The 144,179-nt window shown below is 45.1% G+C and overlaps 1 protein-coding gene across 1 annotated transcript; it reads right to left on the minus strand.

The window, feature by feature from the left end:
- Positions 1-14,752: 14,752 nt before the first annotated feature.
- SLC35D3 (solute carrier family 35 member D3) lies at positions 14,753-102,671 on the minus strand. The gene is made up of 2 exons (XM_075339837.1): positions 102,017-102,671; positions 14,753-25,544 (listed from the first exon to the last, which is right to left on the minus strand). The coding sequence occupies exons 1-2, from the start codon at positions 102,450-102,452 to the stop codon at positions 24,721-24,723; spliced, it is 1,260 nt and encodes a 419-aa protein (XP_075195952.1). The 5' UTR covers positions 102,453-102,671; the 3' UTR covers positions 14,753-24,720.
- Between the last annotated feature and the right edge of the window lie 41,508 nt (positions 102,672-144,179).

The following is a 144,179-nucleotide window of genomic DNA, read 5'->3' on the forward strand; positions in this document are numbered from 1 at the left end:
TCCAAATTGTGAGGAAGCATGAGCAATCTCAAGGCTACAAGTCCATCTCCAAAGACCTGAAAGTCCCTGTGTCTACGGTGCGCAGTGTCATCAAGAAGTGTAAAGCCCATGGCACTGTGGCTAACCTCCCTAGATGTGGAAGGGAAAGAAAAACTGACGAGAGATTTCAACGCAAGATTGTTCGGATGGTGGATAAAGAACCTCGACTAACATCCAAACAAGTTCACGCTGCCCTGCAGTCCGAGGGTACAACAGTGTGAACCCGTACTATCCGTCGGCGTCTGAATGAAAAGGGACTGTATGGTAGGATACCCAGGAAGACCCCACTTCTTACCCCGAGACATAAAAAAGCCAAGCTGAAGTTTGCCAAAACTTACCTGAGAAAGCCTAAAACATTTTGGAAGAATGTTCTCTGGTCAGATGAGACAAAAGTAGAGCTTTTTGGGAAAAGCCATCAGCATAGAGTTTACAGGGAAAAAAGAGGCATTCAAAGAAAAGAACACGGTCCCTACAGTCAAACATGGCGGAGGTTCCCTGATGTTTTGGGGTTGCTTTGCTGACTCTGGCACTGGACTGCTTGACCGTGTGCATGGCATTATGAAGTCTGAAGACTACCAACAAATTTTGCAGCATAATGTAGGGCCCAGTGTGAGAAAGCTGGGTCTCCCTCAGAGGTCATGGGTCTTCCAACAGGACAATGACCCAAAACACACTTCAAAAAGCACTAGAAAATGGTTTGAGAGAAAGCACTGGAGACTACTAAAGTGGCCAGCAATGAGTCCAGACCTGAACCCCAAAGAACACCTGTGGAGAGGTCTCAAGATGGCAGTTTGGAGAAGGCCCCCTTCAAATCTCAGGGACCTGGAGCAGTTTGCCAAAGAAGAATGGTCTAAAATTCCAGCACAGCATTGTAAGAAACTCATTGATGGTTACCGGAAGCGGTTGTGCACAGTTATTTTGGCTAAAGGTTGTGCAACCAAGTATTAGGCTAAGGGTGCCAATACTTTTGTCTGGCCCATTTTTGGAGTTTTGTGTGAAATGATCAATGATTTGATTTTGGTTTCATTCTCTTTTGTGTTTTTTCATTGCAAGCAAAATAAATGAAGATAATAATACCAAAGAATTTGTGATTGCAATCATTTTCAGGAAGCAACTGAGTATTATCTGACAGAATTGCAGGGGTGCCAATACTTTTGGCCAGCACTGTAATAATACCGGTCTTATTTTACATTTAGTGTAGGGTAAGTTTCAGGAAAAAGGTTAATTTATTAATGGCCAGTAGCCAGTGATGCTAGTCTTACAGACTGTGCTGCTAATACCTAAAACTTTATTCTATTATCTAATAATACCTCTCTTAGCTGCATTTAGTGTAGGGTGAGTTTCTGGAGAAGGGTTAGTGTATTAGAGGCATGTAGGCAGGGATTCTAGCTTTACAGACTGTGCTGCTAATACCTTAAAAATATATTCTATTATCTAATAATAATGTTCTTATTCTACATTTAATGTAGGGTGAGTTTCTGAAGAAGGGATCTATTCTATTATCTAATAATACCGCTGCTGCAATATAAACCAAAAGTCATTTTCAGGCCTACATTTTATTTTCCCTATTAATACCGCTGTTAGCTGCATTCAATGTAGGGATGGCTGCTGGAGGAAAGATAGCTTTCAATCAGAGGCATATAGTCAGGGTATATTGCTTTACAGTCCTTCTATAGGTATACTGCTACTGTAACCTAGCTGCATTGGTCATGGCATGGGTGATGTTATGGGGGAACTGCAGGTGCAAGGCTGGAACAGCACCACGGGAAATATATTGGTGGCTGGGGACTGAGTACCACAGAATGACTGCCACCATCAGGTAACAGAAAGCCTTAGAGTCCACAAATTTAAACTGCAATATTTCTGTGCCGCCCCCACGCCTGTAGCAGCCGGGCTGCTCGGATCCAGACCCGCTGTGTGGCTCGAGGGATCCTCCGGACCCGGGGGTCACGCGGACACGCCAGATGAAAAGGGGAACGTAGTTGTACGGCCTTGGCCGCATTCAGATCGTGACGCCACCCACGGTGTGTGGTGAATTGGGACACCACCGCTGCTGTTGTGGGGCACCCGGGGGAGATGTAGTGGCAGCTGGATGTTAACCCCTCCGTGGGTAGGGATGGTTGCCCCGGGACCCAGTGTCTCTGTGCAGGGTATGGTGATGGCAAGGGCTTGCGTGCCCAGACGTACCAGGGGATGTTTGGTTACTCACAATTAAATGAATCACATGAGTCTTTTGGTAAACCAAGGTGCTGGTGGTCGGCCGCTGCGGCCGGTTGTACTCTGGTCCCCCACCCGGGCTGGTGGTCGCCGTCTTATCCTCTGCACTAGTTCTGTTGTTTGTTTAGACTTCCCGGTATGGAACACGGGAGTCCGCTCCTGGAGTTTTGTGTACCTGAGGAACCGTGCCCGCTGACGCTGACCCGTGGGATCTATGGGCCCTGGCGGTTGCCCTATCCCTCTCTGTGGTTGGTTGTCTGCTTTTGAGACTTTGGTTGGGACAGGACCCATAATCCTGCCCTCAATCGGTTGATTAGCTGGGTCGTTGGTTCCGGTCCTGGCTTCAGGGTCCGAGTACCCCCTCTGTGCACGGTTTCCGGGTCGGGTCTCTGGTGTCGGTACCGGTGGGCTCCAACCCTGTCCCGGTCTACCTCAGATCTCCGGCTGCCATCTTCCCGTCGCCTGCCGACGGAGACCACCGTCTGCCACCTAGCCAAGGTACCAGGGCTCCAACCCTGGCACCGTTCAACTTAAGCTTCACGTCCGCTGGAGCTACACCTAGCCCCAGCCTTCACGCCTCTCAACTTGAACTCCAAACTTAATCTGACTCAAATCTGCTGATTTCCCGCCCCGGGCTGTCTAGACCCCAAGGTGGGCGTTCCCTAACCACCTGGTCCCGCCCACTGGTGTGCCTGTCTTGCCCTGAGGCGGGTAACTAGGGCTTCAGGTCGGCTGTATGTAACCCTGTGAGGGATGGTGGAATGCGGGGGCCTATGTGTGACTACCTGGTTTTGCCAGGACGTCACATTTCCAGGCCATGCATTTAGGATATGCAAGCACGTAACACCCTGTGTACTTACTCCAGCTTCACAAAATCCACATGCAAAGCTTTCTCTTTAATTGTGAGCAGCGACTGTTTGACCACACACAGAATCGGGATGTTAACACTGATGGTGGCATCATAGCCCTCACCATTTTGCTTGATTCCTCAAAGTTTTGTCAGTTGAGTAAAGGCCACCTGCTGGTCCTCCAAAAATTATGAGTGAGAGCCAGCTGCTAGCACTGTAAAAATTATTCAATGTTTGCATACCTTAGCTTCTCAGAATGCAGCTGTATATTTGTTGTATTATATTTCATGTTCAGTTTGTACTTGTTCACGTTTGTCTCTTAGAAAGTGCCATCTTTTTTCTCATGTCAGCATTTTCAGCTGATCATTTATTATGCCCCAGAAGGCACCAGAAACCTGCTCTGACAAAACGATATTGGCAGAGCAGGCCAGCACCTCCAGGGCGTAGAGAGACAGTTCATTCCATATATCTAGATTAGATACCCAATAATTGCATGGTACAGAGGAATCACGGATAATGCTGGTATGGTCAGCTAGGTACTCTGACCACCTTCTTAAAGGTTTCCCCCCTTGCTTAACTACTCCGAGCATCAGGGCCTGTGCGCTGGGAGGATTTAAGGAAAGTGTTCCAGACCTTTGATAGTGTTCCCCTACCTCTCTTGGACCTGGAGTGTGTCTCCCTCATCTCACCTCCTTGGTTGCCCAAGGAACTATGACCTCTGCCACCATTGTCAGATGGGAAATATTTGTTTGAATTGTTCAACCAGGACCTTCTGGTATTGCCCCATTATAGTAGACCTCTCCACCTCAGGAAGGAAAGATGGAAAGTTCTCCTCGAAGCTTGAGTCGATGAGGGTGAACAACCAGAAATCAGTGTTGGACAAAATGCGTATATTGTGAATGTCACGGGAAAGGCTACTGGACATAAATAGGGAGCATATGAGGCATACCTTTACAGGCTCAAGCAAATCTGGGTACGTTTTTAGAAAACACTGAACCACTAAGTTCAGCACATTGGCCAGGTCTGGTACATGTGCGAGCTTGCCAAGGTTCAGAGCTGCTACCCGGTTATGGCCATCACACACTACCATGCCTTGTTGCAGCAATAATCAGTTCTGTCTGATCTGTTATACCTTTCAACAACAGTGTGCTTTTTGTCACCTTAAGAAATTATTTGTAACATAGCCTTTTGCCGCTTCACTGAGGCAGCGCTTACAGCCTGTAATTTATATAGACGCCATGCTTGAAGATGACAATTTGAAGAAGGAGGAGGAGGAGGGGAGGGTGCAGCAACTGGTATATGAGATGGGGGAAACCCTGATGCAACTAAAGCTTGCAATCCTCGTAATCGGTAGCACGTGTACCATATATGGATGGCTGTATGGAGCCTTTTATTATGTTTGGAGGGTTATGTGGGGCCCCTTTTTCTGTTTGGAGGGCTATGTGGGGTCCATTATTCTGTATGGAGGGTTATGTGGGGCCCCTTTTTCTGTTTGGAGGGCTTTGTGGGTCCCTTTATTCTGTATGGAAAGCTATGTGTAGGGGGCATTATTTTATATGAACGGCTATGTGGGGCCACTTATTCTGTATGGAGGGCTATGTGGGGCCTGCGACAAGGATGGCCTGTGTATTTGAGTTTGATATCCCTACGCTATACTATGTCATCCATTGTAGTTAAAGGCGACGGGGAAATATGGTGAGCTGTGGGCCAGCTATTAAGTCTATGTTTAGATGTTGCCTTTTTGCAGCATTTTTAATGAGTTTGATACAAATTTAAAGCTGATTTTACAGGCCCAGCAAACGTGATGACATTTCATAAAGCTAAAGAACATGATTGTATATTTTGAATTATTTAAATGGGAAACTTCTTCTTTTTTGCAAGAACACTAAGGGTATATGCACACAATGCTTTATATCGCGTTTTGATGCATTTTTTACTGCAATTTTGTCACAAAACTGCATGCAAAAACCTTATGCGGCAAAGTTAATGAGAATTCTGAAGTTTTGTGCACATGTTGCTTTTGTGCCCTTGCAGATATGGTGCAAAAATAAATCTACAGCTTGTGAATTCTTTCATCATTTTTGCAGTGTTTTTCCACCCCAGAATGCATAGAAAACGTGTGCAAAAAAATAATCAAAAATGCACCGAAAACACTGCAAAAACGCACATTTTTTTCTACCAAGAGATGCAGATTAGGTGGAGAAATTTCTATAACCAAATACTCAGCATGCGTACATAGCCTAAAGGGGGCTTTACACGCTTCGATATCGCTAATCATTTATCGTCTGGGTCACGTCGTTAGTGACGCACATCCGGCGTCCTTAGCGACATCGCAGCGTGTGTCACGTACGAGCGATCTTAAACGATCGCAAAACAAGCAAAAATCGTTGGTTTTGGAGAGGTCGTCCTCAAACCAAATATCGTTGCCTGTTTATTAACGATGTTGTTCCTTGTTCCTGCGGCATCACACATCGCTGTGTGTGACACTGCAGGAGCGACAAACATCTACTTACCTCCGTCCACCGGCAATGAGGAAGGAAGGAGGTGGGCGGCATGTTTCAGCCGCTCATCTCCGCCCCTCCTCTGCTATTGGACAGCTGCTGAGTGACGTCACTGTGACGCCGCACGACTCGCCCCCTTATAAAGGACGCGGATCGGCGGCCAGAGCGTCGTCGCTGACCAGGTATGTGCGTGTGACGCTGCCGTAGCGATAATGTTCGCTACGGCAGCGATCACACAATATCGCACGTACGACGGGGGCGGGTGCTATCGTGCTCGACATCGTTAGCCGATGCTAGCGATGTCGCAGCGTATAAAGCCTGCTTTAGGCTATGTGCACACAGTGCAATTAACGCATTTTTTGATACGTATTTTATTGCAGTTTGGTCAGAAAACTGCAAACAAATCCTTATGCCAGCAAAGTCAATAAGAAACCTGAAGTGAAATGCACATGTTGATTTTTTTTTTTCCTTGCAGATTTAGTGCAGAAAAATAATCTGCAGCATATCAATTCTTTCAGCATTTTTGCCTTCATTTTTCACAATTGAAAGCAATAAAAATGCATTTTAAAAAACGCAAAAAAATGCACATTTTTGCGCTGCTGTGTTTCTGCCAAAAAGATGCAGAAATTGTGCAGAAATTTTTGCAACAAAATAATCAAAATGGGCACATACCCTTAGTTTGAATATTGCCAAATAGGTGGGACAGGCAGTTTTTCTCTCTAGTTAAATTTGCCTTAAGCCCGCTTTACACGCTGCAATGTATCTTACAATGTGTCGGCGGGGACACGTCGTAAGTGACGCACATCACATCACATCATTGTAAGATACATTGCAGTGTGTGACAGGTACGTGCGATTGCGATTGAACAGTAAAACGTTCATCGCATACACATCGTAACTTTCTCTAGAATTGCACGTCAGATTGTTCATCGTACCCAGGGTAGCACACATTGCAGTGTGTGACACCCCGGGAGCGATGAACAGATCTTACCTGTGTCCTGCGGCTCCCGGCCCACAATGCGGAAGGAAGGAGGTGGGCGGGATGTTTATGTCCCACTCCGCTCCGCCCCTCCGCTTCTATTGGCCAGCTGCCGCGTGACGTCAATGTGACGCCGAACGTCCCTCCCACTCCAGGAAGTGGACGTTCGCCCCCCACATCAAGGTCGTATGGACGGGTAAGTATGTGTGACGTTGGTTAATCATTTGTGCGGCACGTTCAACAAATTGAACGTGCCACACATACGATGGGGGCATTGCAAATCGCAAACGATATCGTATTCGAAATTGCAACGTGTAAAGCAGGCTTTAGACCTCCATCACACATCCGTGTCTCTGGTATGTGTGGTGTCCGTTTTCACACATACCGGAGACACAGACACACGTAGACCCATTAAAATCAATGGGCTTTGCACACACATCTGTGTTTTGACACGGACCACGTGTCCATATGGAGCACCTGTGTGTCCATGTGCTCCACACGGGGACATGTCAATTTTCTGCTGGCAGCAAGGATGTCATACGGAATGAACACTGATTTGATCCGTGTGACATCAGTGTGACTAGAGGAAACACATGTCACTGAGAAATAAATGTATTTTTATACTTACAGTTGTGCTCAAATGTTTGCATTCCCCAGTAGATTTTTTGCTTACTTGCCCTTTTTTCAAAGAATATGTATGGTAACACAAAATATTTTTTTCACTCATGGTTAGTAAAGCCATTTATTGTCAAACTACTGTGTTTTCTCTTTTTAAATCATACATCCAAATGACCCTGATCAAAAATTCAAATACTCTGGTGATTTTGGCTTAATAACATACACAGAAGTTGACACAAATGGATTTGAATGGCTAATAAAGTTAACAGCCTCACCTGTGACCTGTTTGCTTGTAATCAATGTGTGTGCATAAAACCTAAGTGAGTTTGTGGGATCCAGACAAACTTTTGCATCTTTCATCCAGCCACTGACTTTTCTCGATTGTGACTCATGGGGAAAGCAAAAAAATTGTCAACAGATCTACGGGAAAAGATAGTTGAACTGTATAAAACAGGAAAGGGATACACAAAGATATCCAAGGAATTGATAATGCCAGTCAGCAGTATTTAAACTGTGATTAACAAGTGGAAAAGCAAGGGTTCTGTAAAAACTAAACCACGATCATGTAGACCAACAAATATTTCAGCCACAATTGCCAGGAAAATTGTTTGGGATGCAAAGAAAAAAAACACAAATAACATCAGCTAAAATACATGACTCACTGAAAACTAGTTGTGTTGCTGTTTCAAGATAAAGATAAACTTAAAGAAAAATGGGCTGCATGGTCAAGTCGCCAGAAGAAAGCTATTATTGTACAAATGCCACAAAGTATCTCGCCTACAATACACCAAACAACACAGAGACAAGCCTCCAAACTTTTGGAATAAGGTAATTTGGAGTGATGAGACCAAAATCAAACTTTTTGGCCACAACCATAAACATTAAATTTGGAGAGTTGTCATCAAGGTCTATGATGAAAGCAACACCATTCCTACTATAAAGCATAGAGGGGGATTGCTGATGATGTGGGGATGTGTGATCTACAAAGGCACAGGAAACTGGGTCAAAATTGTAGGAAAAATGAAAATGCAACACATTATCAGCAAATACTGGAGTCAAATTTGCACTAATCAGCCCAGAAGATGCGCATGGGATGTACTTGGACGTTCCAACATGACAACAATCCAAAACACAAGGCCAATTCGACCCGTCATTGGCTAAAGCAGAACAAAGTAAAGTTTCTGGAGTTGCCATCTCAGTCTCCTGACCTCAATATAATTGAGCCACTCTGGGGCGAACTCAAGCGTGCAGTTCGGGCAAGAAAACCCAGGAATTTACAGGAACTGGAGGCTTTTTGCCAAGAAGAATGGGCAGCTTTACCATCTGAGAAATTAAAGAGCCTCATAACTACCAGAAAAGACTTCAAGCTAGCATTAATGTTAGAGGGGGCAATACATGGTATTAAGAACTCGGATATGTGAACTTTTGATCAGGGTTATTTGGATTTATTTGGTTATCATTATGATTTAAAAAGAGAGAACACAGTAGTTTGACAATAAATGGCTTCACCAAACCACCAACTATGATTGGGAAAAAAAAGATTTTGTGTTATCATCATACATGTTCTCTGAAAAAAGTTAAGAAAGCAAATCAGCCGGGTAATGTAAACTTTTGAGCACAACTGTCCCTGTACCTGTTTCCGGTGCTGTTTCCAGGCTCACTTATTTTGCTAATGTATATTCACTGCATTGACTGCGGACCCGAAAGCAATTGTGACAGCAGCACCAGAGACAGCAGCGCCAGAGACAGGTAAGTATACAAGTTCGTGTTGTCCATAAGCTATCCTGATATCACACGTATAGCACACAAACAGCACAAGGAACACGTACCTACAGCACGGACCGTGCAAAACATTCGTTTTTAACATGGACGTGTGAAGGAGCCCTTAGAAACATATCATTAAACAGGAAAGAATGTTTCCTAATATTTTGTCCATTTAAATCGATTTAATTGTTGGTTTTGTACATTTTCTTGTCAGTCTGTTAAAGGTCCGTAATACTCTGACAACTTTGTTTTCAGCAGAGACTTAGGTGTCAGAGATGCATCCAGGGATCTTCTCAATGCTGTTTCCATTCCATTTCAGCGATGTTTTCATCAATTTCACTGATTTCCAGGCCCCCCTCAAACATCCCAAGTGTTCTATTTTCTCATTGACTTCCATTATGCTTGTTACTCAAGATGAGCACCCAAACATTAGAAATTGCTCATCTGAAATAACGAGCACTCGACCATTTTAGTGCTCGTCCATCATTAGTCAGCATGTACACTGTGACATAGCATGAAAAAAAAGAACAATTAATTCTCTCATGCATACATTATAATGTCTAATAAAGGAATGCAGAGATGTCAGTGGATTAATGCAAAACATACAGTAATTCTCCAGAGACAGGATATATTGTCCTTGCACAGGGGCCCCCTTGTGTCTGTGTCCATCAGTGACTTGGTCTGATTGTTACAGCCTTAAAAAGAATCTGTCATCAGGTTTTTTGCTATGTAACCTGAAAAGAGCAGTATATAGGAACAGAGACCCTGATTCAAGCTGTTGTTTGTTTATTTTGGGTTTTTTTAAAATCACTTTTATCTGCTGAAAATCTAGCAATTCACTGAATGCTGAGAGTTGTATAACTCCACCCAAAGCACTGATTGTCAGCTTTCTGTATACATTGCACATTACCAGGGTGGGGTTACATAGGTCAGTATGACTACATGACACAAGAAAACTAGACCACTAGTTATAATCTCTTGCTGATAAAACACTGATTTTATTTAACGTAGAACAATCAACTTAATAAATGACACATCACTGGAATCAGTGGCTCTACCCCTATATTATGCTGCACTTAAGGCCACTTTACACACAGCGACATCGCTAGCAATGTCGCTAGTGAAAGCACCCACCCCTGTCGGTTCTGCGTCACGGGCAAATCGCTGCCTGTGGCGCACAACATCGCTGAGAGCCGTTACACGTACTTACCTGCTTAGCGACGTCGCTGTGGCCGGCGATCCGCCTCCTTTCTAAGGGGGAGGTTTGTTCGTTATCACAGCGGCGTCACTAAGCGGCCGCCCAATAGAAGCGGAGGGGCGGAGATGAGCGGGCCGAACATCCCGCCCACCTCCTTCCTTCCTCATTGCCGGTGGACGCAGGTACGGTGATGTTCCTCGTTCCTGGGGTGTCAAACGTAGCGATGTGTGCTGCCTCAGGAACGACGAACAACCTGCGTCCTGCAACAGTAATGACATTTGGGATTAGAACGACATGTCAACGATCAACGATTAGGTGAGTAATTTTAATCGTTAACGGTCGTTCGTGCGTTTCACACGCAACGACGCCGCTAACGAGGCCGGATGTGCGTCACGAATTCTGTGACCCCAACAACATCTCGTTAGCGATGTCGTTGCGTGTAAAGCCCCCTTTAGACTAAACAGCAAAAACCTGCTGATCATTAATACAGAATAATATGTCACTGTTAGAGATGAACAAATCTTTTGAAATTCGATTTTGTAAGCTCTAGTAATTTTTTTTCCCTGAAAATTTGATTTGAAGTGAATCACAAGTACTTGTGATGTGCATAATACTTTAAGGTGTCTAAGGACAGAATCCAACTAATATCAAGCTCCGTAATGCAAACACAGCCTAAAGGTCACTTTACACACAGAGATAAATCTGCGGCAGACCTGTGGTTGCTATGAAATTGTGGACAATCAGTGCCAGGTTTGTGGCTGTGTACAAATGGAACAATATGTCCATGATTTCACTGCAACCACAGATCTGCCAAAGATTTATCTCTGTGTGTAAAGTGCCCTTTAGGCTCTTTCACACGCACGTGTCTCCAGTACGTGTTAGGTCCGTTCCTGCACGTACCGGAGACAAGGGCACACGTCGACCCATTAAAATCAATGGGTCTGCGCACACGTGCGTGTTTTGCCATGGAACATGTGTTCGTGTGGAGTATACGCGTGTCCGTGTGTTCCACATATAGACATGTCCACGTTTTCTCCGGCATCACGGGTGTCACACGGCCCGCATGCGGACCACACAGATGTACAGTGCTGGCCAAAAGTATTGGCACCCCCTGCAATTCTGTCAGATAATGCTTAGTTTCTTCCTGAAAATGATTGCAATCACAAATTCGTTGGTGTTATCTTCGTTAAAATTGTCTTTAATGAAAAAAAATAAAATTGTCATAAAGCCAAATTGGATATAATTCCACACCAAACATAAAAAAGGGGGTGGACAAAAGTATTGGCACTGTTTGAAAAATCATGTGATGCTTCTCTAATTTGTGTAATAACAGCACCTGTAACTTACCTGTGGCACCTAACAGGTGTTGGCAATAACTAAATCACACTTGCAGCCAGTTGACATGGATTAAAGTTGACTCAACCTCTGTCCTGTGTCCTTGTGTGTACCACATTGAGCATGGAGAAAAGAAAGAAGACCAAAGAACTGTCTGAGGACTTGAGAATCCAAATTGTGAGGAAGCATGAGCAATCTCAAGGCTAGAAGTCCATCTCCAAAAACCTGAAAGTTCCTGTGTCTACGGTGCGCAGTGTCATCAAGAAGTTTAAAGCCCATGGCACTGTGGCTAACCTCCCTAGATGTGGAAGGAATAGAAAAATTGACGAGAGATTTCAACGCAAGATTGTGCTGATGGTGGATAAAGAACCTCGACTAACATCCGAACATGTTCAAGCTGCCTTGCAGTCCGAGGGTACAACAGTGTCAACCTGTACTATCCATCGGCATCTGAATGAAAAGGGACTGTATGGTAGGATACTCAGGAAGACCCCATTTCTTACCCCGAGACATAAAAAAGCCAGGCTGGAGTTTGCCAAAACTTACCTAAGAAAGCCTAAAATGTTTTGGAATAATGTTCTCTGGTCAGATGAGACAAATGTAGAGCTTTTTGGGAAAAGCCATCAACATTGACTTTACAGGAAAAAAAGAGGCATTCAAAGAAAAGAACATGGTCCCTACAGTCAAACATGGCGGAGGTTCCCTGATGTTTTGGGGTTGCTGCCTCTGGCACTGGACTGCTTGACTGTGTGCATGGCATTATGAAGTCTGAAGACTACCAACAAATTTTGCAGCATAGTGTAGGGCCCAGTGTGAGAAAGCTGGGTCTTCCTCAGTGGTTATGGGTCTTCCAGCAGGACATTGACCCAAAACACACTTCAAAAAGCACTAAAAAATGGTTTGATAGAAAGCACTGGAGACTACTAAAGTGGCCAGCAATGAGTCCAGACCTGAATCCCATAGAACACCTGTGGAGAGATCTCAAAATGGCAGTTTGGAGAAGGCGCCCTTCAAATCTCAGGGACCTGGAGCAGTTTGCCAAAGAAGCATGGTCTAAAATTCCAGCAGAGCCTTATAAGAAACTCATTGATGTTTACCGGACGCAGTTGTTCGCAGTTATTTTGGCTAAAGGTTGTACAACCAGGTATTAGGCTAAGGATGCCAAAACTTTTGTCTGGCCCATTTTTGGAGTTTTGTGTAAAATGATCAATGATTTGATTTTTGTTTCATTCTCTTTTGTGTTTTTTCATTGCAAGCAAAATAAATGAAGATAATAATACCAAAGAATTTGTGATTGCAATCATTTTCAAGAAGAAGATGAGTATTATCTGACAGAATTGCAGGGGTGCCAATACTTTTGGCCAGCACTGTAGTGTGGATGCGGTCCCGTGTGACACGCGCCGGAGAAAACTCACGTGTCAGAGACAAAAAAAAATCTTTACTCACCTTCTCCATCCCCGCTGTCTCTGCCGCTGCTGTCACTTGCTGCCGACCGCCGCTCATTATGCTCCTTGAATATTCACTTCACTGCGGCCGGAAGCAGCAGCAGCAGGGAGTCGGCAGGACCGGAGACCGAAGATCAGCACCACGGACAGCGACGCCAGGGACAGGTGAGTAGAAAGTTCACGTTCTCCGTGTGATATCACAGATAACACACGGAGAACACACGTAGTGCCATAAACACTGCACACGGAGGGGAAAACGCACCTTTGACACGTCCCTGAAACACGTTCGTGATTTTCACGGACGTGTGAAGGGGGCCTTAGTAATATTAAAGTGACCTCAATATATGGCTATGGGTAAATGATTGTTAACCACTCTTCATCTCTGTGTTATTACACACACTATTTGTATAGTTTCTTCAGTGTTTTATGACTTTCTCTCCCTATTTCTATTGCTAATCTCTGATCTGTCATGTACTCTCTCTAAACAGATTCACTCTAAAATGCCTGCTAAATCTCCTGCCTCTGCTTTTATACAGGCTCTGATAGTCCCTGCTGATTGACTGTGCTGTATCTTATGATGTCATATCAGCAAATTATTATGCAAAAGCCAAAGCAGAGTGCTCATGCTCACAGGGATCATAACCGCGACCAGGCCTGATGGTGCCCAGCTCCTACTTCGGCTGGATCCAGCTGAAATACATTGCGACGCGGATACCTGTCAGGTCCCTGCACTGCGATTCAAGCTGTTGGCCAAGCAGAAGCTGGCGTCATTCATCTGTGACCCAGTGATTGAGGTTGGTGCATGACAATAACATCATGTGTTGCCATAGTACCGACGCTGATAAAAGCTGCCAGCCACTGTACACTGGCTACCCCGGAGGATGCATAATGTGAGAGCCAGAGAGTGTGAGTACAATGTATTTTTTTAATGTTGCGTTAGACATAATGGAGACATATTTACCAGGATGGGGACATATATTCCAGGTGGGGGACAGTAGATACCAGGAGGGGGACAATAGATACCAGGAGGGGGACAGTATATACCAGGAGGGGGACATTATATACCTGGAGGGCCTCAGGAGGGGGATAGTAGATACCAGGAGGGGCCCAGGAGTGGGACAGTATATACCAGGAGGCGGACAATACATACCAGGAGGACCCCAGGAGGGAGACAGTAGATACCAGGAGGGGAGACATATATATCAGGATGGGGCACATATAAACCAGGATAGGGACATATATACCAGGAAGAAGGACATATATTTCAGGATGGGGGCATATATAACAGGATGGGGGACACATATACCAGTATTGGGGGCATAATAATAAATAATAATAATATATACTAGTAAAGGGGGCATATTTACCAGGTAGGGACCCAGGATTGGTTGCATTAGAAAAGGATGGGTAACATTACTACATAATGAGGGGGTGCAGGATAGGGAAACTTTTATATCTTTTATGAGATTTGGAACACTAAATGTACATATGTTTATACATAGATTTGTCCAACATGCGTGGCCTGGGGGGTCTTGGTCGAAATTTTGCAGCAGGGCCCATCGGACTCTAGAAGCCCATATGGTTGTGCATGGTCATGTGAGACTTCTCTGGCTGATGTAAGCTTCTGCAATATGTGAAATGGTATTTTTAGTCACTGTATTGTTTGCCTGAAATGCTGGCTATCACTGAGGCACTAAGGTCGTAAATAAAAGGAACCTTGATAGTGCAAAAAGACGAATTTAATCATTGCAGTATTTGATTGGTCAGTAAACCATTGAACTAAAGGCTCAACAATTTTATTTTGGGCTGAAAACATTTTTTCCTTTTATTTCCATCTGTTGACAGATCATACATAGCCCCTAATGAAAAATTATAAAACAAAACTTCATCCGGTCATGTTTTGCAGATATTTAATGTGTAAGAAAGCATATATACTTATATGCTAAAAGAAACTTCAATATTTTACTGCTTCTATGATCTAAAATATATTACATTTGTGTCCTTGTATATAACTTTATTGGTTTTGTACATAAGGTTTGGAAACCAACATTCATATTTGTCATCTTTCTGGTCTCAGACCACTTTTAAGAACATCTATACTTCAGATTTTACCAATAAATATAGGTTTACACTTTTGATTTATCTTCACATAATTCAGTACATTTACTAGAACGCCATGGTACAAACAATAAATAGTATTTCTCAGTTTTTACAGTTTAAGAAAGTACACATTTTACAAGGCTTCATCAATCATTGTTGTGCAGCAATGCGTCATATTTCAGTGCACAATAGTCAATTAAGTGGTTGTAACAATATATTCTTAGAAACACTTTGCAAAACGTATGTGCATCTTTTAATATGGTCATTCCTTCTAATAAAAGAAACCGTATGCCTTCAGCATAATCTTGTGCATACACACAGACCTCTACTTTTTTATCTGGAAGTAGCAAGTGCAATTTATTATGGTTATTCTTATAAAAGAAAGTCTGCCATTAAAAATATATATTCATAGAAACATCCATTGTGAGTATCATGTTCATTTATGTGGTGAGGATATTAATGGAATATATGCATCGGATTGTTTACTGTAGTGGAGTGTTTTCAGTTCAAAATGTTATCCTAATTAAAATAAAATACTTTGTAAGAGTAAACATACACTCCTCAAACATAGAAATTGCAAGATGGAAAAGTTGTGAAATATATAAAATTCAGACATGTTCATGATATGCAAGTTTTTCAAAACATTTTGATATATTCGTTATGGTATTAATGGTTAATAATGGTTGTGTAAGGAATGTTCTGCCACATTGAATGTACTCGAGCATGGAAATCATCATGATCTGTCGCTGACAACTAACTTTGCAAATGATGTAGCAGATGTGCTCAATGGGAGACAAGTCTGGAGGCGCAATAGGCCACTAAGGCTGGTCACGGAAGCACAAGCCACATGCAGCCTGGTGTTGTCCTATTGAAAAACGGCCCCTAGGACACAGGAGAAATGGCCGTGCCACTGGTTCCATAACCAAATCAATGTAACGAGATGTTAGTATTCCTGGAATGAAGACTAGAGGGGTCCAGTTATTGTACATTATCCCAACCCCTATCATAGTCCAGGAGTCGGATAGGTTTCATTTTTCCTTGTGAAGACTTCTGAGTTATACTGAATCTTTTCCCACAATACGATTTATCAATCTGTTCAAATACTCCTACTCTATAACATGATACCAGACGTTTGGACATTTTGCACATTGGTCTTGATGAAGCATCCTACGTAGTAAGGCGTGTCAAATTCATTCAGAATAGTGAATCTCTTAATACATTTAGGAAAAATAGGGGTTCTAGGATTCAAATTTTATATTTTCTTTATTGAAAAAACAGTAAGAGTCGCAAAATAGGAAATTACATATAATCTAAGTAAGCAAACATGTTTTGGACTGGTGCCCTTACTGCATATATACCGTAAACACATGGAATTTGCGTCTTATGTTATACCCTGTTATCCACATGGATTTAAACAGCCTTTTGGGTGATTAACAGGTCCTTCACATAAGAGGATATCAACATTAACTAGCAGAAAACCTGAGAGAAATACTGATAATAATTATGAAATATTTGAATCATAATGGACGGGATTCGTGAAAAATAAAATGCTCTTCACATTGTGCCATAAAGATATTAGCGATGGAGGAAGAAAATTCCGCCCCCATCAAAGCGCCCACCTTTTGTAGGTAAATAATGGCTATTGAAAGAAAAATAATTGCAATTAAGTAAAAATTTGATGAAATTTGATATATTTGATCCCTTGTACTGCCTGCAACCTACAATATGTATCTTGTACCGCAGGCCCTCTAAAAAACGCATATGTAGACATCTGTCTGATGCTGAAAATAAACTCACTGTTAAATGCTCCACAGCTTCCAAGCACTTTCAGTAACAAAAAATGGTGATAACTCCCAGTGCAAAGTGAAAGAAACTGAAAGAGTTAATTTACCTGTGAGGGGAGGAGACCAGGGGTGGGATTCAGCCGGTTCTGTCCGGTTCTGGAGAACCGGTTGTTAAAATAGCAGCCGGTTCCCAGAACCGGCAAGAAACAGCACTGGAGATCCGGTTCCCTGCTGTATTCATTTGTATTAGTGTCTCTCTAAGACTCTAGCACAAATTAATGCATACCTCCGTGCCGGACTTCCTGGTTCAGTGCAGCCTGTCGGCTCCCTGACCCGGCGTGCAGTGACGCGCTGACGCTGCAGACACAGGTCACGGCAGTGAGAGGAGGGAGCTCCTCCTCCTGCCATCTGTCAGCGTCACTGTGACTGCAGACAGCCGCGGAGGAGGACGGGAGACACAGGAGAGGCAAGTGCTGCTTGTATCAGGTAAGCCGCTCAGTGAGCCTAAGCTGCAGGGAGAGGGGCCGCATAAGATGGGAACTGTTACTATATGTGGCTATATGGGGAGAGGAGGCCATAATAGGATGATATTTGCAGGGGGGAGGATGGCATAATAGAATGGGATCTGCAGAGCGAGAGGAGGCCATAATAGGATGGGATCTGCAGGGGGAAAGGGGCCATAATGGGATGGGATCTGCAGGGGGAAAGGGGCCATAATAGGATGGGATCTACAGGGGGAAAGGGACCATAATGGGATGGGATCTGCAGAGGGAAAGGGGCCATAATGGGATGAGATCTGCAGGGGGAAAGGGGCCATAATGGGATGGGATCTGCAGGGCGAGAGGAGGCCATAATAGGATGGGATCTGCAGGGGGAGGGGGGCCATAATGGGATGGGATCTGCAGGGGGAAAGGGGCCATAATAGGATGGGATCTGTAGGGAGAAAGGGGCCATAATAGGATGGGATCTGCAGGGGGAAAGGGGCCATAATGGGATGGGATCTGCAGGGGGAAAGGGACCATAAAGGGATCGGATCTCCAGGGGGAAAGGGGCCATAATAGGATGGAATCTGCAGGGGGAAAGGGGCCATAATGGGATGGGATCTGCAGGGGGAAAGGGGCCATAATGGGATGGGATCTGTAGGGGGAAAGGGGCCATAAAAGGATGGGATCTACAGGGGGAAAGAGGCCATAATGGGATGGGATCTGCAGGGGAAAGAGGCCATAATGGGATGGGATCTGCAGGGGAAAGGGGCCATAATGGGATGAGATCTGCAGGGGGAAAGGGGCCATAATGGGATGGGATCTGCAGGGCGAGAGGAGGCCATAATAGGATGGGATCTGCAGGGGGAGGGGGGCCATAATGGGATGGGATCTGCAGGGGGAAAGGGGCTATAATAGGATGGGATCTGCAGGGGGAAAGGGGCCATAATAGGATGGGATCTGCAGGGGGAAAGGGACCATAAAGGGATCGGATCTGCAGGGGGAAAGAGGCCATAATGGGATGGGATCTGCAGGGGAAAGAGGCCATAATGGGATGGGATCTGCAGGGGAAAGAGGCCATAATGGGATGGGATCTGCAGGGGGAAAGAGGCCATAATGGGATGGGATCTGCAGGGGGAAAGAGGCCATAATGGGATGGGATCTGCAGGGGAAAGAGGCCATAATGGGATGGGATCTGCAGGGGGGGAGAGACCACATGGGATGAGATCTGTATGGGGAAGGTCGTCCGTTCCAATTTAGCAATATTTTTTAGTAATAATTTTTAAAAACTGTAGAAAAACCATTTAATACAATATGACTGACAGTGACGGGAACAACTTGTACTGGACAGGAGAGTGACGGTAGAGGAGGGGAAGAAGGGGAAGAGATGATACTTTAAATTACATGTATTTTTGGTTGAGGAAAGTGCGTGAAAATGGGTGTGGCTAACAAAGTGGGTGTGGTTACAGAATGGGTGTGGTTTTGAAATGGGCGGGGTTTACAGAGAACTTGTTGTTAAAAATTTGAATCCCACCCCTGGAGGAGACTGTAGAAGATTACTTCTCAATCGGGAGTCATGTGGATTTGTTCTTTACAGACACTATCCCCATTAGGAATGAATATTAGACAGGACATTATTTACCATTATGATTACATGATTTCATACTTTCTATCTTGTGCAATACAAGGTAATATTGTGGTACCGTGTTAGCCAAAAAAATCATTTGAAATACTATGTCCCAAGAATGACAAAAGTATTTTAGGAGTGATACCTTTATAGGCTAACCAGAAAAATGATATTAGCAAGCTTTCAGAGCACAGAGGCTCCTTCTTCAGGCAAATTACAAATTAATTACTGAGACAAAATCACAACATTTAAATGAATGTTACAACAGGACATGGGAAAGATGATGCCTCCTAAAGATAAGCCAAGGAAATCAAATTAATGTTTTTGTTAGACATGCAGATGAGTTGGAAGTGGTCTGTTCAGATCACTTCTGAAGTTCTTCTATATTTCTAGCAGGATTTTGTTTGCTAATGTTTTATGTGAAGATTTTTCTTAGGTTTAGGTCCTGTTAATCACCTGGAAGGCTGATTTAATTCATGTGGATAACAGGAGATGACATAACATGCCGCTTCCACATATTTTTATACGCAGTGAGTAAGGACACCAGTCCGAAACATGTTGTTTATTTGAATTTTATGTAATTTTTTTATCCTATCTTTTAAGGTCTTTTTTTGTGACTTTTAATGTTTTTCCAGTAATGATAATTTTATGAAGTTTGGATACTGAAATCCCTATTTTTCCTAGTCAGTTGCTGTCAGCTTCCGATACAACCGATCTTCATAGATTGGTGCCTTTTCAGATTCCATGCAGCACCAAACAAATGTTCCCCATCAGAGATTACTGTAGAATACATTTCTGTTGTAATTTACACTTGTGTTGCATGCTTCCTTGCTGCAATCCCAAAAAGCTCTGACCACTCTTCAAATGTTGCTACATTTTTGCACAACTAAAACAAAATTTTGAGACATTTCAGTTTTCCATCTGAACCCTTGTGCAAACTGTTTGATGAATCAGTACTGAAATTGGAGCTGGTTTATCTTCAAAAATCTTAGAATTGTTGAGCACCCACCAATAGACGGCACAGCAAAAGTACAAAAATAATCCTCTTTCATGTGCTGACTTGACTGGCACCACATCTCACAACACCCAAGACAGGTAAGACATGATATCCTGTGGCTTAACTCAATGTTCATAACTTCAGTGCATTCTTAACTTCCCTTTCTTCACAAAGTGCTACTCCAGCATTTTTGTTTTTTTCAGCACTGGAGTGTTGTTTTTAATATAAATCCCCTTCTTATAGTCTTATATTCACCCTCCGGGGTTTTCACCTCTTTTCAGCATTGCTCCGGACCCACAGCACCTTCTTGGGCCTGTAACTTCTGACTGTCCGGAAGTCAGAAATTACGTCACAAACAAGCTCTCAATGCAAGTCTACGAGAGCAAGACCAAGGCCAGGACAAGCCTCTCATAGTGTTGCATTGAGTTGTGACCTCCTTCGCTACATGAAACAGTGGAGCTGCAGACAGGTCATAAACTACCTGAGATACAGGAATGGTGGCGATAGAAGATAGAGATGCCAGAGGGTGAGTATAAGACATGGATCTGTGGGCCTAGATTTAAAGCACCACTCCAACGGCGAAATAAAAAACTCTGGAGTTGTACTTTAAATTGGAGTCTACGTCCATGTAACCTAGAATGTGATACAGCAGCATGGACTACTACTAGAGTATGTATGCTCATAGCACCATATAAAAATATTAGGCATATGTTTCCTGTTATATTAATCAGGGCCTGAGTTTTTTTAGCTCTCGACTTTTTCTCCGCTGTTATTGAACCGTTAAGACATGGAAGATTTAAGCAAGACATGTTTAGAGCAGAGATCCATTCCATTGATCACTGAATGGTTTGGAGGGCAGCAGAAATTAAAATGAAACACTGGAAAAAAACACTGTACCTCTCAATTTCAGAACAATTTTTATGGCCATCAGCCGTCTTTGAACAACGTGAAGAAATCTTGTTTTGGTACTTGTCATTTGCATTCTTTACATATACTACCTAGATTCTCAAGGTTCATAGTAAAATATCCTGAAGACTTGATCATTTAACAAACTCACCAGTACACCTCATACTCGCCTCTCCACTAGATAATATGGTGGCCCAGTGGTTTGCACTGTGGTTTTGTACCACTGGGGTCCTGGGTTAAATTCCACCAAGGACAAAATCTGCAAGAAGGTGTTAGATCAGCAACAACTTCAGTAATGTTGATTTCAGTTTTTCAAACCGATCATGTCTATGAGACTTTTTCAATGGGACTAGACAATCCCTTTAAGACAATCCAAAATTATTTAAAAGACTATTTTTTAACGTTTGTGACATTCAGTGCTAATGTAGCCTTTCCCTTTACTGTGTCACAAAAGCTCTGTATTATTGTTGAAAATCTTCACTAAATGAAGAAAAACAAGCATGATTGTTAATCAGTGGATTCTTATTACTGTGAAAGCCAACAGCTTAACAAGAGAGGAACAACATCCAAAAACATTTCAAGCATTTCAGTTCTTGAGTATAGATCTGAGTAAAGATTTAAAGTTCAACTTTACGTGAAGCTAGCATCCTCTTCCAACTCTTAAACTTTGGACTATGACAAACATGCACCATTACCATTAGCAATTATGGCATCTTCAAATAATCCATTTGGGTCTTCCACACCATCCATTAGAGGATGTGATTCATGACAATGCCACCGAGTAGCAATTAAAGGGAATTTGTCAGCAGGTTTTTGCTACCTCATCTGAGAGCCGCATGATGTAGGCAAAGGAATTATGAATCCAACGATGTATCAATTACATTACTGGGTTCTGACACAGTCAAAGATTTTAGTTTTAGCAGAGCAGCAGAGTCTAAAAAGCTGTCCCACCCACACCAGGCTTTCAGTGTACATTTCTATAGACAGAAGCTGTTAATCACAGAGAGGGGGCAGAGTCAGCCATGAGCTCACACACTCCTCAGTCTGATTAATAATAAAGCTACTGAAGCTAAAACTAACATTGCAGCTCAACAAAAACAGACTTTGTGATAAGAGATGCATGGCTGAAATCTCTGTAAACTCTTACAGCATGCTGTCTTTAGATTACATAGCAAAAACCTGCTGACAGATTCCTTTTAACTTGTGTTAGTGGACAGAGGAATGCCAAGGATGCAAGCAAAGTTCAAATGAGAATTACAAACAATACATTATAAGATCTTCCCTATCATATATAGCAGGGGTGTAACTTGTAGGGGGTTAGCCAGAATATATGGCTAAGCCTAGCACTGGTACCACATGAGAGAAGACCAGAGTTATAAATGACATGTTTATTAGAAGAGGCCTACAAAGTTTTTTTTTTATTTGAGCCTAGACGCATCAAATGAAACCTCTCAATCTGTGGTAATATTGACGGTGACTCAGTGGTTAGCACTACAGCCTTGTAGTGCTAGGGTCCTGGGTTCGAATCCCACCAAGGACAACATCTGCAAGGAGTTTGTATATTTTCCTCGTGTTTGCGTGGTTTTTCCTCTGGGTACTCCGGTTTCCTCCCACACTCCAAAGACATACTGATAGGTACTCTAGATTGTGAGCCCCAATGGGGACAGTACTGCCAATGTATGTAAAGCGCTGTGGAATTAATAGCGATATATAAATTAATAAATATTATTATTATTATTATTATTATTATTATTATATAATGCTAAAAACCCATAAAGGGATTTTCCACTTTTACAAAAGGGATCCACAATCAGATACTAATAAAAAAACCAAATACTGATAGTACTCATTCTAAGTCTTCCAACTGCTGTTCCTGTCTCTGTGAATTGGCTGCAGTGGTGATGTCACTTTGACAGCGCATAACACTGCTGCAACCAAAACCTGACCTTGGCAGATCATGCTGTCTACATTGGGAGATGGAGAGCAGTTGTGGGGAGCTAGTAAAGCACCTGTTGAGGGTAAATGCTATCTTTATCTGTTTTTTTAGTAGACTCTGATCAGTTGGGGACTGCTTTCCTAAAACTAAAACCCTTCCTGCATTCTTCTTAAATTAATAGGGCATTAGGATATCATAAAAATGAAATTTATTGAACATTAAAGAGAACCTATCATGTAAAAAAATTCAATGAATCTGCGGATAATTAATCTGCAGGTTGTGTCCTGGAGTCAGCAGCTCCTTCACTGAGAGCCCTACTAGAGGGAGGAATTTACTTAATGACTCCAGGCAGCCTCCAGCTTTTACTCATAGGGACACAGCTGGCGCGGTTTCAGTCAACGCTCAGTGCATAGTGAGTGGTATAGCTGTTACCACACTCCTGGCACTGACAGCCAGCTCTGTATACTGTAGCGGCAACTATCAGTCAGTGCGAGGGCATGGTTACAGCAACTGCTCACTATATACTGACCACATACTGACCACTGAAGACTAAAACCACATCAACTGTGCCCCTATGACTGAAACAATGAGGCTGTCAGGAGGAATAAGTTAATTTCCTCCCAGCAGCGGGGCTATCGGGGCTGCAGCCGCATGGCGTCAGAGCACTATTAGCCTGCACGTTAACTCCATATGTGCAGGTTAATAGCGTTTTTTACATGACAGTTTCCCTTTAATAAAATATTATTTTATAAATAAATTATGAACAAAGTGTCACGCCAAACAATCCTGTGACTTAACATCATGGCATGTACAGAGATTCTTTTACGTAAGGACACATGAAAGGAAACTAATTTGTGGCTCCTTTAAATTAGGTAACTTGTTTTGTGTTTATTTTTTTCTTCTACCTTTTTTACTTTTTTATGTGTTCAAAGCAGGATTATGCAGCTGAAATATGATCAAATCTTTTAAAGTCAGTATTTACTGAGGAAAGTAATAGTCATGAGATGAATGCTAAAATATCTTATATATAATGTTTCTGATGAGGCAAAACATAACAGTACATTTAATTTAGTGGATAGCTCATGGAATGCCCCATTGGTTGTGGAAACACAAAATTGAAATAATGAATGTTTCTTACTTGCGTGACATTTAGTTGTGAATGTAAATAAGTATCCTGTGGTTAAATTTCCGTTTTCACATATTACTTGGAAGATCCATAAACATTGTTTCTATTTTTTTCTTAGTAGGAAGACTGTAATAATGTATACATGATAAATACAAGATAAATTTTTACGGCTGATAAAATGCAAATATACCGCTCGCTCTCTATTACAATGGAAAGAGGTCTTAAAAGTGTGTGAATATACTCGTATGTATATATATAAGGGGGATTTAGGCAAGACGTATGTTTAGAGCAGAGATCCTTTCCATTGATCACAGTATCTTGAGAAGGGCAGCAGATCTTGAAATGTGCCATCTGAAAAAAACATTATAGTCCTGAATTTCAGAACAATTTATACAGCCATTTAAATAAATATATGTGCGCGTGTGTATGTGTATGTATGTGCATGCATGCATGTATATGTGTGTGTGTATGTGTGCATGTGTGTTTGCGTGTGTATGTGCATTTGTACATGCATGTGTATCCAAGTACAGACAGAAAGGGTCGCACTCCAAGGCTTTGGATGAAAGAGATCTTTAATCCATGTTCAGATCAGGGATACAGGTGGTGGGGGAGGGTGAGGACGTGCAACTTTCTGTCTGTACTGTGTATGCACGTGTATGTATGCATGTGTATGTAAGCATGTGTGTTTATGTGTGTGTATGTATGTGTGAATATGCATGTGTTTAATAATTGAAAGTTGTTGACATTTCTGCAGGATATGTCTCTCCTCCCTTGTGATTTAAGTTCCATTATTACCATACTTTATCAAAATGTTATTTGTTAAGGACTAGGAAGTTCCTCATTTTCTATAAGGTAATCCTTTTTCAAAAATCTAGTGCCCCTGACCATCCTCCATACTCCAAGATATGCATCTTTCAAAAGACTCCTATTATCTTCTTCAGATGACTTTGTAGGGCCATGTGATTGTAAAACTGAAGCCAATGTGCTTTCTTTCTTTTCTTCAGTGGGATTCTCAGTCTCAACCATTGGCTTTACTGGTTCTTGTCCCTCACAGCCATTGTCCTGTAGAATTTCCTCCATAGCAAAAGGTGGGGGCTGCCCATCTTGAGCCTCCTTTTCATCTTTCATTGTTTCCTTTTCCAAATCTTCATAGTTGATTTGTCTCCTGGTCTCAAAAAATTTGGCCACACAGTAGATTATGGACCCAAGTGTGTTGACTACTACACCGGCAATAAAAAGGGAAGTTGGTGCCACGTCATTGAAGGCAAGCATGCCTACTGTAATGGTGGCAATGCTCTTTACCACTCCAACAAAACTTGTTGTGACAGCGGAATTTAAATATGTACAATGTAATGTGGTAAAATTCATGGCGCAACCTATCAGGGTACATGCAATGAAAGTAGTAACCATCACTGGGTCTTTCCAACCTGGGAAGGACCATGCATTGATCATGTCCATACTTGCAAAGGAGCATATTATGAGCACAGGAGTTGCAGTAATGGCAATGATGTACTGTGCGGTCAGAGGCCCGTGGTCGTTATCAGTGCTTGTTTTTTGGATAATTACAAGATAAGCGGCATGAACTAATACAGCCAGCACTCCCGTTATGTATCCTATAGGTTCTCCACTCAGGTCACCAGCGCCTGTTTAAAATATAAAATAAAAAAAGACAGAAGAAATTTAACATATGGGTTTAAGAAAAATCCTATTTAACAATGAATAATGCAATTAACATAATAGATAGAGAATATAAAACTGGAGGAGAAAGATTAAAAGTGATGGATCTGTCTGTTTTCAACCTATGTAACTAAAATTATATAAAAAACAATTATGGAAAATTACTCTCCATTAAAATATATCTCCAGCGATCTACCTACAGTAAAAAACTGTAATTTCACTCTGTACTGTTTAATAGTTTCACTTACTTGGAGGAAGCACATGTCACTCATGTCACTCATATAGGGCGAAGAAGGAGAAATGAAGCACTTATTTTTGGCACAGGGAGAGAGATAGATGGAAAGACAAATATAGAATGATAGATCCAACTTAACTGGTTAATGACCTATGACATTATCATCAAAGTGTTACATAGCCTGCATCTGTTTGCTCTGATCATTGCTGTTTCACTAATTAAATGCTGTTGTGTCTATGTGACAGCAGCATTATAATGTCGCCACTGTCAATGCACGTACATATTGGTCCCCAGCAAAGTAATCACGAGAAACTAATGGGTGACCATGGAAGTCAGGGTCTGCCATGTTTGTCCACCTGTGAAGTTCAGCCACAAAGTCATGGCCGAAAGTTTTTGCTCCTTTGAAATTGTTCTAGAAAATTAAGTATTTCTCCCATAAAATTATTGCGATTACACATGTTTTGTCACACACATGTTTATTCCCTTTGTGTGTTTTGGAGAAACACAAAAAAAAAGGCAATTTTGACATAACTTCACCTAAAACCCCAAAACTGGGCAGGATAAAATTGTTGGCATGTGCTCTTTCATTTGAAATTGCTGCCATTGTGCAGATAGGTGGGACAATTCTGTGGTCTTCATTATACTTTTCCCCTGATGGATCCTTATTTGAAGGAAGAAACGCGTTGGGAAGAGACAGAAATGGTTATTTAGTGTCAGTCCACAGGGAGAGCTATGTACTGCCATTGTCAGGGTGGGAGTCTATCCTGGGGTAAATAGGATCAGGTCCAGATATCTACGTAAGGGACCTTTAGGACTAAGGAGCACATGTATGGCCCACCGACATACACCTGAATTATGCTGGCTTTACCTGCAGGACTCTTCATGGATGGGTGAGACAACTCCAATATTAAGAAAAATGTTATCCATCCTTTTTGGAAATGAATTCCTGTCATGTGTTTAAATTTGAATCTGATCATTGTCGATCAAAATAGTGTCTTGATAGGTTTTTTTGGTTTTGAGGATTTTGGACCACTGCCAACTCCTCTATACATGGTGTGGTTCCTTATTTAGGTTGGATTATAATAGAATCATGTGGTATATTGATTCATTATATCACTCTGCAATTGTATTTTGATATGCTGAGCCATAATACTAGTATTTGATATTATGATTTAGAGTTTAATGCTTTACAACAGTGCATTTATTTTTGCAACACACATTTGTTTCCTGTTTTTGATCAAATTTATATATGTGCTTTGGGCAGTGTAAATGTTGACCTCAATAAGTTAAGATATTGTGTAGTCAACTGTAGTAACCATAACAAGAAATAGTGATAATTGCATGGTACGGTCAACAATTTTAGCTTTTACTTGTTTGTTCACATTTAAACAAAAAATCTTTTTAAAAATAATAAATTAAAAGTTACATTTTAATTCTCATATTTATTGTTTTATTGTATCAGAATCGGTGAGTCTTAAGGGCCATTTACACGCTGCGACATTGCTAACGATATATCGTCGGGGTCACGGTGTTTGTGACGCACATCCGGCGTCGTTAGCGACATCGCAGTGTGTGACACCTATGTGCGACCTACAACGATCGCAAAAGAGACAAAAATGGTTGGTCTGTGACACGTCGTTCACTTACCATTTATCGTCTGGTCAGTAGCGATGTTGTTTGTCGTTCCTACTGCAGCACACATCGCTATGTGTGACACCGCAGGAAAGAGGAACTGAATCGTACCTGCGCCTGCCCACATTGAGGAAGGAAGGAGGTGGGCGGAATGTTAGTTCCGCTCATATCCACCCCTCCGCTTCTATTGGGCGGCCGCATAGTGACATCGCTGTGACGCCGAACTAACCGCCCCCTTAAAAAGGAGGCGGTTCACCGGTAACAGTGACGTCGTTAGGCAGGTAAGTATGTGACGGATGTTAGCAACGTTGTGCAACTCGGACAGCGATTTGCCCATGACGCACAACCGACGGGGGGCGGGTACGCTCGCTAGCGATATCGATACCGATATCGCAGCGTGTAAAGTACCTTTTAGACCGGTCAATATACCAGTTCTTTTTGTAGTATATGTTTGTTGGCACCTTTATAAAATTGTGGGAAAACAACATTGTTACATGCATGTGATGCTTGTTGAAATTCGCTTTTTGCAAGTAACAGTTGTGGGCAACATGATACACCTGAAATCAGATAAAGAGCCAAGAAGTTGATTCAATCTCTACATTGTATCTCTGTGTGTGCCAAACTAAGCATGGAGAACAGAAAAAGGTGAAGAGAACTGTCTGAGTTCTTAAGAGCCAAAATTGTTGAAAAATATCAACAATCTCAAGGTTGCAAGTCCGTCTCCAGAGACCTTAATGTTTCTTTGTCCACGTGCAAAACATAATCAAGAAGTTTACAACCCATGGTACTGTAGCTAATCTCCCTGGACGTGGATGGCAGAAAAAAATAGATGAAGGGTTCCCACGCATGATAGTATGGGTGGTGGATAAGCAGCCCCAATCAAGTTCCAAACAAATTCAAGCTGTCCTGCAGGCTCAGGGTGCATCAGTGTCAGCTCTAACTATTCATCAAAATTTGAATGAAATTAAACACTATGGCAGGAGACCCAGGAAGAACCCACTGCTGACACAGAGGTATAAAATAGCTAGACTGCAGCTTGCCACAATGTATGTGAGTAAGCCAAAATTATTCTGGGAAAGTGTTTTGTGGACAGATAAGATCAAGATAGTGCTTTTTGGTAAAACACATCATTCTACTGTTTACCGAAAATGGAATGAGGCCTATAAAGAAAAGAACACAGTGCTTACAGTCAAATATGGTGGAGGTTCAAAGATATTTAGGAGTTGTTTAGCTACCTCGGTGTTCCTTGACTGTGTGCAAGACATCATGAAATCTGAGGATTACAAAACGATTTTGGATCACAATGTAGTACCCAGACTCAGAAAGCTGGGTTTGTGTCTTATGTCATGGATCTGATAGCAGGAAAATCAACCCAAGCATACTTAAAGAAGCACCCAGAAATGGATGACAACTGAGCACTGGAGAGTTCTGAAGTAACCAGCAATGACTCCGGATCCAAATCCCAATGAACACATGTGGAGAGATCTTAAAGTTACTGTTGGGAGAAGACAGCCTTCAAATTTGAGCAACATGGAGCAGTTTGCAGAAGAAGAGTGCGCCAAAATTCCAGTTCAGAGATGTAAGAAGTTTGTTGATGGTTTTAGTAAGCGATTGATTGCAGTTATTTATTCCAAAGGGTGTGCAATCAAATACTAAGTTCAGAGTGCCAACAATTTTTTTTGTAAAAAAGTATAGATGTAATTATTTTTAAGCACCGACAAAAGACAAATTTGCTTATGTGCGGAACAGATCCACAAATCTTGGAAAAGATAAGGATAAACTGCAAATAAGGATAATCTGTAGTATAGATTTAATTATTTTTAAATACTGACAAAAATAAATTTGCTTACGTGCAGTAACCAAAGCGAGTGGCAATGCTGGCAGACCAAGTGGCTGCTTATGGGGCCTATGAATCTAGGGGACTGATGCCCCCCTATGACCAGTATTGCAATTAAAACTATACCAGCACTGAAAAGCTTCATAATTCTCCTGCTGTGTCTGTGCTTTGATGTCTCAGCACAGTGGGCGTGTTGAGATCACTAATGTGTGCCCACTGTGCAGAGCAGCAGAACACATGTTACTTCAGAGTTCGACAAGACAAAACAATCACTGATCTCGGGGAGACCAGCCAGAGAAAACACTGCCGGCAGCCAGCAAAGGCGCTCAACACAGTGAAAACCTAGGTGCATTGCCCCCTGGGAAGTATGCAAATCAAAAAAGTCCATGGAGCCTCTGTTAGGAGTCTCGGCACGGAAAATAGCCACAAATCCCTCTGGAAAGGACCTAGCCAAGGAGTGGCTCTTTTTAAGAGACCACCATAACCACCATATTAAGTGGCCCTTTTAGTCAATATCCAACTCTTGACGAGTTTAAAGATATTACAAGGGAAATACCAAGGCCAGGTATCCATCCACAGACAGCTGTTTTGGAGTATTGCCCCTCATCAATGTGGAGCAGGATACAGATAACCCTCCAGGAAGGACCTAACCAAGGAGTGGCTCTTTTTAGGAGACCACCATAACCACCATATTAAGTGGCCTTTTTAGTCAATATCCAACTCTTGATGAGTTTAAAGATATGACGAGGGAAATACCAAGCCCATGTATCCATCCACAGACAGCTGTTTCAGGGTATTGCCCCTCATCAGTGTGGAGTAGGATTTCCCTTGTCATATCTTTAAACTCATCAAGAGTTGGATATTGACTAAAAGCCCCGTTAAACGCTACGATTTATCTGACGATCTCAGTAGCGATGTTACGATTTGCCGAGATTGCACATACAGTACAGACCAAAAGTTTTGACACACCTTGTCAACTCTAGAACAACTGTTAAGAGGAGACTTTGTGCAGCAGGCCTTCATGGTAAAATAGCTGCTAGGAAACCACTGCTAAGGACAGGCAACAAGCAGAAGAGACTTGTTTGGGCTAAAGAACACACGGAATGGACATTTAGACCAGTGGAAATCTGTGCTTTGGTCTGATGAGTCCAAATTTGAGATCTTTGGATCCAACCACCGTGTCTTTGTAGAAAAGGTAAACGGATGGACTCTACATGGCTGGTTCCCACCGTGAAGCATGGAGGAGGAGGTGTGATGGTGTGGGGATGGTTTGCTGGTGACACTGTTGGGGATTTATTCAAAATTGAAGGCATACATAAACAGCATGGCTACCACAGCATCTTGCAGCGGCATGCTATTCCATCCGGTTTGCGTTTAGTTGGACCATCATTTATTTTTCAACAGGACAATGACCCCAAACACACCTCCAGGCTATGTAAGGGCTATTTGACTAAGAAGGAGAGTGATGGGGTGCTATGTCAGTTGACCTGGTCTCCACAGTCACCAGACCTGAACCCAATCAAGATGGTTTGGAGTGAGCTGGACCGCAGATTGAAGGCAAAGGGGCCAACAAGTACTAAGCATCTCTGGGAACTCCTTCAAGACTGTTGTAAAACCATTTCCGGTGACTACCTCTTGAAGCTCATCAAGAGAATGCCAAGAGTGTGCAAAGCAGTAATCAAAGCAAAAGGTGTCTACTTTGAAGAACCTAGAATATAAGACATATTTTCAGTTGTTTCACACTTTTTTAAGTATTTAATTCCACATGTTTTAATTCATAGTTTTGATGCCTTCAATGTGAATCTACAATTTTCAGAGTCCTGAAAATAAAGAAAACTCTTTGAACGAGAAGGTGTGTCCAAACAAACTTTTGGTCTGTACTGTAGGTCGTTTAGTAGCGGTCACACGTACACATCTCACAAGCGACGCAACATCGTTCAGCGATATATTGTTTGACCAAGGCGGTCGTGTGGATGTTGTTCGTCGTTGGCAGGGTGTCAAACATAGCAATATGTCTGCTGCGTTCCAAACGACGAACAATATTTTGAAACTGAACGACGTGTCAATGATCAACGATTTTCAACCTATTTGCGATCGTTCGGAGTCGCACGTGTCACACGCAACGACGTCGCTAACAATGACGGATGAGCATCACAAAAACCGTGACCCCCGACAACATATCGTCAGATAAATCGTAGCGTGTAACGGGGCCTTAAAAGGGCCACTTAATATGGTGGTTATGGTGGTCTCCTAAAAAGAGTCACTCCTTCGCTAGGTCCTTCCCGGAGGGATATCTGGCTATTTTCCGTGTCGAGACTCCTAACAGAGGCTCCACAGACTTTTTTGATTTGCATACTTCAGAGATCGAAGCAGCAGGGGAAAGAGGACAGGTGAGTATTTTTTACATAGTTACATAGTTACTTAGGTTGAAAAAAGACCTAGGTCCATCTAGTTCAACCTTCCTCCACCAGTTCTACATTTAGTCACTAAGTCATTTATAACCAACAATGTTTTGTGTACTGAGGAAATCATCCAGCCCTTTTTTAAAAGCTGTTATAGTATCTGCCATTACTACCTCTTGTGGTAGTGTATTCAACAGTCTGACCGCTCTAACTGAAAAGAACCCTTTCCTATTTAGGTGTCGGAATCGCTTTTCTTCCACTCGCAGTGAGTGCCCCCTGGTCCTTAGTACTGTCTTTGGAAGAAATAAGTCATGTGCCAGTCCTTTATATTGACCACACCATTTTATTTTTTTAAATCCGTGTGTACCCTGGTGGAGGACTATTGGGGTTGCATTATAATTTATGGAGGACTATGGGGGTGCATTATAATATATGGAGGACTATGGGGGTGCATTATAATATATGGAGGACTGTGGGGAGTGTATTATAATATATGGAGGACTGTGGGGGTGCATTATGCTATATGGAGGACTATGGGATGCATTATTTTATATGGAAGACTATGGGGGTGCATTATAATATATGGAAGACCGTGGGGTGTGCATTATAATATATGGGAGACTATGAGGGGTGGATTATAATATATGGAGGACTATGGGGTTTATTGTAATCTATGGAGGACTATGGGGGTACATTATAATATATAAAGGACTATTGGGGTGCATTATACTATTTGGAAGACTATGGTGGTGCATTATTATATACGGAAATGCATAATAATATATGGAAGACTATAGGCGTGAAATATAATATATGAAGGACTATAAGGGGTGCATTATAATATATGGAGGACTGTGTGGGTTCATTATATTATATAGAGGACTATTGGTGTGCATTATTATTATTATTAGGCTGTGTAGGGCCATTATACTGTATGGAGGGCTAGTGGGAGCTATTATACAATGTATATAGGTACGGGGGCCATTATATTGTAAATAATCCAATTATACTGCATGGAAGGCTGTGTAAGGGTCACAGTTGTGAAATTATACTGTGTTGGGGTCACCATACTTTGCTTGTCTAATTGAGAGTGAGTCATCATAATGTACTGTTTAGAAATTCACTGTGGGGGTATCATACAGTGCTTGAGGGGCACTTTTATTGGCATCATACTTTATGGGTGCAATCAAATGAGAGTCTAGGGGTTTCAATAGGAGGAAATTTACTTTGTAAGGGATGTAAAGTTGTGGGACATGTTCTTTTTTATATATTTATATATTTTTCCGGAGAGTAGGCAGTAGAGAACTTCTGTTATGTGGCCTCATGATTTCTATGTACGCCCCTGCCCATAGCAGTCTCAGCTTTTAGGAAATTGTAAATGTACCCCTTCACAACCTTGAACGTACTGGTACATCCAAGATCGTGTCTGTACCTTTAATGTTTAATGCGGGCACAAGCGCCAAACCCACATCTTACCCCGCACAGGTCCTCTGATCTGTTAACCAGTTAAATCCCACTGTCAATCTCTGATTTAATGCAGGCTGGTGGGGATCACGTCATTCACCGCTGCCATCGGCAGTCCTGTGGCGTGTTTTTCGGGGCACTGACCCCTGTCACTTTCATGCCGAACTTTCTGTGAACATTGACTGAGCACCGGTGTTCACAGGGGAGCAGCATTTTTTCTGTTCAGAGGAATATTGATCAAAGTGTATGAACTTCAAGTCTCCCAACGGAACTACTACAAACAAGAAAATGTGTAAAAATAAAGTTTTTAAAATATGAAAAAATAAAAAAAAACACAAGTTGAAATCACCCCCTTTTGCTCCATTGAAAATAAAACAAGAATTAAAAAAATACACAAATTTGATATCGCCACATTCAGAAATGCCCAATCTATCAAAATATAAATAAATTATTCTAACAGGTAAAGACCAGAACAAGAAAAAAAAATCAAAATGTCAGAATTACGTTTTTGGTCATCACAACATTGTAATAAAATAAAATAAGAAATAAAACATCATATCTACCCCAAAATGGAATAATTAAAAATTTGCAGTTATTTCGTAATCGTGATGAGTTGATACTGAGTGGATAACGTCAGGTATCATTGGAACATTTCCGGTATTCCAGTTGGCCAAGATCAGTTGTTTAGTGGTTAGGAATATATGAATTATAATTGGTTTATATAATAGATTTATATCTTCAAGGTCTAAAGATAATAGAGCCATTTGTGAAGAGATTACTAATTTTGATTTGGTAATACGTGATATCAAATCAGTTACCGTATTTTTCGCATTATAAAACGCACTTTTGTTCCCCCAAACTTGCTTACTTGGGGGAAAGTAGGGGGGTGCGTGTTATAATCCGAATATACGGATTGTATACTGCAGGGCCCAGGTGAGGTGGGGGCAGCTCTGGAGCGGTACTGGGGGCTGAAGCAGGCTGGTGGAGGCTGCAGGAGGCAACGGGAGATCTCCTGCTCCCGCTAATATAATATGCACTGCCGCTGTCCATCACCGTGGTGCTGAAACCGCACCGCGGTGATGGGCTGGGGGAGCGGCGCATATTATATGTGCCTGCGCCCCCCTTTGATGGCACATGCCCCCCCCTGTGTTAGATATGGCCCCCATGCTGCTGCCCATCCTAAAATAAAAAAGCTTTACTTCCAGCGCTGATCTCCCGGTGTCTCCCCGGTCTCCCTGCTACAGCTGTGATCAGGCATGCAGAGATGATGTCACTCTGCTGTGCCGATCACATGACTGGCACCGAGAAGGAGCAAGTGGAGGAGCTCAGCAGCGGGAGGGAGACACGGGAGGACAGAGCTGGAGAAGGTAAGTAAAGAGTTTTTTATTTTACTATGGGCAGCAGCATGGGGGCCATATTAAACACAACGTGTGCAATCCATGGGGGGCCATGGGCAGCACAGGGTGACATGTGCCATCCATAGAGGGACATCAGCAGCACAGGGGGGCATGTGCCATTCATAGGGGTCCATGGGCAGCACAGGGGGACATGTGCCATCCATAGGGGGCCATGAGCAGCACACGGGGATGTGTGCCATCCATAGGGGGCCATGGGTAGCACAGGGGGATGTGTGCCATCCATAGGGGGCCATTGGCAGTACAGGGGGACATGTGTTATCCATAGGAGACCTGTGCCAGCTGTAGGAGACGTGTGCCATCTATAGGAGACCTGTGCCAACTGTAGGGGAAGTGTGCCAGCAATAGGGGATGTGTGCCAGCACAGGGGGGCGTGTGCCATAAATAGGGGATGTGTGCCATCAATAGGAGATGTGTGCCATCAATAGGGGACGTGTGCCATCAATGGGGGACGTGTGCCATCAATGGGGGACATGTGGCATCACTGCGGGACAAGTGCCAGCACAAGGAGGCTATATTCAATATAAGGGGGCCATATCCAGATTAAGGGGGCTAATTTTAGGATGGGGGGGCTATGAGGGACATATACCCTATATGATTTGTTAAACGGACACTGGCATTATAAGACGGACCCCATTTAACATTAAAAAAACATTTTTATTTCACTTTTCCTTCATCAAATTTTGGGTGCGTCTTATAATCAGGTGCGTCTTATGAAGTGAAAAATACGGTACTTCCTTTCAGATTATTCTTTTTTTTGGACATTCCCATATAATATGGAGCAAGGTACATTTTTCATTGCAGTCTCGCCAGCACAGAGTGTTTTGTGTCAAATTTACTTAATCTCATCGGCGTATAATGCCATTTTGTCAAAATCTTATAAAAAGATTCATGTAGAGTTGGGAGCCTTTGTGCTCTGAAAGCTTGCTAATATAATTTTTCTGGTTAGTCTATAAAGGTATCACTCCTAATATACTTTTGTAATTCTTGGGACATAGTATTTCAAATGTAGAGTTGCTGAAAGAGTAGAAGAGTATGTCGCTTTAAGGCAGGGATGGGGAACCTCCGGCCCACGGGCCGTATGCGGTCCACGATGACCTTTTCTGCGGCCCCCGGGACATATACCCGGTGGCCGCAGTGATCGGGCAGCTGTAAATCTGGTATATTGCCGGCCAGCAGGCAGCACTGGGGGTGGGACTTCCTCCCTCGGAACTTCCTCCCTCTCTCTGGCTCCTACATGCTCCCCTGTGAAATTGCAGCTAAAAGCAGAGTGATGGGGGAGGGGCCTGCATGGCACTAAAAAGGAGGCTGTATAGTGCCGTGCGTTCTGCCTCTCATGATCCTCCCATTCTGTGCACTCTTCTCTGCGGTGCTAGACCTGAGCAGCCGAGTACGGAGGTAGAGTGAAAACTAGAAAGAAGCCAGCCCTTGAGCTGAGCTGCTGCATCCATCTTGCATCAGGCAGGAACTTGTGCAGCACCTGATCCTACAGGGCAACTAAGCAGCAGGTACTTATATCTGAGTTGTATATATCAAATGTATTTGTGACTTCAATGTCCAGTGTGTGTGTTCTGTGTATACGGCGTGTGTGCTGTTTATACGGCGTGTGTGCTGTTTATACGGCGTGTGTGCTGTTTATACGGCGTGTGTGCTGTGTATACGGCGTTTGTGCTGTGTATACGGCGTTTGTGCTGTATATACGGCGTGTGTGCTGTGTATACGGTGTGTGTGCTGTGTATACGGCATGTGTGCTGTGTATATGGAGTGTGTTCTGTGTATACGGCGTGTGTTCTGTGTATATGGCGTGTGTGTGTGCTGTGTATACGGAGTGTGTGCTGTGTATACGGAGTGTGTGCTGTGTATACAGCGTGTGTGCTGTTTATATGGCGTGTGTGCTGTGTATACGGCGTGTGTGCTGTGTATACAACGTGTGCTATGTATACGGCGTGTGTGCTGTGTATACGGCGTGTGCTGTGTATACGGAGTGTGTGCTGTGTATACGGAGTGCGTGCTGTGTATACGGCGTGTGTTCTGTTCATATGGCGTGTGTGTGTGCTGTGTATACGGAGTGTGTGCTGTGTATACGGAGTGTGTGCTGTGTATACGGAGTGTGTGCTGTTTATACGGCGTGTGTGCTGTTTATACGGCGTGTGTGCTGTGTATACGGCGTGTGTTCTGTGTATACGACGTGTGCTGTGTATACGGCATGTGTGCTGTGTATACGGCGTGTGCTGTGTATACGACGTGTGTGCTGTGTATACGGAGTGTGTGTTGTGTATACGGCGTGTGTTCTGTGTATATGGCGTGTGTGCTGTGTATACGGAGTGTGTGCTGTGTATACGGAGTGTGTGCTGTGTATACGGTGTGTGTTCTATCTATATGGCGTGTGTGTGCTGTGTATATGGAGTGTGTGCTGTGTATACGGCGTGTGTGTGCTGTGTATACGGCGTGTGTGCTGTGTATACGGCATATGTGCTGTGTATACGTAGTGTGTGCTGTGTATACGGCGTGTGTGCTGTGTATATGGCATATGTGCTGTGTATACGTAGTGTGTGCTGTGTATACGGCGTGCGTTCTGTTTATACGGAGTGTGTGTGTTCTGTGTATATGGAGTGTGTGCTGTGTATACGGAGTGTGTGCTGTGTATACGGAGTGTGTGTGTGCAGTGCATACGGAGTGTGTGTGCTGTGTATACGGAGTGTGTGTGTGTGTGTGTGTCTGTGTTTGTTGTGTTTGGCACTTAATAAAGTTTCATATTGTAAGGTTTATTTGTATATCTAATTCCTGGTGTGAACATTTTTACATGTAGAGCTTTTTTCCTTCTAATATGCTGTGTATACGGCATGTTGAGTGCTGTGTGTACAGCTTGTTGAATGCTGTGTATGGCTTGTGTGTGTGTGCTGTATATGGCGTGTGAGTGCTGTGTACAGTATACACTATCTCAACTATCTCATGTCCATGTGTACTGTATATGGCTAGTGTGTGTCGTGGGCAGTGTACTATATGACCAGTGTGTCAAGGCTGTGTGCAGTATACGGCCAGTGTGTGGTTACAATGTGTGGTTTACAGCCAGTGTATCAAGTTTGTGTGCAGTATACGGCCAGTGTGTCAGAGTTGTGTGTGTATGTACAGTGTCTCCTGTGTGATATATATGATTTACCAATCATGAAGAGTTGCCTGCGCTCCAGAAAAAGACAAATCTGGAAAAGCAGTTCTGAGAAGCAAACATCACAGCCGCACCAAAGAGAAGCAGCTCCAGCCACCACAGTAGAGGTCTAGGGGTGAGTTAATTCATTGTTTGACCAATTATAGCCAGGTTATTTTCAAGTTGATAATTTTTTGTGGCCCCCGAAGGTTGGTAGAAATTTTCAAATGGCCCCCGGACGTAAAAAGGTTCCCCACCCCTGCTTTAAGGCTAGATCGCCGATTTTCTTCAGTAAAACTTTTCTTAAGATCCTTCTCCCATTTCAGCATAAAAATAGTATTGAGTAATTTAGTATCATCATTTATGGCATCATAGATGTGCTTAGTGCTCCAGATTGACTTGCTGTCGAAATCGCAAAGAAGTAAACTTACAATTTCTGGAAGGGAATTTTTGTAGATGAGTAGTTTGTGAAGAGTTCCTCTGATGGACAGGAGTTGTTTAAATTCAGAATCTACTATTTTAGATTTAATTTTGAGGTTCAATAATGGAATGAAATCATGACTTTTATGTATGTCACGTATATATCGTAGTCTGAGATCATGCCAGGTTGTGGGGATCACAACATTAGATAAACTTGAAAGAAATTTTAGTGGTAAATTACTAATTTGGTTGTATTTGGGGAGTTTTAATTTTCCAAAGAGATTTCCATGCAAATATAGTAGCAGCCAGTGTAGGAAAGTTTGGGAGAGATAGGTTAGGGTTTAATAGGTGAAAGGAAATAAGGGATTTAAGGGAAGAATAATTGTTTAGGGAGAGCTCCAGATCAAGCCATGGAATATGGTAGTTATTACATAACCAATGGAGGCTTTGCTGAATAATGTTAGTTTTGTAATAACACTCCAAATTTGACAGTCCATAACTGCCTCTGATTTTGCGTCTCATGAGAATGGTTCTATAGTTCCTAGGTTTTCACGTTCCAATACATACTCGTTTAAAATACTTTGTAACTTGCTTATAAAAGGTGTTGAAATAATAAGTGGAATTGCTCTAAAAAAATATAATACTTTAGGGAGAACTAACATTTTATATGACATTATTCTTCCATTTCGGTTTTAGCAAGGATAGCTGTTTCCTTTTGAGACACTTCTAGGAGATTTTCCATGTTTATTTTTATTAAAGATGGTAGATTATTGATGATTTAGATCCCTAGAGAGGTTATAGAATCTGACTCCTATTTAAATGGCGATATGGTTTGTATGGTCTGGATAGTCTTATCCAGGAAGAAGGGTAGTATTTTAGATTTATTTTGGTTGATTTTGTAATAAGATGCATTTGAGAATTTGTTCAACACCATTTGTACTTTATGAACAGATGTGATTGGGTCTGATAATGTTAAAATAACATCATCAGCAAAAAGACCCAGTTTATGATGATAACTATTTGTCTGAATGCCAATAATTTCCTTGTCCGATCTTATCATCTCGGCCAATAGTTCGATAGCAAGCACAAACAATAAGGTCGACAACTGACACCCTTGTCTGGTGCCATTCGTGACGTGAAATAGTGATGACAAATGATTATTCGCAAAAATTCTGGCTGACGGGCACAAGTATAAGGCCATTATTGTTTTTATATTATGGTCATTAAAGCCAAACTTTGACAAAGTTTTTGCTAAATAATTCCAGTTGACCCTGTTGAAGGCCTTTTCGGCATCCAACGCCACCAAAACAGATGGTATTTTTTTGGTATTGATGAGAGAAATAAGATTTAAAACTCTCCTAGTGCCATCAGAAGTATGTCGATCCTGAATAGGGTTATTCAAAAGTACATCTCGTCCTACAAAAAACGAGCCCTTATATGGCTATAGTCACAGAAAAATAAAAGTTATCGTTTTTGTAAGAAATGGAGGAAAAAATTAAATATCGAAAATTGCCCAGTGGTGAAGGGGTTAAGGGTGTTGAGACTCAAAATAAAATATAATACTTCCCAAATGAAATCAATGTAACTAGGAATTTTACCCATATAGGTTCGCTCAGGTTCTATTCTCCTGCAGTTTCCAAGTGTAAACATTTTCTACATTTATTGATGCCAATTCATAAGTTTCCTTCAATTCTAGGTCCTAAAGCTATTAGAACTTCCCAAGTATCTTTTAAATTCAATGTATCACCATGCGATTATGGACAAAGTACCTAAACTATGCTTAAGAGTCCAAACTTGGTTATCCTGGGGTTTAGTTCAACGTTGTCTTGATTTTGGTATCAGCATAACTTTTTAGGAAACGAAAAAATATATTCAACAGTTTTGTTTGAAATGGTGCCTTTCACTATATATTTACAAAAAAAGTACTGGTTCTGATAAGTTTGGGATATCCATATAATATCATATACTGTACGTGATAGTATCACTCAGTTACCTCTCCATATCAGATATATAATAATATTTTTCTTTTCTAAAAAGCCTGATGTTACCACCTTTATCAGCTTTCTTCACTACTAAATTACTAAATTAAACAGAGTATTTATCATTTTTATAATGCTAATTCATTGTTAATGATGATCGGAAAACTGATAGGTGAACTAAAACCTTTTTCCTTTAATACTTCTCTGAAAAATGAATTCAATATAATGTCATGCTGTATAGGTGGAGTGAAATTAGATTTAATACCTGCTGTAATACCGGCGACAGCAGGTGGCTGGAAATAATCAATTCTGGAGCTACCCCGTCTTCCGCCTCCTATTGATTTGAGTGGAAAGTGCATTTGCAGTACCCGGCTGTGGCCACTATCAGTTGACGGAACAGCTCCGAAACGGAGCATTTCTGGCTGCCTGCTACCGCCGCTGCCACCGTGAACAGCTGATTGGAGGGGGTTCCGGGTGTTGGACCCTGGCCGATCAGAGATTAATGACCTATCCTAGGGATAAGCCATCAATGTTAAAGTAGTGACAACCTCTTTAAAGTTGGGAAACTCTGCTAGATCCTCTATGCATTATATCTTATTTGCATTAATCATATCTACTGTATTAAATCCTAGTGAACCCAAAATACTCTGCACTTCTCCCTCTCTTAAGGTACTGTCACACATAACGAGATCGCTAGCGAGATCGCAGCTGAGTCACCGTTTTGGTGACGCAGTAGCGATCTTGTTAGCGATCTCGTTATGTGTGACACCTACCAGCGATCAGGCCCCTGCTGTGAGATCGTTAGTCGTTGCTGAATGGTCCAGGTCATTTTCTTCATAGGCGATGTCCTGCTGGGCGGGACACATCGCTGTGTTTGACACTGTGTGACAGGGTCACAGTGACTGCTGAGATCGTTATACAGGTCGCTACTGCGACCTGTATTGTTCCTGCATCACTGGTAAGATCTGACTGTGTGACATCTCACCTGCGACCTCCCAGCGACTTACCTGCGATCCCTATCAGGTCGCATCGTTTTCGGGATCGCTGGTAAGTTGTTGTGTGTGACTGGGCCTTTAGTTCCTGTTTTTTTTAATCACTTTTATTTAATAACTTATGTAGAGTAACTTACGCATTGCCATTCTCCTTCTCTTGGTTCCTGTATTTTTGAATCACTTTTATCTAATAACTTATATAGATTAAGCTTACGCATTGCCATAAAAACCACACTTCAAAGTGTACTATATCAAATTCTTTTCCTAGACGATAATTTAATCCTTTTGTTAAAGGGAAAAGCAATCCTCATCCAATTTGATGTCGGATAGATTATCTACTCTCTTCTCGTCCAGCATTTGCTGTGATTAACACGATGCATCTTGTTTCTTTTTGTGACTCACTTTTCTGTTTCTTCTTTGCTGTTTTTATCTTTCGTCCTCTTTTCACCTTGTTGTATTGTTTCTGCAGATGATTATAGTGCTGATAAAAGCATCTTAAACCCTGAAGTTTGATTTGGTAGTCCAATCTTGTTTAGATTTGATCTGTCTGGTTTTTCAACTATTCCAATATGATGTGTATCACAATCATGATTATTCCTTAGTTTTATTTACTTTTGTTTCCTTGGCCTTTCTTTGAATAAGGGTACCGTCACACTTTAGCGACGCTCCATCAATCCCACCAGTGATCTAACCTGGTCAGGATCGCTGGTGCGTCGCTACATGGTCGCTGGTGAGCTGTCTATCAGGCAGATCTCACCAGTGACCAGTGACCAGCCCCCAGCGACGCATGGAAGTGATGCTGCGCTTGGTGACTAAGGTAAATATCGGGTAACCAAGCGCTTGGTTACCCGATATTTACCTTGGTTACCAGCGCACACCGCTTAGCGCTGGCTCCCTGCACTCGTAGCCAGAGTGCACATCGGGTTAATAAGCAAACCGCTTTGCTTATTTACCCGATGTGTACTCCGGCTATGCGTGCAGGGAGCCGGCACTGGCAGCCTGAGAGTGGCGGACGCTAGTAACCAAGGTAAATATCGGGTAACCAAGCAAAGCACTTCGCTTGGTTACCCGATATTTACCTTGGTTACAGCTTACCGCAGGCTGCCAGACGCCGGCTCCCTGCTCCCTGCATATTCAGATCGTTGCTCTCTTGCTGTCAAACACATGAACACAAAATGAACCAGCACTGTGTGTAATGAGCAGCGATTTCACAGCAGGGGCCAGATCGCTGCTCAGTGTCACACACAGCAAGATCGTTAATGAGGTCACTGGTGCGTCACAAAAAACGTGACTCAGCAGCGATCTCGCTAGCGATCTCGCTATGTGAGAAGTACCCCTAAGTATCAAACACTTTTCCAATTTCTTTGAAAAAGTGTGGAACTGCTGGTCACGCCACTGTCACCTTTTTGCATTCAGTTTCATTGTTTTTTATTCACTGACTAAGATTTAAAGCATGCTCTAGATGTGCTTGGTGCCATTCTTATTTCAATTTTGCATCTTCTTCACACTGCAAGATACCTAAAATGTGGGTAAAACATTATAGTATAAGGACATTTTAAATGTGGCAATGTTCACATTGCTAATCTAAGTCAAAAATATCTAAGCTTAAAGGGAACCTGTCACCCATTTTGGGCCTATAAACTGAAGCCACCACCAGTGGGCTCTTATATACAGCATTCTAACATGCTGTATATAAGAGCCCAGGCCGCTGTGTAGAATATAAAAAACACTTTATAATACTCACCTAGTAGGTCGCTCAAGTGCACAAACGTCAGATGGGTGGCGCCTCCGGGACCAGCAGCTCCTCTTTCGGCCATCTTTGTCTTCCTTTTTCTGAAGCCTGGGTGCATGATGCGTTCTACGTCATACACACAGGCCAGTATCAAGGTCCTGTGCAGGTGCACTACAATACTTTGATCAGATCAAAGTGCACCTGCGCAGGACCTCAGTGCCGGCGAGTGTGTATGATGTAGGACGCGTCATGCACGTCGGCTTCAGAAGAAGGAAGACCAAGATGGCCGAAAGAGTAGGTGCCGGTCCCGGAGAACGGTGCCACCCATCCGACTGTTGTGCATCGGAGTGGCCTCCTAGGTGACTATCATAAAGTGTTTTTGTGGCACCCCTGACCTGTTCAGGCACCACTGAGTACTGCACCCATGCTGGGTCAGTACAACACAGGTAATCCCAGAGGCTGACTAGGGTGTGGACACACGGAACACTAGTAACCAGAGCACACACACAGCTAGAGGGGACCCCTGGGTAGATCCAGGTAGGGGGCGTGGCCCTCGCCTCCAAGTGAGTGGTGGGTGGTGTCACTGGGAACAAGGGGTTGTGCAGAGGCAGCATAAGGAGTAGGAGGTGGAGGAGTTGTGTCTGGAAGGCAGAGCAGTGGAGCAGGGCCCTTCCAGACACTGCACCGTACGTGGCTGCTGGCGGAGGAGAAGGGCTACTGTTTAGTGCTGCCTGAAATCCACCTGACACAGAGGTGGCTGAGTAAGGGGACTGTCAGTAGACCCAGCCCTCACGGGGTTACAGGTCCCCAAAGCAGGGGCCCATTCAGTTGGTCTGCCAAACCTGCTGGTGAGGGCACTTTATGCGCCTCACCAACCTACACCGAGTCCACAGCTACAGCATCAACGAGGGGGCCCATAAGTGACAGAAGTCAAGCAGCCAGAATTACTTGGTCCACGCTGCCCGCAAACGGGCCAGAAATGGAAGAACGGTGTATGCGACTTTCCTGGGTGATCCTAGCAAGACTTCTAGTCGGGGTCACCTCAAAACAAGAAGGGCTAGGAAGGCGAGTCAGCAGTCACCCCTGCATCAGCCGAAGGGATACCTGGTTCCACCTGGTCCACCATAGCATCGCCCGGGTTAACTCACCCCTGCCACCTGAAATGAGTAAAAACCCTGAAAGACATTGCTGTTTTGTGTGTGAGTTCTTCTGCGACCTGTGGTACTACACAATTACACTGGGCCCTGGGGCCAGCCTCACTCGCGGGAGGCTACAACATCTGACTGCATCTAACATCAGCCCCAGGCGTCCCCTAAACTGCAGTGGCGGTCACCCCCTGACCGCAAATACCGTGAGTAGCGTCACGAATCCCCCATTGAAGGTAACCTACCTGTGACCAGAAGATTTCCAAGCCCGTGGAGACCCTGCGGCGACCTGCACCAGAAGGTAATGCGGGGCTCCACATTTCTTATGTTCTACACAGCGGACTGGGCTCTTATATAAAGCATGTTAGAATGATGTATATAAGAGCCCACTGGTGGTGGCCGCAGCTTATAGGGCCCAAAACGGGTGACAGGTTCCCTTTAAGAAGTGTTACCCATACGGTCCATCAAGTTAAAAAGTAAATTTCAATACTCACTATGTAGTTTATGCACTTTTTGCCAGTGTAAATTAAATTACAAAGGTAAAACTGTTAGCAAACTAAACAAATGTTTTAGTGAACATTTTAAATCTATATATTCTGGCATAGGATCTATGTTTTAAATTTTTTAATTGACTATTTTAAAAATTGTGCAAAATGCTGATACAAAAGTATTGTGTTTTGCTGGCTTTGAAGATCTAAATAAGAACCTGCTCCAAGAGTTAACTATTCACACTGAAGCCATGGGAAACCTAGGCTTCAATGACATAACTTATTTATGCTTCTATAAAAAGGTAACGTACTTGATTTTGAAAGAACCACGCTATTGTTTGTTTATTTTTTAATTTTACTGCTGGAGTGGTGCTTTAAAACTAAGTCCCGTCCCCGTGTATTAATAATTGCCAGGGGACAGTCAGGAGACATTACTTTTTGCGAGCAGTCAAGGAACAATATTAAGTACTAATTGGGAACTTAAAAGGCATTATTACCTTACAGGGGACCTCAGTGTATTGTAACTGTCAAAGGGGTAAATAGGAGGCATCATTGCTTTTCAGAGGTTGGGGGGGACAAATGCAATAACTATTTCTTTCTGGACATTCAAAAAAGCATTAAAACTTTTTAGGAAGCAATTTTACTATCTACAGGACACATTTTACTATTTATAGTGCCTTGCGAAAGTATTCGGCCCCTTTGACGTTTTCAACTTTTTCCCACATTTCAGGTTTCAAACATAAAGATAGAAATTGTAATGTTATGGTGAAGAATCAACAACAAATGGGACACAATTGTGAAGTTGAACGAAATGTATTGCTTATTTTAAACTTTTATAAAAAATGATAAACTGAAAATTGGGTCGTGCAACATTATTCGGCCCCTTTAAGTTAATACTTTATAGCACCACCTTTTGTTGCGATTACAGGTGCAAGTCTCTTGGGGTATGTGACTATCAGTTTTGCACATCGAGAGACTAAAATTCTTGCCCATTCTTCCTTTGCAAACAGCTGGAGCTGAGTGAGGTTGGATGGGGAGCATTTGTGAACAGCAGTTTTCAGTTCTTTCCACAAATTCTTGATTGGATTCAGGTTTGGACTTTGACTTGGCCATTCTAACGCCTGGATACGTTTATTTGTGAACCATTCCATTGTAGATTTTGCTTTATGTTTTGGATCATTGTCTTTTTGAAAGACAAATCTCCGTCCCAGTCTCAGGTCTTTTGGAGACTCCAACAGTTTTCTTCAAGAATGGTCCTGTATTTGGCTCCATCCATTTTCCCATCAATTTTAACCATCTTGCCTGTCGCTGCTGAAGAAAAGCAGGCACAAACCATGATGCTGTCATCACCATGTTTGACAGTGGGGATGTTGTGTTCAGGGTGATGAGCTGTGTTGCTTTTACGCCAAACATATCGATTGACATTGTACCCAAAAAGTTCGATTTTGGTTTCATCTGACCAGAGCACCTTCTACCACATATTTAGTGTGTCTCCCAGGTGGCTTGTGGCAAACTTTAAACAACACTTTTTATGGATATCTTTGAGAAATGGCTTTCTCTTTGCCCCTCTTCCATAAAAGCCAGATTTGTGCAGTGTACGACTGATTGTTGTCCTATGGACAGACTCTCCCACCTCAACTGTAGATCTCTGCAGTTCATCCAGAGTGATCATGGGCCTCTTGGCTGCATCTCTGATGAGTCTTCTCCTTGTTTGAGATTAAATTTTGAGGGACGGCCGGGTCTTGGTAGATTTGCAGTGGTATGATACTCCTTCCATTTCAATATGATCACTTGCACAGTGCTTCTTGGGATGTTTAAAGTTCTGGAAATCTTTTTGTAACCAAATCCGGCTTTAAACTTCTCCACAACGGTATCACGGACCTGCCTGTTGTGTTCCTTGGTCTTCATAATGCTCCCTGTGCTTTAAACATAACACTGAGACTATCACAGAGCAGGTGCATTTATTCGGAGACTTGATTACACACAGGTGGCTTATATTTATTATCATCATCAGTCATTTAAGACAACATTGGATCATTCAGAGATCCTCAATGAACTTCTGGAGTGAGTCTGCTGCACTGAAAGTAAAGGGGCCGAATAATATTGCACGCCACAATTTTCAGTTTATTCTTTGTTACAGAAGTTTAAAATAAGCAATACATTTCATTCAACTTCACAATTGTGTCCCACTTGTTGATGATTCTTCACCATAACATTAAAATTTGTATCTTTATGTATGAAACCTGAAATGTGGGAAAAGTTTGAAAAATTCAAGGGGGCCGAATACTTTCGCAAGCCACTGTAGATGTCACAGTGGTGTGTATTATTACAGGGTAGAAAGAGGAGTGTAGTTAGAAAGTCAAACAGCAGTCCTAGTGATAGGGAGTGGGACAAATAAAGGAGCAGGCTCAGCAGAATAAGGAGTTTGCACAGGTTGGGAACAGAGGGGGATGACGCTGGAAATGTGAAAAGTAAAATGTGTCTCTGTTGTAAACTCTGCGGTTAAGTCGAGGCTGGCAGAATTTGTGATGTCTGTCTGGGCCAGGTGGAAAAGATGGGCAAAAAGAGAATGACCCTATTAGAATGTCACATGTACAGTTGATAGGTTTATTGGCAACATCTGAGTTAATTAGAGGCACACCTCTGGATATATTTTAATCTACAGCACCTCTGGATGTATTTTAATATAAACCTGAAACATACTGCTTCTTTGTGTAGCATTATGGGAAAGTAAAAACAAATCAGCCAGGATCTCAGGAAGAGAATTGTGGGCTTGCACAAGTTTGGTTCATTCTTGGGTGCAATTTCCAGATACTTGAAAGTGCTTTGTTCATCTGTACAAACAATTATACGCAAGTGTAGCACCCGTGACTACGTCAGGGTGCTGCAGGGAACTGCATCCTTTAACCCAGGGTGCAGAGCCTACCCCCCATGGTTCCAGGTTCCCATCAGCAGTGTCACTGACATCCGCACAACAAATCCCAATCACACCTCACACCAGGGCTGGACAGACACACCAGTGGGTTGGTCAAGTTGGAGCATGGCCACCCACCTAGGGGTTAGGCAGACTGGTGGGAGGGAGGAAGAAGAGAACAGAGTTAGCCCTCAAAGAGTGAAGAGCAGGGGAGTTGGAGCTCCCAGGGAGATGACAGGTTGGGTCCGAACCAGACGGTGGTCAAGAACCACAGGAGTCAGGGAGAGGTATTAGGAACACTGGACAGAAGTGTTACAGGCGCAGTCTAGGAGAACTGTTGGCACCAGAAAGCCCAGCCACCTTACCGGTACCGATCACGGCGGAGTACAGGACCCTAGATCAGGGAGTAGCTTCAAGCAACCTGATAATTAGCCTGTGGAGGATAGTCTCTGTATGAACTGTCCCCAAGTAGCTCAGAGATTGGAGGCGACAGCATACCGCGGAGGATAGGGTTCTCCAAAATAAACAACTCACTGAAATCCCAAGTGCCAGCCACCAAGAGCACAGCTGCCATACACACAGGTAGCAGGGCCCCGAAAGCTTCAAACCAAGGGGCCACCACAGTAAAACAATTTGTGCATGGAGGCAGGGCTCCGGACTTACCAAGTGACACTGTTGGGAGCGGGACCTGGACGAGCACCCCCTGTAGAGACTGTGGTTCCCAGAGACTTTGGTTTACCATCTGTGTGACTGTCGGCTTAACACTAGAACTACTGGACTTGTGACACCTATATAGAAATACATGGTGCAAAGTAGTCAAAATGACTACCTCAGTAGTTCTAGTGTTAATCCACTTGATCCACCAGCATGACTACCGCAGTGAGTAATCTGACCCCTGCACCCTGCTTCCCAAGGCCAAGCGAGCCAACCCCCCACAAGGGTTCACCAACCCCCCACAATCCGGGGCCTTCCCTACCTGCGTAGGAATTAACACCTGGCTGCCCAACACCATCTGCCCCAGTACTCCCATCAGCAGTGGCGGTACTCCTCTTTACTGCAACCCGCAGGTGGCGTCACGAACATTTATCCCCTGACAATAGCCACTTTACATTCGAGGTGGCTGCAACCCCCCGAGTCCGGAGACCCTCGAGCCACAGCAACCATGGATCCGAGCAGTTTGACTGCTGCTGGGGCGACACACAAGTACAAACAAGATGGGAATGTCCAGCCATCATACCACTCAGGAAGGAGATGGGTTCCATGTATGAATGATGAATGTGCTTTGGTCAGACATGTGCATTTGAACCCAAGAAGAAAAGAAAAAGACCTTGTGAAGATGCTGGCAGATGCAGGTAAGATTGTGTCATTATCCACAGTGAAACAAGTACTGTATCATCATGGGCTGAAAGGCTACTCTGCCAGGAAGAAGCCATTAGTCCAAAAGAAATATAAAAAAGCCAGATTAATGTTTGCAAATGCACATAGGAACACAGACCTTAATTTTTAAGACATGTCCTGTGGTCTGACGAAACTAAAATTGAACTGTTTAGCCATGTTGACCATCATTACATTTAGAGGTAAAAGGGAGAAGCTTTGAAGCCTAAGAACACCATCCCAACTGTGAAACACGAGGGGTGGCAGCATCATATTGTTGGGTTGTTTGCTGCAGGAGGAAGCTTGTGGAAGGTTATCCAAAACATTTGACCCAAGTCAAACAGTTTAAGGGCTATGGTACCAAATACTAATGAAATGTATGTAATTTTATACTTTGCAGGAAGTAATAAAAATGCCTTAATGTAAATTCTCATTATTCTGGCATTTGGCAAATATAAATATTTTTTGTAATCCTAATTGACCTAAAACGACAAAGGTTTATTCTGATTTCATTTCAGATAGTGAGAAAAACATGCAGATGTATCCTTTTTAACAGTGTATGTAAACTTCTGGTTTCAACTGTAAGTCACTATAACGATTGCAATCTATTATTATTATTATTATTATTATTATTATGTTATGCAGAACTGGTATCTACTACTATATAGTAACTGTATAACTGTAATATTGGTCTTGTTTTTTTATATAGTGATTTCATTAATTTCAGCATCTTCTAAGGTTCTCCTTTACCCGCTATAATTAGGGTGTTCCACCATAATTGTAAACATAGTTTCTTGGGTTGAGGGCCCACTCAGAGGTGTTTTTGATCCCCATGTGTTGAACCACTAACTATGCCACTGCTTGTACATATCCCAATGATTCTGAGATTGTTTATTTCGTGACACATTGTACTTTAACTTGGTGGTAACTTTAGATCTATATGATTCACATATAGTCATCACAATATCTGATGAAACTGTAGAAAAATTGCAACTTTTAGTTAACAAAATAGTTAAAGGGAATCTGTCACCAGGTATTTGCCACCTAATCTGAGAGCAGTATAACGTAGGGGCAGAGATCTTGATTATAACGGTGTTTCACTTACTAGACTGCTTAAGCATGCTTTACACGCTGCAATGTATCTTACAATGTGTCGGCGGGGTCACGTCGTAAGTGATGCACATCCGGCATTGTAAGTTACATTGCAGTGTGTGTCAGGTACGTGCGATTGCGATTGAACAGTAAAACGTTCATCGCATACACATCGTACCTTTCTCTAGAATTGCACGTCAGATTGTTCATCGTACCCAGGGTAGCACACATCGCAGTGAGTGACACCCCGGGAACGATGAACAGATCTTACCTACGACCTGCGGCTCCCGGCCCACAATGCGGAAGGAAGGAGGTGGGCAGGATGTTTACGTCCCGCTCAGCTCCTCCCCTCCACTTCTATTGGCCGGCTGCCACGTGACGTCGATGTGACGCCGAACGTCCCTCCCACTCCAGGAAGTTGACGTTCGACGCCCACATCGAGGTCGTATGGAAGGTAAGTACGTGTGACGGGGTTTAATCGTTTGTGCGGCACGTTCAACAAATTAAACGTGCCACACATACGATGGGGATGTTGCAAATCGCATACGATATCGTTTGCGAAATTGCAGCGTGTAAAGCAGGCTTTAGTGTAGTTTTGATAAAATCACAGCAGTAGATTATAATTATCATTGGAGGACAATTTTGCCTGCTGCCAGGTTGTCCAGCATATTCATGAGCTCTGTATAACTGCTAGATCTGCAGCAGAGAAAACATTGATTTTATCAAAATGACAGCAAACAGTTTGGTAAGTGACACATCGCTGGAATCAGGGTCTCTGTCTTTACATTATGCTGCTCTAACATGGGGGAGCAAAAACCTGCTGACAGATTCCTTTAATAAATAACATTTAGCTTATGCCTAATTTACACCAGTATAATTTTTGAAACTTTAGAAGGCTAAAGCGGGCTTTACACGCTGCGACATCGCTAATGCGGAGTCGTTGGGGTCACGGAATTTGTGACGCACATCCGGCCGCATTAGCGATGCCGTTGCGTGTGACACCGATAAGCGATTTTGCATCGTTGCAAAACAGTGCAAAATCGCTAATCGGCGACACGGGGGTCCATTCTCAATTATCGTTACTTCAGCAGTAACGAAGTTGTTCGTCGTTACTGCGGCAGCACACATCGCTGCGTGTGACGCCGCAGGAGCGAGGAAGCTCTCCCTACCTGCCTCCCGGCCGCTATGCGGAAGGAAGGAGGTGGGCGGGATGTTACGTCCCGCTCATCTCCGCCCCTCCGCTGCGATTGGGCGGCGGTTCAGTGACGTTTCAGTGACGTCGCTGTGACGCCGCACGGACCGCCCCCTTAGAAAGGAGGCGGTTCGCCGGTCACAGCGACGTCGCCGGACAGGTAAGTATGTGTGACGGCTCTGGGCGATGTTGTGCGGCACGGGCAGCGATTTGCCCGTGTCGCGCAACAGATGGGGTCGGATACCCACACTAGCGATATCGGGACCGATATCGCAGTGTGTAAAGTAGCCTTATGGCTATGTGCGCACTGAGCATTTTTCGAGGCGTTTTTGGGCTCAAAACTGCATGACTTTGCTTCCCCAGCAAAGTCTATGACTTTTCATTGTTGCTGTCCACACACAACTTTTTTTTAGCTACGTTTTTGAGCTAAAAAAAAAATGGACATGTCAATTCTTTCCTGCGTTTTACTGCGTTTTTCACCCATGTAATGCATTGGAAAAACGCAGCAAAACGCAGAGATAGAAAGCGCAGCAAAATGCAGCCAGCAACGCACCAAAACGCGGTAAAAATGTATGCGTTTTTTACAGATGTGTTTTTGCCGCGGGTGCGTTTTTTACATTTTTGTGCATTTTGTGCAGCCAAAAACACACAAAAATGCAGTGTAAAAAAACCCTGTGTGCGCACATAGCCTTAAAGTGGTTCTCTGAGAATTTTTGGAAAATAAAAATGATACCTGCAAATTGCTAGATGGATGCTGTCATCTTTAAAATCATGATAGAGTGCACTACATAAATCAAACCTTTTTGCTGAATAAAGGTATTTAGAAATATGTTTAATTAACCCCAGAACGCATATTGGGGGCCTTTTAGGCCCCCCCATGCTTACATTTTGGCTATTATCTGCAAAATTACTTAAGTTAGAATTTTGAAACTCCAGGTATTCCTCAAGTATGTTGTTGTTGATAATATCCAGTTGTTCATATAATTTTTTTCATAGGCATTATGGTGTAACAATGCTTGTTTGGTGAAAACTACATCTGTACGAATTGGGGGCCTTTTAGGCCCCCGCTGTTTTTATCATGTTCTCAGAAGTGTTTGTGTCTCAAGTTACTTTATTTGTACTCAGTAATGCTGGTGGAGGGGCCAGGGTGTGGATAATAACATGTGAGAATGTCATGTGATTTTTGGAGGGAGTGATAAGGCCATGACATCACCTCAGGTCCTCTGAACACAGTAATGAGCTGTGTATAGAGTACTGAGGACAGTATACACTGTGAGCTAATAGCTGAAGGACCTGTGATAAGATAAGCTGTTGAGAGGAAATCTGATTCATTTTCAGTTTCTGTTTCTAAGAAGCTTGCAAAGGGTAGAGCTTGTGAGCCACAAAAATCCAGAGAATTGTACACCACCTAAAAGTATAAAAGGTAAGAGCTGCTGAGGGTGAGAGGAAGAAGGGGGGACATTACACTTACAGTTTGTCACACACAAGCAAAGAGTGGACAACTCTGATTGTGTTCATTGTTTTTTCTTTTAGTTTGCTAACATCTAGTCAGTAATGGCACAGTCTTCCTCCAAGTGTCTGACTGACCAAGAGATTGAAGCGATTATGTTTCAAAGCGATGATGAAAGTGAACTATCTTTGTCTGATGAAGAATATCTGCCACCAGCTAATCAAACATCCTCATCCAGTGATTCTTCTGATGATGAAGAAGTGAATCTAGTGGATCCTCAAGAACTGATAAGTAGAACATCCAAAACTAATGTTTTTTGGGACAGTAATCCTACATTAGTCGGACGTACTCCAATACACAATATTGTGAGACAGGCTCAAGGAGCTGTGGGAAGTCCCAGTTACTTTACCTCTAAAGATGTATTCTGTACTTATTTTTCTGACAATATTGCAGAAGAGGTCCTATTATGTTCAAACCTAGAAGGAAGACGTATCGCTTCTGCAAAAAATAAGTCCTGGAAAAATATCTCAAAAGAGGAACTTTATGCATATATTGGACTTTTACTGCTGGCAGGGAGTCAAAAATCGTATCATGTCCCAATACGAGAATTATTTCTGGACCCACTTCCTGATCCACACTATAAGGCGACAATGTCAGTGGGCAGATATGAGGAAATTAGAAGAATCATTCATTGATGATAAGCAAACTCGTGCAGCGAGGTTTGAAACAGACAAATTAGCCCCTAGCAGTTATATCTGGAACATATTTATCAAAAATTGCACAAAACTTTACAATCCTAGTACTAATGTTACTGTAGATGAGCAACTTGTACCGTTCAGAGGACGGTGCAAATGTAATTTTACTCAGTACCATGCATCACGATTGCAGTGTTGACAGCAATAATAAAAATTGAAACCAGAAAGCATCCTGCATTACAATGCAACAAAAGGAGGTGTAGATAAAATGGATGAGATGGTGGGAGAATATTCGTGTAAGAGGCAAACAAAACGATGGCCTGTAGTACTATTTTCAAATATGCTTGATGTAGCAGCCCTAAATTCATTCATTATTTATACAGAAACTCATCCGGAATTTCATGCACAGAGGAAGGACAGGTGACACATATTATTGAAGGACCTTTGTCATGAACTTGTAATGCCTCACATGATAGAGCGAAGTGACTTGAAATGCTTGCCAAAGTAAACTAAAGAAGCAATGAAACGGTGTGGCGTACAGTTTCAGATTATTCCAGAGCCAGGAGAAAGAAAACAAAAGCGTTGTTTCATTTGTCCAAGAAACATAGAGAGGAAAACTGAGCGATATTGTTCCACTTGTAAGGAAACTGTTTGCAAAGAACACTCTTCTCAAAAAAATAACATGTCATAATTGTTTGGAAGACTAATATAATAGAAAAGAAAGTTAGAATAAAAATGTAGCTGCAGCTAGTTTGCTATAGATTTCTATGCGTTTTTCTGTGTTTTCATGTCTTTGCGTGAAATTTGGGAGTTTTTGGTGTTTTCTGTGAAAATATATAATTAAAATTTTGTCCACTATTCATATTTTATTGAGCAATTTTGAAATAAACTTGTGAAAGTTATTTAAGTGTGTTTTTCTACATTATGTGCATGGGGGCCTAGAAGGCCCCCAATACGTTAATATGTATATTTTTAACGTCATGCGTTCTTTAACAGTTATAATTTTTTTTATTTTATCACATTTCTCAGAGAACGGATTCTCTGAGCAGGTTTTTGCTTTCTAATCTGAGAGAGGCATAATATTAGGCATAAGAGTCTGTTCCAGGGATATGTCAGTTATTAGGCTGTGTGTTGTAGTTTCAATGCAATCAGCAATTTCCTAGCATGAGATTAAAGGGGGCTTTACTTGATAGCAATATCGGTACCAATATCGCTAGCGTGCGTACCCGCCCCCATCGTTTGTGCGACACGGGCATATCGCTGCCCGTCGCGCACAAAATCGCGCACCTCGTCACACGGCTTACCTGCCCTGCGACGTCGCTCAAGCCGGTGATCCACACAGCAGGCGTCCAATAGAAGCGGAGGGGCGGAGATGAGTGGGACGTAACATCCCGCCCACCTCCTTCCTTCCGCATTGCCGGTGGAGGCAGGTAAGGAGATGTTCCTCTCTCCTGCGGTGTCACACACAGCGATGTGTGCTGCCGCAGGAACGAGGAGCAACATCGCTAATGAGAGGTAAACGATTTTTTGTTTTAGGATGACCTCTCCGCGGCAAACGATTTTGGCCGCTTTTGCAATCGTTTTAGATCGCACATACGTGTCACATGCTGCGATATCGTTAATGACGCCGGATGTGCGTCACTAACGATGTGTCCCTGACGATAAAACATTAACGATATCGTAGCGTGTAAAGCCCCCTTAAGGCTCACCTCACATCGGCGATATTTTGCCGCAAAACCAGATCCGTTACAAATGCGTTTCAATTCCATTCATTTCCAATGGAATCACGGCAAGATGCGGTCACATGCGGTTGTCTATGATGCACGCAACCGCATGTGACCGCATCTTGCTGCGATTCCATTGGAAATGAATGGAATTGAAATGCATTTGTGGTGCCCCTGAGTACATCAGGGTGCCACAGGGTACTGCATCCTTACCCAGGGTGCAGGGCCTACTCCCCCCCCCCATGGATCCAGGTTCTTAAATAACGGGTGTCACTACCAACAGCATCACAAATCCCACTCAAGTCTAGCTGGAATAGGGCCACCCACCTAGGGGTCAGGCAGACTGGTGGGAGGGAAATGAGTCAGTTTGAGTTCAGTTGAGGAGAGGAGTGAGAGCCCTCGAGGAGAGAGGAGCAGGGGAGAGTGAGCTTCCGGGGAGCTAGACCGTGGTTGGGTCACAGACGGTGGTCTGGGAACAGAGGAGTTGGGGATCGGTGACAGTGACATTGGAAAGGGTGCGACGGACATAGTCTAGGAGGACTGTCGGCACCATCAAGCCCAAAAGAAACTGACCAGTACCAAGCACGATGAGGTACAGAACCCTTGGTCAGGAGCCGATTCAAAGTCTTGGCAATTAACCTGCAGAGAAACGAGACCTTCAGGGACATTTCCACAGAGCACAGAGATTGGGGGCATCAGCACAACGCGGGGGACAGGGCTTTCCAGCCAAAAGCAGCTCAATAAAGTCCCAAGTGCCAGCTCCCAAAAGCACAGCTACACTTTACAAGGGTAGTGGGGCCCTAACAGCTTCAAGCCGAGCGGCCACAGACAGACAACTAAATTGTACACAGAGGTGGGCTCCGGACCATCAAGTGACACCGGTGGGAGCGGACACCTGGAAGGGCTCCCCCGTAGCGACTGTGGCACACAGAGGACTTAGTTTACTTGCAGCGTGTGTGTCTACTTTATAATCCTCATCCTGCACCACGATTACCCACAGTGAGTACCCTGCTCCCCTTCACCCTGCACTCCCGTATAAACTCCAACACCCCTGAGCCCGGACGGGACTAACATCAGGCTGCTTAGCTCCATCTGCCCCGGTACTCCTTACAGCAGCGGTGGTACTCCTATTACCGCAACCCACAGGTGGCGTCACAAACTTATCCCCTGTAAATACCCCCCTTTTTTTTATCCTTTTTTAAAGATCAAAGTGTCCGTTAACCTGGGTCCAGGCCCTCTCGAGCCACCAGGATCCCGGACCCGAGCAGCCCGACCAACACCGGGGCAGTACACCTTTGTAACGGATCCGGTTTTGAGGCAAAATACCGCTGATGTGAGGTGAGCCTAACACTACCAGACTACAGCTCATATGACAGGCAGTCAAGCTAAACTGTGTAGGGATTGGAAGAGAAGGAGCCTTTTTGACTTTAGGAGTGCAAAATTGGTTGGAAAAGATTCCAGTCGCCATGTTGCAATTGAGGAGCCCCTGACATGACAAATTAGCAAACACCTCTCTTTAGTGACCCCGTTTTTTAAACTATAACTAACACTCAATAAATCCAAATAGGGTATTGAAAGCAACTTGTACCAGTTCTTAACAAAATTTTATAACATTGACCAAATATTAAGGTTTTTTTTTACATAGAAATATGGCTTTAACCCAAAATTTTTCATGTTCACAAGGATGACTGGAAAAAATAGACGCCAAAATGTGTGCCACTTTTCTTGAATACGCCAATAATCTATATATTGTTGGAAAATACTGTTGGCAAAGGATAGCAGGATATATAATGATTATATTTGATAATCTAAATTCCATTTTGAGTTTGTGTGTACATATATTTCTTCTCTCTTTGTAATGGACTCCATTGTTTATATTAGGCCTAAAACACACTTCCGCAAAAAAAACGTACGTGTCTTACGGTCCATGTTTCGGGTCCGTGTTCCGTTTTTTAGGGGCGTTTCTCCGGTACGTATGACATCCGTCTTCATGGCGTATGCTGTCCGTGTGTGCGTGTGGAATGACCGTGTGTGCGTGTCGCATGAACGTGTATGTGTACGTGGAATGTTCGTGTTTGTGATGTACAATGTCGTTTATAGATGTCGGCTGACAGCAGACAGAGTTGCGCGATGAGAATGAACTCGGGTGAACTTCACCTGACTTCATTGTCATGCCGCGGCTCTGTCTGTGTCGCGTCCTGATTAGCGGTCACCTGTGCAGGATTCACCGGTAACCGCTAATCTCCTGAGTGACTGAAGTGAGCAGCCCTCTCTCATACTCATCGATCCCCGATCTCAGGTGCGGCGCTGCTCAGCTGTTCTTAAAACTCCGGCGGCTTTAACTATTTTGAAAAAGCCGGCTACTCATTAATCAATCTCGTATTCCCTGCTTTCCCCGCCCACAGGCGCCTGTGATTGGTTGCAGTCAGACACGCCCCCCACACTGAGTGACAGCTGTGTCACTGCACCCAATCACAGCAGCCGGTGGGCGTGTCTATACTGTGCAGTAAAATAAATAAATAAATAATTAAAAAAAACGGCGTGCGGTCCCCCACAATTTTAATACCAGCCAGATAAAGCCATACGGCTGCAGGCTGGTATTCTCAGGATGGGGAGCCCCACGTTATGGGGAGCCCCCCAGCCTAACAATATCAGCCAGCAGCCGCCCAGAATTGCCGCATACATTAGATGCGACAGTTCTGGGACTGTACCCGGCTCTTCCCGATTTGCCCTGGTGCGTTGGCAATCGGGGTAATAAGGAGTTAATGGCAGCCCATAGCTGACACTAAATCCTAGATTAATCATGTCAGGCGTCTCCCCGAGATACCTTCCATGAGTAATCTGTAAATTACAGTAAATAAACACAAACAGTGAAAAAATCCTTTATTTGCAAATAAAACCACTAACAAATACCCTCATTCACCACTTTATTCAACCCGAAAAACTCCTCGATGTCCGGCCTAATCCACGGAGGTCCAGCATCGCATCCAGCTCTGCTTCATGAAGGTGACAGGAGCTACAGCAGACACCGCCGCTCCTGACAGCTCCATGCAGCAACTGAAGACAGCCGCGCGATCAGCGATAACGTCAGTCAGGTAACTCACGGCCACTGCTGGATCATACAACTGTGACAGCAACTCACCTGTGACTTCATCGCTGTCACTCGGGCGACTTGCTGTCACAGTTGTATAATCCAGCAGTGGCCGCGAGTAACCTCAGTGACATCATCGCAGATCGCGCGGCTGTCTTCAGTTGCTGCATGGAGCTGTCAGGAGCGGCGGTGTCTTCTGCAGCTCCTGCCACCTCCATGTAGCAGAGCTGGAAGCGATGCTGGAACTCCGTGGATTACGCCGGACATGGAGGGGTTTTTCGGGTTGAATAAAGTGGTGAATGAGGGTATTTGTTAGTGGTTTTTATTGCAAATAAAGGATTTTTTCAGGTGTGTGTGTGTGTGTGTATTTATTTACTGTAACTTACAGATTACTCATGGAAGGTATCTCGGGGAGACGCCTGACATGATTAATCTAGGATTTAGTGGCAGCTATGGGCTGCCATTAACTCCTTATTACCCCGATTGCCAATGCATCAGGCCAAATCGGGAAGAGCCGGGTACAGTCCCAGAACTGTCGAATTTAATGTATGCGGCAATTCTGGGTGGCTGCTGGCTGATATTGTTAGGCTGGGGGGCTCCCCATAACGTGGGGCTCCCCATCCTGAGTATACCAGCCTGCAGCCGTATGGCTTTATCTGGCAGGTATTAAAATTCGGGGGGGGGCCGCACGCCTTTTTTTTAATTATTTATTTACTTTACTGCACAGTATAGACACGCCCACCGGCTGCTGTGATTGGGTGCAGTGACACAGCTATCACTCAGCGTGGGGGGCGTGTCTGACTGCAACCAATCACAGGCGCCTGTGGGCGGGGAAAGCAGGGAATACGAGATTGATTAATGAGCAGCAGGCTTTTTCAAAGTAATTGTTGCCGCGCATTCTCTGCACAGCTGTTCCTCGCAGCGCTGGTTATCGGGGAGCGGTAAGTATGAGCCAGGGGAAGAAACAGACCAAGCGCCAATGTAAGTATGACTGAGAACATCATGAAAAAAGGTAAGTATACTGAATTTAACCAAAAAAAAAAAATAAATAACATTGTTCATTTAAAAACGCACACGGACGAAACGTGCTGAACACAGACATACTCCTGCATGGACCCATAGACTTTAGCGGGTCCGTGCCTGCGTGATGCCGGCCAAAAACGGACATGTTGTCCGTGTCGAAAAGCGCACACACGTACTTACCACACGGATACATGTTCCGTGTGATTTTACGTGTGTGCCATCTACCATTGAATAACATGGGTCTCCGTATCTCCGTGTCTCCGGTACGTGCAAATACATACCGCACACGTACAAAAAAAACGGATGTATGTTGCGGGTCTTAGAGATACGCGTGCATCTCTTTATTTAAATTGAAACTAAGAGACGCTTAGGAATGTGAAACTAAGAACTGTATGTAACACCCAGACTCTTAAAGCAAACAATACTAACTTTTAGCCATTAGGCTATAGATATATTAATGCCAGCACTTCGTAAGATATATGCTGAGCCAATTAGGATGCTACATTGTATGTCCAAGAAATACCTATATAGCTGACTGACGATGATGTAATAAAAGCAATTTTTTTTGAGACAATGAGAGGGTTGTCTTTATACATGACTGTCTCAGTGTAGCTTTCTATGTATGTATATAGCATCTGTAATTTAATCAGGACCAGATACAAAGTCTTAAGGCTGCTTTACATGTTATAATTACACATGCGATCTCGTATGCGATGTGACACGCCCCCATCGTATGTGCGGCACGTTCCCTTTGTTGCCCGTGTCGTACAAACGATTAAATTCCGTCACACGTACTTACCTTCCATACGACCTCGATGTGGGCGGCGAACATCCACTTCCTGAAGGGGGAGGGACGTTCAGCGTCACAGCGACGTCACACAGCAGCCGCCCAATAGAAGCGGAGGGGCGGAGATGAGCGGGATGTAAACATCCCGCCCACCTCCTTCCTTCAGCATTTCCTGCAGGACGCAGGTAAGATGTGTTCATCGTTCCCGGGGTGTCACACACAGCGATGTGTGCTGCCAAGGGAACATTGAACAACCGGACGTGCAATTTTTAGTAAATGAATGACGTGTATGCAATCAACGGTTTTTCGTACAATCGCAATCGCACGTAGGTTTCACACGCTACAACAACACTAACGATGCCGGATGTGCGTCACTTACGACGTGACCCTGCCGACACATCGTTAGATATATTGTAGCGTGTAAAGCCCACTTTATACTTCCCATGCTGAGTGGCAGTGACTAAACCTGGTGCCTGTACATAGACCCACAAACCTAGAGGATCGCTCATTCAACTGTCTTGGCAGACAACTCGGGACAGCTGATGCAAGGGAAGAATTACTCGTAGAAGAACTCAAATTTGTCTTTCTGTCCTGATTTCCTGTCTGTGTTGGGTAAGTGTGTCCCAGATCACATCAGAACATAGTAACTGGGTCCATTATTGTTAGATAAAGATCTCTGAGACTTTGTGTACTGTGTCGAATTCCTGTTTTGAGGTTGTATGTTGTAAAGGAAGGGTGGATTTGGCATTTTACTGGTCATTGGTCCTTGGGGTTAGATTGTAGCGTTAGTGGATTGATAGTGTGGCGCCCTGGACTAGCCAGGTAGTCACAGTTAGAGCCCCGCACAACACCTGTCCCCTAAAAAGGTGTCATCAGCCAACCATTAAAACCCTAGTCACCCCTCTCAGGGCTCGATGGACACACCAGGGGGCGGAGCCAGGCGGTTGGCCATGCCCATAGAGGAGTTCGGAGAGCCTGAGGCGGGAGAACAAGTCAGTTGAGTTGAATGGAGGAGTTCAGGAGGTGAAGGAGTGAGGAGTAGGAGTCTGTGAGAGTGAAGCAGGCCTGTGCGACACGTCTGCAGCTGTCTGACAGGTGCCATGGTTGGAGCCCGGGCACCTTTGGCTAGGAGGCATACAGAGGCCTCTGCCTGCAGGAGCCGAAAAGACGGCTCAGTGGAACCGTGGTGGTACGGGACAGGGTAGTGGCCCGCCGGTACCGACCCGGGGAACCGACTGGAAACCGGAGCACAAAGGGGGGTACTCAGACCCTGAAGCTAGGTCCATAAGCTACTGGGGGCTAGCTAATTAGCTGATTGTGGCCAGGACTATAGGTCCTTTCCCACCCGAAGTCCCGACTGAAGACAACAGCCCAACGAGGGGGGTAGAAAGCCACCGCCCAGGCAGAGAGATCCCACGGGCCAGCGTCTGCGGGCAAAGGGCTCCTCCGACAATCACAAGCCGGGGAGCGGACTCCTGTATTGCAAGTTCAGGTAGTCCATCAACATTCAAACAGGTGCAGGAGAAAGGCAGAGACCACCAACCGGGTGGGGGACCAGACCGCAGCCGGCTGCGGACACCGACCACCATCATCTTGGTTTACCAAAGACTTGTGTGTGTTACTAATCGTGAGTACATTAGTGCCCTCCGGCCGCGCACCTCCCTGCACCGCCCAACTACTACCCCAACGGGTCCCGGGGCCACCATCCCTACCCACGGAGGGGTTAAGATCTTTCTGCGCAACAACTCCCCTGGGTGCCCCGTAACTGCAGTGGTGGTGTCCACCTTCACCACAACCCGTGGGTGGCGTCACAAACTTAACCACGGCTCCGGCCGTACACCTACGTCCCCTAAACCGCCAGCCCCTTTCAGAGCAGAGTGACCACAGGACCCCCGGGTCCGGAGACACTCGAGCCACCCACCCGCGAGCCCAGATCTGAGCGGCTCAGTCGCAGCCGAGCCCGGGGTGGTACAATAGCCTCCTATAGCCTCCTATATTACAATGAAAACCTATATGGTTCCAATCCCAAGCTGTAGGGGCCGAAAGTATTCGTCTGATAATATATTCAGGCAAGCAGACAGAGAAAGATACAGTAGTGAAAGGTAGAGTCCGCGCTGGTTTTATCTTTCAAGTTGTGTGTCCCCTGTTGAAAAAGACAGAAGATGAGTACCGTAATTTGTATAGAGCAGACTGGTCAAGGTTGTGTTGCTGTTGAGGTGGTGAAAGAAAAAGAAGGAAAAAAAATATCCAGAAAATGTGTACATTTTGCTCAGTGCCTGGGTGCACACCAGGTGGGAGACTTAATGAGGATTTTTGGAAGAGTGCATTGAAGAAGATGAGGGAGTGTTTAACAGATGCTGGCTTGTTAGACCAAGCTGAGATATGGTGAAAAACTTCTAAATGTGTAACTAGAAACAAATTACATTAAGAAAAACATGCTGAAAAGTTTTTTGTATGCAAAAGTATGACACAAAGATGGCACTGATCTCCCTACTGCTCCTCCCTTACAATGTCTCTGAAGGATGGACATGCTGTGTATTCAGAAATTAGCATCCAGATTGGGCAGTGACCTGCTGTGTACATGGCTCCCCGTGTCAGCACATAGCAACTGATAAACCTGATACTTCTAAGCCAGGATTTTTTCTTTTGTTATCGCCCCCCCAAAACCGATTTACATACTATAAGCCCCCTGTTATGCTCACGGGGCGAACACAGAATTAGTGGACCTACTGAGCCACAGCACACAGAAAACCCAGTGGGGCCTGATAGTGTCGCGGGCGGAGGGGACGCGCTCGCCACGCTCGGGTCCGGGGCTTCTGCTGCTGCTGCTCGGTGGCTCAAGCGGTGGACCGGACCCGGGGACTCGAGCAGCGCTCCTCACCCGTGAGTGAAATGGGGATGGTATGTTTAGGGAGATTGTTCGTGACGCTACCCACGGGTCGTGTTGATAATGGCACCACCGCTGCTGGTAACGGGGATCCCGGGAGAGATGGTAAGGTGCAGCTGAGATGTTGTCCCCTCCGTGGGCAGGGGTTGGTGATCCCGGGGCCCGATGGTATAACGGGGAGGCCGGATGGCTGGGGTGCAGGGACTGCGCGGCGCGGTGCCGGACGGCACTGGTGTACTCACTCAGTCAATCACTAAGAGAAGCTGTAGTAGGAGAGAAAAGGCGCAATAGGGTCTTACCCGATTTACAGGGCAGAGGGAAAAAGGGTTAAAACACACTCACCTGGCTGGGTTGTGCCAGTCACAACCCCTTAGAGAACGTGGATGAGTGCTTAAGTGGTTCAGCAGCGGCCCCGTGTCTGAGCAAAGGATATCAAAGTGTAGACTGGAGGAAAAACGGGTTTAAAAACCGAGCTAGGAAACCACGAGCAAGGATGTAAATGAATATTTTTCTTTTATTTAGATAATTCCAACGCGTTTCGGAGACCCATCTGTCTCCTTCCTCAGGGAAAAGGAAGGAGACAGATGGGTCTCCGAAACGCGTTGGAATTATCTAAATAAAAGAAAAATATTCATTTACATCCTTGCTCGTGGTTTCCTAGCGCGGTTTTTAAACCCGTTTTTCCTCCAGTCTACACTTTGATATCCTTCAGTCAATCACTGACAGAGTCATAGGTAAACCAAAACGGCCGGATGGACGGGTCCCGCAGCTGGCTGCAGTGTTGTTGTGCTCTCCCCGGACGGCTGATGGTGGCTGTCTTTCCCTGCACCTTTGAGAATGTTCTTGACTCCTGTGGTTGCCCACCGGTAGTCCGCTCCCCGGCGTATGGGTGCCGTAGGAGCCCGTTTTGCCCGCAGGCACTGGCCCTTGGATCTCTAGCCTGTGGCAGTGGCTGTATATCCTCACGGTGTGGACTTTTGCCTTCTGTCAGGACTTGGTTGTTGGGGAACCCCTGGGGATCCTGTCACATTCAGATTTGACTATTGACGGCAGCTCCAAGACTGGTCGGGGTCCGATGGCCCTGCCTGTGTGCTTAGCTTCACTCCATTCCCCGGTCCGGTGTCGGCGGGCCAACGCCCGACCCCAGTCCTTACGGCTCTGCGGAGTTCCACCAACTCCTGCAGACGGCCACCACCATCTGCCAACCTTGCTGTCAGTGTCTGGGCTCCAACCCAGACACCTCAAGTGTTCACTCCTCTCACTTTCACCTCCAAGACTGAACTGTCACTTTTCCCACCTCCAGGCCTGTGAACTCCTCGGTGGGTGGGAACAACCGCCTGGCTCCGCCCCACCTGGTGTGGACATCAGATTCTGGAGGGAGGCAACAAGGGTTTTTGGTTTGGCTGGTGTGACTGCCTAGGGTGGGGGTGTGTGTGTTGCTATGTATGTGACTACCTGGCTAGTCCAGGGCGTCACAATAGCGGAACCACACCTGGTTTTCCCCATAGCATCTAATAGTGAGGACGTTGCACTGCATGTGTGAGACGAGGTGCCACTTGGGAAGTCTGATGCTGTGACAGCTGGCCCCAGGGCTACGAACTCAGACAGTCTCTGAAGAACCAGCAGCAGATGGTGTCATGGATTCGGCAGGGATGGATAGCTGTGGTAGCAGAGGCCAATGTGGATACTTGTGGCAGCGGATATTGTGGTAGGTGGCCGGCTTGAACACTTGCAATAGCGGATATCGTGTTAGCCAGCCGACGTGGATGGTTGTGGTAGCAACAGCCGATGTGGTAGGTGGCTGGCGTGGACACATGCAGCAGCGGATATCGTGGTAGACAGCTGAAGTGGATGGTGGCGGCAGCAGCGGACTTGTAATGCATTGAAACACAGATACAAATCAGCAGCAGAATACAGCACAAAAATGGCAGCAGCAGCACAATGGGACCTGAGAACTAGCAACATTAGGAACTCATTGCCGAGGCACCTCCCTTTCCAAGGGCAAGGAAGCAATCATGCCCAGAATAACAGAATTAAAACCCAAGCCAGTGCTCTCCTTAAGTATAACCAAAAGAAAAGCTGAAGGGAAAAAGCGCAATAGGGTTTTACCCAACGTACATATAAAAGTAATAAGGGCATGTGCTCACATTATTTGGTTGTATGTCACACAACAAGATTGAAAGCATATAATCAGATGCTGCAGAGTCCACATGCTTTAAGGCTATGTGCCCATGGGAAAAATGTCCTGCGGTTATATCCGCTGGACATTCCGCAGGAGCTCCCAGAAATCTGCAGCACAACTTTGTCTGTTTCCATGCTGCGGATGTGCTGCGGAATATCCTGCGGATATGCTGCGGGCATTCTGCATTGAGGATACAGTACCATGGCTTCGGCACTGCATCCTCAATGCAGAACAAGTGCTGAGTGATCGGGGAGCTCATACTTACCTCCATCGCGCAGCACTACACTTTCCGTCCGTGTCTGTCTGCATATTGCAGGAGAAGGTGGGCGGGCCTGAACTAGCTCTGGCTGTCACATGACTGGAGCTCGTGCAGGCCCCTCCCACCTCCTCCATCCTGCTCCTAGCTCCACTGCCGTCCTGACTCGGGTGTCTGCTATCAAGGCAGGTAAGTATGGGACCAAGGCAGGTAAGCCTCTATCTCTATAGTGGAGAGACGGGATTTCTGCAGGTAAATTCGCAGGAATAATTGACATGCAGTTATGTGCGGCTGCGGGACATCCGCAGCATATTCCGCAGCCGCACATTCCGCAGCGTGGACACAGACACTCCCCATGTCCCATAGGATAACATTGGGAGTGTCTGTACTTGCTGAAACCTAAATATTTATCTGGAAAATCCAGATAAATCTGCAGGTTTTCCGCGGCAAAATCCGCAGAATCAAGCTTCCGTGGGCACATAGCCAAAAAGCCGAAGCAGATCAGGAACAAAGTTGATGTGGAGCTATTATTATGCTGCTGAAGATATGACATAAATCCAGGAAAATTGAATGAAGGTGGTTTTATTCAACTCATTTGAAAGTGTCACCCCACTTCTTCATCAGGAAATCCACCGATATAACAAGCAATAACAAAATTGCGGTCTATAAATAGCAGCAAGTTTTTCAAAAAAGAGCACCAAAGCAAACATACTATTTATAGACTGCAATTTTGTTGTTGCTTGTTATATTGGTGGATTTCCTGACGAAGAAATTACACTTCGAAATGCGTTGAATAAAACCACCTTCATTTAATCTGTCATGTGTATGGACCGCTACCCAGGGGCAGGGGCTTCTCTGACCCTGTAAGCTAAAGAACCCTGACTTGTCCTCAAGCCACGGGTACACTTGAAGGTAGCGAGGCGTGACCCTCCGACCTGTCCTTGTCTCCTACATGGACCCTGGTCTAGAGACCCCCCTACCTGTTCAACGGGACAACTCCAGGGAACAGCTCAACAAAAAATAAAATAAAGAAAAACAACAAAATAACGACGCTTCTGCAAACTTCACCTAGTTTGCAGAAGGCTGCAGGAACTAGGATATAACATGACCAAAACACAGAGGCTGTCTCTATCAACTGTGGAGAAAAAATAACCAGCACTGTGTGAAGAATGCTGTAACCTTTTAAAGGTCCAGCCCAATAAATAACTTAGAGCACCTGAGGGAATGCTTCTAAGCAGACTTGCAAAAGAAGCATCAACCCCTAGGATGCTAAAAGGAAAAAACGTCCAATTAAATGAGGACGAGTCTCGATGGAAAGAAACCAGCGTGACAGTACCGCCCCTATAATGAGCGGTCACCGGACGCTCAAGATCAGACACAACCACCCGACCAAGAAGGGGAAGATTAGAGAGGACCGGAAGCAAATGGAGACCCCAAATAGACAACAAACCATTGGAGTCAGGAGACCGGAAAAACCACATGGGAACCAAGCATGGACGGCAACTCCAACCGGACCGTTGAGGGGCACAACACCTCAGCCACACAATATGGACCCAGAAACCCCGAGCCAACCTCCTTAACCTGAGCACACCACTGGATGGCACTAACGGGCAGCCACACATAGTCACCCACAACCAGGTCTGGACCTGTTCGTTTAATAGTACGGCCACAGTGTCTGTGACGGCACATGCGACCCACAGACACGATACTCACAGGCATCCCCACAAACTCACTACCCGGAAGTGCAGGAGCACCAGAGGAGACAGTTACACTCAGGCCACCCTCCCCCTGGGACCTGAGGGAGACGAATCCACCAGAGATGCCAAGGAGCAAGGCACACCGGGGAAACTCGCCATAGGGACCATACACTCAGGCAGGCGGACAGGAACCTGAGGAGTGGGAAGCTTACCCCCTCTGCGTCCCGGAGGGGAAGCAGCAGGGAGAGAGGGAAAGACGGAGGGCAAACACGCAAACACACTCCTTGGACACAATCCTCCACATGACAAGGAGGGGGCGGTCTGCCAGCCAGGGGAACACTAGGCAAAACCGGCTTGAGGACCGCACTTTCGGAGAGGCGGACCTTACCCCGAGAAATGGGTTCACCAACCCTAGTCCGCCTCGATGGGAAATGAACCGGGAGAGAGGGAAGCATGGAGGACAAATGGTCGCCCTACTTGCTACCTCCCACACGACCAGGGGGACACGGCTCTCTAGATGGTAACAGGGCGGTGATGGTAGGACATGACCCGATGTAATGCCCACTGCTCCCACAGAAGAAACAAACTCCCGACCCACAGTGGACTGCAAGTGGAGTACGACAAGTGGACATCCCCCCAACTGCATGGGTTCGTCCACCTCCACCTGCCGGGCCTCCTCCATAGGGAGTGTGAGGAGCAGGGAACGGGTCTGACGCTCCCTAAAGCGCCTGTCGATCCAGATGGCAAGTGACATGGCAGCCTCCAAAGACTCAGGGGCGGAGTACTGCGCCATGGAGTCCTGGAGCCTACCAGACAACCCACGGCAGAAATGACTCCTCAACACCGGGTCATTCCAGTGGGTGTCTGTGGCCCATCTCCAGAACTCCGAAAAGTACTCCTCCGCTGGTCCCGTTCCCTTGTGGAGTTGGCGGAGCTTGGACTCTGCCAAAGAGACGCCATCCGGATCACCATACACCAAACCCAGAGCCGTCAAAAATTCCTCTACCGTCCGCAAAGCCGGGGAATCGGCCGGCAAAGAGAAAGCCCTGGCTTGGGGATCCCCTTGCAACAGGGAGATTATTACCCCAAGCTGCTGGGCTTCACTCCATGACGATCGGGAATAGAGTCTAAAATACAATTTACAAGACTCTCGGAACACGAAAAATTTGTCCCGAGCCCCCAAAAACCTGTCAGGGAGTGCCATCTAGGGCTCGACTACTTAGAGCCCCGAGATGAGCTGCATTTGCTGCACGAATTCTGTGTGCAGGGCGATCACCACCCACACAAGGTCAGCAAAAGCAGGTGCAGCAGGATCCAAAATGGAACGGAGGAAGAAAAAATGGTGGACTGGTTATTATGTCATGCGTATGGACTGCTACCCAGGTGCAGGGGCTTCTCTGACCCTCTAAGCTAAAGAACCCTGACTTGCCCTCAAGCCACGGGTACACTTGAAGGTAGCAAGACGTGACCCTCCGACCTGTCCTTGTCTCCTACACGGACCTTGGTCTAGAGACCCCCTACCTGTTCAACGGGACAACTCCAGGGAACAGCACAAAAAAAAAATAAAATAAAGAAAAACAACAAAATAATTTTGCTTCTGCAAACTTCACCTAGTTTGCAGAAGGCTACAGGAACTAGGATATAACATGACCAAAACACACAGGCTGTCTCTATCAACTGTGGAGAGACAATAACCAGCACTGTGTGAAGGATGCTGGAACCTTTTAAAGGTCCAGCCTAATGAATAACTTAGAGCACCTGAGGGAATGCCTCTAAGCAGACTTGCAAAAGAAGCATTAACCTCTCAGGTGCTAAAAGGAAAAAACATCCAATTAAATGAGGACGAGTCTCGCTGGAAAGAAACCAGCGTGACACAATCTTCCTGGATTTATGTCATATCTTCAGTAACGCAGTAACAGTTCCACATCAACTTTGTTCCTGATCTGCTTTGCCTTACGTATGACCAGATTCAGCAAGGGAACCAGACTGGGAAAGAAAGAGTTTCACATGTTATAATTGTGGAAAGCCCGGACACCTAAAGAGAAATTGCAGACTCCCTCCGAGATCCAGAGACGAACATAATAACCAACCTCCATCCACTTCTCTAGTGGTGAAGTCAGAGTCCAGTAAGAAAATGGCAAACCAGAATAAGCCTCTGCGCATGTAATGTCCCTTAGTAATTTTGGTCCTGCATCCATTGTACCCATTAGAACTGATAGTGGTGATCCCTTACCATTTCTTATTAAAGGGAACCTGTCATCAGAAATTTTGCACTAAACCTAAAAGATTCCCCCTCTGCAGCTCCTGGGCTGCATTCTAGCAATGTTCCTGTTGTTTATGTGCCCCCTTTCTGACAAAAATAAAGACTTTGTAAAGTGGTACCTTTTTGTATTCAGATCTTGATAATGGTACACGGGGGCGGGCTCTCTGGTGGCCGTTAGTCTGCCTCCCTGTCGCTTTCGGCCGTCCCCCATCACGCAATTTCAAAGAGGCGACGTACGCTGGCCAGCGCTTGCGCAGAATGGTGGAGGCGGCGGTGAAAGCGCGACCACGAGTTATGGGCGGGTACTTGCTGATGAAAGTCACAGCGCCGCCCATAATCTCGCGCATGCGCAACACATCACCAGCGGTCACACTGTGTACATTGCACAGTCCCGCGAGAGTGGCACGGCGCATGCGTGAGATTATGGGCGGCCATAATCACGCGCATGCGCCGTGCCACTCTCGCGGGACTGCAATGTGCAGTGTGACCGTTGGTGACGTGTTGCGCATGTGCGAGATTATGAACGGCCATAATCTCGCGCATGCGCCGTGCCACTCTCGCGGGACTGCAATGAGCAGTGTGACCGCTGATGACGTGTTGCGAATGCGCAAGATTATGGGTGGCGATGTGATTTTCATCAGCAAGTACCCGTCCATAATCTCGTGCACGCGCTTTCACCGCCGCCTCCACCGCCTCCTCCACCGTTCTGCGCAAGCGCTGGCCAGCTTACCTCACGTCACCTCTTTGAAATTGCGCGATGGGGGACAGCCTAAAGCGACAGGAAGGCAGACTAACGGCCACCAGAGAGCCCGCCCCCGTGTACCATTATCAAGATCTGAATACAAAAAGGTACCACTTTACAAAGTCTTTATTTTGGTCAGAAAGGGGTCACATAAACAACAGGAACATTGCTAGAATGCAGCCCAGGAGCTGCAGAGGGAGAATCTTTTAGGTTTAGTGCAAAATTTCTGATGACAGGTTCCCTTTAACACTGGTGCAGCCAAATCAGTAGTGCGCAGAAAAGATTTAGATGCAAGATGTCTCCCCATGTAGTATCTCCCATGTGTAGGACTGGAAGGAAAAACAATACACACCCCACTGACACATCCAGTTACAGTTTCCTTCCAACCAAAACAATCCACCTTCAGCAGATTCCTTGTCAGTGACACTGCGCTTGCGAATCTTCTTGGTGCTGAAGATACATGTCAACATACAGTATCAGGAAAATCGCACCGTGCTCTTCCCCCGTACTCTAAACAATATCGTTTTCCTACTGGCTGCCTTTGACTATAACCGTTGGTCCATGTTTGTAAAAGTATGCTCTGAAAAAGACACTGCCCAGTTTCTGACTGCTATGCCTGAACACCTTTGGTCCAACGGGTCAGCAGATGTTGGACGCCTGTCTGTGCAACCAGTTACAGTTGATCTAAAGCCCGGAGCTCCTTTACCAAGGAAGCAACAGTATCCATTAAGCATTGCACAGCCATATGCAAAATCCAAGACAGTAAAGGAGTTCTCGAAAAAAGGAGATATTGTCAAAATTACATCACCATGCAATACTCACTGTTCTCAATCAAGAGAAATGTTGAAAAAGGTCATCCTACCCAGTACCACATGGTCCATGATGTGTGAGCTGTTAATGAGGCCACTGTCTTCAATAAGTCCTAACCTGCATACCCTATTGGCACAGATCCTTACACGGCCACCGATTTCACGGTCATTGATCTGGCCAATGATTTCTTCTCAGTACAACTACATCCTGATTCTTGGTATTTGCTTTTACGCAGAAGAGCAAGCAGTATGCCTGGGTGTTACTTCCCTTCTGTGCCTAAAATTCACGTAGCCAATACACGACCACCATATCTTCAGTCCTAGAGGACTGGCACAGACTATATGAGTTATGGCAGAGATTACCTACTTTTGTTTTTAAAAATTGTTATGCTTTATTGATATGCATTAAAAACCAAACAAAAACAAATGTGTGCACTAAAATTTCTTGAATGCCGTGGAGGTTACTATGAACCCGATTCAAAAAACTTTGAGACCAAATTAGTACAGACCACGAGGTATATGTAGTCAGAAAAAAGGGGGGGGGTGATTCCCTCTCCTCTCACCCTACAAATGTGTTACTGCCTGCCAATGGAGTACATCCTAATGTAAACGATGCCCCCATTCCTCGGCGGCTCTCCCTCTTCTAGTCCTCACTCTTGTGTCAGGTCACTGGGGTCTCAAGTAAGAAAATTAACTCTTATCACTAGGGGCTCACAGCAAAAAAATAGAGAACACCTACCACTCATAAACTCAGTGCACATTAATATCTTGACCCAAATGCAGATAAATCAATAAATAGTAATATTAATCCATATCTCATATCAGGGGGATTTTTGATAAATATCCCTAGTCAGCTTACCCCTGCCTGGCAATGGAGTACACCCTTAGGCGGGCTTTGCACACTACGACATCGCAGGTGCGATGTCGGTGGGGTCAAATTGAAAATGACGTCCTTCCGGCATCGCATGCAACATTGTAGTGTGTAAAGGCTCGATGATACGATTAACGAGCGCAAAAGCGTCGTAATAGTATCATCGGTGCAGCGTCGGCTTAATCCATAATTACGCTGACGCGACGGTCCGATGTTGTTCCTCGCTCCTGCGGCAGCACACATCGCTGTGTGTGAAGCCTCAGGAGCGAGGAAGATCTCCTACCGGCGTCACCGCGGCTTCCGTAGAATATGCGGAAGGAAGGAGGTGGGCGGGATGTTTACATCCCACTCATCTCCGCCCCTCCACTCTGATTGGCCGCCTGCCGTGTGACGTCGCAGTGACGCCGCACGACCCGCCCCCTTAATAAGGAGGCGGGTCGCCGGCCAGAGCGACGGTCGCAGGGCAGGTGAGTGCATGTGAAGCCGGCGTAGCGATAATTTTCGCTACGCCAGCTTTCACAAGATATTGTACCTGCGACGGGGGCGGGGACTATCGCGTGCGACATCGCAGCATCGGGTTGCGATGTCGCAACGTGCAAAGCCCGCCTTAGTTTCCTGGTGACCCCACTCCTCGGCGGCTCGCCCTTGTAGGCCCTCAACTCCCTCTCAACTTATTCGGGATTGGGTTTTTAAGATATGGAACAATAGATCATAGATCATTTATCTGTCATATTAGGGAGTGCTCTGGAAACATATAATTTTCTCAAAAATCCTATCTCACTGAGTGCACATTAATATCTTGACCGAAATGCAGATAATTAAATCAAAAAGTTGATATTAATCCATATCTCATATAAGGGGATTTTTTAATAAATGTCCCTAGTCAGCTTGCCCCTACCTGGCAATGGAGTACACCCTTAGTTTCCTGGTGCCCCGATTCCTTGGCGGCTCGCACTTATAAACCCTCAACTCCCTCTCAATTTATTCGGGATTTGGTTTTTGAGATATGGAACAATAGATCATAAATCACTTATCTGTCATATTGGGGAGTGCTCTGGAGACATATCATTTCCTCAAAAAATCTTATCTCGACGCGTTTCTCTCCGCCCTGATTATGGATGGAGTTCATCAGGAGATTTTGACAAAGAGCATAATAGCCTCCTATAAAAAAGTATGTTAAGGTCAGATTTTCATTTTGCAATCAAACGATTCAAGAGAACATAGTTCGCAATGAGGAACCAGATCAGCCCATCTCAATACATCATGTTGGATGCCCATACACAGTCAAAAACACTGCATAGGAAAATTATCTAGCAGCTCCTACCTTAGATGTGTCACCTTCAAGGATCAAAGTGGTATAATACAATGCAAGTAGGTAGCGGAGGTTTAAATAGGGATAATCCCTCCCCTTGGATCCATGTGACATTCTCCTGTCTCACTATTGGTGGACAGCTTCCTTTATACAGACATTTAATTTATACTTCCAGAATACATGTGGAGCATCTCTTTATGTTCTCTAAGTCTAGTGCTGCTTAGCCAGCCCTATATTAGTTAAGAGGTATGTTATAAAAGCCAGGTTAGCACGAATCGCTACCCGGAAGTGTTAGTGGAACGCACACTGCGTTCCACGCCTCCAGTTCAGACCCTGATCCATCTGGTAATGCAGCGGTGAGATGCTCAATGCGTTCCATGTCTCACGCATGCGCGCTGCTTTCCTTTCATAGTCTAACTGCATGGGGCGTTTCTTAAAGCCACGCACGCACAGTTAACCCATATAAGGACTTAGATCGTATTCCTCACTGTGCTATTATATTGATCGCAATAGCATCCTTTTTATATGGGAGGCTCATGTAGGTATATTTTTTATTTTGAACATAGAACCTCTAATAACGGGTTTTATAAGATTAAATATTACTTTATTCACCCAGATGCATTAATCAGATACAGATTGGGGATCCAGATTTTTTAGTATTCTGGGAAGGTTTTTAATTAGACACAGTGCACCAATACATTATCTTGGTTGCATTGCAATATTCAATAGACTTTCGTTATATTTACGGAGCATTCCGGATCCTGCACAGGGCATCCCCATGATATATACTTATAGATGGGGTCAAATAGCCCATTAAGGGCAAAAAAACTTTTTATTACGGAGCGGGGTGATCAATTTTAGATCAATACATCCCAGGCAGGTGAGTAAAGAACCCATTCCACTAGGTAAACCAAAGGCAAGAACTTTCTCCTATACTGATCTATTTATAAAAAGCAATTGAAGGTCAATTGCTCATTCAACCCATCAGGGCAGACTGATTTAAACCGGTATATCCACTTACATTCCTTTTGAAGTAAGGTTTTATTCCAGTCTCCTTTTCTTGGTGATGGGGATATTTGCTCTATTACCCTGAAAGTTATGCTGTGTAGGTCACCTCCACGGACCATGCGCACATGTCTAGACACTGGGGTATCCCTGATGTTCCGGATATCTCCCAGATGTTCACCCATTCGCTTGCGTAGCTCCCTTTTCGTTTTCCCTATGTAATTCATAGGGCAACTGCAAGTGATTAAATAAATTACTCCTTCGGAGCCACAGTTAGCGAATTCCCGTACCTAATAAGATTTACCAGTGCTTGCACTTGTCACTTCTTTACTCTGTATAATCCACTTGCAGAATTTGCAATGTCCGCATTTATGCATCCCCATTTATAACAAGAGGAAGAGAAGTGTGCATATAAGAGGGATACACCAAATTATGTGAAAAAAGTACTTTATTACAAAATTAGGACACAGGATCACACACTTTTAAAAACATTTAAAAAGCATAAAGCCATATATCAAAAAGATGTCCCGACCTCTGTTAAGGTTGGACTATCCTCTGCTACCCGAAGGGGAGCTATGGGGTATGATTTATACAGGTAGGGGAATATATAGGGAATTTACCAACATTCCAAAATATAGTACAATATACAAAGTCATATCCAAGTACATGCAAATATAGCACCAAGATTAACTAAGCAGTTACAATTGGTTATATCACTATAGTTTTGCAAGGAGAAATTATCCCCAGCAGAGGTAGGAATCCCCAAGATGTAAAATAACCTGCAGGTATAATATAAGCCCTAATTACTGGCCAAAATGAGGCACTAAAGAGTATAATTCGTATAGGTAGGGGATATACAGTGGAAATACCATATACAAAGTAGTACTCAAGTACATACAGATAAAGCACAGAATTTAAATATGCAGTGTCACTTAGATTATACCACTATAATACCGCAAGGAGAAAATATCCCCCAGCAGAAATAGAGTTCCCCAAGATATAGAATAACCAGCAGGTATATTATATGCCCCAATTACCAGCCATAGCAAGACCCAAAACAGGGTGAAAGAGGGTACAGATCCCCACGCGTATCGTCACTAACTAGGGTGACTTCATCAGGGGTGGGTTCCCTGTGCCATAAACGGCAGGTTTAAATACCTGTAGGTCCTGGGTATCAGCCATAATGGCGTTTCAAACAGCGCGCTCCGGAGATATCCGGCGTCCCGGAAGTATCTACTGCGCCTGCGCTAAATCATTTGAGGAGGAAGTAAAGGGTAACGGAGTACCGCGCATGCGCGGGACTCCGAAAATATGGCGGCCGCCATAAAAAGAGACATATTTTCTTTTACAGTAAGTAATTTAGAGGTGTTCGGTATATGGGCTAGTATAGCAGAGATACTCACAGTAGAGGGAGAGTAATAGGAGGGACGTGTTGTTCATTATACATAGAACCATGCAAGTTCCATATAGGAATACATAAACATATATTCCCCAACTGAAACTTATACATAATATGCATATGATCAATGTTGACAAATAGATGACTAAACCTATACATTAGGAGGGCCTCCCATGAAATAGAAAAAGAGCACATTACTCATTATATGCCCCTATAGAGAGCCATACATAACCCTTCCACAAATAGACAGGCATAGGGTGCATGGGCTAGTATAACAAGGAACCCTATAATAAAGAGAAGGCTGGGATCCATAGTAGGAGGGGTATATTGTCCATTATACAGATAGCCATGTATCTTAGAAAGAAATATATAAACATATGCACACGTAATCCCCAAAACAGAGATAAAAGGGACACGCTACATATTATATATTATATAATTGTAAATAGGACCCTACATAAATCAAAAAACTCCACATAAAGACGAGTCCATATAGACCTATATGAGTATAGATATGCTCTATTAGCTGTCGATTAGAGCTGATATACAATTCCTCCCTACATATACCATAAAGTAAAAGATATATGATATTGAGGAGGGCCCAAGTATATATGGCCAGGCAAAGGCCTAACCATATATACCAACCCTACCTCTGTTTATAGAAACCTGTGAACAACAATTCCTCGTTCAACCCCCCTGGTGCCAAACTATTCAAGTTGTAAATCCAGGTAGATCTCGTCTAAGTAAATCCAATGTAAGGTTCCCCCCTCTAATATTAGTTTTAAGGCTCTCCAGTCCAAGAATCCTTATGCCAAATGTTCTTCCATTGTGCTGCATTGTGGTAGAGATGTGCTGAGAAGAAGAACCCAACAGCACATCTCTACCATTAATACGGCCAAAACGGACCTTGAGAAAGGCAGGACCCTCTCCTCAGTGGCAGCACATTTCTTACAGCAGCACAATGGAAGAACATCTGGCATAAGGATTCTTGGACTGGAGAGCCTTAAAACTAATATTAGAGGGGGGAACCTTACATTGGATCTACTTAGACGAGAATCTACCTGGATTTACAACTTGAATAGTTTGGCACCAGGGGGGTTGAACGAGGAATTGTTGTTCACAGGTTTCTATAAACAGAGGTAGGGTTGGTATATATGGTTAGGCCTTTGCCTGGCCATATATACTTGGGCCCTCCTCAATATCATATATCTTTTACTTTATGGTATATGTAGGGAGGAATTGTATATCAGCTCTAATCGACAGCTAATAGAGCATATCTATACTCATATAGGTCTATATGGACTCGTCTTTATGTGGAGTTTTTTGATTTATGTAGGGTCCTATTTACAGTTATATAATATATAATATGTAGCGTGTCCCTTTTATCTCTGTTTTGGGGATTATGTGTGCATATGTTTATATATTTCTTTCTAAGATACATGGCTATCTGTATAATGGACAATATACCCCTCCTACTATGGATCCCAGCCTTCTCTTTATTATAGGGTTCCTTGTTATACTAGCCCATGCACCCTATGCCTGTCTATTTGTGGAAGGGTTATGTATGGCTCTCTATAGGGGCATATAATGAGTAATGTGCTCTTTTTCTATTTCATGGGGGGCCCTCCTAATGTATAGGTTTAGTCATCTATTTGTCAACATTGATCATATGCATATTATGTATAAGTTTCAGCTGGGGAATATATGTTTATGTATTCCTATATGGAACTTGCATGGTTCTATGTATAATGAACAACACGTCCCTCCTATTACTCTCCCTGTACTGTGAGGATCTCTGCTATACTAGCCCAAATATCGAACACCTCTAAATTACTTACCGTAAAAGAAAATATGTCTCTTTTTATGGCGGCCGCCATGTTTTCGGAGTCCCGCGCATGCGCGGTACTCCGTTACCCTTTACTTCCTCCTCAAATGATTTAGCGCAGGCGCAGTAGATACTTCCGGGATGCCGGATATCTCCAGAGCGCGCTGTTTGAAACGCCATTATGGCTAATACCCAGGACCTACAGGTATTTAAACCTGCCATTTAGGGCACAGGGAACCCACCCCTGATGAAGTCACCCTAGTTGGTGACGATACGCGTGGGGATCTGTACCCTCTGTCACCCTGTTTTTGGGTCTTGCTATGGCTGGTAATTGGGGCATATAATATACCTGCAGGTTATTCTATATCTTGGGGAACTCTATTTCTGCTGGGGGATATTTTCTCCTTGCGGTATTATAGTGGTATAATCTAAGTGACACTGCATATTTAAATTCTGTGCTTTATCTGTATGTACTTGAGTACTACTTTGTATATGGTATTTCCACTGTATATCCCCTACGTATACGAATTATACTCTTTAGTGCCTCATTTTGGCCAGTAATTAGGGCTTATATTATACCTGCAGGTTATTTTACATCTTGGGGATTCCTACCTCTGCTGGGGGATAATTTCTCCTTGCAAAACTATAGTGATATAACCAATTGTAACTGCTTAGTTAATCTTGGTGCTATATTTGCATGTACTTGGATATGACTTTGTATATTGTACTATATTTTGGAATGTTGGTAAATTCCCTATATATTCCCCTACCTGTATAAATCATACCCCATAGCTCCCCTTCGGGTAGCAGAGGATAGTCCAACCTTAACAGAGGTCGGGACATCTTTTTGATATATGGCTTTATGCTTTTTAAATGTTTTTAAAAATGTGTGATCCTGTGTCCTAATTTTGTAATAAAGTACTTTTTTCACATAATTTGATGTATCCCTCTTATATGCACACTTCTCTTCCTCTTGTTATAAATTGCATATAAGTGTGCTGAGGTGAACCCATTGACTATTATAGGGTAAAAATATTCCCTGTAGGTGGTGCCCTCCCCACCCCTTTTTTGCCATTTATGCATCCCCGTCACTTTCCTTTCTAGCCATGTTCCTGTGGCTTTTGGGGCTTGATAGAAACTATGGATTAATCGATCTTTCAGTGCTCTACCTTTTCTGAATGTTACTGATGGTCTGGGTGAGATGTATTTTTCTAGACTAGGATCGGCCTTAAGGATACCCCAATGTTTTTCCAAAATGGACAATACTTCTCTACTGCAATTGTCAAATGTGCCGATAAGGCGTACTATTGAGTCAGACATTTCTCTTTCCCTAGGTATCAATAAGTCTTGTCTGTCCCTTTCGGTTGCTTCCTTATAAGCCTTAGTCAGGATAAAAAGGGGGTAACCTCTTTCTGAAAATCTTTTCTGTAGATCTTTTGCTTGTTTATGGAAAACATTATTTGAGGAACAGTTTCTTCGTAGCCTCAAGTATTGGCCTTTTGGGATTCCTCTTTTCAGAGGTACTGGATGGTGACTTGTCCAGTGGAGTAGATTGTTTGATGCTGTGGGTTTCCTATGGACTTTCGTTTGTATCAATCCCTGCTCGTCCTTGCTCAATACCACATCTAAAAAAGGCAAGTCGTTCTCCCGGATCTCTGATGTGAAAAATAGACCTATTTCATTTTTATTGAGTTCTTGTACAAATTCTTCAAACAACTCCCTGGGGCCGGTCCATAAGATTAGTATATCATCTATGAACCGACCCCAGAACATAAGATGATCAGTCCACTTTGACATTGATTCTTGGAAGACAACAGTGTCTTCCCACCAACCCAGGGTCAAGTTTGCGTAGGATGGGGCGCATGAGCACCCCATCGCAGTGCCCCTGAGTTGGTGGTAGTATTTTCTGCCAAATAGGAAGAAGTTGTGATTTAAGATGTATCTCAGAAGATCCAGGACAAACCGGTTATGTTTTTCAAAATGTGTGCCTCTTGTTTCGAGGAAGTATTTAACTGCTTGTATCCCTATGTTGTGTGGTATGGAGCTATACAATGATTCTACGTCTATGGACGCGAAGAAAGCTCCCTCATCCATAATGATTCCATCAATTTTGCTCAGGAGGTCACCAGTGTCCCTTATATAAGAGCATAGAGATATCACGAATGATCTTAGCACAGTATCCAAATATACACCCACATTCTGCGTTAGTGAATCTATCCCAGCCACAGTCGGACGTCCCTTAAGAGGGGACGTCCCCTTGTGGATTTTTGGAAGTGCATAGAAGGTGGGTGTTGTCGGAAACTTCTTGATCATAAATTCCATTTCATTTTTGGATATTAATTTCTGCTCAAAGGCCATTACAATGATCACAGTCAGAGATTCAGAAAAGACAGGTGTCGGATCTTTCTTTAAGACACAATAGCTGTCTTTTTGTCCCAAGACATTCATACACATTGTCTGATATTTATCATGGTCCAAAAGGACGATGTTTCCTCCTTTATCCGAAGATTTCACTATAACGCTTGTGTTATTTGTTAGTGAAACCAGGGTATCCATTTCACATTTTGTCAAATTAGCAGAACCACTTTGTTTAAATGGACACAGTTGTGAAAGGTCCTCGTTCACTACTTTCATAAAAATGTCTATACTATCCAGATCACCCCTAGGTGGTGACTTAGTGCTTTTATTTTTTAGTGTTGTGAACGGGCCTATTCCTGGTTCTCTAGTGTTTTCTTCCTGGAGGTCACAGAGGACATCAAAAATCTCTCTATCCTCTGGGGTTACTCCTAAAGCTTCCATCTTGCTCTTATTTGCATCATGAAAATCTTTTTCCATTTAAGTTTTCTTTCGAATAGAGCCACATCTTTAGTCAATGAGAAAGAGTCGTACCGTTCAGTAGGAACAAATGATAAGCCTTTACTAAGGACCCTCATATCTAACTCAGTTGGTATATATGAGGAGAGGTTAATGACCTGGTTCTTTATCTTTTCCTCGGTCCCATTGGCACGAATTTGGGTCTTAGGTCGTACCGAGGGACCCCCTGTTCTAAAAAAAGAAGAGGAGGATGATGAGGAAGATGGTGCCCCCACATGCATTGTTGCACTTGCACCTGACTGGTGACCTTGCTGATGCCCTTGCCATCGATTTTTATGATGTTTAAATTTTCTTCTCTGTGGTAGACCCCTATTACTGGTCTTCTCTATGTCTGATGCTTCTAAATCGGATGATGATATATCTGTTGGGGGGTTGTTTTTTTTTCCCTCAAAAAGTCATATGCTATCTTGTCCCTGAACTCAGACAGATCACGTATGAATTTCTGGTGCTTCCTTTCTTTCAGTGTATTTTGGAAGCGTTCTACTGAATTCTGTAGCAATGCCTCTTTTTTATTAAACTCAGGATCGTTTTTGTGTTTCAAAGAAAGAGCAATTTGTTCAGTGAGTTTAGTTGTTGTCTTATTTAATGTAATCTTCTCCTCTGTTAATAATAATTGTAGAAATTTTAGGAACGTAGCTCGCGACTCTTTTTCCCACTGTTCTAGTAGGGCCGGGCTCCTAGATCTTTCTGCTGGTACTAGTGGTATCCTCAGTCCCCTGGGTATAATGCCCTGTTTGATGTAATTTTCCAAGGACCGGACCTCCCAGAATGATTTAAGGTTTTCTTTATAACAGCTATATAGGTCATTAAAGACCTTTTTCAGGGTAACCGTGGTTTCGATATTATAAGGTGCTTTATCGGAAAAAAACGTTATTTGCCTCTAGCAACCACTGATTGGCGTTTATTGGTTCAATCAAAAAACCTGCCATAAGTACAGACACTTCTCAAATACTTCAGAAAAAATGTATAAATTATAGGTAAGAGATTACAAGAGTTATGGCAGAGACTACCTACTTTTGTTTTTAAAAATTGTTATGCTTTATTGAGAGATTTTTGATGTCCTCTGTGACCTCCAGGAAGAAAACACTAGAGAACCAGGAATAGGCCCGTTCACAACACTAAAAAATAAAAGCACTAAGTCACCACCTAGGGGTGATCTGGATAGTATAGACATTTTTATGAAAGTAGTGAACGAGGACCTTTCACAACTGTGTCCATTTAAACAAAGTGGTTCTGCTAATTTGACAAAATGTGAAATGGATACCCTGGTTTCACTAACAAATAACACAAGCGTTATAGTGAAATCTTCGGATAAAGGAGGAAACATCGTCCTTTTGGACCATGATAAATATCAGACTATGTGTATGAATGTCTTGGGACAAAGAGACAGCTATTGCGTCTTAAAGAAAGATACGACACCTGTCTTTTCTGAATCTCTGACTATGATCATTGTAATGGCCTTTGAGCAGAAATTAATATCGAAAAATGAAATGGAATTTATGATCAAGAAGTTTCCGACAACACCCACCTTCTATGCACTCCCAAAAATCCACAAGGTGACGTCCCCTCTTAAGGGATGTCCGATTGTGGCTGGGATAGATTCACTAACGCAGAATGTGGGTGTATATTTGGATACTGTGCTAAGGCCATTCGTGATATCTCTATCCTCTTATATAAGGGACACTGGTGACCTCCTGAGCAAAATTGATGGAATCATTATGGATGAGGGAGCTTTCTTCACGTCCATAGACGTAGAATCATTGTATAGCTCCATACCACACGACATAGGGATACAAGCAGTTAAATACTTCCTCGAAACAAGAGGCACACATTTTGAAAAACATAACCGGTTTGTCCTGGATCTTCTGAGATACATCTTAAATCACAACTTCTTCCTATTTGACAGAAAATACTACCACTAACTCAGGGGCACTGCGATGGGGTGCTCATGCGCCCCATCCTACGCAAACTTGACCCTGGGTAGGTGGGAAGACACTGTTGTCTTCCAAGAATCAATGTCAAAGTGGACTGATCATCTTATGTTCTGGGGTTGGTTCATAGATGATATACTAATCTTATGGACCGGCCCCAGGGAGTTGTTTGAAGAATTTGTACAAGAACTCAATAAAAATGAAATGGGTCTATTTTTCACATCAGAGATCCGAGAGAACGACTTGCCTTTTTTAGATGTGGTATTGAGCAAGGACGAGCAGGGATTGATACAAACGAAAGTCCATAGGAAACCCACAGCATCAAACAATCTACTCCACTGGACAAGTCACCATCCAGTACCTCTGAAAAGAGGAATCCCAAAAGGCCAATACTTGAGGCTACGAAGAAACTGTTCCTCAAGTAATGTTTTCCATAAACAAGCAAAAGATCTACAGAAAAGATTTTCAGAAAGAGGTTACCCCCCTTTTATCCTGACTAAGGCTTATGAGGAAGCAACCAAAAGGGACAGACAAGACTTATTGATAACTAGGGAAAGAGAAATGTCTGACTCAATAGTACGCCTTATCGGCACATTTGACAATTGCAGTAGAGAAGTATTGTCCATTTTGGAAAAACATTGGGGTATCCTTAGGGCCGATCCTAGTCTAGAAAAATACATCTCACCCAGACCATCAGTAACATTCAGAAAAGGTAGAGCACTGAAAGATCGATTAATCCATAGTTTCTATCAAGCCCCAAAAGCCACAGGAACATGGCTAGAAATGAAAGTGACGGGGACGCATAAATGCGGACATTGCAAATTCTGCAAGTGGATTATACAGAGTAAAGAAGTGACAAGTGCAAGCACTGGTAAATCTTATTAGGTACGGGAATTCGCTAACTGTGGCTCCGAAGGAGTAATTTATTTAATCACTTGCAGTTGCCCTATGAATTACATAGGGAAAACGAAAAGGGAGCTACGCAAGCGAATGGGTGAACATCTGGGATATATCTGGAACATCAGGGATACCCCAATGTCTAGACATGTGCGCATGGTCCATGGAGGTGACCTACACAGCCTAAATTTCAGGGTAATAGAGCAAATATCCCTGTCACCAAGAAAAGGAGACTGGAATAAAACCTTACTTCAAAAGGAATGTAAGTGGATATACCGGTTTAAATCAGTCTGCCCTGATGGGTTGAATGAGCAATTCACCTTCAATTGCTTTTTACAAATAGATCAGTATAGGAGAAAGTTCTTGCCTTTGGTTTACCTAGTGGAATGGGTTCTTTACTCACCTGCCTGGGATGTATTGATGTAAAATTGATAACCCCCCCTCCGTAATAAAAAGTTTTTTTGCCCTTAACGGGCTATTTGACCCCATCTATAAGTATATATCATGGAAATGCCCTGTGCAGGATCCGGAATGCTCCATAAATATAACAAAAGTCTATTGAATATTGCAATGCAACCAAGATAATGTATTGGTGCACTGTGTCTAATTAAAAACCTTCCCAGAATACTAAAAAATCTGGATCCCCAATCTGTATCTGATTAATGCATCTGGGTGAATAAAGTAATATTTAATCTTATAAAACCCGTTATTAGAGGTTCTATGTTCAAAATAAAAAATATACCTACATGAGCCTCCCATATAAAAAGGACGCTATTGCGATCAATATAATAGCGCAGTGAGGAATACGATCTAAGTCCTTATATGGGTTAACTGCGCGTGCGTGGCTTTAAGAAACGCCCCATGCAGTTAGACTATGAAAGGAAAGCAGCGCGCATGCGTGAGACGTGGAACGCATTGAGCTTCTCACCGCTGCATTACCAGACGGATCAGGGTCTGAACTGAAGGCGTGGAACGCAGTGTGCGTTCCACTAACACTTCCGGGTAGCGATTTGCGCTAACCTGGCTTTTATAACATACCTCTTAACTAAGATAGGGCTGGCTAAGCAGCGCTAGACTTAGAGATCATAAAGAGATGCTCCACATGTATTCTGGAAGTATAAATTAAATGTCTGTATAAAGGAAGCTGTCCACCAATAGTGAGACAGGAGAATGTCACATGGATCCAAGGGGAGGGATTATCCCTATTTAAACCTCCACTACCTACTTGCATTGTATTATACCACTTTGATCCTTGAAGGTGACACATCTAAGGTAGGAGCTGCTAGATAATTTTCCTATGCAGTGTTTTTGACTGTGTATGGGCATCCAACATGATGTATTGAGATGGGCTGAACTGGTTCCTCATTGGGAACTATGTTCTCTTGAATCTTTTGATTGCAAAATGAAAATCTGACCTTAACATACTTTTTTATAGGAGGCTATTATGCTCTTTGTCAAAATCTCCTGATGAACTCCATCCATAATCAGGGCGGAGAGAAACGTGTCTAGATAAGATTTTTTTAAGGAAATTATATGTCTCCAGAGCACTCCCCAATATGACAAATAAGTGATTTATGATCTATTGTTCCATATCTCAAAAACCAAATCCCGAATAAATTGAGAGGGAGTTGAGGGTTTATAAGGGCGAGCCGCCGAGGAATCGGGGCACCAGGAAACTAAGGGTGTACTCCATTGCCAGGTAGGGGCAAGCTGACTAGGGACATTTATTAAAAAATCCCCTTATATGAGATATGGATTAATATCAACTTTTTGATTTAATTATCTGCATTTCGGTCAAGATATTAATGTGCACTGAGTGAGATAGGATTTTTGAGAAAATTATATGTTTCCAGAGCACTCCCTAATATGACAGATAAATGATCTATGATCTATTGTTCCATATCTTAAAAACCCAATCCCGAATAAGTTGAGAGGGAGTTGAGGGCCTACAAGGGCGAGGCGCCGAGGAGTGGGGGCACCAGGAAACTAAGGGTGTACTCCATTGCCAGGCAGGGGTAAGCTGACTAGGGATATTTATCAAAAATCCCCCTTATATGAAATATGGATTAATATTACTATTTATTGATTTATCTGCATTTGGGTCAAGATATTAATGTGCACTGAGTTTATGAGTGGTAGGTGTTCACTATTTTTTTGCTGTGAGCCCCTAGTGATAAGAGTTAATTTTCTTACTTGAGATCCCAGTGACTTGACACAAGAGTGAGGACCAGAAGAGGGAGAGCCGCCTAGGAATGGGGGCATCGTTTACATTAGAATGTACTCCATTGGCAGGCAGTAACACATTTGTAGGGTGAGAGGAGAGGGAATCACCACCCCCTCCAACCCCCCCCTTTTTTCTGACTACATATACTCGTGGTCTGTACTAATTTGGTCTCAAAGTTTTTTGAATCGGGTTCATAGTAACCTCCACGGCATTCAAGAAATTTTAGTCCACACATTTGTTTTTGTTTGGTTTTTAATGCATATCAATAAAGCATAACAATTTTTAAAAACAAAAGTAGGTAGTCTCTGCCATAACTCTTGTAATCTCTTACCTATGATTTATACATTTTTTCTGAAATATCACAGACTATATGACCCAGTAGTCGTCCTGCAGTATGTCGATGACATACACTTCTGCTGCCCCAGTAAAGAAAGCTTTATCGAAAACACTCTGTCATTGCAGACAGTGACTGCAAAGCCTCAAAAAGGAAACTCCAATATTGCTGTACGACCCTCACGTTTTTGAACCACTGTATTTCTGTGAGGTTTAAACACCTCACTATGGACTCAAAGAAAGCCATTGAGATGCTCACCCCTCCTTCCAGTCCTGCAGCCCAGAACACTTTTCTTGGCCTTGTCTCATTTTGTCATCCATTGGTTTGAAAAGATTCAGCCTATATGCAGCCTCTGTATGATTATCTATCCACCCAGCCTTTCCAAATAACGTCTGAAACCCTAGGAAACTTCTATACCCTCAAACTTTCCATTGCCTCTGCCTGGCCCTAAGCCTCCCAGACTATTTAAAACCTTTCAGGCTGTACTTTCATGATTAGTCAAGCCATGCTTCTGGTCTACTCACCCAAACAGATGATGGACAATAGCGACCAGTGGCCTACTACTCCACCCGCTTAGATCCCAAAGCAGGCGGGGCTCCCTCTTGTTTGCGAGCTATAAAAGCTGAACACCTCTGTGACGCCCTGGCAAAACCAGGTAGTCACACATATAGGCCCCGCATAACACCATCCCACACAGGGTTCCACACAGCCGACCTGAAACCCTAGTCACCCCCCCTAGGGTAGGAAAGGCACACCAGTGGGTGGGACCAGGCAGATGGAGAACGCCCACCTAGGGGCCTGGAGAAAAGCAGTCAGTGAGAGTCTGAAGTTCAGGAGGAGAGGGGTGGAGTAGTGAGGAGGTGAAGCTCAAGTTCAGAAAGGAAAGGCGTCGGGGTTGGAGCGTACTGGCTAGGTGGCAGACGGTGGTCTGTGTCTAACTGGAGACGGGAAGACGGCTGCCGGAGATCCGAGGTGGATCGGGACAGGGTTGTAGCCCGCCGGTACCTACACCGGAGAACCGACCCGGAAACCGTGCTCTGAGGGGGTAATTGGACCCTGAAGCCAGGACCGAAACCAACAGCCTAGGTAATTAACCAACTGAGGGCAGGATTATAGGTCCTGTCCCAACCAAAGTCCCAAAAGCAGACAACAGCCCACCGCGGGGGATAGGGCATCTGCCAGGGCCCGGTAGATGCCACGGGCCAGCGTCGGCACGGCTCCCAACAAAAGGACCGGGAGCGGACTCCCGTGTTTCACACCAGGAGGTCAAACACACCAAACACAGACTGCAGAGGAAAGTGACACAGACCATCAGCCCGAGTCCCCTTTTATTTGAAGTGTCCGCGCGACCCCCGGGTCCTGTAGAATCTCTCGAACCACACTGCGGATTCGGATCTGAGCAGCCTGGCTGCTGGCACGGGGGCGGCACACCTCAAAACCTGGCGTCACAAACAGGATTGTAACCCATCCACCTACCTGGTGGAAGTGCGCCTTTCTCTGGACTGTCAGTGGTGCTCCGCTGCAAAATTTTGAAAAGCCACCATTTTTGCCGCCATTTTTGGGCGCAAAAAACAACAACCCAGCGTCTTCTTCCCCAAGAAAGAGAGCGGAGTTGAAGCACCACCCCCTGGGAACACGGCCGGAAGGAAGTAACACCCTGAGGCTGAAAATGAAACTAGAGAGTTGCGTCTGCAGACTGCTCCCGAAAAACCAGGGGGGCGGGCGAGAACTGCGGCATGTGACCCGAGGAGATAAGAGGCAGGGACACCAGGACTCTGCCATCTTTTGTTCCTAGACACCATCTCGGGAGGATGTCTGCCCGGTCCGGCGACCCGATCATGCAGGAACCTGCTCCCGGGACTGCTGAATGGGTGGAAGCCCAGACCGCGAGGATGTGCCGCAGGATCCAGACTCAGGCCAATTATATGCTGGCCAGATGGACGGCCGAGATGAGGGATCTGGCTGCAGCCGTCCGGGCATGCAAAGAGGAGATGGCCTCGGAGGAGCGGGTAAGCGACCCACGCCCCTATGTTCCACCGAAACCGTCCCAACCGGCTGAGGAGCTCGGTCTGCCCCATGCGCCGCCATGTCGCCTCCCTCGCTGCCTGCACCTGCAGCTGGTGACCCAATCGGTCCGATGCCCCAAGCCACAGCAGCGGTAATCCCGACCATGAACTCTTTGTCAATGGATCGAGTTATGGCGTGGATGGCCGGCACTACAATATCTGTTGTTTCCCTTTATGAAACTATAAAAGAATAACCACTGCTCCCGCACATGTCTGCATGGGAAGCTGAACTTCGTGCCCTAGAAGAAGCATGCAGAGATGCTAAAGATCCAACTGCCAACATTTTCCTACTTTTACCGAAGAAAGTTGCCATAGTGAAAGTCAAAGCTATGCAATGGATGAATATACCACAGCAAAAGGCAACCACCTAGCAAACTAGGCAGCAAAATCTGCAGCTTACCAACCAAGAGACAACCTAGTTTGGATGGCAGCTGGACAGGTGGCTTCCACCACTGATGGCCTATAAAAAAATGTCTCATTACCAAAGTACCACACAAGAAACATCTCACAATGGGTAAAACCAGTGAGCTGTTTCAAGACTTTTGCAACCTTATTTTTGCAAAACATTCTGATGTCATTGGTACACAAGAATTTCTAAATTACTGAAGGTTTCAGTGAGCACTGTTGGGGCCATAATCCAGAAGTGGAAAGAACATAATTTCACAATAATAATATATATTTTTCACTTTTGTATTAGTCTGTGCGTCTTGAAGATTTTTTAAGTCTGTGTGCTGATCTAATACCTTACAATATTTATGTATTGCAGGGTATTAAACCTGTCAATGTTACACTAACAGGAGGCCTCTTAGACACTGCTTATGGGCTGTTAGCCCCTTCCTCTCACAATCCACTGGATTCTGCAGTTACTATTGAATGGCATCTACATGATTAAACAGCCAGGGATGGTGCTAAACTGTCAGTTAAGCTGAGGTGCTGCTGTGTTCAAACTGGGCATAGCTTCCTTGCCTGCATGATCATCTGGATGTAACAGAATGTCCATGTGCAGGAACAAAAAAAAAAAGATTTATGAAGTTTCAATATAGTGAACATTTTTTTGAGTAATCTAAGTCCTAGAATAAGGCAAATATTTAAAAAAAAATTGACCAGCACATCCAACAAGTGTGAATAGGTGCTAGCTGAAAAAACATAGTAAATATAAGATGCATACAGCTGCACACTAAAAAGCCAACAATGTATAAGGGAACTCTTGTGCTGCATTACTGCTATAAGAAAAAAAAGATTTTTAGCTTATGTATTGACCAATGCATGTAAGCCCGGTACTCAACAGCAAGGTAATCTCTGTAAACCTGGAACCTAACACGGATGTTTTTAACCTAGATAGTGATAATTATGTTAGGTTCCCAGTTTACAGAGATTACCTTGCCGTTGGTTACCGGGCTTACAGTGCCTACAAGTAGTATTCAACCCCCTGCAGATTTAGCAGGTTTGATAAGATGCAAATAAGTTAGAGCCTGCAAACTTCAAACAAGAGCAGGATTTATTAACAGATGCATAAATCTTACAAACCAACAAGTTATGTTGCTCAGTTAAATTTTAATAAATTTTCAACATAAAAGTGTGGGTCAATTATTATTCAACCCCTAGGTTTAATATTTTGTGGAATAACCCTTGTTTGCAATTACAGCTAATAATCGTCTTTTATAAGACCTGATCAGGCCGGCACAGGTCTCTGGAGTTATCTTGACCCACTCCTCCATGCAGATCTTCTCCAAGTTATCTAGGTTCTTTGGGTGTCTCATGTGGACTTTAATCTTGAGCTCCTTCCACAAGTTTTCAATTGGATTAAGGCCAGGAGACTGACTAGGCCACTGCAACACCTTGATTTTTTCCCTCTTGAACCAGGCCTTGGTTTTCTTGGCTGTGTGCTTTGGGTCGTTGTCTTGTTGGAAGATGAAATGACGACCCATCTTAAGATCCTTGATGGAGGAGCGGAGGTTCTTGGCCAAAATCTCCAGGTAGGCCGGGCTATCCATCTTCCCATGGATGCGGACCAGATGGCCAGGCCCCTTGGCTGAGAAACAGCCCCACAGCATGATGCTGCCACCACCATGCTTGACTGTAGGGATGGTATTCTTGGGGTCGTATGCAGTGCCTCCAGTCTCCAAACGTCACGTGTGTGGTTGGCACCAAAGATCTCGATCTTGGTCTCATCAGACCAGAGAACCTTGAACCAGTCTGTCTCAGAGTCCTCCAAGTGATCATGAGCAAACTGTAGACGAGCCTTGACATGACGCTTTGAAAGTAAAGGTACCTTATGGGCTCGTCTGGAACGGAGACCATTGCGGTGGAGTACGTTACTTATGGTGTTGACTGAAACCAATGTCCCCACTGCCATGAGATCTTCCCGGAGCTCCTTCCTTGTTGTCCTTGGGTTAGCCTTGACTCTTCGGACAAGCCTGGCCTCGGCACGGGTGGAAACTTTCAAAGGCTGTCCAGGCCGTGGAAGGCTAACAGCAGTTCCATAAGCCTTCCACTTCCGGATGATGCTCCCAACAGTGGAGACAGGTAGGCCCAACTCCTTGGAAAGGGTTTTGTACCCCTTGCCTGCCTTGTGACCCTCCACGATCTTGTCTCTGATGGCCTTGGAATGCTCCTTTGTCTTTCCCATGTTGACCAAGTATGAGTGCTGTTCACAAGTTTGGGGAGGGTCTTAATTAGTCAGAAAAGGCTGGAAAAAGAGATAATTAATCCAAACATGTGAAGCTCATTGTTCTTTGTGCCTGAAATACTTCTTAATACTTTAGGGGAACCAAACAGAATTCTTGTGGTTTGAGGGGTTGAATAATAAATGACCCTCTCAATAAACTTTTCACAATTTAAAAAAAAAAATAAAAAAAGGAATAACATTCTTTTTTGCTGCAGTGCATTTCACACTTCCAGGCTGATCTACAGTCCAAATGTCACAATGCCAAGTTAATTCCGAATGTGTAAACCTGCTAAATCTGCAGGGGGTTGAATACTACTTGTAGGCACTGTACATGCATTGGCCAATGCATGAGCTAAAAATCTCTTTTTTCCTATAGCAGTAATGCAGTACAAGACTTCCCTTATACATTGTTGGCTTTTTAGCGTACAGCTGTATGCATCGTAGAATAAGGCAAGACTGCTTTCAGTTGTTGGGTAGAAATATTAAAAATAATTTAAAAAAATATTTTATTAACAGACAAGATTATGCTTGAATCACTTACCAAACTAATGTGTTTGGCAATAAAACTCTTTATGAATGAAAACACAATATCAGTCAATGAGAAATGATCAGAAGATCTATTAAATTTTCTATCTATATATTAAGTTTTTCTTTGGGTTACATAAAACAGCAGCTCAATGTCCTCTACCTGTTACGTCTCTTTCACACGTCGGTGCAAAACACACACGCTTTGCATGGTCCGTGGTGTAGGTACGTATGTTTGCGCGTGTGTCTGTGTGTGTGTTCAGCGTGTGCTGTCAGTGTGCTATCCATGTTACATCCGCATAGCACACGAACAGCATAAACTTCTATACTTACCTGTCCGTAGTGCTGTTGTCTCCGGCGCTGCTGCTACTTCTGGTCTGAGGTGCAATGAATATGCAATGAGCCTAATGTGCGGGGGTTGGAAGCAAGTGACAGCAGTGTTAGAGACATCAGTGGTGAAGACAGGTGACTATAGAAAATCATTTTATTTCACAGACACAGTGTTTTCTCCGGTACGTGTCATACTGATGTCACACAGAGTACATCAGTGTGCAGTCCGTGCGTCCGTGTGACACCCGTGCTGCTGGAGAAAAACAGACATGTCTACGTGTGAAGCACATGGACACATGTGTGCTCCACATGGACACACGGTCCATGGGAAAACACCCACGTGTGCGCAAACCCATTGATTTTAATGGGTCTACATGTGCCCGTGTCTCCGATATGTGTGAAAATGGACGTCACATGTACCGGAGACATGGATGTGTGAAGGGGGCCTTAGGGTGAGTGCACACAATCAGTGTTAGCAGTGTTTTGGATGCAGCATGGTTTTGCTATGTCCAAAATGCTGCATTGTACAGTACAAGCACAGTGGATGGAATTTGTAGAAATATCCTGTTCTCTGTGTTTGTTTTAGATGCTCCGTAAACTGACATGCAGCTTGGCTTTTCAAGCCGCAGCATGTCAATTTATTCTTGAAGAGATACAAGTGATCTGAGCAGGGGAACACATTGAAATTGCGCGGTGTCAGTGACCCTGATCATGTGCACAGACAGTGCATTCTCCCGAACAGGACGCTAGCATCTCCGGAAGAGAAAGTACGCTGCATCTAGAACGTAGGCACTCCTGATTGAGTGCACTTATGTGTCGCGGGCGGGGAGGGCGCTGCGCTCACCACGCTCGGGTCTGGCGCTGCTGCTACTGCTGCTCGATGGCTCGAGCGGTGGGCCGGATCCGGGGACACGAGCGGCGCTCCTCGCCCGTGAGTGAAAGGGGTGGTTTGTTGGAGTTTGGGATGTCGGTTTGTGACGCCACCCACGGTGTGTGGTGAGGTTGAGGCACCACCGCTGCTCTGTACGGGGATCCCGGGAGCGATGAAGCAGCTGGGATGTTTCTCTCCCCTCCGTGGGTAGGGGGATTTTGGTAGTCCCGGGGCCCGGAGTTGTTGTCTGTAAGGTGGATTGCGGGGCTTGGCCAGGTGCAGGGTCGCGGGGCAGTGCAGTGCCAGACGGCACGGTGGTACTTACTCAGCCAGTAACGTACACGGAGTCTCTGGTAAAACAAACGGCTGGATGGACGAGTCCCACAGACGGCTGCGACGGTCACTCCCGGTAGGTTGGCGGTAACTGTCTCTCCCTGCACCGGTGTTATGTTCTCGGCCCCGATGGCTTCCCACCGGTAACCCGCTCCCCAGCGGTATATTTGCCGGAGGAGCCCCTTTTGCCCGCAGGCGCTGGCCCTGGGAACCCTAGCTGTGGCGGTAGCTGCATTTCCCTTCACGGTTGAGCGGTTGCCTTCATTCGGGTCTTTACTGCTGGGGAACCCCGGAGGTTCCCATCGCTGACGGATTTGACCGGTTTAACGGCAACTCCACGCCTGGTCGGGGTCCGTAGGCCCTGCCGGATGGTGCTGGCTTCTCTTCGCTCCCCGATCCGGTACCGGCGGGCCACCGCCCGTCCCCGGTCCTTACGATTGTGCGTCAATCGGCCTCTCCTGCAGACGGTCACCACCGTCTGCCAACCTTGCTCTCAGGTGCCCAGGCCATGTACCCGGACACGGTTAGTCTGCTCCTCTCCTACCACTTACTCCTTCCACTTTTTCTCACTCCACTTCACTTCTCTCTTCCCTTTTCCCGCCTCCAAGACTGTGAACTCCTTGGTGGGTGGAGTCAACCGCCTGGCTCCGCCCCACCTGGTGTGGACATCAGCCCCTGGAGGGAGACAACAAGGATTTGTGTCTGACTTTGATGTTCCTAACCAGGGTGTGGGGTGTGTTGTTGCAGTACCTGTGACGTCCTGGCTTGTCCAGGGCGCCACATTTGCTTACAAACAAGCCAGAAAATGGTGTCTGGAAGTTTATTACTATTTTAGATGTCTTAGTGTAGGAATATGCTATGTGCAAAATTAGTGTAATAAATAACTATACGAACAATAAAACTAACTCTGATGGTAGCTTAAAAGGAGCAGAAATCAATAATGTGACCCTATCTAATTACTGATGAAGTGACAGTAACTGGCCAGGCCCCCTGCATTAATTAATGAATAATGTGTCCTTTTCAATTGCAGTTTTCCAAAATATTGTGTAGATTAAATGTCAAAAAGGAAGCAAAATAAGATTTCCCAGAAAAAAAAAGTCAGTGGTTATGTAAAAAAGATTTCTCACCAGATTTCTCAGTACAAATTGTACACATTATTAAATGTATCTTATAGATCCAATTAATCTGGTGTACTTACTTTGATAATCCACAGCAGAATGTCCATGTTAAGATGAACATTTTATAAATCCAGTGCATTAAATACTAATTTTAATATCCCGCAAGAAAACTTTCAAAAAGGATTATACAGCCATTTCAGTTTCAAAGTTTCTACACCAGCTTCATCAGAGCTATGAGATCTATTTAATATTATATACAATTTGTATTGTGAAATCTGGTTCCACTTTAAAAATTCTCATTACACTGTAAGATGGCATCTGGACACGTCATAGAGGGGAGATATGTATCACAGAGATCGTGATTCAAAGCAAGCTCACACTACGTATGGTACTGAAGCTGGGTTTACACACTGCAACATCGCAAAGGACATCGCTGTAACGTCACCGGTTTTGTGACGTAACAGCGACCTCCCTAAGTCTCTGCTAAGTCGCTGGTGAGCTGTCAAACAGGCAAACCTGGCCACCAACTCAACAGCGATCCGGACCTGCAGAGCGACCTAGCTGGTTGTTGGGGACGTTGATAAGCAGCCTTTTGAAAGGGAAGTTGCTAACAAAGTCTCTGCAAAGTCTTTCACACACTGAAACTTTCCAGCGATGCATGCTGCACAGCGGGAAACAAAGGACCTAGGAATGGTCCTGAACGATTTGTAACGATTACAACTTCACAGCAGGGGCCGGGTCGCTGATAGGTTTCACACACTGCAACATCGCAAACAACATCGCTATTGCGTCACAAAACCGGTGACGTTACAGCGATGTCGTTTGAGATGTTGCAGTGTGTAAACCCAGCTTGAGAGGGATTGGACTAACAAGGGGCAGTTTATGAGCAGTCAGATATATGAGTGGGATTGGCTGCTCACGTATCCCCACCCTGGGGTGTGGTATTGTGGACATAAGAAAGTCCCGGTGTGATTATTAACTGTGTCTGGAGGTAAGAAGTTCTCTTGTGTGATATCTCCATGTTTGGACTTATGTGCTGAAATAATATTGTAGTGTTTTTGTTAGGACTATGTATTCTATTGTCCTGCAAAGAAATGCCATTTATTTTCCTTGTGGGTGGCTTGCTTTATGGAGCCTTAAAAAAGCAGCCTAGTAATTATTGTTTAATGTCGCCTCCCATGTCTACCTCAACTGTCTCCGAGTGAGCCGTATCCCTACAATACTTATTAGCAAACTCTTACAGGTCTACACCGTGGTTTAAGCTCGTCTGTCATTGATTGCAATCAGACCACATCCCCACACTGTGTGACAGCATTTCAGACTGTGTGGAATCACAGATGCTGTCTGAATATGTATAGTGGTGTAAAAATAAATAAATTAAAAAATTGGCATAGAGTCCCCCCATATTATGATACCCAGCACAGATAACGCATACGGATACAGGCTGCAGCCCACAGCTATGTGCTTATCTTGGCTGTGTATCAAAATAAGAGGAACCCCATGTAGATTTTTTTTAAAAATATTTACATAAATAATATAAAAAACAGTGCATGGTCCCCCCCCAATTTTAATACTCAACCATCATAAATCCGACAGCTGCTATTATCAGACTGGGGAGGCCCATTGTTATTTGTCCCCCGAGCCAAAAAATAGCAGCCGGCAGCCACCCAGCATTATTGCATCCATTAGCTGTGACAATCCTGCCACTTTACCCGGCTCATCCTGATTACCCTGGTATGGTGGCTCTAGATTAGTATTGGGAGGAGTCTGTGAGACCCCCCATTAGTAATCTGTAAAGGAAAAGAAATGAACACAAACACCAAAAAAATCTTTATTTGAAATAAAATACAAAAAAACACACTCTTTCATCCCTATATTACCCCACTCAGGTCTGATGTAAACCACACAAGGTCCCATAACAATTCCAGCTCTGCTACATACTGAAGTCACAGTGTGCGGGCACAGAACATGTCTGCATCCTGTGAATTCAGGCAGAGACTGACTGAGCTGCAACGATGAGCAGTGATGTCATTCAGCTTATGTGTGGTCATAGCTGGAGGTTCACACGGTACTCCCCCTGTGACCACAGGTAAATGGGCCTCTGGCAATCTCATTAAACTCAGTGACGTCACCTCAAGTGAGGTCACTGAGTTCATAGATCTGCATCTCCTGGCAGACAACTACATGTTTTATTGCCAAGAGATGCAGATATGATGCTAACATTTATACACCATATTCCTGATCCAAACCTGCATCTTCTGGCAAAAAAAACCCAACTCATCTTAACACGATGTGGTTTTGATGCAGTAGTGATGCAATTATTTGCCAGGAGATGCAGATTTGGTGCAGGAATAAATTTCAGCACCAAATCTGCATCTGTAGTAAAAAAAAAACACCATAACAGTTTTGACACCATCTTAGCACCAAATTTGCATCTTCTGTCAGAAAACCGCACTGAGATTGTGCATTTTTTTGCCAAGACATGCAGATTTGGTGCTGAAATTTATACACCATAGTCCTAAACCAAATCTGCATCTCCTGGCAAAAAAATCACATCACTATCGTATCAAAACTGCATCATGTTTTGATGCGGGTTTTTTTTGCCTAAAAATGCAGATTTGGTGCAGCAATATGATGGAAATATCAGCACCAAATCTGTTTCTCTTGACAAAAAAAACCTTGGTTTTCTGCCAGGAAATGCAGGTCTGTGAACTCAGTGACCTCGCTTGAGGTCAGGTCACTGAATTTAATGACGTCACTTGAGGTCAGTTTACCTGCAGTCACAGGTGGGGTACCGTGGGAAACAACATTTATGACCGCAGATAAACTGAGTGACATCACTGCAGCTAAGTCAGACTTTGCGTGGAGCCCACAGCGTGCGGACATGTTCTGTCTTCAGTATGTATGTATCAGAGCTGGAATCATCATGATATGGGACCGAGTGTGGATTATGTTGGAACTAAGTGTTTGTGGTTAATAAATGGGTGAAAGAGGGTGTTTTTTTGCATTTCATTTCAAATGAAGAATTTTTCGGTGTTTGTGTTTATTTCTTTTCACTTACAGATTATTAATGTGGGGGGTCTCATAGATGCCTCCCATTAGTAATCTAGGGTTTAGTGGCACCTGTGAGCTATCATTAACCCCTTATTACCCTGATTGCCACCGCACCAGGACAATCGGTATGAGCAGTGTAAAGTGCCGGGATTGTCACATCTAATGGTGGCGACAATTCTGGGTGGCTGCAGGCTGCTATTTCTAAGCTATTTATTTAACTTTTATTTTAAAAAAGAAAAAGCCACATTAGGTAGGTTGATACACGATAAGCACACGTCTGGGGGCTGCAGCCTGTAGTCATGTGTTTTATCTATGCTGGGTATCATAATATAGGGGGACCCTATCCCAATTTTTTATTTTATTTTTGCACCACTATACATAGGCAGGTAGAGTATGCAATTTCAAACAGTCAGATACGTTGTCACACAGGGTGGGGCGTGGTCTGACTGCAACCAATCAGAGACGCTGGGACTAACAGTGGGCGAGGGAAGCATTAAATATGCATGAGGGTAATGAGCAGTCCTTGAAATAGTGTTACAGCTGCGTGTAGACTCGGTAAGTATAACGCACCTGCTTTATTCCTATTTTCTTTCTCTTCACTTAATTATTTTTTTTTATTATCCAGATGACCAGATCTGGAAATTTACCTGAAATTCCCTGAGATCCAGACTTTTACAGTCTGAGTTCGCCCATCACGACTGAGGACCAAAGAGTCACTGGTCTGCCAGGGAAACTTAGAGGGAACCTGTCAGGTCCCCCATGCCCTCTAACCCAGCAGCATTGATACCTGTACGCCCAAATTCCCACCCCAATGTAACGCCTGCCTGGATCCACAGACTCAGACGAGCTGTAATGGACAGGCTAGAGGGAAACCGCTTCACCAAGCAGGACCCCAGAACCCTGAAACTCTTTAACCCCTATACAGGGATTTGGAATTACACAGGGCCCTGGAGATCACTACCTGTGGAAGGCAGCAGTGTGAGAGAGTAATCGTCAGGCAGGGTCAAACCAGGAATTGCAGAACAGGGACAGAATCGGTAGGCAAGGATGTAATCAGGAAACATAGCAGAGGTCAAATCCGGATCGGACAGCGAGGTACATGAACAGCAGGCAGGAGAGGTAGTCAGGAAACAAGGAAAAGTCAGAACACCAGAATCACAAAACAGAACAGGGCAGAACAGGAGTAAGAATATCAGAACTATCTCTGGCAGTGGTCAGCAGACGGGAGGGGAATTAAAAAGGGTGTGGTGTCTTCCCATTGGCTATAGCTGAATGATGGTAACTTCAGCTGGAAGACACACACCACCTATAGTCAGTCAGTGCAGATCCCAAGGAAACCCAACCCAGTGGATGAGTGAAGCCTGCGCCAACCGGCGCCGCTGGCATCTACTCCTCTCCCATCAGCAGGACCATCCACGGCAGGAACACGGCGTCGCCTGGCGATCAGAGTAGAAGTCGCTGGAGTGGACTCCGGTGGTGACATAACACACAACCAGCCATGTCTAATGCTCTATAGTAATATGAATGTTTAGAAAAAATGAAAATCTCACTTTCCCTATGTTAATTAGGGCCTTGACTAGTTGCAGGGGCATTAGTTCCCCAGACTAGTTGGCCCTTTTTCCATGTTTCCATGCCCCTGTTGGTGTGATAACATGATTTCCACGAGCTGATGTCACCACCAGGTCGTGGAAATCTCACGCATGCGCATGGCTCATTTCAGCTGCAACAGTATGCCTTTGAAGCCAGGTGTACGTGACATGCCCGCACAGGAGCCTGGGGGTTACTTGTTACCGGGCCGCGGCTCCCCGGCGGTGTTGTTTTAATAAATGGCTGATGATGGTGGGGGAAATATTTACAGGGGAGATATCGTGACGCCACCTGTGGTATGCAGCAAGAGCGCTGCCGCCTCTGCTGTTCAGTTTCCCCTGGGGTCGGTGGTGACACAGCAGAGTTGGAATCTCTCTCCACAGGTAGAGCAGGACCCCAGGGTGTTGGGAGTAGTAGTCTGTAACAGCGGGGTGCCAGGCTGGAGGCGCAGGAAATAACCGGATGACAGGGATGCAGTCACAAGGTCTTTACTCACAGTTAACAGTTCTAGGTTAGCACATCTAGACAAATGCTGCCCTTGGGGTGCTGAGTCCTGCTGTGATGGGCTCCAGCCGATGCCAGATAGTTCGAAGGCACAAACCGGTACACCCTTCTGTGTTGCCTTCCTGGTTGTCTTCCTGCGCTGACCTCTCCCGCCTGTCCCACGCCTGCACACACAGAGCCCCGAGCCGGTGTCTGTGGACCCTGTCGGGTGGCTTAAAGCTCTATTTCTTGACCCTATGTGGTCACCTTTTCACTGGATGTGTGTGGATGTGGCTTCTGCACTTGAAGTAACCTCAGCCTCTAGTTTGCTAGCTGAGTCTTAAAGTTCTCCACTAGTTGAGGGGCCGGTCTCCTTCTGCGGCCAAGTCCCTCCACTCCGGAATGTCATCTGTGGAACGAGACCACGAGAGTATGGTGCACTTCCCGTGGGCTCTAGGACTCTTTCTGTCGTGTGCCTGGGCCAAACTGCTGCAGCTCCAGACCACAGGTCTTTACGACTCCATTGCTCCTTCCTAACTCGCCAACGTTCTATAGTCTGCTCCCACTAACTAGACTCCACCTCCCAGCCTGGCTTCGGACTGTGCGTTCCTATGGCGCATCAAAGGTGCAACTTGCCCTAACCACGGTCTAGTGGAGTGTTGCTAAATGAGAGTGCCTGTGTTGTGTGTTTACCGGTTTGGGACCCCCCTCCTTACCCGAGAATGGGATACTACACATGTGGCTGAGGTCCAGTACCTCTATGGCGACTGAAGGCTCAGAGGCGCCACATACGCTTTCCAGCTTCATTAGGCACACTGTGCATGACCAAATTCAAATTCAAATTCACATCTTCTGAACTTACGGTCATGTGTAGTGCACCTAATGAAGCCAGGAAGCATCCACCCTGCTTCTGAAGAGCACTGGTCAAAATGAGCTGCGTGCATGTATAAGATTTCCATTAGCTGGCTGTGACGCGCCAGCTCGTGGAAATCATGTTACCATACCCATAGTGGAGTGGAAACATGGAAAAAGGGCAGACTAGCGTGGGGAGAAAACGCCCCTGCAACAAGCATAATTAGCATAGGGAAAGTGAAGTTTAAAAGTAGTTTTTGAAAACATTCATATTAGTGAATAGCATTATACAGGGCTGGTTTGGCAAGGAATTTGGGCATTCAGGTGTGAATGCTAAGTTGGAGGGCATAGGGGACCTGACAGGTTCCCTTTAATATAGCAGATGAAAGACTCAACATGTTTACTTTCCTTCAAAATAAGAAGATATCCAGTAATGTCATTGGCTCAGAATTGCCAGCTACCAGTGCAACCCAGCTATACCCATCTACTGTTTGGAAAAGATTGGCTAAAAGTGGTTGTCATGGAAAAATTGTGGCTAAAAAGTCATACATTTGATACTGAAACAAGACCAAGTGACTCAAGTATGTATGAAAATATAAGAACAGAAAAATGGCAGCAGGTGCTCTGATGAAGTAAAATTTTGATCTATTTGGCTCTAATATAATGTAGTCTGTTTACGGAACAGCAGGAAAGCTGTGCAATAATTAGTATCTGTAGGCAACTGTCAAGCTTGGTGGAAGTTCCTTGCAAGTCGGGCTACATTTCAGCATAGAGAGTTGGGGATTTGGTCAATTTAAATACATGCTAAAAAGATGTCAGATACTCATATCTCTCATACAGTACCATCAGGGAGGAATCTGATTGGCTCCAAATGTGTTCTGCATTTGAACAATGAACCCAAACATACAACTAGTGTTATTAAGAACGATCTTCAGTGTAAAGAAGAACAAACAGTCCTGGAAGTTATAATATAAGCCCTGCAAAGCCCTGATTTTAACATCATCAAGCCTGTGTGGGATTACATAAATAGACAGAAAGATTTGTGCAAGACTACATCCACAGATCTGCGGTTAGTTCTCCAAGATGTTTGCAATAACCTCCATGTGCCAAGTTCCATCAAAAACTGTGCTCACCTGTAGCTAGAAGTATTGATGCTGATTTGGAAAAGGGGCAGTCACATCAAATATTGAGTTGATATAAATCTTTCTTTTGTTCATCAACTTTGTATTTTGGTAATTAATAAAAAAAAAATAATTACACCCGTAACTATCTTCCTACTGTACAGCAATCTCTCCACACCCCGACTCATAGTTTTGAACAGTACCATATATATATATATATATATTTATATATATATATAAAATATACTGTATATATATATATATATATATATATATATATATATATATATATATAGTACCTGCTAAGTCTGCAAAGAAAATATGTAGAAGTTAAATAAATTCGTTTCAATGGAGAACACACATTCCTTTAGTAGTTTTGGCCATATAGAGGAGAAAAGGTACACTCAGTAATGTTAACAGTATCTACCAGTGTCTCTTAATACTACTTATTTTTAGATACTTCCACAAAACAAGACTCTGCAGATTTCTCCTTCATGGTTTATAAATTAGCATGATAATACCAGAAAGAATCCAGCGTGTTAAATACAGTACTATCTGACATAATAAATACAATGTTAACCTGAATAAGTTCATAAGAAGACAGGTTAATGGGGGATTTTGTGCAAGTTGCGGGGGTGTCTACAAAAACATGAGACATGACACAAATTCATTATGCCACACTTTTTTCTTCAGAGGCTAATAAAGTATATATAGGTGTTCAAGGCTCAGTATCACTATATTTATATTACATAATGTGCCAAAATTGTTTAATAAATCTGATATCTTATATCCTATAGGTCAGTTTACTCATTCTTTTCTACTGCATGCTCCATATGTTGTATCACCTATTTCTTCAGTGGGACACCCAAAGATGTGTACTTCAACCATAAAAAATCCTGACTTCACCTTGATGCATGGTAAAGTGTTGCTATAAATTACCAAGTCACTATTATTTAGTATCAAAGAAGGTCCAGATCAACATACAAGTATCCACCTTCTCTTCAGAGCTCGGACAGGAGCTTCGCCATGGCCTGAATTCAGTATAGAAAAAGTAAAAGACGTCCTAAACATGAACATGTTTTTCTTTATTTTTTAAATATTAATATATGGGACATTACATTAAAAATGTATTGATAGCATCTGCACCTACGCGTTTCAGGTGTATAACCAACTTTAGTGATCATTAAAGAAGAACCTGTTCATTGAGCCAGACGTCCTTTACTTATACTATTATTTAGTGTTCATTAATAATTCATGATTAAATGAGATTTATTTCATTTTGCTAATGTGAATACCCAGGGTAAGTGAAGTTATATTGTTGCCCAAAAGGCAGGTCACACTAAACTGTAAAGTATGTACAGTATGCAGTATGACAAGTGCTAGAACACTAGGGGGCAAGGAGGGAAAAGAGGAAAAAGCTTCAGCCTGTAGCTTATAGAGGTGACAATAAAAACAGCTTTTAATATACTCACAAGTCCTATAAAATGAGGTAGTGATCAAATGGGGGAAGTCTATCTTTCTGGATAGCCAGTTATTTATTGAGTTGAAGAATACTACATATACCCTTTCAGGAGCCTGATATGTCTTTGTAGGAGCAAATAAAGAAAGCAGACTTTATTAATACAGCAGACTCTTGCCTAAGATGCAGTAAGAGGCAGCAGCTTGAATTGAATGGGTATGATGATTGCACTTACCTGCCAGAGCAGCCCCACAAGTGGTGATGAACACTGCAACGAGCACCCCTACAGAGGGCAGCCCATTCCTGAGCACCAGTACTCCAATTAATAGGGTCACCAGGGGCAGACATCGCTTGAATACTACGTACATAGGCAAGCTGAGTCCTCGCAGAGACCATAGTGTCAGGCTGGACTGCAGGGTGGAGAGGATGGTCACTCCTGCAAACATCCGAGCCAGCTGGAGCCCATAAGGAGGCACGGAGATCTTCCCACAGCGCCTGAGCACCTCCAGGGTGAGGGCTGCGGTGGAGCTGGTCATGCACTGCACTAGGGTTAGGAAGGAGAAGTGGTACTTGCTGATTAGGAACTTCAGCAGGATGTTCAGAGAGCCAGAGAACACCCCATGTGCTACAGCCACAGAGATCCCCAGCAAACGTCCCTTGCAGAGCTGCATCCTGAGCACAAGGAGAAACTCGGCACCAAGAACACTTTGCACACACAGAGGGGAATCCCCTGATGTCTTAGAGCCTGCCTGAGACACTGCACTAACTGGACCAGTGAATCCCCTCCAAGATGCTGTGTGCTCAGCCTATGGACAGCAACTGGAGCAGCAGCATCACCTCCCTATTGGTGAAGCTGAAAAAGAAGAGGAGGAAAAAGTAACTCCCTGGATGAAAGCGATCAATAAGGGGACAAAAATTGCACTCTGGATAGGAGATGTGTCTGGAATGCCTCCCCCTCCCCCACACAGGGACCTGGCTCTGACGCATTTGGACAAGGGTGCCTATGCAGATTTCATTTAGTTAGATCATTGTGAGTAGTCGGACTGTTCCTCTCATGGCTCATTTATTGAGTTTAAATGCAGCAAATAGTAACCTAGCATGTATGTGTGCATATATAGATATATATATATATATTGTGTACATATATATATATGTATATATATATATATATATATATATATATATATATATATATATATATATATTATGCTGCCATTTGTATATATTAATTTTGCATGTATATACATTGCATATCTCTGCATGTACATATACCGTATATATATATACCCATGGTGTGTCTTTATAGTTGTGTCTGTGTGTGTGTATACATTGTATATACTTTTGCATGTATATACTTTTAAATAAATGTAGTGAGTGTATATATTTATATATACATATGTATATATTTATATATATATATGTTGTGTGTGTGTAACTGTATATACATTGTATCTATTTGCAAGAATATACTTGTATATACTACATATAAAGAATACATATGGTGTTTGGGTGTTTGTATAATATATATACAGTATATATATATATATATATATATATATATATATATACACCGTATATATTCTGTATATATGCATACTGTATCCATTTATAATTTACTGTTATTGGGTCCCAATGACCAGTGACTGAATCAATACATTCCCTTTAATTGATTGATGGCAGAGGTCATAAAACAATAGCACTGTGGTAAAAGCAATGGCTATTGAGTGGCTATCAAATCCCATAATCTATTAACCACCAGAAGTTCTCACTAATGTGAATGACTATTAATTAAGCTGCACATCAGTTTCATCAGTGAGTGCCAGTTCCAGCCTTGTTATTGTTATGATGATGTATTATTAAACATTATTCTTTTCTAGATTTTTGCAGAAATGAAAGATTTGTCAGTAAATGCTATTTCTCACACTCTTCTGGATTCTAATAATGTTGAGGAGGTCACCATACTGAGGCAGCTTAGAAAACTTTTATTTTTTCTCTTTGGAACAAACAACCTTGGGTGTAATGTAGCCATTTATAACACTTCTGCCTCCTCTATAAGAATCAGTACCTAGGTATCTATAAAAAGGTTTCATTGATAAATATAGAACTTGTTGAGCTACTGATACTGGTTACCCTGCACTGAACTTTCCCAGCCTGCTGGAGCTTACTTGGAAATTGTCTATTCTGCCAGCAGTGAAGGAGTGAATTGCATGATGCTTTGGAGGCAGTGCTGCTGAAGAATACAGGGTGGAGGTTTGGGCATCCATGGTCCCAGTGTAAGCTGGAGAGGGTGAGGAGTGGCTGTGCAGCTGGCAGTGCTCTCCTATGAGGCGTGCCTGGCACAGTGCTGAAGGACAGCTCCCCATTACTGAGTGTCACAGCATTGCGGCAGTGATGCTGGCCAGACAATTGTGGCAACTTCTCATTATATATCAAGATGTCTGGAAGTATCAGGAGATCCTTATTATAGGCATTTATATACCAACTTGTAGTAATGTTTAGTACACAGCTCTGGACGATGAAGGAGACACATAGTCATATAGTCACATATTGGCACACCCTTATGGCAGATACTGTATGTGCTTTTAGTTGGGCTCTTCCCCTTAACATAATAATACAATCAGATTGTCTACAGACCATTATTGTGCTTCTATCTACGCATTCAAATATTAAAAGGAAACCCAAGAGAAAACTTGCGTTTTCAGTCATAACTATTATTAGGGTAGGCTTACCTTTCTATGTGATTTCGATTAATGATGAGTGAACAGTACGATGCTTGAGTGCTCTTTACTCGAGTCAAACAGGTTGGACGAATGAGGAGTATTATGGAAGTCAATGATTCGGCAGTTCAGCTCTCCCCCTAAATATGGAGCATTTTCCGGGGAGAGTGGACAAAGTTTTTTTTTTGGACACACTACATTCGAACATGTTTTTTTACCCGAGTGAGAGCCATTCAGAGACTGCAACTGGCTCTTACTGGGGTGCCGGCTCCCATCATTCACCGAAGGGAGCCTATGCTCTGTGTTTGATGCTTCACAAACGACACATCAGAGAACCCTCGATACTCAGCCAAGCACCCTGATCCTCGATCAAGTACCAAGCAGTGTCAAGCACGCTCGCCCATCATTAATTTTGATGAGTGTGTTTTGTATGTTTTTTTATGTTATTTGTGTATGGGGCATTTCTTTACTTCAACTGATTCATAAGTCACATTTTGCAAATTTTTTTTCTCATCCACAAATGCTTCAAGTAAGGTTGATTTTTTTTTCCACATGGAAAAAAATAGCACTATAGACATGTTTTCCCATTGAAATGAATCGGAAGCTTATTCAAAGAGTATTTGAAGCATTTGTATGTTTATTTTGAATCAGAATCTGCTCTTAATGCTATGGAGAAAACACTCTGTGTGAACATACCTTTAGAGAGACTTTCAAACTCCCTTATGAATAATCTACACAAGTGTAATACTTCCTATAAAGTGTTTGAATGGGTGCAGAAAGTTGCCCCGCAGAGGTGCTTCCAGGGGTATCTGTGCTGGACCACATAGAGATTTGTGGGATAACCTTCTATACACATTGTATTGGGTTATATACAGTTAGGTCCAGAAATATTTGGACAGTGACACAATTTTCGCGAGTTGGGCTCTGCATGCCACCACATTGGATTTGAAATGAAACCTCTACAACAGAATTCAAGTGCAGATTGTAACGTTTAATTTGAAGGTTTGAACAAAAATATCTGATAGAAATTGTAGGAATTGTACACATTTCTTTACAAACACTCCACATTTTAGGAAGTCAAAAGTAATTGGACAAATAAACCAAACCCAAATAAAATATTTTTATTTTCAATATTTTGTTGCGAATCCTTTGGAGGCAATCACTGCCTTAAGTCTGGAACCCATGGACATCACCAAACGCTGGGTTTCCTCCTTCTTAATGCTTTGCCAGACCTTTACAGCCGCAGCCTTCAGGTCTTGCTTGTTTGTGGGTCTTTCCGTCTTAAGTCTGGATTTGAGCAAGTGAAATGCATGCTCAATTGGGTTAAGATCTGGTGATTGACTTGGCCATTGCAGAATGTTCCACTTTTTTGCACTCATGAACTCCTGGGTAGCTTTGGCTGTATGCTTGGGGTCATTGTCCATCTGTACTATGAAGCGCCGTCCGATCAACTTTGCGGCATTTGGCTGAATCTGGGCTGAAAGTATATCCCGGTACACTTCAGAATTCATCCGGCTACTCTTGTCTGCTGTTATGTCATCAATAAACACAAGTGACCCAGTGCCATTGAAAGCCATGCATGCCCATGCCATCACGTTGCCTCCACCATGTTTTACAGAGGATGTGGTGTGCCTTGGATCATGTGCCGTTCCCTTTCTTCTCCAAACTTTTTTCTTCCCATCATTCTGGTACAGGTTGATCTTTGTCTCATCTGTCCATAGAATACTTTTCCAGAACTGAGCTGGCTTCATGAGGTGTTTTTCAGCAAATTTAACTCGGGCCTGTCTATTTTTGGAATTGATGAATGGTTTGCATCTAGATGTGAACCCTTTGTATTTACTTTCATGGAGTCTTCTCTTTACTGTTGACTTAGAGACAGATACACCTACTTCACTGAGAGTGTTCTGGACTTCAGTTGATGTTGTGAACGGGTTCTTCTTCACCAAAGAAAGTATGCGGCGATCATCCACCACTGTTGTCATCCGTGGACGCTCAGGCCTTTTTGAGTTCCCAAGCTCACCAGTCAATTCCTTTTTTCTCAGAATGTACCCGACTGTTGATTTTGCTACTCCAAGCATGTCTGCTATCTCTCTGATGGATTTTTTCTTTTTTTTCAGCCTCAGGATGTTCTGCTTCACCTCAATTGAGAGTTCCTTAGACCGCATGTTGTCTGGTCACAGCAACAGCTTCCAAATGCAAAACCACACACCTGTAATCAACCCCAGACCTTTTAACTACTTCATTGATTACAGGTTAACGAGGGAGACGCCTTCAGAGTTAATTGCAGCCCTTAGAGTCCCTTGTCCAATTACTTTTGGTCCCTTGAAAAAGAGGAGGCTATGCATTACAGAGCTATGATTCCTAAACCCTTTCTCCGATTTGGATGTGAAAACTCTCATATTGCAGCTGGGAGTGTGCACTTTCAGCCCATATTATATATATATATAATTGTATTTCTGAACGTGTTTTTGTAAACAGCTAAAATAACAAAACTTGTGTCACTGTCCAAATATTTCTGGCCCTGACTGTAAATATTAGAGAAATGGTCATTTATAGAAACAGACAAGAGTACAGCTGATTCTTAAGATGCTCATACTGTTTAGAAATACAACTTATTGTAACTCTGCCTGTAATCTATAAATGTATGGATCGTGTAACTACTTTCAGAAGACGTCCCCTGCTAGGTCTCTTAATTAGGGTTCAGTGTGCTTGGCTTTAGGACTTGTTAGGCTCCTTTCACACTTGCGTTGTTTTGCATCAGTTGCAATCTGTCGCCTTGAGGAAATATGGTATCCTGCAAAATATTTCGTAGGATCCGTTTTTTCCACATAGACTTGTATGGATGACGGATTGCGACTGATGGCCTTGCATTGCATCCGTCGCGTGACAGATCAGTCGTAGAATGACTGACCTTCGGGTTGCAGGAACACAGCATGTAACATTTTTTGAGCGGTGAAATCCTTTTGTTTTCACTGTGCATGCTCCGCTCTTGTGTTTAATCATTGAAATCAATCTCTCTCTATCTCTCTCGGTGGCTGAAGAATCAGCTGACCAGCCAGCGGCGGCTTTTGTGAATGATCAGCTGATTGCCCGGCGGCCGGCTACTGTAAACGATCAGCTGATCGCCCGGCAGCCGGCTATTGTGAACGATCAGCTGATCGCCCGGAGGTGGCTTTTGTGAACGATCAGCTGATCGCCCGGTGGCCGGCTACTGTGAACGATCAGCTGATCGCCTGGTGGCCGGCTACTGTGCACAATCAGCTGATCGCCCACCGGCCGGCTATTGTGAACAATCATCTGATCACTCGGTGGCCGGCTAGTGTGCACAATCAGCTGATCGCCCGGCGGCCGGCTATTGTGAACGATCAGCTGATCACCCGGAGGCCAGCTACTGTGAACAATCAGCTGATCGCCCGGCAGCCGGCTATTGTGAACGATCAGCTGATCGCCCGGAGGTGGCTTTTGTGAATGATCAGCTGATCGCCTGGCGGCCGGCTACTGTGCAAAATCAGCTGATCGCCCGGTGGCCGGCTACTGTGAACGATCAGCTGATCGCCGGTGGCGGCTTTTGTGAACACTCAGCTGATCGCCCGGCTATTGTGAACGATCAGCTGATCGCCTGGCGGCCGGCTATTGTGAACGATCAGCTGATCACCCGGCGGCCGACTATTGTGAACGATCAGCTGATCGCCTGGCGGCCGTCCGCCGGGTGATCAGCTGATCGTTCACAATAGCCGGCCGCCGGTAAAACAGTAAAGAAAAAAAACAACGGATGCATTTTTTTGCAGCATCAGTCACATCAGTTGTGCCACTTTCTACAACGTATCCGTTGCATCAGTCACACAACGGATTGCAACTGATGCAAAACGACGCAAGTGTGAAAGCAGCCTTACACATATCAAAACTTTCAAAATCTGCATTAGGCGGTTTCAGATTTAGATTCTCTTTAGACCTAGCAGGGGTGAGAGAAACCCTGCAGCACCACTGGAGATACAGAATCCATCAGCACAGCAGAATTGTACCTGGTCCATGCAGGTTTATTCATATATGACCAGTCTTTAACGGGATATATCAGGGATTTTTCTTCATCTTCAAGATCACAATTCTCTTAACCCCTCATCCCCAGGTGACTTTCCATTTTTCGTCTTAATTTTTTCCTCCCCTTCTTCCAAGAGCCATACATTTTTCAACTTCCCATCAATATAGCCATATGAGGGCTTGTTTTTGCAGGAATAGTTGTACTTTTCAATGACACCATTCTTTCTGCCCCATATTGTACTGGAAAACGGGAAACAAATGCGGCTAAATTACAAAAAAAAGTGTGAATTCACACTTGTTTTTATTTACCATGTTCACTACATGTTAAAACTGACCTGGAAATATGATTCCCCAGGTCAGTTTGTAGATACCAAACATGTATAGTTTTACTTTTATCTAAGTGGTAAAAAATTTATTAGACATTTATAAGAAAAAAAAAGAAAAATAAAAAAAATTCTGTTTTTGCCACCATTTTCCAAGACCTGTAGCGTTTTCATTTTTGGAAATCTGGAGCTCAATGACAGTTTATTTTTTTTGCGTCTTGAGCTTATGTTCTTAATTTTACCATTCTTTTTTAGATGCAATGTTTTGATCTCCAGCTATTGCATTTTAATGCAATGTTGCAGCGATGAAAAAGATGTAATTCTGGCATTTTATTTTTTTTCTCACTAAGCACTTTACCGATCAGATTAATTGATTTTATATTTTGGTAGATCGGGCATTTCTGAACACGACAATACCAAATATGTGTTTTTTTTAATTATTATTTTATTTTCAATGGGACAAATGGGTTTTTTGGGGTTTTAATATTTTGAAAAACTTTTTTTATATTTTTTATTGATTTTATTAGTCCCCTTTAGGGGACTTGAAGCCTGCACTCTCTTATCCTTCAGCTTTCTGGATCAGTGCTTCAGCATCCCTCTGAACAGCAGAAATGCTGATCTCCTGTGAATACCGTCACTCTGCCGGCATTCACAGGAATTTTATGATGAGAGAGAGGCGTCATCAGCTGACCCCCGTTTGTCATGACAACCTATCAGCTTCCCATAATCTCGTCATGGGGGTCACCAATGGTGGCGGGAAATAGAGCGACCCACACATTAGACCGTGCTGTCAGAGTTTGACAGAGTGTTTTAACTAGTTAACAGGTCCATGTGAGCTGCACATGTCTGCTGATTAGATCATCCAACATGTGTGGGGAATAATGCAGGCTCGTCGCACAAGACCACATTAAAGTGACAGACACGACTACTGACATATAAGTACGTCATTGTTCATGAAGGGGTTAATTTCTATTTATTTTATTTATTTTTTTTAATATTAATTAACATGAGTTTAGATATATTAAAAATCTGGTTTATTTGTCTTGGATCTCTAATTCCATTAAGGAATAACGTTTGGAACTCCATTCTATGTCTGAACTGGGTGCAAAAAACCTAAAAAACATCACTATGGGGAGATAAGGTATGCACACCAGTGACTTAAGGTCCAGTCACACTAAGCAACTTACCAGCGATCCCAACAACGATAGGGATCGCTGGTAAGTTGCTAGGAGGTTGCTGGTGAGCTGTCACACTGCGACGCTCCAGCGAACCCACCAGCAACCTGACCTGGCAGGGATCGCTGGAGCGTGGCTACACGAGTTGCTGGTGAGCTCACCAGCAACCAGTGACCAGCCCCCAGTCTCCTAGTTACAGCACACATCAGGTTAATTAACCCGATGTGTGCTGCAGCTAAATGTGCACAGAGCAGGGAGCAGCGCACACTGAGCGCTGGCTCCTTGCTCTCCTAGTTACAGCACACATCGGGTTAATTGCCTGATGTGTGCTGCAGCTATCTGTGCACAGAGCAGGAGCCGGCAGCACAGGCAGTGAGAGCGGAGGAGGCTGGTATCAAAGGTAAATATCGGGTAACCAAGGACAGGGCTTCTTGGTTACCCGATGTTTACATTAGTTACCAGCCTCAGCAGAAGCTGGCTCCCTGCTCACTGCACATTAGTTGTTGCTGTCTCGCTGTCACACACAGCGATCTGTGCTTCACAGCAGGACAGCAACAACTAAAAAATGGCCCAGGACATTCAGCAACAACCAACGACCTCACAGCAGGGGCCAGGTTGTTGCTGGATGTCACACACAGCAACATCGCTAGCAACGTCACAAAAGTTGTTCGTTACCAGCGATGTTGCTAGCGATGTTGCTTAGTGTGACGGGGCCTTAAGGAAGGGGAATACATGCAATAGCAGAAACTGCCGTGTGAATACTGACATGAAAAATTCAATAGCTATGTGTAAGAATGAAATGTGAAAAATGGAACCTGCATTACTGCCATGAATATATGAATAAAGAGAAATTTAGCTACTGAATTGATCAATGCAATAGAGCCCCAACACTACGCCAAAGTATTTCTCTACGTTGGGGTCCCTAGCTTGTGTGTGTCCTCTCATGCAGTTAAAAAAAACTTACCGTGTATGGGAAGCTGAGACCCAGGCTATATATACGATGTGGATTGGCAATAGGTGTGTATGGGGAGGGTTCACAAACGAAAAACTACTAACATTAATAGCCTGGGCCTCAGCTTCCCATACACGGTAAGTTTTTTAACTGCATGAGAGGACACACACAAGCTAGGGACCCCAACGTAGAGAAATACTTTGGCGTAGTGTTGGGGCTCTATTGCATTGATCAATTCAGTAGCTAAATTTCTCTTTATTCATATATTCATGGCAGTAATGCAGGTTCCATTTTTCACATTTCATTCTTCCATATAGCTATTGAATTTTTCATGTCAGTATTCACACGGCAGTTTCTGCTATTCCATGTATTCCCCTTCCATAGTCACTGGTGTGCATACCTTATCTCCCCATATGGATCTCTAATTCCAGTCTTTGATCGTTTACTTTAAAAGGTTCACTGAAACTATTGAGTGTTCAGATACAGACATAATATTTTTTTTACTTACAAATTTCTGAATTTTTTTTCAACAGTTAAATGAGGCAAAAACTGTGCATGTTTAGTATCTCTGTAACAGTACCGATCTGGACAATCATATTGCCAGGTCATTTTTACAGTTAAATGAACGCTGTAAGCAAAAAATGTAAAAAATAATTGTGAAATTACAGGGGTTTTTTTGCTATTTCGCCGCACTTAGGATTATTTTTCTGCTTTCCAGTACATCCATCATAAAATGGATGGTGTCATTCAAAATACAGCAATAAGGGGTGGATAAAATGAAGTGGAAAAATGGAGAATTGGGCTGGTTTAAGCTATTGTTAACGCCAAACTAATAAAAGAATAGCTGAAAAAAAAACATGTTTAACCCTGAGGAGGTCTTCTTCAGGTTGAAATTGAAAATGTAATCTTAGCAAGCATTATCAATAATTTCACATATTGTTTTCAGCGAGCGAAGCCCTGGTATTTTGCTAATTCGCTATATACTTCATTATGCCTGATCTGAACATATTATTTCTAACCCTCTTCTGATCCCAGCGCCTCCACTTCATTCTGAGACAGGCGAGGCTCTTTATGAAATGAATGAGGATGGGTGGAGGATTGCCTCAGTCCACTTGTTTCTTTTTACAAATTTGCTGTAATACTGAGGTGAACAACAACTAGTTTTTGAACACATTTTTATCAAACATTAAAATTTACTCTCCTTTCACATAACATAACACACAAAAAAGAAGAGGGAGAAAACAGTCTTATGACCCTTAGTAATCTTCTCACACTGATCAGAGATCTAATAGGTGAATCTAAATATCTAAAGCACAAAATATGTGTCCTGACGTATGTAAAATATCAGTTATGAAATCTGCCTCAGTCAGACTGTTCTAGTTGTCCATAGCAACCAATCAGAACTCAGCTTTCACTTTACCTCAGCAGCTTCAATTATGAAAGCTGCACTCTTTTTGCTATAGGCAACCAGAATGATCTTGCTTTGAGTCAGTTCTTATAAATGAGGCCCCAGTTACTTTTGCAGTGGCTATAGGCAACCAGAACGATCATACTTTGAGGCAATTTTCATAAATGAGACCACAGTTACTTTTGCAGTGGCTATAGGAAACCAGAACGATCATACTTTGAGGCAATTTTCATAAATGAGACCACAGTTACTTCTGCAGTGGCTATAGAAAATCAGAACTATCTTACTGTGAGGCAATTCTCATAAATGAGGCCCCAGTTACTTCTGCAGTGGCTATAGAAAATCAGAACGATCTTACTGTGAGGCAATTATCATAAATGAGGCCCCAGTTACTTCTGCAGTGGCTATAGGGAACCAGGATGATCTTATTGTGAGGCAATACTCATAAATGAGGGCCCAGTTACTTCTGCAGTGGCTATAGGCCACCAGAACGATCTTACTTTGAGGAAATTCTCATAAATGAGGCCCCAGTTACTTCTGCAGTGGCTATAGGGAACCAGAACGATCTTACTGTGAGGCAATACTCATAAATGAAAGCCCAGTTACTTCTGCAGTGGCTATAGGGAACCAGAATGATCTTATTATGAGAGAATACTCATAAATGAGGCCCCAGTTACTTCTGCAGTGGCTATAGGCCACCAGAACGATCTTACTTTGAGGAAATTCTCATAAATGAGGCCCCAGTTACTTCTGCAGTGGCTATAGGGAACCAGAACGATCTTACTGTGAGGCAATACTCATAAATGAAAGCCCAGTTACTTCTGCAGTGGCTATAGGGAACCAGAATGATCTTATTATGAGACAATACTCAAAAATGAGGCCCCAGTTACTTCTGCAGTGGCTATAGGCAACCAGAATGATCTTACGTTGAGGAAATTCTTATAAATGAGGCCCCAGTTACTTCGGCAGTGGCTATAGGAGACTAGAATGATCTTGCTTTGAAGCAATTCTTATAAATAAGTCTCCAGTTACTTCTGTAGTGGCTATAGGGAACCAGAACTTCTTACTGTGAGGCAATCTCATAAATGAGGCCCCATTTACTTCGGCAGTGGCTTTAGGCAACCAGAATGATCTTGCTTTGAGGCAATTCTGATAAATGAGGTCCCAGTTACTTTTGCACTGATTGTTGATAGTTATTGCTATAATTGCAGACTTTAGAGCGAATTATCAGGTTGCCCCAGCTTAGCGACTATATGGTTTCTGCCCCTTTAAGAGCAACTCTTTTGGCACCATGGCTTTAATTGTTTAAGACCCTTTTGGGCAAAAACTATGGTTTTGCATTGAAAACCATTTACTCCTTTATTTGTATAGAGCCTAATTTTGGGGACTAAATCTCATAAAGTGGGGAGATTTTGAGTTTTAATGTTTGCAGTTAATGATGAGTGGGCATGCTCACTACTGCTCAATACCCGATCTGGGTGCTCGGGTACGCTCGGTACTTGGCCAAGTATCATGGGTGCTCAGATGTTTTGTTTTTAAACGATCAGACACAAAGAGCCAGCTCCCTTCAGTGAATGATGAGAGCCAGAACCCCAATAAGAGCCACTTGCAGTCTCTCATGGGGCATGGGTGGGGGGGGGGGGGGTAAACACGTGTCTGGGTGCTGTATGTAAAAAAATAGCCCAGAAATGCTTTGTTTATGTCTGGCTGTAAGTGGGAGGAGCTGACCTGCCGAATTATTGACTTCCATTATACTCGTTACTCGAGTTGAGCCCATCAGACCGTCTGAGCTGCTCGACTCAGGTAAAGAGCACTTGTGCACTTTTAGTTCACTGTTCACTCAATATTTTCAGTATTTTTAGTCTGGGGTTAAAGATGGGCCATGCAAAATTCACTCAAATCGGATGAAAACTGTTTTGTGTTGAATGGGCTACCACAGGCTACAACACACAGATTCTGCTTTCTATATATATATAGATTACATTTGTTTTAAGATTCAGAAACAATAAAGCACATTTAGCTTCAAGGAAACATTTTCAAGTTCTGAAATGTTCTACACCTGACTTGGATTGAGGTCAAAGCAAGCTAATTAATGGTTGAGATCATACAAAATATATTACTATTAGTGATGGGCGAACCCGGACTGTAATAGTCCAGATCCGCAAGAATTATCTAGTACACGTGCACTGATCCTTGGGCCCCGAGGTTTCAGGGAACTCCAGGTAACTATCCAGATCTGGCCACCCCGGTAATTAAAGTTAAAAAATAAAGGAAAAAGAAAGAAAATAAAAATAAAAAATAAAAATAAAGCAGGTGCATTATACTTATCAGTCTCCTCATGGCTGTAACACTACTTCCGGGGCAGCTCGTTATCCTCATGCATATGCACCGCATCCCTCGCTCACCGGCAGTCTCAGCATCTGTGACTGGTTGCAGTCAGACCGCGCCCCCACCCTGTGTGACAGCGTGTCTGACTGGAATCACAGATGCTGTGTGTGTCCCTATACTGGTGATAATATAAATAAATAAAAAATTGGTGTAGGGTCTCCCTATACTATGATATCCAGCACAGATAAAGCATACAGCTGCAGTCTCCATCCCCCAGCCGTGTGCTGCTCTTGGCTGCATATCAAAGTAAGAGGGACTTCTATGCAGCTTTTTTTAAAAATTATAACAATTTTTAAAAGTGGCGAGTGGTCTCCCCCACAATTTTGATAACCAGCCATGATTGGCAGTTGGGGGCTTTTATTCTTAGACTGGGGAGGCCCATGTTTATTGAGCCCCTCTCCAGCCTTAATTTAGCAGCCTGCAGCCACCCTGAATTCTCACATCCATTAGAAGTGACAATTCTGGCACTTTACCCGGCTCATCGTGATTGCCCTGGTGCAGTGGCAATCAGGGTAATAAGGGAGTAATGACAACATACAGCTGCCACTAAACCCTATATTAATAATGGGAGGCTTCTATGAGCCCCCCATTACTAATCTGTAAGTGAAAAGAAATAAACACAAACACCGAAAAAATACTTTATTTGAAATGAAATACAAATAAACACCCTCTTTCACCCCTTTATTATCCTCAAACATCCAGTTCCGACATAATCCACAAGAGGTCCCACAATGATTCCGGCTCTGCTACATACTGAAGGCACAGCGTGCTGGGACAGAACATGTCCGCAGACTGTGGCTTCAGTCAGAGTCTGACTGAGCCGCAGCGATGAGCGGTGACGTCACTCAGTTTATTTGTGGTCACAGCTGGAGGTTCCTACCGTACCCCAAAGCAAGTGGCTCTCACTTGGGTGCCTACTCGCATCATGCAGTGAAGCAAGCCTGTGGTTTGTGTTCATTGCCTCACAGACGAAACATCCAAGCACCCGTGAAACCCAGCTGCGCACTGCGAGTACCCGAGCACCCCGATGCTTAATCGAGTGCCAAGCACACTTGCCCATTATTAGTTCCTATTAAATTAACCCCTTCCTGACATGGCAATTTTTGCTTTTTTATGTTTTCATGTTTTCCTCCACTTTATCCAAGAGCCATAACTTAAATTTTTTAATTTCACTTAGCCATATAAAGACTTGTTTTTTAATTCTGATGTACATTTGAATAACACTATCCTTTTTACAATGCAGTGTACAAGAAAATGGGGGGGAAGAAATGTTCAGTAAAAATGACCTGGCAATGTGATTTTCCAATTCAGTATGATTACAGCAATACATAGTGGTGAAAAAAATGAAAAAATTTGTTGAAAAAATCCCTTGTATCGCCATTTTCTGAGAGCCATATTTTCATTTTTTCACTCAATGGAGCTGTATGAGGGTTTGTTTGTTGCGTGGAAAGTTGATGTATTTATTGACACTATTTTGGCACTAATACACTTTGATCACTTTTACATTTTTTTGTGGTGGCCCAAAAAATTGCATTTCTGGAATTTAGATTTTTCTATACAGTGTTTACCGATCAAATTAACCCCTTGACAACGAAGCCACTTAGTACATTAGCGACCAAGTCTCATTTTTTTAAATCAGGCTAGTGTTATTTTATGAAGTACAATAATAATCCTGGAAAGCTTCAACAGGTCCCAGTGGTTATTCAAACTTTGAATTTTTATGGCCTAAACCAGATAGCTATACCACACAAAATAGTTAATAAATAACATTTCCCACATGTCTACTTTACATCAGCACCATTTTTGAAACAGAATTTTTTTGCTAGGAAGGTAGAAGGGTTCAAAGTTTGTCAGCAATTTCTCATTTTTCCAACAAAATTTATAAAACCACATTTTTAGGGACCACATCACATTTGAAGTGACTTTGAGGGGCCTTTGTGACAGACAATACCCCAACCTGACACCATTCTATAAACTGCAACCCTCAAACTGCTCAAAACTACATTCAGGAAGTTTATGAATCCTGTATGTGCTTCACAGGAGCAAAAACAATATGAAATTAAAAAATGAAAATTTAACTTTTGACCACAAAAACGTTATTTTAGCCTCAAATTTTACATTTTCACAATAGTGACAGGAAAAATTGCACCATACAATTTGATCTGCATTTTTTCTAAAAAAAACTACTGTTTGGATGCACATCAGGGCCCAGAAGGGAAGGAGCACCATTCAACTTTTGAAATGCAAAATTGGCTGGAATCGTTAGCGACACCATGTCATGTTTGCAGAGTGCCTGATGTGCCTAATCAGTGGAGCTCCACCACAAGTGACCCCATTTTGGACACTAGACCCATCAAGGAATGTATCTAGATGTGTGGTGAGCACTTTGAACACCCAGGCGATTATACCATATTATAATGTTGAGATGTGAAGAAAAACAAAAATCACTTTTTTACAACAAAAATGTTGTCTTAGTTCCAAATTTTGCATTTTCAAAAGGGTAACAGGGGAAACTGCACCATACAATGTGTTGTGCAATTTCTTCTGAGTATGTGTCGCGGGCGGAGAGGACGCGCTCGCCACGCTCGGGGCCGGGGCTTCTGCTGCTGCTCGGTAGCTCGAGCGCTCCTCACCCATGAGTGAAAAGGGATGATTGGTTTGAGGAGATATTTCGTGATGCCACCCACGGGACGTTGGGATGATGGCACCACCGCTGCTGGTGATGGGAATCCTGGGAGAGATGGTAGAGAGCAGCTAGGATGTTGTCCCCTCCGTGGGTAGGGGTCGGTGCTCCCGGGGCCAGGTGATGTAACGGGGAGGCTGGATGGCTGGGGCACAGGGTTGAAGGGACAGCGCGGCGCAGTGCCAGGCGGCACTGGTGTACTCACTCAGACAGAAAGTCACAAAGTCTGTGGTAAACCAAACGGCCGGATGGACGGGTCCCGCAGCCGGCTGCAGTGTTGTTGTGCTCTCCCCAGACGGCTGATGGTGGCTGTTTTTGCCTGCACCTGTGTAAACTGTGTTGACTCCGATGGTTTCCCAACGGTAGTCCGCTCCCCAGCGTATAGGTACCGTAGGAGCCCTTTTGCCCGCAGGCGCTGGCCCTTGGATCTCTAGCCTGTGGCGGTGGCTGTATATCCTCACGGTGTGGACTGTTGCCTTCTGTCGGGACTTGGTTGTTAGGAAACCACTGGGGTTCCGGTCACACTCGGATTTGACCGTTGTCGGCGGCTCCAAGCCTAGTCGGGGTCCGATGGCCCTGCCTGTGTGCTTAACTTCACTCCGCTACCCCGGTTCGGTACCGGTGGGCCACCTCCCAACCCCGGTCCTACGGTTCTGCAGAGTTCCGCTAACTCCTGCAGATGGCCACCACCGTCTGCCAACCTTGCTGTCAGCGCCTGGGCTCCTACCCAGACACTTGCAGTTTGTGTCCTCTCACTTTCACCTTCTAAACTGATCTACTGCTTTTCCCGCCTCCAGGCCTGTGAACTCCTTGGTGGGTGGGGCCAACCACCTGGCTCCGCCCCACCTGGTGTGGACATCAGACCCTGGAGGGAGGCATCAAGGGTTTTTTTGTCTGACTGTTTTAACTGCCTAGGGTGGGGGTGTGTATGTTATGTCTGTGACTACCTGGCTAGTCCAGGGCGTCACATATGCCAATATGTGGTGGAAAACTACTGTTTGGGTGCACAGCAAAGAAACGAAGGAGCACCATTTGATTTTTGGAATGCAAAATTGTCTGGAATCGTCAGGGTAAGTGCACACGATCAGTGTTCACAGCATTTTGGACACAGCTTGCTTCAGCTGCATCCGAAATGCTGCACTGTAAAGTACAAGCATAGTGGATGGGATTTCTAGAACTCTCATGCCCACTGTGCTTGTTGTTTTTCCCGCAGTAAATACTGACCTGCGGTGCAACTTTCTAAGCTGCAGCATGTCAATTGTTTGCTGTGAAAGCACAAGTGTCCTCCATAGGGAGAACACAAGCGAGAGACCGCAGCGCACCGAACCCTGATTGTGGGTACAAGCAGCTGCGGTCTACTGCGTTCTCCTGTGAAGGAGTTTTGTGGCCCCACAGGTCAGGACCCGCTGAGTCGAGGATACAGCGAGTCCTGATTGTGTGCATGTACCCTTAGCGGATGCCATGTTGCATTTGGAGAGCCCCTGATGTGCCTAAAGAGTGTAAATCCCCCACAAGTGACCCCATTTTGGAAACTAGACTCCTCATGAAATCAATATAGATGTGTGGTGAGCACCTTGAACCCCCAAGTGCTTCATAGAATTTTATGTTAAGCCATGAAAATAAAAAATCACTTTTTTCCAATAAAAATTTTATTTTTGTTCCAAAGTTTGCATTTTCACAATATTAACAGGAGAAATTACACCATACAATTTGTTCTGCAATTTCTCTACAGTACGTCGATATCCCATATGTGGTGGAAAACTATTGTTTGAATGCACAGCAGGGCTCAGAAAGGAAAGAGCAACATTTGATTTTTGGAGTGCAATATTGCCTGGGATAGATTATGAATGCCATATTGTAACACCTGCTTGGATCCACAGACTCAGACAGGCTGTAATGGACAAGCTAGAGGGAAGCCACTCACCAAGCAGGACCCCTAGAACCCTGAAACCCTTTAACCCCTATACAGGGATTTGGAATTACATAGGGCCCAAGGTGATCACTACCTGTGGAAGGCTGCAGTTCGATGATAGTAGTAGTCAGGCAGGGTCAAACCAGGAAATGCAAAACAGGGACAGAATCACGCAGGCAAGGACGTAATCAGAAAACAGAGCAGAGGTCAAATCTGGATCGGGCAGCAAGGTACATAAACAGCATGCAGGAGGGTAGTCAGGAAACAAGCAGAAGTCAGAACACCAGAATTACTAAACAGAACAGGGCAGGACAGGAACCAGAAATACAGAACTATCTCTGGCAGTGGTCAGCAGACAGGATGGCAAATACGAAGGGTGTGGTGTCTTCCCATTGGTTGTAGCTGAATGATGGTAACTTCAGCTGGAAGACACACACCACTTACAGTCAGCCAGTGCTACTGCAGATCCCAAGGAAACCCAGCCCAGTGGATGAGCGGAGCCTGTGCCCACCAGCGCCGCTGGCATCGACTCCTCTCCCATCACCAGCCCTATCCATGACAAGAACACGGTATTGCCTGGTGATCGAAGCAAAAGTCGCTGGAGCGGACTCCTGTGGGGACGTAACACATGCCTCGTTTGCAGAGCAGCCAAGGTTTCAAAACAGCAGAAACCCCCCAAATGTGACACATTTTTGGAAACCACACCCCTTAAGATTTTTTTCTAGGGGGGTGGTGAGCATCTTGAACCCATTGGTGTTTCATTGAATTTTATGATATTGGGCCGTATAAATGATATATTACATTTTGTTTTCAACAAAACTGATGCTGAAGGGAAAAAAAAATATTTTTCAAGGGTAACAGGAGAAAAAGTACCATAAAATATGTTACCCAATTTCTCCTGACTACAGCAGTATCCCATATGTGATCAGAAACTACTTTTCAGGCACAGTGCAAAGCATATGTCACGCTTCCTGGTCCCCGTGCCCCGCTCTCCGGTCCCCGTGGCCCGCTCCCCGCTTCCCGGCGGCGTCCCCGACTCACCACTCCGGTCCCGGCCTTCTCTTCCTCGCCTGCGCCCTCCATGCGTCCAGCTCCCAGCTCCCGGCGCTCCTCAGCGACGTGGGACACCCTGCCGGGCACCCCTGCTTCCTCTGCACCGCTCCCTGGACTGGCTTCTGGCACACGGGCCTCGCGCATGCGCATTAGGGCGCGCGCGCGGTCATTGACTCTTTCTTAAAGGGCCAGCACCTTGAAACAGGAAATTGCATAGACAGGTACAGGGTATATCAGGATTCTCTTTCCTGGTGGGCGGAGCCTGCTTTACGTGTTTAGTAAGCTAGGAGTTCAGGTCCCCGTATTGCTTTGCCCTGTATTAACCCTGTCTGTCTCGCAGAGCCTGTCCTGCCACGCCAGCCGCTCCGAACCACGTCCATTCCAGTACCCTGACGGTGACTTCGGCGGATGTTCCACCACCTCTGCAGCTCTGCCAGTCTCCAGTCCCTGGCTCCGTTGGGTGACCCGTCCCATCGCTCAGCAGGTTCCGGATCCCGCCTGACCCTTCAACCCGGCCTTGGACCCTGAGCCTCGTCACCCAGACTACCGTCCAGAACTCCGTGTGCTCAGCAACATCCACCTTTCCAGCTCCCCTACGGACTGTCTGGCTACCAATAGTGCTTCGGCTGCCGTGCATCAAGACCCTCTGGCGGGGTGACCGGCCTGGCTGCCTCCTCAAGGGAAACCGGTGTACGGTCCAGTGTTTCCACCACCCGGACGTAACAGCTAGAACAGGCCATGGATCCCGCCGAAGCACTAGCGGCCTTGCAGCAGGAACTCGTACGACAGCGCGAGACCCAGCCCCGCATGCTGGCCTTCATGTCCTCTGTGGATACCCGCCTGAACACGCTACAAGCAACGGCCACGTCCTTGGCATCTCAGGCTTCCACCGCACAATCCACGGCCGCAGTTCCCGTGGCAGCCTCCTCGGATACTTCCAAACTTTGTTTGGCCTCACCACCCCGGTATGCCAGAGATCCCAAGACCTGCAGGGGATTCATAAATCAATGCTCCCTCCATTTCAAGCTGCTGCCGCAACTTTTTGCCTCTGACCAAGCCAAGGTCGCGTTCGTGATGTCCCATCTAGAGGGAGAGGCACTGGCCTGGATGAACCCCTTGTGGGAGAAGGAGGATCCGGTAACCACCGACATCCAGGAGTTCCTGCAGGCTTTTCGTAGCACCTTTGACGAGCCCGGACGCGCCTCCGCGTCTGCCTCATCCCTCCTTCGGCTACATCAGGGGACTCTGACGGTGGGCCAATATGCTATTCGTTTTCGCACCTTGGCCTCGGAATTAGGGTGGAACAATGAGGCCCTAACCGCCGCCTTCTGGGAGGGACTCTCGGGTCGTATTAAAGATGAGCTGGCTGGTCGTGACGTGCCTTCCACCCTGGATGCCCTGATTGCTCTAGCGACTCGAGTGGATCTTCGCTTTCAGGAACGATCCAAAGAGGTGGCCCGCGAGAGGCGTCCGATAAGGCACTCCTCCCCACCACAGAAGTCCATCGCTCCCCAGTTGGCGTCACCTGGCGCGTCTACCTACGAACCCATGCAGATTGACCGCCTGAGGCAGTCTGAGCAACGCAGAGCAGAACGACTAGCAAAGGGTCTCTGCTTCTACTGCGGTGATGGCACACACCTGCTACGCTCTTGTCCCGAGAAGCCGGGAAACTCCAAAGCCTAGGCTTGGTAGGAGAGGCCACCCTAGGTGCTGGGACTCTCTCAGACTCCGTTACATGGACTATTCAAGTCACTACAGAAGAGACCCGGTTCACGGCAGAGGCGTATCTCGATTCCGGAGCAGCAGGCAACTTCATCCAGCAGGCCACGGTGGATAAGTACCAGGTGCCTGTTCTCCCACTAGAAAAACCGCTGGTGATCGCCTCTGTAGATGGGAGACCCCTCTCTGACACCGTCTCACTGATCACCAAGCCTGTGGAAGTATGGATCGGTGCCCTGCACACCGAGAAGATCACCTTCTACGTCCTCCCGCGCATGTCTCATCAGATCCTGCTGGGACTCCCATGGTTACGGGCACACGAACCGTCGGTCAGCTGGAGTACAGGTGAAATTACCCGATGGGGCTCCTCGTGTCACGAGAGATGTCTGAAATCCATCCAGCCCATCCGACGACCTCCGGTTCCAGAGTCTCTACCAGGACTGCCTTCTGCCTACTGGTCCTTCTCGGACGTTTTTGATAAAAGGAGTCAGAGGTACTACCGCCTCATCGTCCCTACGACTGTGCCATCGATTTACTGCCAGGAACTACGCCTCCTAGAGGAAGGATATACCCCTTGTCCCCTGCTGAAACACGGGCTATGTCTGCCTATATCACCGAGAGCCTGGCTAAGGGGTTCATTCGGAGATCTTCATCCCCTGCCGGAGCAGGTTTTTTCTTCGTCAAGAAGAAGGAAGGTGATCTGCGCCCTTGCATTGACTACCGGGGATTAAACCAGATCACCGTAAAAAACAAATACCCTTTGCCACTTATCCCCGAACTATTCGATCGGCTCCGAGGAGCTCGTGTATTCACCAAGTTGGACCTCCGTGGGGCCTATAACCTGGTTCGCATTCGCTCTGGAGACGAATGGAAGACCGCATTCAACACTCGGGATGGGCACTACGAGTATTGTGTCATGCCCTTTGGTCTGTGTAATGCTCCGGCAGTCTTCCAAGAATTGGTGAACGACGTGTTCAGAGATCTCCTCTATGTCTGTGTCGTGGTATATCTGGATGACATCCTGGTCTTCTCTCCGGACCTACAGACCCACAGAGAGAACGTGCAGCTAGTTCTCCAGAGGCTTAGAGGGAACCGTCTGTACGCCAAGTACGAGAAGTGCGTCTTTGAAAAGTCGTCTCTTCCCTTCCTGGGTTATGTAATCTCGGACACTGGCCTGCAGATGGACCCAGAGAAAGTGTCTGCCATCCTCAACTGGCCTCCTCCTTCCGGACTGAAGGCTATCCAACGCTTTCTCGGCTTTGCAAACTATTATCGTCAATTCATCCCGCACTTCTCTGCCCTGACTGTGCCTCTCTCTGCCTTGACTAAGAAGGGAGCTAATCCTAAGGACTGGCCACCGGCGGCCGATGCCGCGTTCTGCTCCTTGAAACAGGCGTTTGCTTCTTCCCCGGTTCTCCATCGCCCTGAATTGAACCGATAGTTCACCTTAGAGGTGGATGCCTCCTCCTCAGGAGCCGGGGCAGTGTTGATGCAGAACTCCTCCTCCGGAAAGATAGTCACTTGCGGATTCTTCTCCAAGAGCTTCTCGGCACCCGAACGCAACTACACCATCGGGGATCGGGAGCTACTGGCCATTAAGCTGGCCTTGGAGGAATGGCGCTACCTCTTGGAGGGAGCAATATACCCTGTGATCATATACACGGACCACAAGAATCTGGAGTACCTGCGGTCAGCCCAAAGACTGAACCCGCGACAAGCCCGCTGGTCCTTGTTTTTTGCTCGATTTGATTTCCAACTCCATTTTCGGCCTGCGGATAAGAACGTGCGGGCAGACGCTTTGTCCAGGTCCTTCGTGCCCGTGGAGTTGGAGGAGGAGACGTTCCAGCCCATCATCAACCACAGTAAAGTCATTCTGGTGGCTCCTGTCACTCTGACTCAGATACCCCCTGGGAAAACCTATGTCTCAGATACTGACAGACAGAGAGTCCTGCACTGGGGCCATGCCTCGAAGATCGCCGGCCATGCTGGTCAGAAGAAGACTTGGAGTACGATTGTCTGTCACTACTGGTGGCCGTCCCTCCGTAAAGACGTCGCAACCTTCGTCTCAGCCTGTCCATCCTGTGCCCGGAACAAGACACCCAAGCACCTACCATATGGACGTCTTCTGCCTCTGCCCATTCCTTCCGTTCCGTGGCAACATATTGCAATGGACTTCATTACGGACTTACCCTTATCCTCCGGACACACGGTCATATGGGTTGTGGTGGACCGCTTCTCAAAGATGGCTCACTTCGTTCCCATGGCCGGGCTGCCCTCTGCCCAGGAGCTAGCTGACTCCTTCATACAACACATATTCCGACTGCATGGCTTTCCCGCACACATTGTGTCTGACAGAGGAACTCAGTTTACCTTGCACTTCTGGAGGGCTCTCTGCAAACATCTGGGAGTATCCTTGGACTTTTCTTCGGCCTACCATCCTCAGTCGAATGGCCAAGTGGAACGGGTCAATCAGATCCTGACCTCCTTCCTGCGCCACTACGTCAACTTCCATCAGGACGATTGGTCCACGCTCCTACCTTGGGCTGAATTCTCCCACAACCAACACATCAGCGAGTCCACCTCCAGCTCTCCCTTCCAGGTCGTTTACGGACTTCAGCCTTCTGTCCCGTTGCCAGTATCCTCGGCTTCCGATGTCCCCGCAGCAGATGCTCTGGTTCGGGACTTCTCAGCTATATGGAACTTTGTCAAGTCTTCCCTAGAACGTGCTTCTTTGCGGATGAAGAGACATGCGGACAAGAGGCGCCTGGATCCCCCGTGTTTCTCCCCAGGTGATCTGGTCTGGCTTGCATCCAGATATGTCCAATTGAAGTTACCATCGTACAAGTTGGGTCCTCGTTAAATCGGGCCGTTTAAAGTCATCAGCAAGATCAATGCAGTCTCCTACAAGCTGCAGCTCCCGGCCACGATGCGGATACCCAACTCCTTCCATGTCTCCTTGCTCAAGCCTGTCGTCCTTGGTCCCTTCTCCGCTGCTGCCAGTCCTGCTCCTCCTCTTATCGCTGACGATGACATCTATGCGGTAAGGGATATCGTGGCCATGAAGACCGTACGAGGTCGGCAATACTTCCTGGTGGACTGGGCGGGTTATGGTCCCGAGGATAGGTCCTGGGAGCCCCAGGAGAATGTTGGCACTCCTCTGATTCGTGCTTTCCTGTCCCGGTTGCGGGGAGGGGGGCGTGGGGGAGGGGGTACTGTCACGCTTCCCGGTCCCCGTGCCCCGCTCTCCGGTCCCCGTGGCCCGCTCCCCGCTTCCCGGCGGCGTCCCCGACTCACCACTCCGGTCCCGGCCTTCTCTTCCTCGCCTGCGCCCTCCATGCGTCCAGCTCCCCGCTCCCGGCGCTCCTCAGCGACGTGGGACACCCTGCCGGGCACCCCTGCTTCCTCTGCACCGCTCCCTGGACTGGCTTCTGGCACACGGGCCTCGCGCATGCGCATTAGGGTGCGCGCGCGGTCATTGACCCTTTCTTAAAGGGCCAGCACCTTGAAACAGGAAATTGCATAGACAGGTACAGGGTATATTAGGATTCTCTTTCCTGGTGGGCAGGGCCTGTTCTACGTGTTTAGTAAGCTAGGAGTTCAGGTCCCCGTATTGCTTTGCCCTGTATTAACCCTGTCTGTCTCGCAGAGCCTGTCCTGCCACGCCAGCCGCTCCGAACCACGTCCATTCCAGTACCCTGACGGTGACTTCGGCGGATGTTCCACCACCTCTGCAGCTCCGCCAGTCTCCAGTCCCTGGCTCCGTTGGGTGAGCCGTCCCATCGCTCAGCAGGTTCCGGATCCCGCCTGACCCTTCAACCCGGCCTTGGACCCTGAGCCTCGTCACCCGGACTACCGTCCAGAACTCAGTGTGCTCAGCAACATCCACCTTTCCAGCTCCCCTACGGACTGTCTGGCTACCAATAGTGCTTCGGCTGCCGTGCATCAAGACCCTCTGGCGGGGTGACCGGCCTGGCTGCCTCCTCAAGGGAAACCGGTGTATGGTCCAGTGTTTCCACCACCCGGACGTAACAGCATAGAAGGAAAGGCGCACCATATCGGAGTGCAGATTTGGCTGGATTGGTTTGCGAGTACCATATCATATTAGCAGAGCCCCTGAGGTGCCAGAACAGCAGAAATCACACGTAACTCCATCTTAGAAACTGGACCCCTCAATTAATTTATTTATGGGTGCCGTTTTCAATTTGACATCACAGGTGTGTCACAAAATGTTATACCATTGAGCGGTGAAGAAAAAATAATTACATTTTTACCACTAAAATGTAATTTTAGCCCCATATTTTACATTTTCACAAAGTTAAATAGATGAAAGAGACTGTATAATTATTACACAAATTCTTGTGAAAGTGAGTATACCACATATGTGACTGTGCAGTACCATTTGGCCACATGGCGAGACTTAGGAGGGAAGGAGCACTATTTGACTTTTGGAGCACAGAGTTTCCTAGTATGGTTTTTGGACCCTAAGTGCCAAAACAGCAGAAACCACCTTCAAGTGACCCCAAATTGGAAATTACACCCTTCTGGGAATTCATCTACCGGTGTAGAGATTATTTTGAAACATGGAACACATGGGTGTTTTCCAGAAAAAAGCAGCATTGGATGTTGCTGTTGTGAAAATGGAAATCTTGTAGTGCCCAGAATATTGTGTCCAGCTTGAGCTTCAAGAGACCTGCACTTTGTAAATTTAATGGGCTTTCCTTACTACAGAAAAGCCAAACATGTGGATGCTACCTGTGGTTTAGGCACATTGTGGGGCTCAGAAGGGAGGGAGCGTTTGGATTTAGTTTACAGAGATATACCTTGCCGTGGTGACCAAGCTTACATGCATTGGCCAATTCATAAACCAAATATCTCTTTTTTTCATGTATTCCTAAAGCAGTATTGCAATACCAGAGTTCCCTTATACATTATTGGCTTTTTAGTGTGTAGCTGTATGCATCTTGAAGTTACTATGTTTTTTCAGCTAGCACCTATTCACACTTGTTGGATGTGCGGGTCAGTTTTTTTGTAATATTGATAGTGAATCTTTTACTGATTGAGCACTCTGCCCTAAAACCAGGCTGAGCTCATATCCTTTATAGCAGGAGTCTAGCTGCCATACATGGAGATTTGTAATCCAGATAGTGGCATTTCAAGTTAGATTTTTAGTCTAGCTGCCCAGACATGGATGTTTTTAACCCAGATAGTGGCATTTCAAGTTAGGTTCCCGGTTTCCAGAGATATACCTTGCCGTGGTGACCAGGCTTACATGCATTGGCCAATTCATAAACCAAATATCTCTTTTTTGATATATTCCTATAGCAGTAATGAAATACCAGAATTCCTTTATGCATTGTTGGCTTTTTAGTGTGCAACTGTATGCATCTTCATGTACTGCAATAGACATGTATTGCAATTCTTGAGACCTATCATTACACAGACAGAATGCCTACAATTGCAATCTGGCCTAACAGACCATTATACCACATACCAGGAGGTAATTGTTTGACCTCTGGGTGCCATGACAACCATTGGCTCCCCATGATTTAGTCACGGGATTGGCCAATGGAGGTCAGAATAGGAGCCCTCTCCCACAAGCTTCTAAATGCCATGATCACTATCAATTGCAGCATCTAGAGGGCCACACGCCATCCCTGGCTGTTACTACGGGAGCTCGGCTGTTGGCTTTGCCGAGCTCCTGCAGTAATCGTGTGAAAAGTACTGATATTTGGGTGGCATGGTGGCTCAGTGATTCTTGGGTTCAAATCCCCCCAAGGACAACATCTGCAAGGAATTTGCATGTTCTCCCTGTGATTGTATGGGTTTGCTCTGGGTACTTTGGTTTCCTCTCACTCAGCTCACCGCCGATGTGGAAATGAGGAGACCACTTTAACTGTGAGAGCATTTGCACATGACAGTTTTTTGGAAAAGCCTGTCTTAACTTCTTTTTACTTAGGCTACTTTCACACATCCGGTTTTTGCTCTGCAGCACAATACGGCACTCTGCAGAAAAACCGCAACCGTTTTTTTTGCCGCCGGTTGCGGTTTTTTTTGCATAGACTTACATTAGTGCCGTATTGTGCCGCATGGGCCTGCGTTCGGTGCGGTTTTTGCCGCATGCGGCAGATTTAGCTGATGCCACGGCCGGATGGAACGTTGCCTGCAACGTTTTTTGCTCCGGCAAAAAAAAAACGCATCGCGCCGCATCCGGCCGCTGCGGCACATTTTCAATGCATGCCTATGGATGCCGGATGCGGCGCGATGCGGAAAAAAACGCATCCGGCCTCCGCATGCGGTTTCTTCTACTGCGCATGCTCAGTAGCGTGCCGCAACCGGAAAAAAACGGACTGGCCGCATGTAAAAACTTATGCAAAGGATGCGGTGTTTTCGCCGCATCCCTTGCATAGGTTTCACAGCCGGATTGAGCCGCAGTGCTCAAACCGGATGTGTGAAAGTAGCCTTAGAGGCAGACCACAAGTGGAGCCTTAAAGCTTGGATAAAATTGTATATATGTGGATATGATACATATGTAACAAATAGTCTATTTGTGTTAGCACCAACTCTCTAGGGGTTAATGAAGATGATAATATCCAGATGTATTATGTTTTCATGTCAGGCATTTCAATGTGCTCATCTTACACTGTTTTGACATTGTAGTCAGGCTTTAGAAACTTTGCATATGTAGCAGTGCGCTTTTTCCTGCTTAACTTGCAAGTTAAAATAGACAACAAAATTCATGTTGTGACATGTTACTGGGTCAATTATACATTGGATCTTCTATTTCTCAAGATTTTAGTGTAATATTGTCAAGAGAAGTGTGAACATTTATCATCTTGAAAAAAAAATTCCACTAAAGACATTCTTAGCCATAAGTTTTGCAGGTATGTACCGTTCTAATCAAAAACATTCAGAACCTGAGGTTTGAAAGCTTTGGCTGTAATTATTCAGTGCCTACTTATAGAATTGACAGTAGGTGTAAATTATGAACAGGTTTCCTCTTTGCGTGGTGAATCATAAAGAATCTTGATCACGTTGTTTGATCATACAGCTTTTCCTGGATTCTGAAAAGCCAGTAATAATAATGTGTTTGTACAACAAGTAACCTGAGTGTCATGTTCCATAGAAGTTAAGCTATAAGAAAATGTTTGATGGTGTCCTAACATTGAAGAGCTGCTTCTTTCTCGGTGATCAATGGATATTGTTTATTGACTAAAATATTGCAGATCTAATGGTATTCTCACCATGTCACAAACTAATGTAGCTGCTGTTTTTATGGCAAATAGTTGTCAAACCCCTTCTGATCAAATTTTGATGGCAAATATCCTAGCGATAGACCATAATTTTCTCCCCTGAGACATTGCCTGTGGATGAACTGTTTGAGATCTTGCACCTAATCATGTTATCTTTATCATATCACTTCTTTATTGTCTGTTCTTTTTGATTGCTGTTCGCATCCTAAAGCCATTTTTATATAATGATATCTTCATGGAATTTTGCCAACTTACATCCTTGAACACTGCTGCAATTGTCTGCGGCTGATATCATTAATACGTGACATCATTGTATACATATCCGTTACCTGCAGGCTGATGTTTCTTTATTCTATGAATTAGACTTCTGTCTTGCAAGGTCTAATGTTATAAGTTGATGCATTACTATATTAAAAACTTTGCCTTGTGATTTTTTTTTTCTACACTGGGCTCCAAAAGCCCGAGCTAGTGTTGTGTTTACCACTAAATAAGTCGCCTTTTGTGAGAAGATTCCAAGTTTGGTTTCCTACTCATGACTCTAATGACAACTATGATTAGTATCTAATACAGTATACACCATGTGCAGAATTATTAGCAAAGTTGTATTTTAGAGGACTTTTTTTTATTATTGATCAACAACTATGTTCTCAATCAACCCAAAAGACTCATAAATATCAAAGTTTAATATTTTTGGAAGTTGGAGTGGGTTTTTTTTAGATTTAGTTATCTTAGGAGGATATCTGTTTGTGCAGGTAACTATTACTGTGCAGTATTATTAGGCAACTTAATAAAAACCAAATATATTCCCATCTCACTTGTTTATTTTCACCAAGTAAATCAATAAAACTGCACAAAATTTAGAAATAAACATTTCTGACATGCAAAAACAAAACCCCAAAAAATTAGTGACCAATACAGCCATCTTTCTTTATGATGACAATCAACAGCCTACCATCCATAGATTCTGTCAGTTGCTTGATCTGTATACAATCAACCTTGCGTGTAGCAGCCACCACAGCCTCCCAGACACTGTTCCGAGAGGTGTACTGTTTTCCCTCCCTGTAGATCTCACATTTTATGAGGGACCACAGGTTCTCTATAGTGTTCAGATCAGGTGAACAAGGGGGCCATGTCATTATTTTTTCATCTTTTAGACCTTTACTGGCCAGCCACGCTGTGGAGTAGTTAAATGCATGTGATGGAGCAGTGTCCTGCGTGAAAATCATGTTTTTCTTGAACGATACCGACTTCTTCCTGTACCTGTAATACTATTGTATGTACTGAGGATTTCGATTGCGTTAGGGCAATGACAACCAGAGACGAGTTCTTGGTGCAAAGATGTTTATAATATGTAACCAACAAGATGTACATAAACGGAACAAAACACAGTAGAACATAAAACACAGGAAATACCTTCCAGGATCGGAGCGAAGGGGAATTCCCGGGACCACGCACCGGACTCCCCCAGGGAGACCACCAAGAGCGAACCCCTATACAGGGACTGTCTGGCAATCACCCCAGAAGGCCTAAATGCGCAGCAGCCGGGACACAAAGGGCAATAGGTATAGTCCAAAAATGTCCGTACGAGATGAGAGTCCAGAGTGGTTACGAACCGGAAGGAACCGGGCAGAAGTGCTGAACAAAGACGGCAGACGGAGTCCGGGCACAGCTTGATGAGACCAGGTGAAGTCCAGAGTCGGTGTCGGTTGTTTTTCAGGAGGATCCAAATGTCAATCAGGAACCAAGAGCAGCAAAGGAGGAGTACACAGCAAGCAGTATACTCAGGCACTGGACTAAGCTTAGGGGCGGCCTTTTAAACAGATGGACAGGAAGTAGGGCAGCAGAACAGCAAACTCCATGTTAACAAAGGGCAAGCTCTTTCAAAAGAGAACTGGAAATCCTGGAACTCTGACAGTACTCCCCCCCCAGAAACGGCCTCAGGACGGATCAGGGCCTGGCTTGTCCGGGTACCGCCGATGAAACTGAGCAACCTTCCGGGGCGCACGAATGTTACCCACGGGTTCCCAGGAATCGTCCTCGGGGGAGTACCCCTGCCAACGTACCAGATACTGAAGCCGATGCCGATGGAGCCGGGAGTCAATAATGTCCTCAACCACGAACTGCTCCTGGCCGTCAACCATCACAGGCGGAGGAGGAGGCACGATACGACCATGAAACGTATTAGGGGAGACAGGTTTGAGTAGAGAAACATGAAAGACCGGGTGTACCTTCAAATGGTGCGGCAACCTCAGCCGACAGGCAACAGGGCTCACGATCCCGGTGATCCTAAACGGACCGATGAATTTCTGCCCCAGCTTCTGCGAAGGAACACCCAATTTCAGATTTTTGGTGGACAACCACACCGAGTCCCCTACCTTATACATGGGTGCCTGTTTCCGGTGAGTGTCTGCCGACTTCTTGTAACGCTCCTGAGCCGAAGCCAAAGAGTCCTTTAAAACCTCCAGATTCTGTCGTAGCTCCGTCACTCTGTCCTCCACCGCTGGCACCGAAACCGCCACCGGTGACCTAGGCAAAACATTCGGATGGTAACCCAAGCTAGCGAAAAAGGTCGTTACCTTAGTGGAGCTGCTCTGAGTGTTGTTATACGAGAACTCCGCCAAAGGAAGCAGCTTCAACCAATCATCCTGCAGATGGCTGACATAACGTAAGTACTGTTCCAGGGTTTGATTAGTCCGTTCGGTTTGCCCATTTGTCTGAGGATGGTATGCAGAAGACAAACAGACATCAATACGGAGTGCCGAACAAAACCCCTTCCAGAATTTAGACGTGAACTGCACGCCCCGGTCAGAGATGATCTCATCTGGTACCCCATGCAGTCGAAATACATTCTGGATAACCAAATCCACTGTCTCTGCGGCTGAGGGAAGACCGGTACACGGAATAAAGTGAGCAGCTTTGGTCAACCGATCCACCACCACTAAAATGGTATTGTTACCGCCTGAGACTGGCAATTCCACAATAAAATCCATTGAGATGGATCCCCAAGGGCGAGATGGAACGGGTAACGGTTGAAGGAGTCCCGTAGGAGCCACACGAGGGACCTTGCACCGAGCACAAACCACACATGATGGACATAGTCTTTCACATCCTTTAAACAGGTTGGCCACCAGAAAAAACGACTCAGAAATTCCTGCGTCTTCTGTACCCCCCTATGACCTGCCAACACGGAGTCATGGACCAATTTGAGGACCCGAAGTCTTACAGCCTCCGGGACATAAATACGTCGCTCTCTCAACCACACCCCATTCCGAAGGACAAGAGTCACATCATTCGGGGGGGCAGCAAGAAATACATCACCATCATAGGCCAGTGTGATGTCCTTCCACAAGTCCTGGTCCTGGATTACTCCAACGAAATTGGCATCAGATAACACGGTCTGAGACGGGGTTCCAGGCACGGAGTCCATGGCGTGGATTCGGGACAAGGCATCGGCTTTCCCATTACGTGAACCTGGACGGTATGTAACGATAAAATTGAACTGGTTAAGGAACAAGCTCCAACGGGCTTGCCGTGGAGACAGGCACCTGGCCGATTTAAGGAATTCCAGGTTACGATGGTCTGTGAGAACTATCACTTGCTGCGCTGCTCCCTGTAAGTGGTGTCTCCATTCCTTAAAAGCTGCAATAATCGCCAACAATTCCTTGTCCGCAATGTCATAGTTCCTTTCTGCAGGGGACAACCGGCGAGAAAAGAAAGCACACGGATGCAAGAGACTCTTGTCCCCAGTTCTTTGGGAAAGGATAGCCCCTAATGCATAATCGGAAGTGTCGACTTCCACAATAAAGGGGAGTGCGGGATTCGGGTGTATTAGTATTGGTGCTGAGGTAAAACAAACCTTGAGACGATTGAAAGCTTCCTGGGCCTGGGCGGACCACACAAACTTCTGTCCTTTCTTGGTTAACAGAGTAATAGGACGGACGATCTCTGAAAAGTTACGGATAAAGCGTCTGTAAAAGTTGGCAAAACCGACAAAGCGTTGTACCTCCTTGATGTTTCCCGGTTCCGGCCAGTCTAGAATTGCTTGTATCTTGCCAGACTCCATGTTCAGTCCCTGAGGAGAGATGACATATCCTAAAAATTGTATTTTTGAGCAATGGAATTCGCACTTCTCCAGTTTAATATACAGGTGGTTATCCCTCAGTCGGGTAAGCACTGTCTTGACGTGCTCCTGGTGTTCCTGTAGGGAATCAGAAAAGATCAAGATATCATCCAGGTAAATCACCATGAATTGGTCCATTATATCCCTAAAAATATCGTTGACTAGGTGTTGGAAAGCCGCAGGAGCGTTACAAAGTCCAAAAGGCATCACTAGATACTCATAATGTCCATACCGACATCTGAACGCTGTCTTCCACTCGTCTCCGGGACATATGCGGAGTAGATTATATGCCCCACGGAGATCTAATTTAGTGAAAATCTTTGCCTGTTGGACTCTCTCCAATAGCTCAGGAATCAACGGTAACGGATACCGGTTCCGGATGGTTATCTTATTTAGTTCCCGGTAGTCGATACAAGGTCTCAGAGTCCCCTCTTTCTTTTTCACAAAAAAGATGGGTGCCCCTGCTGGTGAGGTAGAAGGGCGAATAAATCCCTTGGCTAGACTTTCATCGATGTAATCCTTTAGTGCTTCTAACTCAGGTGCCGCCAACGGGTAGACATGACCGAACGGGATCTCTGCCCCTGGGAGTAAGGGGCACTTTGCACACTGCGACATCGCAGGTGCGATGCTGCGATGCCGAGTGCGATAGTGCCCGCCCCCGTCGCAGCAGCGATATGTGGTGATAGCTGGCGTAGCGAAAGTTATAGCTACGCCAGCTTCACACACACACTCACCTGCCGTGCGACGTCCCTGTGGCCGGCGACCCGCCTCCTTGTTAAGGGGGCGGGTCGTGCGGCGTCACTGCGACGTCACACGGCAGGCGGCCAATCAGAGCGGAGGGGCGGAGATGAGCAGGATGTAAACATCCTGCCCACCTCCTTCCTTCCGCATATCCTACGGAAGCCGCAGTGAGGCCGGTAGGAGACGTTCCTCGCTCCTGCGACTTCACACACAGCGATGTGTGCTGCCGCAGGAGTGAGGAACAACATCGGACCGTCGCGTCAGCGTAATCATGGATTACGCCGACGCTGCACCGATGATACGATTACGACGCCTTTGCGCTCGTTAATCGTATCATCCAGCCTTTACACACTGCGATGTCGCATGCGATGCCGGAAGTGCGTCATTTTCAATTTGACCCCACCGACATCGCACCTGCGATGTCGCAGTGTGCAAAGTGCCCCTAAGTCTATGGGACAATCATACGGTCTATGCGGGGGAAGCCGATCTGCTTTTCTTTTGTCGCATATATCAGCGAAGTCATTATAAACCGGGGGTAGAACAGGTACCTTTACAGTGCCCTCCGCATTCGGTGTTACTGGAACCGGTACAATTGGACTAATGGTCGGACCACTCTGCGGTGGGAAGGATATTTCTTTAGTCTCCCAATCGATGACTGGATTTGTAGACCGCAGCCACGGAATTCCTAAAATTATCGGAAAATGGGGAGAAGAAATTAACATGAAAACAAGGGTCTCCTGCTGACCTGGCTTCATCACACATTCTAGGGGTACTGTTTCCCGATCAACTGGTCCAGAAACTAATGGAGATCCGTCTACCGTCTCCATGGTAACCGGTGAGGATCTTTGTTGAGTCTGGATACCGTGTTTCCTGGCAAAAGAAGAGTCCATGAAATTTCCCCCTGCCCCAGAGTCTATCATAGCAGATGTAGGAATTAACTGTCCCTCCCACCGTATCTGAATGGGAAGCGAGCAATGGGTGTATTTCCCTTCTGAGTCCTTAGGTGAAGTTGACATTACAGTCAAGGGAAATACCGCATCCAGGTGTCCACTTGCCTCAGAGATATCGGACTCTGCGTCCGTGTTGTCACACTCTGCCATGGCTGCCAATACCTTATTTGGGCGATTTGGACGTTTTGGGCAGTCAATCAGGAAATGGTCCGATTGACCGCAATAGAAACACAAACGCTCACGGAGCCGGTGTTCACGACGTTCGTTGGTCTCTCGCTTTTGTAGAGTCCACTTGCATAGGAACATCCTCGGCCTCCCGTGGCGTCCTGAGAGCGGGTTCTCTGGAAGGAAATGCAAAGTTGGTTACCCGGTTTACAGCTGCCCATTTTTCCTGTCTACGTTCCGTCAAGCGGGTATCGATACGCACACAGTGTTGGAGAAACAGTTCAAAATCCCCTGGAGATTCGGAACGAGCTAACTCGTCCTTGATGGTACCGGACAAACCTTTTCTGAAAACTGACAATAACGCATTGTTTCCCCAGTCGGTGTCTACCACTAACCTCTTGAACTCAGTGGCGTATTCAACGACAGACCGCTTTCCCTGACGTAAGGAAAGGAGAGCCGATTCAGCGGTAGCACGGCGATTCGGATCATCAAACATTTGCGCCATTACTGTTAGAAAGTCATCCAGGTGATTTAAACGGATATCACGATTCTCTATCATAGGATTAGCCCAAGCCAGTGCTCGTGAGGTTAACAACATGATTATACATAACACTTTTGACCGGTCAGAACGGTAATAATCAGCATGTACATCAAAAAACAGTATACACTGGTTAACAAATCCACGAAACTGACTACGATCACCACTGAAACGAAATGGGGGTAACCTAGGCATACCGGCAGCTGATACGGACGTAGTGGGGACGGCTTCCTGAGCCTCCACTCTGGTTTGCAAATCCTGAATAGCCGGACCCAGTACCTGGTGATCATGACCCAGCTGTACCTCCACATCTCTAAGCTTAGTTTGCACCGCCTCCATCTCCTGCTGCAAGGAGTTAATCATGTAAAAAGCTGATCTACTCGTGTCTCAGTCATTGCCCCAGCGAAATCCTTTTATGGCCTGAGTATAATGTAATACTATTGTATGTACTGAGGATTTCGATTGCGTTAGGGCAATGACAACCAGAGACGAGTTCTTGGTGCAAAGATGTTTATAATATGTAACCAACAAGATGTACATAAACGGAACAAAACACAGTAGAACATAAAACACAGGAAATACCTTCCAGGATCGGAGCGAAGGGGAATTCCCGGGACCACGCACCGGACTCCCCCAGGGAGACCACCAAGAGCGAACCCCTATACAGGGACTGTCTGGCAATCACCCCAGAAGGCCTAAATGCGCAGCAGCCGGGACACAAAGGGCAATAGGTATAGTCCAAAAATGTCCGTACGAGATGAGAGTCCAGAGTGGTTACGAACCGGAAGGAACCGGGCAGAAGTGCTGAACAAAGACGGCAGACGGAGTCCGGGCACAGCTTGATGAGACCAGGTGAAGTCCAGAGTCGGTGTCGGTTGTTTTTCAGGAGGATCCAAATGTCAATCAGGAACCAAGAGCAGCAAAGCAGGAGTACACAGCAAGCAGTATACTCAGGCACTGGACTAAGCTTAGGGGCGGCCTTTTAAACAGATGGACAGGAAGTAGGGCAACAGAACAGCAAACTCCATGTTAACAAAGGGCAAGCTCTTTCAAAAGAGAACTGGAAATCCCGGAACTCTGACAGTACCACTGCTTGAAGAAGTTGTCTTCCAGAAACTGGCAGTAGGTCTGGGAGTTGAGCTTCACTCCATCCTCAACCCGAAAAGGTCCCACAAGTTCATCTTTGATGATACTAGCCCATACCAGTACCCCACCTCCACCTTGCTGGCATGTGAGTCGGAGTGGAGCTCTCTGCCCTTTACTGATCCAGCCTCTGGCCCATCCATCTGGCCCATCAAGAATCACTCTCATTTCATCAGTCCATAAAACCTTTGAAAAATCAGTCTTAAGATATTTCTTGGCCCAGTCTTGACATTTTATCTTATGTTTCTTGTTCAAAGATGGTAGTTTTTCAGCCTTTCTTACCTTGGCCATGTCCCTGAGTATGGCACACTGTCACGCTCCCCGGGTCCCCTGCGCTGCTCCCCGGCTCACCTGTCACGCTCCCCGGCTCCCCTGCCTCGCTTCCCGGTTCCTCGGTCCGGTCACCGCCGCTCCCCGCTCTCCAGCATCCATTGCCGGCGCGTCCCCGGCGTCCTTGTCCCCGCTCCCGGCGCCCGTCGGCTTCTCAGCCCCAGCCCGGCTCTGCTGCTTCCTCCTCTCAGCTTCCTGCTCTGGCTTCTGGCACTCGGGCCGCGCGCATGCGCATTAGGGCGCGCGCGCGGTCATTGACCCTTTCTTAAAGGGCCAGCGTCCATTAACAGGAAATGATGCACACAGGTACAGGGTATAAAGGGGTTTCATGTCCAAGTGGGCGGGGCCTGATCTTCGTGTTTCTCAAGCTAGGAGTCAGGTCTCCTTGTGTTCCTGTGAGATACTCACCTCTCTCTCTTCTAGAGCCGAGCCTGCCTCGCCATCCGGTCCTGCCGAATCCCGAACCCCGAACGCTGCCTATCTGCCATCCTGACAGTCCGTACCATCTCGGATCCCTGCGGTGACCCGTCATCTCGCTCCAAAGGTTCCGGACCCCGCCTGACATCTTCTCGGCTTCCGAACCTGAGCTCCGTCACCCGGACTACCATCAGTGACTCCGTGGTCCCAGGGACTTCTCCGTTATACTCTTGTGCACGGACTGTTCTGCTGCCTATAGTGCTCCAGCTACCGGACCCCTTACCATCATCAAGGAGTTCGGCCCAGTGAATCCACCTCCTGGGTCTGCCCGTCCACCTGGCCCTAACAGTAAGATCAGGCCATGGATCCCGCTGAAGCACTAGCAGCCGTACAGGAGGAACTCCAACGCCAGCGTGAGACTCAGACCCGCATGCTGCAATTCATGTCTTCTGTGGACGCCCGCCTGAACACGCTACAAGCGGCAGTTACGTCTTCAGCATCCCGGGCTTCCACTAGTCAATCCACGGCTCCAGCTCCCGTGGCGACTTCTTCGGATGCTTCCAGACTTCGTTTGGCCTCACCACCCCGGTACGCCGGAGACCCCAAGACCTGCAGGGGATTCTTAAACCAATGCTCCCTCCATTTCACGCAGCTGCCGCATTTGTTTGCCTCCGACCAAGCCAAGGTCGCCTTCATCATGTCCCATCTAGAGGGTGAGACACTGGCGTGGATGAACCCCTTGTGGGAGAAGGGGGATCCTGTGACCACGAACATCCAGGAGTTCCTGCAGGCATTCCGTGGCACCTTTGACGAGCCCGGACGCGCCTCCGCGTCTGCGTCATCTCTTCTCCGGTTACGTCAGGGGACTCTGACGGTGGGTCAATACGCAATCCGGTTTCGCACCTTGGCTTCGGAACTCGGGTGGAACAACGAGGCCCTAACCGCCGCCTTCTGGGAAGGACTCTCGGGGCGAATTAAAGATGAGCTGGCGGGTCGTGACGTACCGTCCACCCTGGATGCCCTGATTGCCCTAGCGACTCGAGTGGACATTCGCTTTCAGGAGCGATCCAAGGAAGTGTCCCGTGAGAGACGTCCGGTACGGCATTCCTCTCCTCCGCAGAAGCCCTCCGTACTTCAGTCATCGGCATCTGGGGCCCCCGTCCACAAGCCCATGCAGATCGACCGAGTGCGGCAGTCTGAACAACGTCGAGCCGAGCGGCTCGCCAAGGGCCTCTGCTTTTACTGCGGAGAGGGCACACACCTGATACGCTCCTATCCAGAGAGGCCGGGAAACTCCAAAGCCTAGGGTTGGTAGGAGAGGCCACCCTAGGTGCTGGGACTCTCTCAGACCCGGTTACGTGGACTGTGCAAGTGACAACGGGAGAGACGCGGTTCACGGCTGAGGCGTACCTCGATTCTGGGGCCGCAGGCAATTTCATCCAGCAGGCCACGGTGGACAAGTACCAGGTGCCGGTTACTCCACTCGACAAGCCCCTGGTGATTGCCTCTGTGGATGGGAGACCCCTCTCTGACACCATCTCCTGGATCACCAGGCCGGTCGAACTGCGTATCGGTGCCCTGCACACCGAGAACATCGCTCTCTACGTCCTCCCACACATGTCCCATCAAATCTTGCTGGGACTTCCCTGGTTACGGACACACGAACCATCAGTCAGCTGGGGCACTGGTGAAATCACCCGATGGGGCTCTTCGTGCCATGATAAATGTCTGAAGACCATACAACCCATCCGACGACCTCCGGTTCCAGAGAACCTACCGGGACTGACCTCGGCCTATTGGTCCTTCACGGACGTCTTTGATAAGAAGGAATCTGAGGTTCTTCCGCCACATCGTCCTTACGATTGTGCCATCGACCTGCTCCCGGGAACAACACCACCTCGAGGACGGATATATCCATTGTCTCCAGCCGAAACAAGGGCCATGTCTACTTACATCACAGAGAGCCTGGCAAGGGGATTCATTCGGAGATCCTCCTCTCCTGCTGGAGCAGGCTTCTTCTTCGTGAAGAAGAAAGAAGGCGACTTACGCCCATGTATAGACTACCGGGGATTGAACCAAATCACCGTGAAAAACAAGTACCCTCTGCCGCTCATCCCCGAATTGTTTGACTGGCTTAGAGGAGCTCGTGTGTTCACCAAGTTGGATCTACGGGGTGCCTACAACCTAGTCCGCATCCGCTCTGGGGACGAGTGGAAGACCGCGTTCAATACTCGCGATGGACACTATGAATACTGCGGGATGCCCTTCGGCCTGTGTAACGCACCAGCAGTCTTTCAAGAATTGGTGAACGACGTTTTCCGGGACCTTCTCTACGTCTGTGTGGTGGTGTATCTGGATGATATCCTTGTCTTCTCTCCGGACCTCCAGACCCACAGAGAGAACGTGCAGCTGGTTCTACAAAGACTGAGAGAGAATCGTCTGTACGCCAAGTACGAGAAGTGTGTCTTTGAGCAGTCTTCTCTCCCCTTTCTGGGTTACATCATCTCCGATACCGGACTGCAGATGGATCCAAAGAAGGTCTCCTCCATTCTCAACTGGCCTCCTCCTTCTGGACTGAAGGCAATCCAACGCTTCCTGGGGTTCGCCAACTACTACCGCCAGTTCATCCCTCACTTCTCTGCTCTGACTGCTCCTCTCTCCGCCTTGACCAAGAAGGAGGCTAATCCAAAGGACTGGTCACCTGCGGCCGACGCCACGTTTGGCTCTCTGAAGCGGGCATTTGCCTCCTCTCCTGTGCTCCACTGTCCGGAGTTAAACCGCCAGTTCACCTTGGAGGTGGATGCCTCCTCCTCGGGAGCCGGAGCAGTGCTCATGCAGAAGTCCTCCTCCGGGAAGATGGTGACTTGCGGATTCTTCTCCAAGAGCTTCTCAGCGCCTGAACGCAACTACACCATCGGTGACCGAGAGTTATTGGCAGTCAAACTGGCTCTGGAGGAATGGCGCTACCTTCTGGAAGGAGCAGTGTACCCCGTGATTATTTACACGGACCACAAGAATCTGGAATACCTGCGGTCCACTCAGCGACTGAACCCACGGCAAGCCAGGTGGTCCTTATTCTTTGCCAGGTTTGATTTCCAGCTCCATTTCCGACCCGCGGACAAGAACGTACGCGCTGATGCCTTGTCCAGGTCTTTCATGCCCATGGAGCAGGAGGAGGAGACTACCCAACCCATCATCTGTCCTAGCAAAATCATTCCGGTGGCCCCTGTCATCCTGGCCCAGATACCGCCCGGGAAGACCTATGTCTCTGAGACTGACAGGCAAAAAGTGCTACACTGGGGACATGCCTCGAAAACAGCCGGTCATGCTGGTCAGAAGAGAACATGGGGTGCGATTGTACGTCATTACTGGTGGCCATCCCTTCGCACGGACGTCGCTGCTTTTGTCTCTGCCTGCTCCTCTTGTGCCAGGAACAAGACGCCCAAACACCTGCCATATGGCCGTCTTCTGCCTCTGCCGATACCCTCAGTTCCGTGGCAACACATAGCGATGGACTTTATTACGGACTTGCCATTGTCCTCCGGACACACAGTCATATGGGTCGTGGTGGATCGGTTCTCTAAAATGGCTCATTTCGTCCCTATGGCAGGACTGCCCTCTGCTCAGGAACTCGCGGACGCCTATATACATCACATCTTCCGCTTGCATGGCTTTCCATCACACATCGTATCCGACAGAGGAACTCAGTTCACCTCCCGCTTCTGGAGGGCTCTCTGCAAACATCTGGGAGTGACTCTGGACTTTTCTTCAGCCTACCATCCTCAGTCTAATGGCCAAGTGGAAAGGGTCAATCAAATCTTGACCTCCTTCTTACGTCACTACGTCAACGCCCATCACGACGACTGGTCCACGCTTCTTCCTTGGGCTGAATTCTCCCATAACCACCACATCAGTGAGTCGTCCTCCAGCTCTCCCTTCCATGTCGTTTACGGACTTCAGCCCTCCGTCCCATTGCCTGTATCCCCTTCTTCGGATGTCCCTGCTGCTGATACTGTAGCCCGTGACTTTGCAACCATTTGGGACTCTGTCAAGGCATCCCTTGGGCGTGCTTCCCTGCGGATGAAGAGACACGCAGACAAGAGACATCTGGACCCTCCGTGTTTCTCTCCTGGAGATCTAGTCTGGCTTGCTTCCAAGTACGTCCGATTGAAGATACCATCCTACAAGCTGGGTCCTCGCTACATCGGGCCGTTTAAAGTCCTCAGCAAGATCAATGAGGTCTCCTACAAGCTACAGCTCCCGGCCACGATGAGGATACCCAACTCATTCCACGTCTCCCTGCTCAAGCCGGTTGTCCTTGGTCCCTTCTCCGCTGCTGCCAGTTCGGCTCCTCCTCCTATTGCCGATGACGACATCTATGCGGTAAGGGATATCGTGGCCATGAAGACCGTACGGGGTCGACAGTTCTTCCTGGTTGACTGGGCAGGGTATGGTCCTGAGGATAGGTCCTGGGAGCCCCGGGAGAATGTGGGTACTCCGCTGATCCGTGCCTTCCTGTCCCGGTTGCGGGGAGGGGGGCGTGGGGGGGGGTACTGTCACGCTCCCCGGGTCCCCTGCGCTGCTCCCCGGCTCACCTGTCACGCTCCCCGGCTCCCCTGCGTCGCTTCCCGGTTCCTCGGTCCGGTCACCGCCGCTCCCCGCTCTCCAGCATCCATTGCCGGCGCGTCCCCGGCGTCCTAGTCCCCGCTCCCGGCGCCCGTCGGCTTCTCAGCCCCAGCCCGGCTCTACTGCTTCCTCCTCTCAGCTTCCTGCTCTGGCTTCTGGCACTCGGGCCGCGCGCATGCGCATTAGGGCGCGTGCGCGGTCATTGACCCTTTCTTAAAGGGCCAGCGTCCATTAACAGGAAATGATGCACACAGGTACAGGGTATAAAGGGGTTTAATGTCCAAGTGGGCGGGGCCTGATCTTCGTGTTTCTCAAGCTAGGAGTCAGGTCTCCTTGTGTTCCTGTGAGATACTCACCTCTCTCTCTTCTAGAGCCGAGCCTGCCTCGCCATCCGGTCCTGCCGAATCCCGAACCCCGAACGCTGCCTATCTGCCATCCTGACAGTCCGTACCATCTCGGATCCCTGCGGTGACCCGTCATCTCGCTCCAAAGGTTCCGGACCCCGCCTGACATCTTCTCGGCTTCCGAACCTGAGCTCCGTCACCCGGACTACCATCAGTGACTCCGTGGTCCCAGGGACTTCTCCGTTATACTCTTGTGCACGGACTGTTCTGCTGCCTATAGTGCTCCAGCTACCGGACCCCTTACCATCATCAAGGAGTTCGGCCCAGTGGATCCACCTCCTGGGTCTGCCCGTCCACCTGGCCCTAACACACACTTTGTGCTTTTTGATACTCCAATAACATTGCAGCTCTGAAAAATGTCCAAAGTGGTGGCAAATGGCATCTTGGCAGCTTCACGCTTGATTTTCCTCAATTCATGGGCAGTTATTTTGTTCCTTTTTTGCCCAACACGCTTCTTGTGACCCTGTTGGCTATTTGCCATGAAACACTTCATTGTTCGGTGATCATGCTTCAAAGGTTGGCAATTTCAAGACTGCTGCATCCCTCTGCAAGACATCTCAGAATTTTGGACTTTTCAGAGCCCATCAAATCTCTCTTCTGACCCATTTTGCCAAAGGAAAGGAAGTTGCCTAATAATTAAGCACACCTTATATAGGGTGTTGATGTCATTACACCACACCCCTCCTCATTACAGAGATGCACATCACCTGATTTACTTAATTGGTAGTTGGCTCTCAAGCCTATACAGCTTGGAGTATGACAACATATATAAAAATGATCATGTGATCAAAATACTCATTTGCCTAATAATTCTGCACACAGTGTATATAGCAAAAATATTTTTCATTTATCTTTTGTAATGATACAGAGTTTTGCTTGGCATTTCTGACAGATTCACATGCAATTAAATTACCATTTAAAATGGGCATGCAGAAAGTTTCAAATCTGGATATAATACAAGACATTTAGGTTGGCAATAACTAATACTACATATATTAGTATACAGTAAAATGTCTGCTAGCACCTACTAAAACACATAACCTACAAAATGGATAGATTTCCATAAAGTATCAGGTAGAAAAATGGAAATCAAGTATGAAGGTAAATATTATAATAGTGATTAACCAAAAACAACCCCTTTAAATATCCTGTATACTAGTCTACAGCCATGACCAAAAGTTTTGAGACTGACACAATTTTTTTTTTTTCCTTTGCTGCTTTTGTTTTTATAATTAATCGAGTTTTATTGAATTTTTCAAATATACCGTAACAGAACCATAAAATATCAATTAAAGAGAAAAAGATTTGGACTGAGCACGGTCCAAAACAGAAGGTATACTGATAAT

The sequence above is a fragment of the Anomaloglossus baeobatrachus genome, chromosome 3 (genome assembly GCF_048569485.1).
Source record: "Anomaloglossus baeobatrachus isolate aAnoBae1 chromosome 3, aAnoBae1.hap1, whole genome shotgun sequence".
NCBI lineage: Eukaryota > Metazoa > Chordata > Amphibia > Anura > Aromobatidae > Anomaloglossus > Anomaloglossus baeobatrachus.

Excerpts from the sequence above, each read along its gene's own strand:
- SLC35D3 (XM_075339837.1), bottom strand. The coding sequence starts at position 102,452 with ATGCAGCTCTGCAAGGGACGTTTGCTGGGGATCTCTGTGGCTGTAGCA. Across the intron at positions 25,545-102,016 it reads TTGTGGGGCTGCTCTGGCAG|GCGCTGGTGACCTGAGTGGA; the intron begins GTAAGTGCAATC and ends TATTTTAAACAG.